This window comes from Ziziphus jujuba, chromosome 3, assembly GCF_031755915.1.
Source record: "Ziziphus jujuba cultivar Dongzao chromosome 3, ASM3175591v1".
In the NCBI taxonomy this organism is placed as follows: Eukaryota; Viridiplantae; Streptophyta; class Magnoliopsida; order Rosales; family Rhamnaceae; genus Ziziphus; species Ziziphus jujuba.
This window is the reverse complement of record NC_083381.1, coordinates 18383891-18528069: the sequence shown is the minus strand read 5'-3', so window position 1 is coordinate 18528069 and position 144179 is coordinate 18383891. Positions and strand designations below refer to the sequence as shown.

At 35.1% G+C, this 144179-nt stretch overlaps 4 protein-coding genes and 1 pseudogene across 6 annotated transcripts; 2 read left to right on the top strand and 3 right to left on the bottom strand.

Moving 5' to 3' along the window:
* Nucleotides 1-47087: 47087 nt before the first annotated feature.
* LOC107422754 (beta-amyrin synthase 1-like) lies at nt 47088-50166 on the bottom strand. Its single transcript, XM_048467162.2, has 12 exons — nt 50155-50166; nt 49802-49867; nt 49583-49702; nt 49293-49415; nt 49048-49146; nt 48909-48965; nt 48721-48767; nt 48465-48608; nt 48023-48200; nt 47799-47879; nt 47596-47679; nt 47088-47376 (listed from the first exon to the last, which is right to left on the bottom strand). Exons 1-12 carry the CDS (start codon nt 50164-50166, stop codon nt 47260-47262), a joined length of 1128 nt encoding a protein of 375 aa, XP_048323119.2. The 3' UTR covers nt 47088-47259.
* Nucleotides 50167-71190: 21024 nt separating this feature from the next.
* Nucleotides 71191-72146, top strand: LOC107422753 (glutathione S-transferase U8-like). The gene is made up of 2 exons (XM_060815735.1): nt 71191-71528; nt 71693-72146. Exons 1-2 carry the CDS (start codon nt 71220-71222, stop codon nt 72044-72046), a joined length of 663 nt encoding a protein of 220 aa, XP_060671718.1. The 5' UTR covers nt 71191-71219; the 3' UTR covers nt 72047-72146.
* A 2091-nt stretch (nt 72147-74237) lies between these two features.
* On the top strand, nt 74238-102242 carry LOC132799343 (glutathione S-transferase U7-like; annotated as a pseudogene).
* A 21411-nt stretch (nt 102243-123653) lies between these two features.
* LOC107422767 (beta-amyrin synthase 1) lies at nt 123654-128021 on the bottom strand. Its single transcript, XM_060815733.1, is given in 17 exon segments — nt 123654-124003; nt 124218-124301; nt 124406-124486; nt 124652-124829; nt 125092-125203; nt 125206-125234; nt 125347-125393; nt 125526-125582; nt 125665-125763; nt 125922-126044; nt 126133-126252; nt 126356-126469; nt 126558-126746; nt 126858-127024; nt 127410-127494; nt 127587-127784; nt 127888-128021. Coding segments are annotated over 17 exon segments (1881 nt in total). The 5' UTR covers nt 127969-128021; the 3' UTR covers nt 123654-123886.
* Nucleotides 128022-128191: 170 nt separating this feature from the next.
* LOC132803243 (beta-amyrin synthase-like) lies at nt 128192-129431 on the bottom strand. Of its 3 annotated transcripts, none has more exons than XM_060815737.1 (3): nt 129279-129431; nt 128785-129024; nt 128192-128459 (listed from the first exon to the last, which is right to left on the bottom strand). In XM_060815737.1, the coding sequence occupies exons 2-3, from the start codon at nt 128983-128985 to the stop codon at nt 128208-128210; spliced, it is 453 nt and encodes a 150-aa protein (XP_060671720.1). In that variant the 5' UTR covers nt 128986-129024; nt 129279-129431; the 3' UTR covers nt 128192-128207. The 3 variants fall into 3 exon arrangements, with proteins under 3 accessions (XP_060671720.1, XP_060671719.1, XP_060671721.1); XM_060815736.1 differs by having other exon boundaries at nt 128785-129071; nt 129279-129426; XM_060815738.1 differs by having other exon boundaries at nt 128785-129021; nt 129279-129418.
* Between the last annotated feature and the right edge of the window lie 14748 nt (nt 129432-144179).

The window sequence follows — 144179 nt, the reverse complement described above, 5'->3', positions numbered from 1 at the left end:
GGAATCAAAGCAAAAGCATTGAAAACTCCTAAAGAATCAATTCCTCTTCATGGTACCCACACAGAATATAAGTTCAAAGAGCAAATTGTAGAAATTTTTGCTGGAATCTAACACAAAATGAAGTAGCATAGGTAATTAAAGAAGACTTGATATCCAAACTTTCAAGCATATTAAAGATGTTCATTCATAATAAGCTTCGGAAAATTTAAAACTTGTTTCTCTAGATCAGTGACCTGAACAACCAATTAATCAAAAACGCCAAGCTCACGATTAAGTAGAATGAATCATCTCTCACAAGAACAAACTAATTTTATAACATGAGTCATAATATAAGGCTTAATGTAAATCATTCAGTCTTTATATGATATCTAACCAACCTAAACATAAACACTAACAAATTAAGATTTTCAGCAGAACTTCATTGAAGGAATAATCCAAGGCACTTCATTAGATACAACAACACTTTGATCTTCAGTCCATATTTCAACACTTTAAACCTGCCTTAACCATTCATTCTCCACCAAGTCGAATTCATCAAATCCAATTACATTTCGCCAAAAACCTTTAACCTTTGTGGACTGATGATTTTCGTTAACCTTGTGCGCAACAAATATATTTGTTCAATAAATTGACTATCTGTTTGCTATAATCTTTTGCTTCTTGTAGACTATTTTCCTAAGTTTGATTGATGTTTGGAATTCACTAAAGATGTGTATTGCATGCATACATCATTCTTACAAAAGTATACAATCTTTAATCAAATTTACATGATATCCATTCTAAACTTATGAACAAAAAAGTAATGGGGGAAAAAAAAAAAGAATGAAGATAGAAGATTTTATGTTCTCTGTCTTATTGCATATACCAATCACAATATGGACTAAGATGCAATTTTGGGTATAATGATCAATGGTCTGCCATTAGAATAAATTTCTATGGTAAAAAAAAAAAAAAAAAATTGCTTATAGTTAGTTAATGAGTTTAGAGACCTTGAAGCTGGAAAATTTCATAGTGACCAGTTTCTGAAATTAGTTTCTGAAAAATGAAATAAATGGGTTGACAATAAAATATAATGGTTCTATCTGCAGAGAAGTTTAATATAGCATTTGCATTCACTTGTTCTTTGAAATCATCCAAATATCATAGGTGTGAAGTTCTTTCTTTAATTGGGAATGGAGGAAAGAAAGATATTGGGGGGGGGGGGGGGGGGGGGGGGGGGGGGGGGTGGGGAAGGGGGAAGAATAAAAAAATGTTTGCAATGGAAACTGCATTAACGTTTATATTTACCGATTTGGCTTTTTTTCTTCTTCTTTTATTTATTTATTTTTTATCTAACATGGAGTTAATGGTACACATATCTTCATTTGATGAGCTATGTGTACCAAATCAGATCCCAGCATGTATACATAATGTGTAGGAAAATTTTCTGTTGGTACAAACCTAAATTGCTAACTAATTATTCGCATTAGCTTCAGAAGTTCATACTCGGTTTCATTTTTAACCATTCACCAATTGACATATTATTTTATAGTTATAAGCTATAACTAGTGGTAGATATTATTTTTCTATAGAAGAAGATATAATTACTCACAGTAAGAAAAGTGAAATGTTTTTGTGCTTCAACTCAGTTTATAAGAAAATCGAAGTTCTTTTTCATCATGGCAAACCACTTTCTCAGTCCCTGACTATCCTCCAATACATTGAGAGACATGGCGACAAAATTTTCTGCTCCAAATGATCCCTATTGAAAGGCCTTGGCTATGTTTTGGATTCAGTTTCTTGTAGACAAACTAATTTAACTCTCTACCTTTGACTTTTTCCCTTTGTTTTTTTTTTAATATTTACTTGCATATATATATATATATATATGGAAATTCTATGGTGAGGATGGTCCGCATGAGGACCGCAGTATTAGTGACGGTTTTTCATAATATTAATTACGGTTTCTTAGAAAATCGTCACCAATATTATGAAAAACCGTCACCAATACTGTAGTCCGCATGAGAACCGTCCGCACCATAGACGGACTATATATATATATACATATGTAAACAGATAAACTTTTAATCTTTTGGCAGTAAAAAACATATTAACCTTATAAGCCTTTAAAATTGTCCCTTTCATATACAACAACACTATATCTCATTGTCGTTGGAAGCTGCCTCTGAACAGTATTTCTCTGTGCTGCAGCAAGAACTACTAAGTTTTGAAAATCCTTGAAGAACAAGCACTTGGAGAAAAGAATTTTTTGGTGGTGAAACTATAAATAAGGTAGACATAGTATATGGAATAGAAGAGAAATTGTAGATGTCAAGATGATGGAACCTACCACTTTGCCTGGTTTGCAAGTTTAGATTCAAAATTTTAAGCAGGTTTCTGTGATCAGAGACGACCTTCATGCTAAAAATTTTAAGACAGAAATTTACTTCCATTTGATATTAGATAACTTATCTTTTTTATTGGTTCTGATCATTAACCGCGTCCTTGTGCGCATCGAATATATTTATTCAGTAGGTTGACTGTTCAGGTTTGCTATAATCTCTTACTTCTTATATATAACTTTCCCTATGTTTGATGGATACGTGGATTACATTAACGATGAGTAAAATCTTGCATACATACTTCATTCTTACAAAAGTGTACTAACTTCAGGACAAATTTACATGATATTCCTTCTTCAAGAAAAAAAAAAAAAAAAAGAAAAACGAAAAAGAAAAGATGAAAATAGAAGATTTTATATTCTCTCTTTTATTGCATACCAATCACAGTATGGACAAAGACGCAATTTTGTGTGTAGTGGTCGATGGTCTGCCATTAGAATAAGTTTCCATAGTAAAAAAAATGGCATGCTTAAATAGTTAATGAGTTTTAGAGACCTCGTAGATAGAAAGTTTTTATGACACCATTAGACCTTGAGCCTTTTTCCACAGATTCACAGATTCATAGGATAAGACTAAGACACATATTTATACTTCTCTGTTTTGTCTTGGCTATGGCACTGGCATTTCAAAAGAACACATATGGGGAATGACATGAAGAAAAATTGCGGATATGCAAGAAAAATTGAGGTCAAAACAGAGCAAGTGAATGACGATAGCGTCGAAAAGATCAGATAAGCAAAAGACTGAGTATTTAGAACAAATCCCAATCACAAAACCATAATATAAATATTGTGAATCATAACTCAAGAGAAAAAACACCTAATTTTATAACATAAGCCACAATGCAGATTAATGGAAATCATTCTGCCTTTATAATACCTACACTCTTAAACTCCCAAAGTTTTAGTAAGTACTAAACTAATATCCATCATACTTTCTAAAAACAAAATAATAATAACAATAAGAATAGTAATAATAGTAATACACAACTATCTTGTACATAATGAGTTCACTAATATCCCCTAACCTTAATTTAGTATCTAGCAAAACAAAGAGACCCCAGAACTTCATTGAAGGCACAATCCAAGGCACTCCATTAAACAAATTAAATATTTGATCTTCACTCCATATTTCAACACTTTCAACCACCCTTGGATATTTATCCATCTCCAAGCCAAATTCCTCAACTTCAAATACCCATCGGTGTAAACCTTCAACATTTGTCCCATCGTATTTGTTGCTTAGACGCATACGCTTCTGTTTGTTAGCCAGAGCTATTGATTTCCATGGTTTGCATAGAACACTGAATCTTATATAATCTGAGAGTGCAAACAATCTCTATAATATTTCATCTAAAAAATCTCCTCGTAGATTTGCCCAACCTGATGAATAAGAAGAAGAAGGCTTGCCCTTTTCTCCATTTTCTTAACCATTTTCGCAATTTAAGATAAAAATTGTGAAAATCAAAAAAAAAAAAAAAAATTGACGAGGTGAAGAAGAAGAACACCTATTTACTCTGTGTTTTGATCGTCAAAAAAAAAAAAATAAAATAAAATAAAATAAGATAAAATAAAAAATAGAAAAACGTAATATTTATTTCTTTGAGTGCTGTGATTGGGCTGGATCACTTCATTCTTGGGTTTAAGCCCATCGACAAAATCCTCTTCCTTATATGGGAAGCCCTGCCTGGTTTTATTTTAATTGCAGTATATTGTGCAATGTATTAGGATTAATTTAAAACTGGACAGAATAACATAACAATTTTATATTAAAATATATATATAAATACATGGTTAAGTCAAGTGAACTCAATGACTAATATAATTTTTTTTTTAAAAAAATCATTGAAATAATATTACCTCGATTATAATGTTATTTGGAACCCAAAAAAAGGAAAAAAAAAAAGAAAAAGAAATGATCATGTTATTTAATAAATTTTTTGTTAACTGTTTGACCTTTTTTTCTCTTTTTTTCTCTTTTTTTTAAGGATTATTTAACATCTTAAGTAATGACTTTATTTGGCAACCTACTTAAATGATATATTAAATGATAAAACCAATATTTATTAAAAGAAGAAAATGAGTGTTCCATTTTTTTTTTTTTCAAAGAAAAAAATGAGTGTTATTACACATTTAAAAGTAATAAACATTGTCAACTAAATGTTTTCATTAGCTTCGTATTCGGTTTCATTAAACGGGGGATCATGTACCAAGATGCTATAATTAATGGATATGATCATGTTAGGATTGCACGAGTTGCATGGGCCATGCAGGTCCTTTGTGGCAACTGGTGTGGCTACTGGTGCAAAACGTGGGGAACGAGGGGTTGGTCTTTTGTTAGGACGAGTCAGTTTTGATGCAATTAGTTAGTTACTCTATTATTTCTTAGCTTTAGTTGTTAGTTTGTTATTTCGGTTGTTGGCCATTACTCTTACTGCTGGTAGTGGTGCCTATTTTTATGGTAGTCATTATTTGATTCTTGTTATGTTGTGGGTATAAATTATACCACAGGGAGGAAATAAAGCATCCAACCTAGTTTCTTTAATCTTTTCCTTTCCAAACGTTTCTCTACTACACAACCAAAACTCTAAACCCATCAATTGGTACCAGAGCCAGGTTCCCACATTTTCTCTCCTCACTCTATTTGACTCTGTTTCTTACTCCCAAAATAGGGGCTTAATTCACATACCAACAAAGTTCCAATGGACATTTGGGGCAAGACCAATGCCGAGTTTCAAAATGAAGTAAACGAGGCCCTAGCTCAACATGAAACTAGTATTCATGAGGTGAAACACAATTCGATCAAGTCACGACAACCTTGCAGACTGTTTTGTCGGAACTCCAATCTCTTCAGGTGTCTTCAAAATCACTTCTTTAGTCTCGGAAAATCAACCCATTTTCTCTTGGAAAGTCCTCAAAAACAGCTAGCGAATCCAACAACCATCCACCGAAGCTTCTCTTCCCAAAATTTGATGGAGAAGACCCACGGGTTGGGTATACAAGGCAAAATAGTTTTTTGACTTCAAAGGAGTTCCCTCAGACCAACAAGTTCCGTTGGCATCCTTTCATTTGGAAGGATTAGCCCTCTAATGGCATAGGTGGTTCATGAAATTTTGAGGTCTAGTGTGTTAGGACCTCAACTTGTTTTGCTCATATCTTTCAAACTGTAACTCTGTTTTTGACATGCTACTAGTCTATGGACTCATGTCGATGCATACTTTCCAAAGGTACCCCAGTCAAAGAGAAATTCCATCTAGATCAAAAAGTCAAGTTTTGACCCTTCTCGATCAACAACAATCAAACCCGATCAACCTCGGTCAACGTGAAAGAAATTTCCTACGTACTTTGGGACAAGGTGTTACAATCTTCCCTCCTTATAAAAATTTCGTCCTTGAAATTTTGTACATCACCGAAATGCATAAGAATAGAAGTTGCAGATTCGTGTCTTGGTTCCCACTTTGCTTTCTCGGCTAGGTGATTTCGTCACAAGAGTACAACTTGGGAATTAGTCTTATTGACCAATACACGTTCCTTGGGACCTAATATCTGTGCCAATTGCTCCACGCATAATAGGTCTTCCTTCATTTTGATGTTAGGAATCTCAAACATGTGCGATAGATCTCCAATGTTCTTTTGTAACAACGATATGTGAAATATGTTGCGTACCCATGTTACCTCTTTCAAAATTGCTAACTTGTAGGCCACAACCAATTCCTTCGATAACCTCGTAGTGACCAAGATGTCGGGACCTTAGCTTCCTTCATTGACCAAAGTGTACGACTCCTTTCCACGGAGGTAAATTCAAGAAAATCTAACCTCCAACTTCGAATTCAAGATCCTCTATGCACATCGACGTAGCTCATTTGATGACATTGGGTAGCTCACAACTTTCCTTGGACAACTCTTATCTTGTCCATGATAATTCCTAAGTTTTTGGAGTCAACCATCATGTTGTTGTATGGTGCTTTTCCTTACCCACTTCACTCCAACACTATGGGGTTTGGCACTGCCCTACCTATAAAGCTTCGTATAGATACGTTCCAATGCTTGCTTGATGGTTGTTATTATGAGCAATTTCTATCAATGGAAATTGTTCATTCCGGCTTCCTCCGAATTGCACGATGCCCTCTTAGCATATCTTCCAAATATGAGTTTTCTATGCTCCACTTGTCCATCGACACGCAGGTGAGTGATGACGATCATCCAAACACCATCATATCTTCTCGCCATAAGTGGTGTTTTAAACACGAAATTCCTTTTTGAATTCTTCCCACCCCTACATGAAGAAAAGGTAAGGGTTGCGGTTGCGCAGAAAGTTGCTGTCCTTCCGCCTCAACTTGTTGGCAATTTAAGCACCTTAATTCGAATTCTCTACTTTCCTCTTTCATAAAAATCCATCATTAATGCTTAATAAGTGTGAGATACATCTTCATACCTCCAAAGTATATCACATATCTCAAATTTTGTGCTTCCCTTAGGGTTTCCTTTACTACGGTTATACCCAAGGTTTCTTGTCGGGAAACACCTTTGAAAATTAGAGTTAGTTATACTCGGGTAACAAATTTGCTTCGAGACAAGGAAACAATCCTTCGAGACTGATAAAACGAGAGATTAGACTTGGATGGGACATATAACAATGCACAATCCCTTAGGAATATTAGAACCTAGAGCTCTGATACCAACTATCAGGACCTCAACTTGTTTTGATCATATCTTTCAAATTGTAGCTTCGTTTTCGACGTGTTACTAGTCTATGGACTTGAGTCGATGCATACTTTCCAATGGTACCCTAGTTAAAGAGAAATTCCATAAGGATCAAAAAGTCAAATTTTTACCCGTCTCGATCAATGACAGTCAAACCCGATCAACCTTAGTCAACGTGAAAGAAATTTTCTATGTACTTCGGGATAGGGTGTTACACGGTGTCTTGGAATGAATTTACGAAAGCCTTTCTCCTTCGCTTTGGTCCAACCGAATTAAAAGATCCCTCAGAAGCCTCAGCCCGTCTGCGTTAGGCCTCCATAGTGGCAGCTTATCAGGAGAACTTTGAGAAGTTATCCCATCGTATTGATGGATTATCGGAGTCATTTTTAATTGGGTGCTTTATTCTTGGCTTAAGAGATGATATTCGCTTGGATGTTAAAATCAAACATCCACCAACTTTGAGTGAAGCCATAGAAGTGGCCTGTTCAATTGAAGAACATAATCTCTTGCAACGGAAACTTCCACAATGTCCTCGTTCACCTATGCCTACAGCTCACAACTAGGGCAATCCCATGCAAGGATTACTGGGACCCCCACCTTCACCAAAAACCACATCCAGTACGCTTCCCACGACCTTCCACCGCATATCCCATCAAGAAGCTCATGAACGATGTGAAAAAGGGTTATGCTATTACTGTGTCGAAAAATTTATTCCTGGCCATTGATGTGCTCGTCCATAGCTCTTCATGATAGCAGATGAAGCTGAAATTACTGATAGTGACTTGGAGGTAATGCCAGAGGAGCCTGAAGGAATTACATCGAAATTTCATTCCATGCGATCGCGGGAACGGACCATCCACAAACATTTTGAGTTCTGGGACGGCTATAGAACGAGGATCTGATAGTTCTCATCGATGGGGGCAGTACCCATAATTTCATCGACTAGGTAATGGTTACAAAATATGGTTTACCGGTAGAAAGAAGCAAGAAGTTTCAGGTTATAATCGCTAACAAGGAAACGAATGGAATGTGCTGGTCTCCACCATGCACTCACCCTGCAAATTCAAGGGTGTCCTATAACAGCTGATTATTATGTGCTTCCGATAGCAACATATCCAATCGTTCTAGGTGTCCAATGGCTCACCACACTCAGACCGATCAAAATTGATTATGCACGCCTCACCATGACATTTAAATAAAATGGGATCATCCATAGGTTTCAAAGAGTCCAACAGGGACTAGGAGTACTCTCAGAGAAAGAATGTCAAAACGCTCACCAATCAGTAGGATTTGGTACGGGATTTTTTATTCGATTAATTACCACACGCCCATCAACAAAATTTCCAACCACCCACTAGATTTAGATATGCTTTTATCTAAATTTTTATTAGTCTTTCAACCTCCTACAACTCTTCCTCTTCAAAGACCTCATGAACACCGAATTCACTCTTACCTAATAACCCTCCTATGAATGTCTGTCCATATCATTATCCACACTATTAGAAATCTGAAATAGAGAAAACAGTCTGTGAACTCCTCTAAACCAAACTTATACGGCCTAGCAATAGTCTATTCTCTTTACCGGTGTTATTGGTTAAGAAAACCAGCAGGGAGTGGCGATTTTGCGTGGACTACCAAGCACTCAACATGGTCACCATTAAGGATAAATATCCCATTCCTGTGATTGACGAAATGCTAGATGAGCTCCACAAGGCCCGATACTTCTCAAAGTTAGATTTACGATCCGGATACCACCAGATTCGAGTGCATGAGGCCGACATTCCCAAGACAGCATTTCGTACTCGTGAAGGCCATTACGAGTTTGTCGTAATGCAGTTTGGCCTCACCAATGCACCGGCTACATTCCAAAGTTTGATGAATGACATATTCCATCCTTACCTCCAGCAATTCATTTTGGTGTTCTTTGATGACATTCTGGTATTTTCTAAAAACTGGGAAGATCACTTGAGCCATCTCCACATGGTTCTATCCATCCTTGCTGCTAATAATTTGTTTGTCAAGGAATCTAAATGCATTTTTGGAGTGTCTTCTATAGAATATTTGGGGCACATAATCTCCACAGCAGGAGTAAGTGCCGATCCTGTTAAGGTGCAAGCTGTTCAGGACTGGCCAACACCGTCAACATTCGTGAAGTACATGGATTTCTTTTCTGGGTAGGATATTATCGAAAGTTCATCAAACATTTTGGTGGCATCATAGCACCCCTCACCAAATTGCTTAGTAAGGAAGGATTCAAATGGACTCAAGAATGTGATGAAGCTTTTCAACAGCTAAAGATGGCTCTAACCACCGCTCCTATTCTTGCACTTCCAGATTTCTCACAACCCTTTGTTATTGAGTGTAATCCTAGTGGAAATGGGATTGGTGCAGTATTGTCTCAAAATGACAAGCCCTTTGCTTATTTCAGTCAGGCATTGCAAGGTTCGACACTTTCACTCTCGGCATATGAGAAGGAGATGCTAGCAGTGGTTAAATCAGTACATAAGTGGAGGCCATATCTGCTTGGTAATTCTTTTGTGGTACACACAGACCAGTAAAGTCTTAAATATTTATTGGAGCTGCGTATAACCACTCCTGCTCAAGCACATTGGCTACTGAAGCTTCTTGAGTATGATTACCAAGTAGAATATAAGTGTGGAAGTGAAAACCATGTAGCCCATGCCCTTTTTCAAGTTAAATGCAATTTCACTTTAGTCTGTACACCACAAGCCGAGTGGTGGAGCCAACTGTAATATAAATGTGCCCAAAACCCATACTATGGGAGCCTCCATTTGGCGCCGCACCACATACAACGAGATGAAATTTGGTTTGAACATGGCAAGGTCTTAGTTAGTCCCTCCTCTACCTTATTACCAACCATCATGGCCGAGTGTCACTTGTCCCCGACAGAAGGACACTTTGGGTTCCATAAGACTCTATCCTGTGTGCTTCATGACTTCCGGTGGCCTGGTATGAGGCAAACAGTTATGGAGTTTATTCGCGGCTGTGAGGTTTGTCAGAGGTGTAAGGCAGATCATCAGACCCCATCTAGGTTGTTACAACCTCTACGTGTGTTGGAACTCATGTGGTCTGACATCTCGATGGATTTTATAGAGGGGTTGCCTTCTTCAAATAGGCATTCAGTTATTATGGTGTTGGTTGATTGGTGATCTAAATATGCTCACTTTATTCCTCTGACTCATCCATTCACAGCCGCAACTGTGGCTAAGGCTTTCATTAACAATGTGGTCCGACTCTATGGCATGCCCCCATCCATTGTTAGTGACCACGATAAAATTTTTATCAGCTCTTTTTGGCAGGCACTCTGTCAGATGAATGGCACCAAGCTGTGTGTGAGTTCCAGCTACCACCCACAGATGGATGGCCAAACCGAGGTCGTTGATTGCACATTGGAACAGTACCTCCATTTTTTCATTGGTGATTAGCCTCGGCAATATGAAAAAATGGCTTCCATGAGCTGAATACATGACCAACACATCTCAACATTCTAAAACTCGAATGACACACTTTGAGGTTGTGTATGGCCAGTCTCCATCCTCCCTACTGTCTTATGTTCCTAAATCATCACGTGTTGAGGCAATTGATCCCTATCTTCAGGACCATGATGCGTATTACGTCTTCTATGCACTAATCTACTACAAGCTCAATCTCGAATAAAGACCCTTGCTGATTGGCACCATCATGAGGTAGTTTTTATAGTAGGAGATTTTGTTTATTTAAAGCATCAGCCGTATAAATAGACTTCAGTTGCTTTCTGAGCATCTCTCAAGCTTGCTCCCCATTATTATGGACCATATGAGGTGTTGGAGCAATTAGCTACTATCGTTTACAAACTTGCATTGCCACCTGGTTCTAAAATTCACCATGTGTTTCATGTAAGTCTTTTATGCAAGCATATGGGGCTTTGCCAGTGGATTCACAGCAACTGCCACTGATTTCTGATGAAGCTACCATGTTGCCTTGGCCAGAGGCCATCCTTGATCGTCAGATGACACAAAAAGGTTGTTACCGACCAAAAACAGAGGTATTAGTTAAGTGGTAAGGACTGCCCAAGGAAGATTGTGAGATCCCATATCAATTGGAAAGGAGAACGAATCATGGCTTATAAGCATGTGGATACTTTTTCCTTGTGGACACATTTTGACAAAACTGTGAGGGCTGGGCCCAAAGCAGACAATATTCAGATGCGGGTGGTTTGGGCTGTTACAGTTGGTATTAGAGCCAGACCCGGATCGGTGTGCCAGCAACGACGCTGGGCCCCAAGGGGGGTGGATTGTGAGATCTCACATCGGTTAGAAAGGAAAACGAAGCATGGCTTATAAGTGTGTGGATACCTTTCCATTGTGGACGCGTTTTGACAAAACCGTTCGGGTTGGGCCTAAAACGGACAATATCCATATGTGGGTGGTCTGGGCTATTACAAAGATGCAATGTGGGAGAATGTGTGGTGGCTTGCTCGGACCTACCCTAATTTCTTCCTTGAAGACAAGGACTCTTAAAAGGGGGGGGGGGGGGGGGGGAATGTTAGGATCACAAAGTGTTGCATGGGCCATGCAAAGTCCTTTGTGGCAACTGGTGTGGCTACTGTGCAAAACGTGGGGAACATGGGGTTAGTCTTTTCTTAGGATGAGTCAGTTCTGGTGCAATTAATTAGTTGCTCTGTTATTTCTTAGCTTTAGTTTTTATTTTGTTATTTTGGTTATTGGCCATTACTCTTAGTACTGGTAGTGGCGTCTATTTTTATGCTAGTTATTATTTGATTCTTGTTATGTAGTGGGTATAAATTATACCACAGGGAGGAAAAAAAGCATCAGACCAAGTTTCTTTAATCTTTTCCTTTCCAAACGTTTCTGTACTACCTAACCAAAATTCCCATTAGATCACTAATTGTAAAAGGCAACTATTAAACTTTCTTGACCTTTCTCTATTTATATGTGGAACTTAAATTATTCAACCAAAAATCAAATTAGCATATCAAACATTCTGTTTATGAATTTTGATAGCCATGCTTCACCATATGTGATAAAGGGTGAATATGTGAATTTCAAAAAATAGTTATTTTCCAAAAATAAATAATTTTTAAGATCTACTGTAACAGTCCAGCCTAGACCATCCGCATGCAGATATTGTCCTCTTTGAGCTAGGGGAATCCTCTTACAACCCAGCCTTCAAGGGTTTAAAACGCGTCTTAGTGGTTAGGGAGAATCCTCTTCCAACCCCTACCTGCCAGTCCCTCTAGTTTGGGCCTCCCAGGCCCAACCGAGATATTGTCCGCTTTGGAAGCTAGGTGATGAGCCCAATCCTACCCCTCATGATTTTACTTTCCCTCATGGGAACGCGTCTTCAAGGGAGAGGTATCCACATGCTTATAAGCCATGCTTCGTTCCCATTTCCAACCGATGTGGGATCTCACAATTCTTTCCCCTTGGGGCCCAGCGTCCTCGCTGGCACACCGATCCCGGTACTAGCTCTGATACCATCTATAACAGCCCAGCCCAGACCACCCACATGCAGATATTGTCCTCTTTGGGCCTGGGAAATCCTCTTACAACCTAGCCCTCAAGGATTTAAAATGCGTCTCAGTGGTTAGGGGGAATCCTCTTCCAACCCCTACCTGCTAGTCCCACTGGTCCTGGCCTCCCAGGCCCAACCGAGATATTGTCCGCTTTGGAAGCTAGGTGGTGAGCCCAATCCTACCCCTCATGGTTTTACTTTCCCTCATGGGAATGTGTCTTCAAGGGAGAAGTATCCACACGCTTATAAGCCATATTTCGTTCCCTTTTCCAACCGATGTGGGATCTCACATCTATGGACTAAGATGATTTGGTCAATGAATATGATCATAATTGATTAGATTTGCTTAGGACCTATGAGGAACATTCTTGATTAAGGGGAAAAAAAAGAGAGGAAGCAATCTGAATGTCAAATTGATGGTTTGGATGGCTTTTTTGGCATCATTCTTTCACCTTCACTCTTCATAACTCCAGTAACTTGGATGAAAACTATTTTACCCTCATTTGATGATGTTGAAGATCAAAATGAAGCATAGTTCCTAACAAAAGCATCGACATCATCACTCTTAAATAGAATAAACAGCTAATTTAAGAGCATGAATCATTCAGTATTTACTTGATAATATTTCCTCTCTTTCTTATAATACCTAATTTACCGTATTAATAACAACCACAAACTTGTAGTTGATTAGTTTCCTAGATGTTAAATCCCCATATCTCCTAATTTGATATGCAAGCCAACTAATCCCAAACACTAGCAAATTGAAGCATTTTCAATCAATATCAATTCATTCACACACCATTAGAAGATCAGTTTTAATGTTTTCCATGAATCATGAATATAAAATGCATATTTCCTTCAACTCCATTCCATTTTGATCCCAAATCTTGACACGCGAAGAAGACACATGCCTATCACCATCAACATATACTTAGCTTTTGTTATCCTTGAATACATTGAAGAAACATGGTCACTGTAACACCCCGTCCCAAATCACATCGGAATTCGTGTACGTTGACCGAGGTTGACCGTTAACCGAGTGGGTCAAAAGTTGACGTTTTGTTCCAGTTGAAATTTTTAGTTGACCATGGTACCGTGGCGAAGTGCATGATGGCCAGAGTTCGTAGACTAGTAGCATGTCGAAAACGGAGCTACGGTTTGAAAGTTATGGGCAGAACAAGTCGAGGTGCAAACTGTCCAAAAGGTGCCGAGAGTTGACTTTTTATTGTTGTGTAATTTTGTTTTGACTTTTGTATGGTTGTAAAGTACTCGTCGATACGAGTTCATAGACTAGCGGCACGCTTAAATTGGACATCTGGTTAAAACGTTATGGACGTGTGAAGTTCGCCGGATACTGTAATTTTTTATTATATCTGACTTAAGTGCATAGTAATGCCATGTGTCATCACCTGATTGGTCCATGTGGGTGAACAGTGTCACCCACGGTGGCTTTTATTTGGCAAAAACGCCGAGGAGGAGAGAGAAAGAGAGAGGAGAGAGAGAGGGAGAGAGAGAAACAACCGGCCGTCGGAAATCGTCCAATTTTTCGGCCGATTCTTGCTACATGCGTCGGCTAGATGGGAGCGTCTTCCCATTTCCGGCCGAACCCCGAAATTTCACGACCGTCGGTCGCCGGATGCGCCCAGACCGAGCCGGCGAAGCTCAGCGGCGATTTTTCCACTCCACCGCCGTTGACTCGTCTCCAGCCACTTTTAAGCCACACGTGCTTGACCAGTCTCTCACCCGTGGCAATTCCGGCCTACCCACCAAATTTCACGGCCACCGGACCTCCGACGCGCCGGGATTGGAGCATTTTCCGGCGAGGCGCTGAAAATCTTCAAACCCCGATTTCTTCGTCGTGCGGCCTCCGTTTGCCTCACCGCTGGTCCTGTTGGAATCCTCTCCCCTCGATCTACAAAACCCCCAAAAATCTCAGCCAATGGCCACCGTACTCCCCGCCGCCGGCAACGGTTGCCGGTGGCCACGGTGGCTCGCTGGAAGTCACTGTTCCGGTGAGTACCCAGTTGCACTGCCAGTTCCTGTCCACTAATTCCGACCTCCTGAATCCAAATCCGACGTCCTTTTCCTCCAATTCACGGTGGTTTGGAAGAATTGAGGAGTCGAATCCCGAAAGCTTTCCGGCGCAATTCCGGCCACCTCGGGTCCGATCTCCGGGAAGTAAGACCGAATCCGTGATCCTCATCACTCAAGCTTCGATTCAGTATATTATTCATAATTTTTAGTTGTCGTTTGTGTTCGCTCCCCGGGTACCCATTTGGGAGTTACCCGATTAAATATTAATATATTTGGTTGGTGTACTGTGGATGTTTTAAGTGCGCGTGCGAGTAGTGGAGTTGATCCTGCAGAGGATCTTAGCTGATATACGCGCTTAAGGTGAGTGACCCACCTTTAAAAAATATTTTGCAGCAATTAATTATATTTAATTGATGTTTAATTGATATTTGAATTATGCTCATATGGTGCAATTTAATTATGATTTTATTGTGATTTAATTTTATTTATTATGCATGAGCAAAGTATTTTCAGTAATAAATTGTATGTGGTTTTAATATTATTTTTGGGCATAATTGGTTTAAATATTTTATGAAAATATTTGTTTAAACTGGTGGTTTAATTTTTATAATTATGCCCTTGGTATATTATTTGTTGAATCTCGTGTTACGAGAAAAATTATTGTTTTATTGTTATCGAGGTTTTCGTATCGGGTTGTTAAAAGAAAATATGTGGGATGGTAAATGTGAAAATTGATATATTTTCCACGGTAATTTTGGAAAATGGTACGGTTATAATTAATTTAGTAATTATTTTAGACGCACTCATACAGTATTGGTGTTCTGGTGTATATGTGATTTAGCGCGCAAGTTATTATGTCTCCTGTGAGTTGCCATTGGACCATGGGCAGGCAAGTTTGATATTGGCCACAGCCGCCTCCTTCCTTGGCCGGAATGACGGTTTCAGCAGCGGTACTGTCGGGACACCGAAAGGCAGTTTGCAAGTTTCTGTCTTTAATCTCCCCGCCAGTCGGTGCTCGGGACGCTGGGTATCGGAGGGCATCACTGGTATATGGTGTGGTGCGTCAAGTGTAAATTTTCAAATAAAATTTCAAACCCCAAAAGTGTTCAAAAATTATTTATTATAATTTATTACATTTTATTTATATTTGGGGTATTTATTTATTTATTATTTATTAAGTTGTTTGATCCCTTGGTTTTCGGGAATACGAATATCGGGTTTTGTGAAAATGTTTTAAAAAGGTAACATTTCCAACGGAGTGATTTTCAACTGTTATTATTTATTTACCATTTAATTGCCTGTATTAATTAAATTCCCTTATTTGTTATATTATTATTATTAAAAGTGTTCAATAGCTAGGGTCGCTCACTGAGATGATTAGCATCTCACGTTTTTAAGTTCCATTCCCTTAGGTGCAAGGGGTGGTAGGCGTTCTTCCGGAGCGAACCAAATCTCCGCCGCTATCGTGTTTCGAGAAGTACTTTTGTACTCGTTCAGTTCAGCTGTATTATTTCTTTCATCTTCGTTGTATTTTTCTATTAAATAGCACTTCATGAAGCTCTGTATACTATTCTGGACACTTAAGCTTTATTTATGCACTGGATTGCTGTTATTCCTGTGAAGTGCTGTAAAATTGTGGAATCAACTTGTAGTTTGTGGGAGGAATAAGGGGATGATTATAGAAGTGTGTTTTCAGTGCAGGAAGTTTTTGGTAAGTCCTACCCTTAGGGGAGGTGCTGCCGAATTTTCCGTTGGAAGGTTCGGTGGTATTTCCCTGGGATCAAGGCTTGTCTAGGGTTCCGGGGAGGAATTCTGGACGAGTCCTGACAGTCACAATATTCTCTGCTCCCAAAAGATCCCTATGAAAAAGCCTTGGCTAGATTTTGAATTTAGTTTCTTGTAGACAAAGTAATTGAACTTTACCTCTAACCATTTTTTTTTTTGGGCATATGTATGGGATTTATATATTAAACAGATTAACCTCTCCAGCCATTCAACCTGTCCCTTTAACTTGTAACAAAACTTTGTATTATTGTAGTGTAGAGCATGTCTCTGTGTTGCAGCTGAACAGGAAAAAGAAATGGCAGCAAAAGAAATATAGAAGTTTTGAAAATCCTGGAAGAACAAGCAGTTGGAGAAAAGGAAATTTTTTGGTGGTGATACTATAAATATGGTAGACATAGTATATAAAAGGAAGAAATTGTAGGCGTCAAGGTGATAGAACCTACTAACACTTTGCCTGGTTTGCATGCTTGGATTCAGAATTTTAAGCAAGCTCCTGTAAGAAATCAAACACAACCTTACTAATAATGAGAAATTGTTTACATCTCAGAATTAGGAGAGAAATTTACTACCATTTGATATTAGATAGCTCATCTTTTATATAGATTCTGATCATTTTTCCCTATCCTTGTGCTCATAAAAATATATTTGTTCACTAAATTTACTGTTTGTTTGGTATAATCTTTTACTTCTTAATGTATCTCTTTCCCCATGTTTGATTGATATTCGAATTAAAGGAAAAAGGATGAAATATAAGATTTTATATTCTGGCTTATTGCATATGTCTATTAGAGTATGAAACTAAGATGTAATTTTATGTATAATGGTCAATGGACTGCCATTAAAATAAGCTTCCATAGTCAAAAAAGCATGCGAAAATTAAATAGTTCATGGGTTTACGGACCTTGAAGCTTGAGAATTTCAAAGAGACCAGTAAAGTTAATGCATCAGCCTTTTTCCAAAGATTCATAGCATAAGTCAGGAATATATAAATTTCTTCTCTGTTTTGTCTTGAACAGAACAAATCCCAAACACAAAACCAATTTAAAGATTGTGAATCATTGCTTAAAAGAACAAACACCTAATTTTATACCATGAATCACAATGGAGGTTAGTGTTAATCATTTAGTTTTTACATCTCTCTTAAATAACCATAGTTTTAGTAAGTACTAAGTTAAGAGACACTTCATACCAAAAAAAAAAAAAAAAAGTAAAAGTACAGCAATACCATGACCACCTATTATACCCAATGAGTTCGCTAATATACCCTATCCCTTAATTTAATATCTAGAAAACTAATCACACACACTAACAAATTAAGAGTTTTCAGAACTTCGTTGAAGGCACAATCCAAGACGCTTCATCATCATATAAAATAAAATCACCTGGATTTTCGGTCCATATTTCAGCAACACATGGAAAAAGGCTTAGATTTTCATCTTTGGATCATCAAATTTATATACATGGTTTCCAAAACCTTCACCCCCTGTCCCGTTGTTATATATAAAAGATCATTAATATATATATATTTTTTTTCTCTCTTAAAACCAATGTAGAATCGTTTTTGCCCATGAATGGGGTATGACCATCCAAGTTTGTACCACGAATGAGTTCAAATCGGCCATTTAAGTCCACGATTTTGAATAACTAATAATGTGGAATGTACAGTGGGTGAAAAGGTCTGCAAACCAATAGAAGATCACCATTAGTGCTTTCCACGAGACTGAAAATTAATCCGGACCTATGCAATTCCTTTAACTCTGGCAATAAAATTTCCCCTGAAATTTAGACACGCAAAGAAAACCCTTCCTCAAGTTTATCATCATCACCATTACTGATTAGCTCTAAAGACACAATTCCATCGTGGTATGCAGCAAGTAAGTGTTCTTCGTAGAAAGCAACACACCTAAAATGGTGAACATATGTCCTTTCAGAGTAGGACCAAAATACATAATCACCAAATTTCAAATGGGCTACTACATCTTGACTCCAGTTAATGGTTAGGATCTTAAAAGATACCTAACAAGGGTCTTTTGACAATACAATATTATGTACACCGCTACCAAATCTAGTACTACATAGACTTGGAATCGGTAAGGTGGTACCAGAAAATGGGTTCAAAAGTATTAATGAAAATCCATTTTCTAAATAAAACAACCAACCGTGAGATGAACCACAGTAGCTCATGACATTGTATTTGTTAGGGATTCACAACTTGAAGTTGGAAGATTCGAGCAGTTGAAACATCGTATAAACCCAGTCTCTCTTCGCCAATTTTGTCTAAACAGCCTACCAGTTGCCATGGAAGTTGGTGGTTGCCTAGACGCATCCGTTTCTCTTTGTGACACAGCTACAAGACTACATGATTTGCATACGATGTTGTATTTGATGTAATCTGGGAGAGCAAACAGTTTCTCTAATATTGCATCTAAAACATCTTCAGGCAAATTTGACCAATTTGGTGAAGAAGAAGAGCTTGCCCTTTTCTCCATTTTTATTTTTATTTTTCCAGTTTTGCAGAGGAAGAGAATTGAAGTAGAAAAAGAGGAGAAGAAATATGACAACTAAAATCTAAAAGAACAGAGTACGCAAAACAAATGCCAATCACAAAAATATTGTGAATCAAAATGGAGGTTAAGCAAAATATTATCAGTCTTTACATGCTAATATCTACTTCCTTGGTGGTTAAGCAATCTAATAAATAATTATTCATGAAGCTTTTAATCAATGAAACATTGACACATGGACAGGAGAAGAAAAAGCTAAGAATTTATCAACCAAAAAAAAAAAAAAAAAAGAGGCTAACTAAAGTGCTTTGCAGCTGTAAAACCAAAGTAAATACATCTTTTGATTCAAAAAAAAAATGTAGTGAGTGTTGATGATGTATATAAGCCAAACTCTTTCATTCAATACTCACACGTTGTTAAATATTTTGATGTTTTCCTATAATTGGGATCGTGGAGTAAGATGCAAAATCAAGTGGTTAAAATTCAACCATATCAAATCTGAAGGTCAAAACATTATGTTTATAAATTTTGATATCATGATGCTTCAATATTCACCCCAAAATCCCCTCTGTGTATGAAAGACAGTGGGAATTGCATATGTTATCATTAAACCACACCGATCACAATGCTATACGTGTGTATGTTCTAGGAAATTTCAATAAATAGAATGGGTATAACTTTGGAATTTTTTTTTTTTTGGTTGAGAGACTTTGTTAACTAGATGATTCTAATTCTGCATAACAATAGGATATTTGGCTATTTGGAATGCAAAGTAATTCGCTGGTGAGAGAAAGCAAAATATGTTTTAGATATGGCACTCTTTATTGGGTTTATTTATTAGCATTACCAAAGAGCAAATGAGCATGAGTCCAATAAAATGATAAGCAAAACCCAAAAAATTTTCTCAACCTTCACCTCATTTTTAGATATTAATGGTGGAGAATTTGAACTCAAAATCAACATCATTAGAAAACAATTATTTTGCCATTGAACTGTGCCCATAGGGACGACACAACCTTCTCCTCTAAATGTCTTTACTTTCATGCACAACACATGTAGACGATGTTTACAAACTGATAGAAATATCAATTATTTAATTTCCTACAATTGGTTTACACTTAGTTATTATAAAATGATGGAAAACTTCTGCATTTTCTCAATTAATGAAACATTGTGATAACGAGGTTTCTTGTTGGGGGCAATTGAAGTTTTCGAAAAATACCAAGACAACCTTCTTTTTTTTTCTTTTTTCTTTTTTAATTATTATTACTTTGGGGAAAGAAAAAGAAAATATATTATAAAAAAAAATATTAAATTCTTCTCTTCTATTTATAATCATGTAATGGCTATGCCAACCACTAAACCAAAATTTGAAACATTAGGAAGATGATCTGTCAACAATGCAAGTGATTTCCAAACAGAGGAAGAAATTGGTGAAGACGATAAAATAAACTGATTATGTATCCATCAATAGCTACTGTATCTGATGAACCAGGAATAATCCCCAAAAAAGGAAAAAAATTAAAAAAAAAAAGCCAAACGTATCGATATGGAAAATACATGATTTTCAATCCTAGCAGGAAAATGAGGGAGATGGCCTGACTAGAACGCTGTAAACCAAACTCTAAAGATTTCCAAAGCCTTCCTTGATGCTACATTGTTGAAAGAGACAGAACTTGGTGGTTAGCTAAGAAGGCGTTTTTATTTTTTTATTTTTTCTTTTTCTTTTTTTTTCAATAATAAGTGGCCAAAATGCAACCAAATTTGATGGATGTGATTGAATGATTTTCGGAAGATTTAAATCTTCACAAAGGCAATAGAGAACAAAAAAGAGAGTTAAGCTGAGTTAGAGAGAAAGAAGAAAATGACAGACCTCTTCTATTGAGGTTGTTGAATATTTGATTTTTTTTCTTTTTTCGTCATAATTGGGATCATAAACTAAGATGCTATGGTCGATGGTTATGTGGATAGTACAATGAAAATCAACCCCTTAAGAGAACAAACAACTATTGTGTACATTTGTAAGTGGTAAATATTGTTCTTCTATAGAAGAAGATACTCCCAACAAGAAAAGCGAAATGCTTTTGCAATACAACCCAGTTTATAAGAAAATGACAGTTGTTCATGGTGGCATACCAGTTTCTTTTTCCTTTATCCTTGAATGCATTGAAGAAACTTAGCCACAAAATTCTCTGCTCCCAAAAAATCCCCATGAAACCATCATCCCGGCCAAGGAGGGGGGTGGCTGTGTGCACTATATAAGACTTGCCTGCCCACGGTCCAATGGCAACTCATAGGAGAAATAATAATACTTGCGCACTGAACCACATATACATATACCAGAACACCAATACTGTGTGAATGCGTCTAAAATAATTATTAAACCAACCGTACCGTTTTCCAAAATTATCGTGGGAAATATATCAAAATTTCACACTTACCATCCCACATATTTTTATTTAACAAACCGGTACGAAAACATCGATAACAAATAAATCATAATTTTCTCGTAATACGAGGTTCAACAGATAAAATACCGTGGGCATAATTATAAAATTAAACCATCAGTTTAACAAATATTTTCATAAAATATTTAAACCAATTCTGCCCAAAATAATACTTAAAACCATGTACGACTATTACCGAAATATACTTTGCTCATGCATAATAAATAAATTAAATCACAATAAAACCATAACTAAATTGTACCACATGAGCATAATTTAAATACCAATTAAACATAATTAATTGTCCAAAATATTTTTGAAGGTGGGTCACTCACTTTAAGCGCATAAATCAGCTAAGATCCTCCGCAGGATCAACTCCACTACTCGTATGCGCACCTAAAACATCCACAGTATACCAACCAAATATATTAATATTTTAATCGGGAAATTCCCAAATGGGTACCCGAGGAGCGAACACAACGACAACTAAAAGTTACGAGTTATATACCGAATCGAAGCTTGAGTGATGAGGATCACGGATTCGGTCTTACTTTCTGGTGATCGAACCCGAGGTCGCCGGAATCTCGCCGGAAAGCTTTTGGGTTTCGACTCCTCAATTCTCCCAAACCGTCACGAATTGGCGGAAAAGGATGCCGGATTCGGATTCAGAAGGTCGAACACAGTGGACAAGGACCGGCGGTGCGACTAGGTACTCGCCGGAACAGTAACTATTATCATAGAATGGTCCACTTGGATTAATATTTTTTTAAAAAAGAAGAAGGTGTCATATTATGTTTATATGTTTGCATTACTTTGTTTTTTTACTTAAATATTGCAAGAGTTTTACTGGGAAAAAAAATAAAAAATAAATAAAGAAAGAAAGAATTATTTTTCACTTAAATATTGCTAGAGTTTTTTTTAAATAATTACTTCTTGGTGACTAATAGGCATTTTAATTTTAATAATATTGTTTTTAAGAAAAAGAAACAGTTTAGAATATTGAAAGACAGCACATGCATTGGCAAACTTGCATTGTTCATGAGCACAAACCCCTCAGTTAAAAATAATGAAAAACATATATTGAAAGACAAAGAGAGACGATAAGATAAAACTAATTATAGTTTACAATAGAATATGGCCTCTGCTTTTTGAGCCTGTTTATTCTTACTCTCTTACTTATATGTAATACTACATTAATAACTTCTATATATTGTTTCCAGTTATAAATCATCAAAAATAAACAAGAACCATCTAAATTCAGAACTTGAATGGAATCAGATTTCCCTTTTCAGTGCATAATTTTGAATATCTTATAATATCTCTGACCAAGATTCTCCTCATATCTGTGCACCAAGAAGATTACCTATGGTGGTTTCCACGAAAGTTGAAAGTATCGGTGAATAATCCAAGTTCTTATAGTGAAAATTTGGGTTATTTCATCAGTCTTAATGCTATGAGAAATCTCATTAGAAGGATAAAATTCCATGCAATTGAGAGACACCAAGTATGCGATTTTTAAAGAATGTAAATCTATACAGATATGATATCTCTTCCTCATTTCTGAATAGGTCCAAAATTCATCACCATATTTCAAATAGGCTACCTGATTTGAAATAGAATTATTGTCAAAGATCTCAAAAGATCCCAGAGAAGGGCCCTTAACATTATTTCATTTTTCTATAATATCCTTTGTTTTCAATTGGAGGAAGACTAATGGTTGCACCCGAAAATGGGTTTAAAACTTCTATCTATCAATACCTGACGAGAAGAGCATCCAACCATGAGAAGATCCAAAATGAATCATATGGAGATATATGGAAGGGATACATAACCGGAAGTTGCAGATTTCAATTGTAACCAAATTTTGTAAACTCATGAGCCTTTCTTCTATCTTCATCATAGGAACTTGTAAGTAACCAAGGAAGTTGGTGGTTGGTTGTCATACGCCTTTATGATTCAAAGCAATGCAATTCCACCATCTGCATACGCACTGAACTGAAAATAATTAGAATGAAGGACTCACTTTTCTAAGATCCTTTTATTTATTTATTTATTTATTTTCAGGTTTCTCTGTTTCGTCTGTATTTATCCATATTATTAGAATTTCGAACTTTCAGATTTTCATAATCTTCTTCAAACAATATGAGATAAAAACTATTTTTATCCGAACTTTCCAAAATTCACAACTCTTACCTCTCTAGATCGTTAATGGTTATGTGCATTTTCTGCAATATAATTGAAACCAGATTCAATATATAAATGGAAGTTTCATTTGCATTTAAGAATAAAGTGAAAGTCAGAAATAAATTGTGGGAAAACAGAGTCTTAAACATTTTGATAAAATCGGTGTCCTCCATGAAATCAATGAATTTGTAAGATAATGTTGTGGTTGGGGGGGGGGGGGGGGGAAGGAATCTGTGAGATAAACAAGCTAATTCTCCATTATATATATATATATATATAAGGTTACAAACTACAAGTGCATCAACTAGAAGCAGAGTAACCATGAAATTTCATTGCATGTGATGCACAGCCAGATATTCTATATGCTTCCAAAAAATCAGTTAATCATATATAAATATAAAAAAAAAGTACTAAATTAAGCTATTCACAACTTTTTTGGGAGCACAGTTCAAAACACATCATCAATATTCATAGACTTAGTATGAGTTAAGGGAAACCATTGTTCTTTCGACCGCATGCTTTCATCCTCCAAGTTGAATTCTTCAATTCTAAAATTAAAAAAGAAAAAAAAAATGTCCTGTTCCTTCTTTTATCTTGCTTAAATAGTATATTGAATTTTCCCTATACATTCCAGCTAGCATAGTTCGATGCTAAAACCAAAATACATGACTTGTTTTTCTTCAAAAATAAACAATGACTATCTAAATTCACAGTTGGAATGCATTTGAATTGCCCATTTGAGTATGTGATTTCGAATAACTTATAATTCTGAGGACCCTTGTGCACCAATATAAGATCACCATTAGTGGTTTCCATAAAAGCTGAAAGTATTTGTAAACAATCATCACTAACCTCCTTGAAGTCTTGTGAAATTTCTTTAAATTTAATGCTCTGAGAATATTCATATACATTCAAAGAACCCTTTTATAAGATGAGGAACCGTGTTATAGTACTTTTAGACCCATTTTCTGGCATCGTTATTCATCTTCCCCCGATATTGATCCCCGACAACATTATGGCAACATTTTACCATGAAGGATCTTACTTGTGCAATAAGTTACGCATGGTTAACCCTGTTAATACTCAAAAAAAAAAAAATTCTTTTAATTATCTTTCTAATTTTGATAAAGAAACTGAATCGACATTCTTTAAAGGAAATTCATATGCCAAAGAATACCTACCTACTCAAATTTCAAAACTATAACTGCAAGCTTATCAGTTTCAGTTTCAAGCTTGTATATGTCTTATAATTAGTTGTCCCTTAGCGTTATTACTATTATTATTATTATGATATTTTCACTAAACCAGATAAGCATGAGATTAATTTTTATATATGTCTTTTTAATATAGAGCTAGTGGGACTTAGTGTAACATATAAGCATATAATTTAAACGTACAATTTTCTTAATAATAATGCTATAATATATAAGCATACAACTTAAACGTACTATTTTCTTAATAATAATGCCCATCAACAATTGCAAACAGCAATATGATCACATTAATCTATATCAAGCTTACTGAAGTATTTTAAGTTACTAACACTAATCCTTATTGGTTCATTTGTACAAATAATTAAATATGATCATTTAAAGATTCAAATTTTTTGTTTATTAAACTATCGCACAATTTCTACTAAATACCAAATTTAAAACCATTTTTTAAAAAATATTATGCTTTGGTTTTGCTCGTTTATTTTATTATTTTTTTTAATACCAACATTAGTTGTCAATTACTGCCAATCTACACTACAACGCTGTTTTGTCACTTAAAGGCCACTTTTTGTCACCTTATTGAGTTTAGGTGACAAAATCAATTTGTCTTGTGTTTGCCATGATAGATCCGTCACAAAGCTTATTCGTGACGAACATTTTAGTTGGTCACAAAAGAACATCTAATTGCAATGAAAAAAATTTTCGTCATAGATTGGAATCTTACTGTGACATCAATTTTTATCATGTAAAGCATGTTATTTTGTCATTGTTCACATAAATTTTGTCACCAATACATATGGATGAGCTGGTCAAACTTATCCATTAGTGACAATGCATACAGTTAGATGACAAAATATTATTTGTCACTTAAATCATCAATGGCACATCTAATTTCACTTAAAACATCAGTGACACATCTAATTTGTCACCGAACCCTTCCCATGACAAATAAACAACTTTTTATTAGATATTGCTAATTGATTACAATATCAGTAATTATCATTTACAAATATAATATGACACTTTTAAAATGCAATTAACAAAAAATAATAATACTTTATTAAACAATTATCTTGTACTACAAAATTCACTAGACAGCAACTAATACCATATAATGTGTATCAAATACAATAAGATTACATTAAAAATATATATATAAACAAAAAGCAGTTTGTAATTCTAGGTAAAAATAAATATATATACAAGATGGCTGCCTATACCCACTAAATCTTTACAATCTCCATCTTCCAATGCAGTTTATTAATATATTTTCCAAAGATCCTATGTAAAAAAAAAAAAAAACATGAATCATTTAGTAAAAAACCAATGTAATTAGCAAAAGAGTAAAGAACAAGCTCAAGACTTCTTAAGTTCCTATAAGTTGCCAATCCTTTACCTGCCAAGCATTCCAACCTCTTCTTCAATTCCCCCAGCTTCCCAACCACTAATTCCAAATCTACCAATCATTAGTTACATGAGAATCAGTAATAATCACACTATCAGAGTATAAAATGCCATCAATTTTGAGAACAATTTTTCAAAAGGAATAATAAGAACAATTCTTAGATGAAAAATCTCCAATTAAAAACTAGGACAGGAAAAGAAAATTTTTAGCTTCTTTTCTGCAACTACTGGCATAACAGAGGAGGACAAATATTTCATTGAACTTACTCTTTTCAAGGCATGTGGAAAAAAAAAAAAAAAACTGAAGTATAAGGTAAGCTTAGGCATTTATCTTGTCTTTGATTAGGAATTCTTTTCTCTTTTTCCAACCACGATACTTTTTCTGAATGTGTACAGCTGCAGCATGAGCTTGTCTATAACTTGGTCTAGCTTGCTCGTCTTGGTAGCCCAAAGAGATAGAGCATGCTCATATGACAATCCAAACCTGTCATTATCCAAATCAATGACTACATCCTGAACATTAGATGTATGCAATCAGCAGCTCGTGTAGCATCAATGGTAGTATAAACATGTGTTGCATCATTTATGCTTCTTAAAAAAAATAAGGCCATCGAGTGTTGCATCAATTGTAAAAAAAAAAATAATAATAATAATAATAACAAACAGAGTACTTATGTGAGTGTGCAGACACTGCCTATATATATATATGAACAATTGTAATGAACAAAGCAAATGAGCTAATCAACTAGCAAGTCATTTCACTAGTTCCACCTATTCCACTACTACTAGCCCATTATATTAACATTCTCTCTTTGCATATATGTTCGCCTGGGAAAGTGCCTACAAGTATAACAGATATCAAATCAAAACTCTCCTAAACAAATAACTCTATACCCATTACTAAATCTCTTTCCACCTTACACACAATAATAATTAAAATAATAAAAACCAAAAGTATTTAATTAGAAAGCCACAACAGATCTCAATTTTCACCTTCTGAAGAAGACTTCTAAGACGACAACAGCATCCACTTAAGCTCTTTCCGTGGGGACGAGGCTTCAATTGCTACAAGCAAGTTTGATTTCACAAACACATTACCACTTTAAACAAATTCACAAAACCAAACGTGAGATTAAATACCTCTTTTACACTTCTTCCACTCATCACAGAGGATTGTTATAAGTAGGTCAGGCCAGATTCCTTTAATCTCCTTCTTAAGAGTACCGGCACAGTTATTGTATGAATCCTGCATAAAAGAGAAAAATAGCATCAATTGATGTTACAGCTACAATATGGTAAAAATAAAAAATAAAAAAAAGAAAAAAAAAAGTAACATTTATACTAAAATATCAGAAGAGAGAAGTAGAAGTATCACATTTAGTTTTTAGCAAATACATGAGCCACCACGTAATAAAATTAGAGGAGACTCAAGAGAGTATATAACTACTCGTAAGAAATACAACTCACATTGAGCAACCTCAGATGATGGCTCTTAAATTATGCCTCACTATAAGGGAGTAAATGGCGCGCGCAAAAGCCAACCCCCATCCCACAATGTTTCTGCAGATATATTTGAACGGCAAAATAGACTAACCAAAGCATCAAGCACCTACAATTTCAAAACAAGAAAAATTTGGACTACTTCACTTTACCGTTCAAGATTCAAAAACGTTTTAAAATTTAACAAAAAACTGAATTCCTATGCAGACCTCATTGATTCAATTCAATTTAAATCCCGTACAATACACATCTCTTTCTACTTCTACACTAACATAATTTACAAATTTTCTAACCAAAAAAAAAAAAAAAAAAACATAATTTACAAATTAATATTTATACCCACCATCTTTATTTATTTACACACACCCACACACACACACACACCCACCCACCCACCCACCCGCTTCACTTTGTATACCAACCAAAAGAAGCTAGCAAGCTCCTTTCTATCTCTCAGTTCACCATGGTCAATCACAACTGAAACTAACAACATATATATATATATATATACAGAAACTAACAACATATATATATATACACGCATATATAGTAATGATAAAGAAACGAATTGAGCTGGGAGAAAATCAGTAACAAAAGTGTACAATATACTACATTGAATACTATCATATATAATTGGTAGTATCCTTGAATAAAACTTCCATTCTAATTGCAAGAAAAATCACAGCTCAAAAATGGCAAAATCTTAAATAACCAACAATAATGGACAAATTATATACCAAAATGAATCTTATGAAGAGAGTAACAGGTTTGTGAGCTTACTTTGCTCAACAGTGGCCGTCGGTGACGGTAAACTTCGCCTGAAAGTTGCTGTCAAAGTGGGTTCCTTTGTACTTTGCAAACGAACAAATTTCAAGCCAATCCAAGCTTTGATTCGAGCTCAAGAAGTCCACTAATGGTGGAAAAGGTCAGCCCTAAGATCTGAGAACCACTGGTTTCCAGTGATCGGACTGAAATATTGATCGCCCAAGGCCAGCTCTTCCCCAGCGCGTCGGGTAGTCATTTGGAGTATTCTCACAGTGGTTCAGTCACTGGTAGACTGGGTTTGGTGGTTGAGGCGGCGGTGTGGTAGATCGGTGTCGAGATTAGAGCGGTTTTCCAGTGGAAGTCCGGCCTGCGTGGGTTTTGAAGGGCTCTAACGGACTAAGCTTGGGTGGCTAAGAACTGGTTCAGTGGAAGCAAATAGTCCCCATGCTTTGAGAAGTTGGAATTTATTGGAGAAATAGTTTGGATAGTGTTGCAGGATTGGTGGTGGTTCAAGGACTGGAACTTGTGGAAGGTCGGCATTGCTGGCTGGAGAAGAAGAAAGCTTCATCGAGGGGGGAGCCTCTTTACCTTTTATTTATTTTTATTTTTTTGGTGATTGCCTCTTTTTTTTTTTGTTTTTTTTTTATATTTAAAATAGTTACAAAACATGTTGGTCACCATTATCATCAAATAAATTCAAAAAAAATTTCCCTCCAAATTTTAAAAGGCAATTGGTAGGTGACAAGGTAAGAATTTATCACCAATGAAATGATTTAATCACTAAATGTGATAAAGAAAATTTTTGTCACTAATTGCCTATATAAAGTGATAAATTTTCAATTTCCATTAGCATTTTTGTAGCAATTACCACATTTGTGGTAAAATCTTATGATGAAAAAGAATTTGTCACGTATTTGAACTTGAAAATGAAATAGATGACAATTTTTATTTTTGTCACGTAATGTGTATGTTAAGTGACAAATTTATATTTGTCAGTGAGAATTTTGTAACGGTTGCCCAAATTTTTTGTAGTGCCAATAAATAGTATCAACAAATTACACTTTTAGTAGGATAATAAAATCTAAGATAAATATGTATTTGACATATATTTCAACTGTAAAAACCAAACCATAAACAAATACATAACAAAAACAAAGTGAGAATCCCGATTCCAAAATAATGTATATCTAATTCATTAAATCCATATCTAAACAAAAACTAAAGTACTAAATTAAAGTTTTCATATCATTATTGAAGGCACCATCCAAACACCTTGATCCTTAAACATACACTCAGTTTGAGATATGGGAAACCATTGTTCTTTCATCTTCACACTTCCATCCCCCAAGTTGAATTCTTCAATTCTACAATTTAATAAAATCTTCTCTTTCTCCTATCATATAACAGCCCAGACCACCCGCATAAGATATTATTCACTTTGGGCCCAGGCCGCACGGTTTTGTCAAAACGCATCTCAAAGGAAAGGTATCCACATCCTCTTATAAGGCATGCTTCGTTCTCCTTTCCAATCGATGTGGGATTTCACATATCACATATGAATAATATATTGAATTTGCCTTGCATATCCCATCATAATTCGATGCTAAAACTGAAATACATGGATGTGGATGATATTGGTTGAAATTTGATGCAAAAACTGAAATACATGGATTTGGATGATATTGATTGTTTTTCAAAAATAAGGAATGACCATCCAAGTTCACGACCTAAATGATATCAAAGTTTCCATTCGAGTATATGATTTTGAATACCTTATAATACTTCTGAGGATCACCACACTTTCCATAGCTATGCACCGATAGAAGATCATCGTTGGTGGTTCTCACAAAAGTACTTGAAAATATAGGTGAAGAATTTCGAACCTCATTTAAGTTTTGTGGAATTTCTTTAAACATAATGCTCCAAGAAAACTTATCAAAAGAATGGATTATATCCAAAGTCAAAATTTTACCCGATTCAGAGACACCAAGTATAGAATTTTTATAAAATGCAAAGATGTACAAATGATCCAGAGTAGTCTTTCTTTGTGAATATGTCAAAAATTTGTCACGAAATTTTAGATGAGCTACTATGTCGTAATCATCACTACAACCAGCCGCAAGGAACTCAAAATCAGATCTCAAACAAGGGTTTAAAATCTCCAAATGATGCCCTAATTTGCCCGGGATAAATATCTGGGGAAGAAATAGCATTGCTAGAATTTGGGTTTAAAACTACAATCATACTGTTCCTAATCTCCTTATAAAACAACCAACCATATGAAGAACCAAAACATTCTCTACTTTTGTATTTGTATGGGATGTGTAACTTGAAGTTAAGGATTTTATAGGCATTGATAAAATTGTATAAAGTTTGCTTTGTTTTGTGGGGTTCAGCCAAAACATAGAGTTTACTACTAGGCAAGGAGGTTGGTGTATGAATTTTTCTTTGGCCTTGGAATTCCATGGTTTGGAAACGTAACTAAATCTGACTATATCAGAAAGAGAAATAAAACTTTCCAAGATTGAATCTAAAAGATCATCAGGAAGACCTGCCCAATTTGATGAGGAATTTGAGGAGCATACCTGTTTCTTTACTACTCGTTTTCCCATTGCTAAAACTTCTAAAACAATATATTAAGAGGAAATATAAAAGCTGAACTAATTGTTTACCATGTAAGACAAAAGATTCCTATTTGGATTAGAAGAGGAAACCTGTAACACCCCGTCCCAAAGTACAACGGAAATTTTCCAACTTTGACCGTTGACCGTTGACCAAGGGGTCAAAAGTTGACTTTTTGATTCGGATGGAATTCTAGGTTGACTGAGGCACCGTTACGAAGTACACGTTGGCACGAGTTCATAGACTAGTAGCACATTGAAAACGGAGCTACGGTTTGAAAGTTATGAGCAAAACAAGTTGAGGTCCAAACTGTCCAAGGGATGCCGGAGTTGACTTTTTATTCATGCAAAGTTGAGCTTTGACTCATACATGGTTATGAAGTACTAGTCGATACGAGTTCGTAGACTAGCAGCACGTCCGATTTGGACATGTGGTTTGAAAGTTATGGACCTGTAGAGTTTTTCAAATACTGTATTATTTTAATATTATTTTTAAAACGTGTAACGATGTGCGACATGTGACTTAATAAATGTGACCATGTGTCACCATGTTGAGATGTCACATGTCAACCATGTTTAATATCATATTATTTATTATTATTTTAAATAATAATATTATTTTTAATATTATTTAATTAATTTTAATTTATTTCTGTTTCTTTCTTTTTCTTTTCTTTTTTCTTTTTTTCTTTTCCCCCACGTGGGAAAACACCTGAGCCTCTTCTTCTTCTTTCTTTCCTTCTTTCTTCCTTCCCACCGGCCGTCCCTCTCTCTCTCCCGTGTTCATCTTTCTCCGGCCACCACAAGCCACACGCGCCGACCACCGTCCAAGACCACACGCCGGCGAGCTCACCAGCCAAATTTGGCGGCCAGCCGGCTGGCGACGAGCCCAGATCGGGCCGGTGAAGTCGACGGCGGTGAGTTTAAATTTTCTGGCGATTCTGCCGTTTCCGGCCAGCCCAGTCCAAATTGCCACCCCTTTCCCCCTATTTTGGGTCCTCTGAGTTCAATTATGACCTCCAATTTCCAAAATTCGAAGCGGTTTGCAAGATACGAAGGGATCAAGACCGGCCAAGCTTTCTGGCCAAATTTCAGCCACCGCCGGTTGAATTGAGCCCAATGGAGGTCGGTAATGTGATCCTCATCTCACAAGCTTTCCATAGACATATAATTTGTCAATTTTGGTTAACGTTTGTGTTAGACCCCCCAGGTACCGGATATTATTTATCCGAATAAAATATTAATTTATTTGACTATGTGTGAATCGTTGTTCTAGGAGCACGTGTGCGTTGTGGAATCGATCCTATGGTGGATCGTGGTTTAATTGCGTGCTCGAGGTGAGTGACCCACCTTTAAAAATATTTTGGGCCAATTAATTATATTTAATTGGTGTTTAATTGATATCTGCAATTATGCTCATATGGTGAAATTTAATTATAATTATGGAAAAATATTATTTTATAAGTACGTGTATGTTTATTGGTGCTAAACGGAATTTTGGATTACTAAAAATTTTTTGATTATTATTTTATTGTGATTTAATTTTATTTATTACGCATGAGCAAGGTATTTTCAGTAATAAATCGTATATGGTTTTAATATTATTTTGGGCATAATTGGTTTAAATATTTTAAGGAAATTATTCGTTTAATTGGTGGTTTAAATTTTATAATTATGCCTGTGGAATATTATTTGTTGGACTTCGTGTTACGAGAAAAATTATTTTTATATTGTTATCGATGGTTTCGTACCGGGTATGTTAAAGGAAAATATGTGGGATGGTAAATTTGAAAACTGGTATATTTCCCATGGTGATTTTGGAAAATCGGTACGGCTATAATTAATTTAGTAATTATTTTAGACGCACTCATACAGTATTGGTGTTCCGGTGTATATGTGGTTAACGCACAAGTATTATGGCGCCTGTCGGTTGGCCGTGAAATTTTGAAGGTTGGCCGAGAATGGAGAGGCGCTCCCATCTGGCTGGCGCATGTAGCAAGAATCGGCTAGAAAATTTGACAACTCCGGCGGCTGGTCGTTTCTCTCTCTCTCTCTCTCTTTCCTCTCTCTCCTCTCCAGTGTTTTTGCCAAATAAAAGCCACCGTGGGTGACACTGTTCACCCACATGGACCAATCAGGTGTCGACACATGGCGTTACTATGCATTTAAGCCAGATATAATAAAATATTACGGTATCCGACGAACTTCACACGTCCATAACCTTTTAACCAGATGTCCAATTTAAGCGTGCCACTAGTCTATGAACTCGTATCGACGAGTATTTTACAACCATACAAAAGTAAAAACAAAATTATACAACGATAAAAAGTCAACTCCCAGCACCTTTTGGACAGTTTGCACCTCGACTTGTTTTTCCCATAACTTTCAAACCGTAACTCCGTTTTCGACGTGCTACTAGTCTACGAACTCGGGGCATCATGCACTTTGCCACGGTACCATGGTCAACTAGAAATTTCAATTGGAATAAAAAGTCAACTTTTGACCCACTCGGTCAACGGTCAACCTCGATCAACGTGCACAAATTCCGATGTGGTTTGGGTCGGGGTGTTACGTTAGTTGGATGATAAATATCCCATAGTTTTGTATGCACAATATGAGGCTTTTGTTAATTTATTGTGGTGGTCATATATCCATGTCCTATCCTATGTATCCTTGTCTATACATATCTATAAGCGATTGGATGATTGGACATAATTGAAAAAAAAATATTAAGTTTGCGTATTTATGTTTTTGCATTAATTTATTGTTTCATTAAATGGAAGAATTGATAATTTCTTTAAATAAAGTCCCTACTAATATTAAATAAGGTTTATACGCATTTTGATAACAAAATGGACTCTTGGAAATAAATTGAATTAGAAAAACAGAGTATCCAAAGGTACGCAATGAGCTTCTTATGTATATGGGCCATGAGTGATAAGTACTTTCACTAAATGGGCAGTGAAGAATATAGGATGAATTTTTAAAAAAAAAAAAAAAACCAAAAAATCCATAGCTCTTATATGAAGTCCCATATTAGTTAGAAAGAGGAACGTAGCACATCTTATAAGGTGGTGTGGATACCTTTCCCGTACGACGCGTTTTGACAAAACCTTAAGAACTAGGTTGTAAGAAGATTCCCCAGTTCCAAAGAAGACAATATCGGACGCGGGTGGTCTGGGCTGTTACAGATGGTATCAGAGCCAGTACCCGGATCGGTGTGCCAGCGAGGACGCTGAGCCTCAAGGGGGGAGGATTGTGAAGTCCCACATCGGTTGGAAAGGAGAATGAAACACGCCTTATAAGGTGGTGTGGATACCCATTCCCGTACGATGCGTTTTGATAAAACCTTGAGAGTTAGGTTGTAAGAGGATTCCCCAGGCCCAAAGAGGATAATATCGGACACAGGTGGTCTGGGCTGTTACGCTTATCTTTTAGATGATTATACGAATTCATAACTCTTACTTGCCAACTGATGTTACATCATTTTAGCTGTTAAAAAAATTAATATAAATTAAAACAAGTAAACCTTTAAAAGGGATAAGACCAACAAGATGTTGTGATCTTTTGATCACCAAAAACACACAAAACTAATACAGAAAAATAAAAAAAGATAAAAGCACGAAAATTGAAAAAAAAAAAGATGTATTATAACTATAAAATTTATACAACAAAAAACTTCTCTCAGCCTCTCTTAAAAAACCTATATTTTTTATATTGTGTGTTATGTGTTATAAGACTGACAATGAGCATCTATTTATAATGCTTTCTTTAGGGTTTCAACCCTAGGCTTGGGCTTTAGGAGATAATAGGCTGGACCCTACAATTCTCCCCCTCTAGCCACATTTCAAAAACTTGATGGTCACCCACCATCTAAACCAGCTATGTCTCTACACAGCTTCAACCTCTCTGGTGTGACAATCTTTGTAAACATATCTGCTGGATTCTTCTTTGTGTGAATCTTCACCAATCTGAACAATTTATGCTCAGTCACATCACATATCCAATGATAGCGGATATCAATATGCTTTGTTCCGGAATGATACATTGAATTCTTGCTTAAATCCAGAGCACTCTGGCTATCACAATGTATCTTATAGTCATTTTGCTTGAAGCCCAATTCATGGAGTAAACGCTTTAACCAAACAACATCTCCTTACCGGCTTCTGCTGTAGCAATGTACTTTGCTTTTGCCATGGATAAAGCTACACACTTTTGTAATCTTGACTGCCATGACACAGCTCCTCCAGCTAAAGTGTAAATATAACCTAAAGTCGATTTCCTACTATCAAGATCTCTGGCCATATCTGCATCTATATAGCCATATAGAACTGGATCACCTTCCCCGTAACACAAGCATACTTTTGATGTACCCTTAAGATACCTGAGAATCCACTTGATTGCTTCCTAGTGTTACTTTCCAGGATTTGAAAAAATATCTGCTTATGATACCAACTGCATGAGCAATGTCTGGTCCAGTACACACCAGTGCATACATCAGACTTCCCACCACTGAAAAATAAGGCTCTGAAGCCATCTCCTCTATCTTTACTTTGGATAAAGAGCATGATCTCTTGCTCAACTTGAAATGGTTGGCCAATGGAATGCTGATTGGTTTGGCTTTCTCCATTCCAAATCTCTTTATCACTCTTTTGACATACTTCTCTTGAGATAGCCACAACTTGTGATTCTTCCTATCTCAGGCTATTTGCATTCCAAAAATCTGTTGAGCTGGTCCCAAGTCCTTCATATCAAATGACTTGGAAAGTTCCTTCTTCAACTGACTAATTTTCATTGCATCTTGTCCGACAATCAACATGTCATCAACATACAGCAAAAGTGCAATGCAGTTTGCATATTGAAATCTCTGAATATAAACACACTAGTCTGCATCAGTCTTCTTGTATCCTTGACTCACTATAAAAGAGTCAAAGTTCTTGTACCATTGTTTAGGTGCTTGCTTGACGCCATACAAGCTCTTTGTTAGCTTGCAAACGAGGTTCTCTTCCCCTGAAACCTCAAAACCTTCTAGCTGCTCCATATAAATCTCCTCATATAGATTACCATGAAGAAATGTTATTTTCACATCCATCTGCTCAAGCACTAGGTCTAAACAGGCTACTTAACCGAGAATAATTCATATCAAAGTCATCTTCACCATTGGCGAGAAAATCTCACCAAAATCAATTCTTTTCTTCTGAAGAAAATCTTCGACAACCAAATGGGCTTTGTGCTTCACCACATGTCCGCTGCTATGTTTCTTGAGCTTGAACACCCATTTGTTTTTCAGTGCCTTCTTTCCCTTTGGAAGCTCAACCAACTCATAGGTATGGTTCTTCTGCAAAGATTCCATCTCATCTTGTATTGCATGCAGTCATTTTCCTTTGTCTTGATGAGAATTAGCTTCCTGAAAATTCTCTGGCTCCCCATTTTCAGTAAGCAGAATATATTGAGATTCTGTATATCTCTTTGACAAAATACGGCCTCGTTCAGATCTTTGGAGAAGTGTACCATCATTTAACTGTTGTGATGGTCCTGCAGCTTTTGGTGTTTGAGCATCTCCTTGCTCAATATCCTTTTCTCTCTCCTATTCTGCTTCTATTAATTCTCTATGCACCTTGTTGTCATCTGTGGTGAGTTGTGTTGGTGTTGGATCAGGAACAAAATCATGGGTACTGGTACTAGAAGACTTCATTGGCTTCCCAATGTCTTCTATAGTCTGGTTTTCATGGAATACTACATCCCTACTTCTAATAACCTTCTTTGCTTTTGGATCCCATAATCTGTATCCGAGTTCTTCATCTCCATATCCAATAAAGATGCATTGAGCAGTCCTTGCGTCGAACTTCTGTCTGAACTCCTTGGATACATGTGCAAAGGCTAAACATCTAAATACTCTTAAATGAGAGTATGAAGGATTCTTACCAAACCACACTTTTTCTGGAATTTCAAAATTTAGTGGTGCTGATGGCGATCTGTTAATCAAATAGAAGGTGGCAGGAACAGCTTCTCCCTAGAATGACTTTGTCAGCTTAGCCATACTGATCATACTTCTGACCTTCTCCATAATCGTCCGATTCATTCTCTCGACTACACCATTTTGTAACACCTCGTACCGAAGTACACCGGAAATTTTCCAACTTTGATCGAGGGTGACCATTGACTGTTGACTTTGACCATTGACTGTTGACCAAAGGGGTCAAAAGTTGACTTTTTGACTCGGATGGAATTCTAGGATGACTGAGGTACCGTTACGAAGTACACGTTGGCACGAGTTCGTAGACTAGTAGCACGTCAAAAACGGAGCTACGGTTTGAAAGTTATGGGCAAAACAAGTTGAGATTCAAATACTGTCAGGACCCGTCCAAATTTCCTCACCGGAACCCTAGACAAGCCCTGATCCCAAGAAAATCCTACCGGACCCTCTAATGGAAAATCCGGCAGAACCTCCCCTAAGGGTTGGACTTACCACAAATTTCGTGCACTAAAAACACACTTCTATATACATCCCCTTATTCCTCCCACATTACTATAAGTTGATTCCACAAATTTGCAGCACTCCAAATGAATAACAGTAAATCAGTGCATAATTAATAACTAAATGTCCAATACAGTATACAGAGCATTATACAATTAATACAATGACAGATAAGGAAGCAATACAAGATGAAGAGGAAAAAGGGAAGAAATGCTCCTTGGACTTTCAGCAATGAACTGAGACGTCGGACTCGCCCCGAACGATCAACATCTCCCAACCTGGACCTAGGGGAATGGAATTTAAAGACGTGAGATGCTAATCATCTAAGTGAGTGACCCTAACTACTGTACACTTTTAATATTAATAATATAACAAATAAAGGAATTTAATTACTCAATACCAAACAATTTAAATAAATAAATAATAATAACATTTGAAAGTAATACTTTCTCTCAAAACCCTCACTATTCACTCCGTTGGAAATGTTCCCCTTTTAAAACATTTTCACCAAAACCCGTTATTCGTATGCCCCAAAACCAAGGAATCGTTAATTTAATAAATAATAATTAAATAACCCAATTATAAATAAAATGTAATAAAACACAATAAATAATTTTTGAACACTTTAGGGTTTGAAATTTCTATCTGAAAATTTATACTTGACGCACCACACCATATACCAGTGATGCCCTCCGATACTCAGCGTCCCGAGCACCGACTGGCGGGGAGGTTAAAAAGAGAAACTTGCATACGACGCTTCGGCGTCTCGACAGCGCCGCTGCTGAAACCGTCATCCTGGCCATGGAAGGGGGTGGTTATGGCCAATATCAAACTTGCCTGCCCTCGGTCCAATGGCAACTCACAGGAGACATAATAACTTGCGCGTTAATCCACATATACAGCCAGAACACCAATACTGTATGAGTGCATCTAAAACCAATTATTAAATTTTTTATTACCGTACCGATTTTCCAAAAATCACCGTAGGAATTATACCAGTTTTCAAATTCACCATCCCACATTTTCCTTTAACATTTCCAGTACAAAACCATTGATAACAATATACCAATAATTTTTCTCGTAGCACAAAGTCCATCAAATAATACTCCACGGGCATAATTATCAAATTTGAAACCACCAACTTAAACAAATATTTTTCTTAAAATATTTAAACCAATTATGCCCAAAAAATAATATTAAAATCTAGATACAATTAACTAATGAAAATACCTTGCTTATGCGTAATAAATACAATTAAATCACAATAATGATAAAAAATCCATTAATAAACCAAATTTTCATTTAGCATCAATAGCATATACGTACTTATAAAATAATATTTTTCCACAATTATAATTAAATTTCTACCACATGAGCATAATTCCAGATATCAATTTAACACCAAATAAACATAATTAATCACCCCAAAATAGTTTTAAAGGTGGGTCACTCACCTGGAGCACACAATTAAACCATGATCCACCATAGGATCGATTCGTCAATCCACACATGCTCCGAAATGAAGCTTGAGTGACGAGGATTACGAATCCGGTCTTACTTCCCGGAGATCGGACCCGAGGTGGTCGGAATCTTGCCAGAATGCTCTTGGCCTTTAGAGCTTCGATTCTCCCAAATCATCACGAATTGGAGGAAAAGGACCCTGGATTTGGATTCAGGGGGTCAGAATTAGTGGGGAGGGACCGGTGGTGCAACTAGGTACTCACCGGAACTGGATTTTCCGGTGAGCCGCCTCGGTCGCAGGCAACCGTCGTCGCCGGCGGTGCGTCCGGTGGCTGATGGCTGAGATTTTTGGGGGTTTTGTAGATCAAGGGGAGAGGGTTCCAACGGGACTGGTGGTGAGGCAAATGGAGGCTGGACAGCGAAGAGATCTAGGTTTGAATGTTTTCGGCCCCTCGCCAGAAAATACTCCGATCCCTGCATGTCGGAGGTCCGGTAGCCGTGAAATTTGGTGGGTAGGCCGGAATTCCCACGGGTGAGAGAGTTGACAGGCGCGTGTAGCTTGGGGTGGCCGGAAATTGGGCAAATCGGCGGTGGCCAATGGTGGAGGGGAAAAATGGCCGTCGTTGGAAAACGCTCTGATCCGGACCCGTCGCCAGTCGGTTGGCCGTGAAATTTTGGGGGATGGCTGGGAATGGAGAGGCGCTCCTGCCTGGCCAGTTCGTGTGACAAGATTCGGCCGGTGGTCTTTCTTTGTCTCTCTCTCTCTCCTCTCTCTCTTTCTCTCTCCTCCCCCGCCATTTTGCCAAAATAAAAGCCACCGTGGGTGACATTGTTCCTAAAACTTACAAATCTTCACATGAGTGTTGTAAAGTGTTCCTAAAATATGTCATCGAGCAACAACCATAGCATCTTTTGCCAAAGCCTTCCTTGCCAAAGGCTATTCCTGATAGCAAATTAAGCCAAAAGTCTAAAACATGTTGGACATCCTTCAATTCCTAATTATATGTCCAACGTTGGTCTTTATCTGAATATTACCAGTTCCTACGATCTTAGTGAAGCTGTTATTTTCCATCTTCACTGTGCCAAAGTCTCCAGCTTTATATGTTTTGAAAAATTCTATATACGAAGTAACATGGTAGGATGCTGTAGTATTCACTAGCCATTCGACTTTTTGGCTTGAAGTGTGAAGGCATGATTCTTCATGTGTGGAACAATATGCCACTTCTCCTTTGACAGTGACTAAAGTTTCACCATCCTTCTTCGGCTGATTGCTTTTCTACCTTTACTCTCGTAACATCTTCCTGCAATACCTCTTCAAGTGTCCTTCTCGGCCGCAATAATGGCACTTGTATGTTGGCCTCTTTCCATCTATGGATCTGCCTCTGCTTTAGCTCCTACCTTTCCCCCTGTCATGAGTACCTTCTTACTGTCTCCCCCATTTCTCTGTGACAAGAGCATGTGTTTGATCATTGCTAATGTCCTTCCTCTTGGCCTCCTCATTAAATAGGGCATCAGTCACCATAGCCATGATAAGTTTTCCGTTAGGGCTGAATTACTAAGAGAGACTATTAGTGTCTCTCAGCTGTCTGGAAGAGAGCTAAGAAGTAAAAGTGCCTGTTCTTCATCCCCTAGTTGTAACTCCACTGCAGACAATTGGTTGACCAAGTTTGGAAATATACTAATGTGCTCAGCTACAGAAGTTCCATTCTTCAACTTCAAATTCACCAAACGCCTCATCAACAAGGCTTTATTCCTAGCAGTCTTGGCTTGGTACATGTCCTCCAACTTCTTCCAAAGGGTGTATGCATCTCTTTTATGCAACATGATGGAAGACACTATGGTCGATCCATTCGCAGATTTGACCAATTGTCTTCCTATTCATCTTCTTCCATTCTACTTCTTTAATGGGATTGGGATTTTTTCCTTTGGCATCTAAGGGGTCAAACAAGTCCTTGCAATTTAGAAGATCTTCCATCCGAGGTCTCCAAATTGCATAGTTGGTGGCAGTAAGCTTAATCATCGCTCCCGAATATGACTCATCCATTGACATCTTATCTTGCAAAAAATTGGAGCTGAATTTGAAAAAATAGAGTCCACCAATATGTCCGGAATGGTAAAAAACATTGGGTTTGACTCTTCTCAGGTCAAAATCTGAATCTTCAAAATTTAGGGCCAAAGTGCAATTTTCAAAAGTTCTAGGTCCAACTAAAAATACCAAAACTTCTGGGAAAACCTGCAAATACCAACAATATAGGGGTATTTTTTTCAATTTCAGAAAATTCTTGGACCGGTGTTGACGTGGCAGACTGGATGATGTGGCAAAGAGCTGAATGATGACATGGCAGGGTGAGGACGGTCCGCATAAGAACCGCAGTATTAGTGACGATTTTTTATAGTATTAACGACGGTTTCTTAGAAAATCGTCATTAATACTATGAAAGACCATCACCAATACTGTGGTCCGCATAAGGACCGTCCGCACCGTAGATGGACTGTATATATATATATATATGTATGTATATGTATAAATAAGTATGATCTCACTTTATATTTAAAATTCAAATACCAAGCATAAACAAATACATAACAAAAACAAACACAGAATTTAGGTCCAAAAATAATAATAGTGATAATAATTTAATTAATGCATATTCTCGATTCTCTTGGTGCTTAATAGCACCAACCCCTAATTTAAAATCCATCTAAAAAAAACCGAAGTACTAAAATAAATTTTTGACAACTTTATTGAAGGCACGTAATCCAAAACACTTAATCAATGATAGAGTTAATATTAGATATTCGAAACCTTCGGTTTTTCTTCTGCTCCCATTGATTCACAGAGTTGAACTCTTCAATTACACATTCAAAAAAATGGCAGTATTGTTTTTGTCGAAACCCATGTAGAAGGTATATTGGATTTACCCTACATCCAACATATTTCAATGCTAAAACCAAAATACAATGAACTGAATGGGAAGACAAGTTTTGCATCAAAAATAAGCAATGACCATCTAAATTTCAACTGGAATGCAACCAAATTGCAACATTCGAGTATATGATTTTGTATATGCTATAATATCTCCAATGCCAACAATCCCTATACCTTTATCTTTGCACCATTAGAAGATCACCCTTTACGGTTTCCACAAAAGTTAAAAGTATAGATGAATAATTCATGTTCTCGTCCTTAAAATCTGGTACAATATCTTTAATCTTAATTCTTCGAGAAGACTTATTAGAAGAATGAATTACATCCATAGACAAAATTCCTCTTGATAGAGAGACACCAAGTATACAATCTTTTTAGAATGCAAGGCTATAAGTATCAATTTTATATCCTTTTATTGCCAAATAGGTTCAATGAGACAATCAGTATGGGTGGGTACAGGAGTCATTGGGGGTTATCTATTATTTAATCCCACATTATGTAGTTGTGGTATGAGGCAGTTCAAATAAAATGATAGCCACTAACATAATGCCCAAGTCTTATCAGAGTGGTTGGCTTCAGGGTTTGAAAGAACATGAAGTTAAGCATGCTCAGGGGTTGCCTAAACAAAAAATCCCTTAAACTGAGGACAATATCAATAGAGAGTAACAGATCCACTGGTGGAGATATGGTGTTACAAATAGTATCAAAGCCTATACCAACCAAAAATGGTATGTACCGAGCCGAAAATGTGCCAATGAGGATGTTGAGCTCCAAGGAGGATGGATTATGATGATCAATGTGGGCAAATGTAGGGCATTGGTAGAGTACGTGGTGTTCAATCCCACAGCTCCTGTGTGTGATTTATGAAATGATTTAAATATAATGATAATCACTTTCATAATACTAAGGTCTTTTCAAAGTAGTTAGCTTCAAAGTTTGAAAGAATTGAGAAGTTAAGCAACCTTAGACGGGAGTAGTGCAAAGATGGATAATCTTCTAGAAAGCTTTGAAGAAGATACCCCAGACCAAGTCCAGTGGAGGCAAGGCGTTACTAATGGTATCAAAGTCTATACCTTGCCAGAAATATGCCAGCGGTGATGTTGGACCCCAAGAGGGGTGGATTGTGATGACCAGTGTGGGAAAATGTAAGAGGCACTAGTAAGTTACCTCGTATCCAATCCTACATCGATTGTAACAGCCCAGCCCAGACCACCCGCATGCAGATATTTTCCTCTTTGGGCTTGCAGAATCCTCTTACAATCCAGCCCTCAAAGGTTTAAAACGCGTCTCAGTGGTTAGAGGGAATCCTTTTCCAATCCCTACCTGCCAATCCCACTGGCCTCCTAGGCCCAACCGAGATATTGTCTGCTTTGGAAGCTAGGTGGTGAGCCCTATCCTATCCCTCACGGTTTTACTTTCCCTCATGGGAACGCGTCTTCAAGGGAAAGGTATCCACACGCTTATAAACCATGCTTCGTTCCCCTTTCCAACCGATGTGGAACTTCACATCGATCATGTATGGTATGGGGATGGTTCAAATGTAAGATAGTCATTATCATAATGTTGTGGCCTGTTCAAAGCAATTGGCATCAGGTTTGGAAAAGCACAGATGTTAAGCATGCTCAAGCAAAAGTAATCTAAGGATGAGTAACTTCTTAGTTAGCTCTAAACAAAAAATCCTATACCGAGTGCAGTCATTAAATTTGAGACAATATAGGCAAAAAACTATGAATCTGCCAATGGAGACGCGGTATTACAAATCATATAAGCTACTTGTTTTGTAAAAGAATCAATGCAAGGATCTCAAAAAACCCTAATGAAGGGTTCCTTGACAATATATCATTTCTAAATCTATAAAATTGGTTGCCTTTGATTGGGGGAAGACTAATGGTGGTATGGGAAATTAGGTTTAAAACTACTAATTTGTTAAAACCTAACAATGAAAACATCCAACAATGAGAAGATCCTAAATAAATCATACAGAAATAATTGGAAGGTATATGTAATCGGAAGTTGCATTTTTCACCCGTGATGAAATTGTATAAGGTCATCGACTTTTTGTTGCCTTTGTCCCGAGAATTTATCATCAATAACCCAAAAAGTTGGTGATTGGTTAGCCACATGCTCTTTTCTTTGTGCTGAACCAGATATAATCAGAATGAAGGACTAACTTTCCTAAGATTAACTCTAACGTATCAGCAAGAAGACATGCCTAGTTTGGTGAAAGAGCTAATAAGGTTAAAGAACATAACATTTTCACCATTGTAGACTAGAAACTATGTAACAGAATATGAAAAATGGTATATAAATGGTTGCTTACTATGGTATAGCAAGTAGTCCATCTATCTCAACGTCTTAAACAAATTGGTCAAAGTAATATAAGAAAATTTTAAACCATGATTTGAGTATATGAAATTGGATACAAGATAAACATAAAAATAAAATAAAATCTTTGAATTTGGTTACAAATATTATTGCTTTCTTTTGGGTAAAAATGATGCCCAAGTATCGATATAACAATTGTAACCAAATTCTTATTTATTTATTTAGCTAAAAATCTTTGTAACCAAATTCGATACACTCGCAAATGTTAAAAAGAATGGACATTTGGCCTTGTCCATATCACATGTGCGAATATTGATCCTTTTTTTTTTCTTTCTTTTCTTTTTTTTTTCGATCCTCTATTTCATTAGTTGTTGTCCACATTATTAGAATTTAAGGGTTGTTCTTTTTTTCTTTTCTCGATCCTCCATTTCATGAGTCATTGTCCATATTATTAGAATTCATATAGGCTTTCAAGTCCGTCCTAATCTTATTCAAATAATTAGGTTAAACTGTAATTTTATTTTAATATTCAAAATTTGATAACTCTGATCACTCTATGATTAAATGAGAGCATTATTTTGATGAAAATATGTTGTTATTAAGATATTTGACAAAGGTTTTATAACTAATTTTCTTATCACCATTATGAAGTCCCACATCGATTGGAAAGGGGAACAAAGCATGGCTTATAAGGTGTGGATACCTTTCCCTTGTCGACGCATTTTAAACCCTTGAGGGCTAGGTTGTACGAAGATTTACCACGCCCAAAGCGAACAATATCTACATACGGATGATCTGGGCTATCACAGATGGTATCAAAGCCGGACCCGGATCGGTGAGCCAGTGAGAACGCTGGGCCCCAAGGGGGGTGGATTGTGAAATTCCACATCGGTTGGAAATGAAAACGAAGCATGACTTATAAGCATGTGGATACCTTTCCCTTGTAGATGTATTTTAAACCCATGAGGACTGGATTGTAAGAGAATTCTCCAAGCCCAAAGCAGACAATATCTATATGTGGGTGGTCTGGGCTATCACAACCATCTTCAACCTTCTACTTTGTCTGAATTCTTTCTCTTGTAGAAGTTGACTATTAAATATTAATTATACCATAAATTAACAATTTCTTTGTTTTGTTTGCCCAAAAGAGCTTTAAAATTCATTAATCTTAATTTCGTAATTATTTTCATACCTTAGTAAAAAAAATAAAAATAAAAGAGGAATTTCTTATTTTTTGATTTTTAATTTTTGCTGAAAAATATTACACAAGAAGAGAAACAACAAAACCATAAATAACCATCATATCACATTTTAGATTGTTTTCAGGACCTGCCAAGCACCTCTTTGTCTTCTCATTATTATCGTGGGCATATTGTTCACCATTTCTCTGCTAGAAATACCAAATTGACTTATACGGCTACAAAGTTCAAAGTAAGCCAAAGTACAAATTTAGTTGACTATTTAGTTAACTTATTTATTTATTTGTTCCTTTTGAAAAAGAAATGAGCTAAAACATTTATTAATCTTTTTTTGGTAAAGTCCTTTTTTAGGGACTCTCTGTTTAACACGTTAATGTTTCTGGTTAATTTCTTTTTATTTGTTTTAGAGATTATATATATATATATATATATATGATTACTATCATTGTCATTTATAATGGAAAAAGATAAACTCATCAAAATAAGCTTCACTTTCTAAACATTTTGAAATTTTTTCAATTTAATTTTTTTTTAAGCCTATATAGAAATGAAAAGTCTAACTATCATGTAAAACGTTTTATCAATATATATATATATATATCATATAAAACATAAGTCAATTATACAACTTAGTAAAACTTAAAAAATAAAAAATATAAAACCAAAAATAAACATAAACGTTGCAGGAAAGTGAAAGGAATAATTGTATTAAAAATATCTACATATGAGTTGGTTCGCAACAACATAAATTAAGTGTTAACACTTACGTCCTTCTGACCGATCTAGTTATATATATATATATGTATCTGGCATTTATGAGGATCTAGTTCATCCATATGCATAAATAAAATGTTCATGATTCAGCCAAAAAAAGAAAAAAAGGTTTATGAGAATTTGGATGTACAAGTAAAATTTCTTTATAATTATAATGTTGAGACTGAATTAATTTAATTATTATAAGTATGTTATAACTTAATAGAGGTGCAGTTACAAAAATTGTTGTTTTGATTTCATTATCTTTAATGCAAGTGGTATAGAGATAAAATATACAATATTATTAATTAATTAATGGAGCAAGTCAAATCCAAAGTATAAACACTCATAAAGTTTCAAAAAACTATTACATGTATATCAATATGGTGCTGCAGATGTGCCAAGACATCTTGAAAGTTAAAATTTTGCATTCTTTTTTATGTCTTTTTGCTCTCAATGTGAAATCTATAAAATACTTTGTATCAAATAACTTTAGATAAATATTTATTTGATCTTAAATCTTTAATGTGGTATATATTTTTTGCAATATACATATAATTTTTATTATATAGAGGCAAATTTGTTAAAACATGATCTAGAAAAATCAAAATTAATTACAATGGGGAGCTTATTGTTATCTACAACTGGCCCAAGTTGGTATCAGAAATTTTTACCACTCCAAGGAGGTCTTTTTTATATAAAGTATTACTATAGAGAATTTATTCTTGTTGGTTTTTTTGGGCGACGTTGAGCTTCTTATGCTGTTCGACTAAAATCAAATTACATGAAATTCACATGATAGTTTATTCCAAATTATATGTAATCAAACGACAATCGAGTATATAAATTGTGTAACATTGCCTAGTAAAACATTCTCCTATGTATTTATCATATTTGATTAGCCAATGGCTAAACTTAATTTAACTATAATAATTCATCAACGTTTGTGTAGATTTAGTAAGTATAAAATTTTTCAAGCTTTTGGGTAAGACTGCCTTCGCACTTTTTGCAAACTTGCTCCACGATTTGCTGTTTGTTTAATTAGAAGGAAATGGTACTAAATTCCGGTATTCAGCGAGAGCCCACAATGGAAAAATGTTCCTGTAAGCTGCATAGTGCAGCATGCAGTTCTTCATGTAAACTCCCATCATTTCCTGCCATTACGATGTCACAAATCTATTACTCAAATTAATATAATTTAATTTATGCCAAATTAATTTGGTTCAGTTTGTATATGCCTCTCACATCCATACTCATAAAGCCGTGTGTTCCAAACACGCTTCTCTCCCCTTTAGATTTAGAAATTGTTGTAATAATAACAAAACAAATTAATATACTTTATAAGTTTATAATTCAACTTATTCGCTACAAACCTGTTGTGGGAAATCTCCATTTTCCAATTGGGAATTTATCAAAAGCTTTGCAGCTCGATGTATAGGAGTTGGGTCTCCATCAGCCTTATCACATTACAAATTAAAATTGATCACAATGTTTGTAGATATATGTATATATATATATATATATATAAAATAAATTAATTTGATTGTAAAATAAAATAAAATAAATTAATTAATACCCGTAGACCATGGATTAAACCCATCAATCCTAATGCAGTTTGCACCAGATTGGAGTGGTCTCCTTCAGATGGTGTATATACCTGCAAATCAGTATTCAAACACACCAACATGTTTTAGTTAAGCTGATAAACACAAGCTTTGAATAATGAAGTTATGTAAAAATATATAATCCAAGATTGACTATCAAATAATATTTCATTGGGTAACAGAAAAAAGGAAAAACCTTGTTAGTGCATGATTTGTAGCTCTCAGCCCAACCACCATCCTCTCTCTGTGTATTAAGTAAAAACTCAACACCTCTGCGCACAGCCTCACAGTTATAATAGTTCTTCCCAGCGGCCTCCAGCCCTTTGATTGCGAACCATGTCCCATACACAAAGCATATTCCCCAACTCCCATACCTGCAAATCAAAATTAAATACCCAATTTCTTGGATGTTTTCTTTCTAACCACTTTAACAATTTTGATAAGCACTATCCTTAATATCATCAATATATATATATATATATACAGATTTACTACGGTGCACTGTCCCCCACCACAATGTGCCCACCTCACATCAACATGTTACAAGATGAAAAAGTCAAGCAACATATTGCCCGATGTGAGGCGTGTTTTTTTTGGTAGGGTTCTGGTGTGTATTTTAACAAAATTTTATAAAATACCATGAGCCATCTGGCATTTGAATTTGTTCGAGGTATGTCACAGCCTTGGTGATAAACTCATCAATCTCTTTCTTCCTATGCACGGGGAATAACATCCTAAATAAAACCAAGGCCTGAATTGAAGAGGAAGTGCATTCTGCATACCTGATTTATATTACATCATAACTCTCAAAATCAGTTTACAAAAAGAATTAACAGTTCAAAACTGATTATTATATATTAAACCACAAGTTAATAGTAAGAATTAATTAATTACTCGTATTCAATCACAAGGTCCTCAAGGAATTCCACAGGATTCAGCCACTGGTAGAGAGGAAAATAATTTGTGGTTAATAAGTATATATATATATATATATATATGGTTTATTTAAGTAGCCAATTGTGAAGGTGGACTAAATTTAAGATTCTCTTATTATGTTTATATAATAGTGACATTTACTTTACCTCCAACCATCTTGGAGCTCCTGTTGGCTCCCAAGCTGATACACCACCATTTTTACTCTGATTTCAATCCATAAAACATCTTTTTAATCATTGACACGAAATATGTAATTGCAGACTTTATTATTTCTTCCTAAATTACCTGTAGCGTAAGTATGACATTAACTGCATCGTATAAACACTCCGGTTCCATTGGCTCCCCCACAAGTTCCGATGGCATGGTTTTGAGCATCAAGCAACACTGAAATATATGACGACCAATAATATTTCATATTTATGTTTTGTGGTAGCAATTTAGGCAACATATATACATATGTAGTTTTGATATGGTGAGGGACCCATAGAAATGTGAATATGCATGCCAAAAAAAAAAGAAAGAAAGTATACCTTGAGAGCTTCTGCAGTACAATCAGAAACTTGCCAATCATGATCTCTATCAGAGAAAGTCCATGCTCCTTTAGAAATGTGGCGAAAATGGGCTAAGTAGTCACCAGAAGGATTTACCCTCACCTTATCAAATATTGATATTGTACAATTAATTACAACTGTAGGTCAATAATGAACCATAAAAAAATAATAATAGATAAAAATAAAAAAATAAAATGAAAAAAAGAACAAGGAGAAAGATTCCATCAATTTATTACTGAAGAAAAATGTGTCATGGATTTAATAGAAACCTGTGATATCTTCAAAAATTCATGTGCTCTCTTCAGTACAGGTCCAATTTCGTTACTGATATTGGCAGCAAGCAGAGCTTGAACTGAAAAACTAGCATCCCATGTCTGACTCCCAAAGCTCTGCAAAATATCCGAAATTCCCAATCAATATATATATATATAGCTTTCGAGTGCATGTATTTCTAGCAAATTGATAATAAATAAAAATAATATACTAACTTGCGTGGTCAATCCATCTTCAGAAATCCACAAGTAATCAGCAACCCTTGGAATAAGTATATATCCCTAGTGAAAGTTATATATATGCCTACCTGTAAAAGATAATTAATTCGATTTGAGGTGTAGTAGTAGCTAGCGAGTTAAATATTAGTTGAGAGAGGATCTCATTCTGATCAGCTGGACCAACTAGTGAATGAAAAATGTGAAATGAATCGGAATTTTGATGTTTTTGAGATCCTATACCTCTTTAACCATCTCCTAGTACTTAGAAATGGTTATCATAGGTTATATATATATATACTCCGATCACTTCATGTTGGAACCTCCACTATATAGGAGCTAGCTTAGAGTACCATGTTCACCATGTTTCGCTTTCATAATTTATTGTTAATATTATCATAAGAACATGTTTCTGGGACTCGCAGCAAATAACGCAGATTTTTCCCAATAGCTCCAAGGGTAAAATAGTCAATACAAATGTCCAGATCAAAAGTCTTCTTTATATATTGCAGATAATGGTAGTAAACATTTGACCAGTAACTGTAAACATATAACAGCTGAGTCAGTCAAATCTTTTATCAAAAAAAAAAGGCTGAGTCAATCAAATCAAATGGGCCTCCAACCACTAGGTGGTGAGTTGTATTTTCTTTCTTCTTTTCGGACTTAAAAGTCTATCTCTGGTGCATTTAAAATTTAAACCTACTCAAATACCCTTTGCTTAACCTACTAATTTTATTTTTTTAATTTTTTGTTTCAGCTTTCGTCGATGTCATCGTTTTCATAACCATATATGCTGTACAAGTGTGAATCATTCATGAATATACAAGCATTGTCCAAGGAAAAAATTGGGTGAATTTTGAAAAGAGTAATAATTTAATCGGGTGAATTTTGAAAATTTTGTTTGTAGTTCTTACCAGTCGAAAAAAAAGGAGTATATATTTTTTTTCTTCTGAATTTTTTGGTTTTCTGTTTTCTCTTTCTTTGAAGTTGTTTCATAACTACATTTGTTGTACAAGTGTGAATAATTCATAAAAATACAAGCATTGTCCAAAGGAAAATTTGTGATACGTTAAAAGAGTAACAATTTCAATGGGTGAATTTTGAAAATTTTGATTGTAATTCTTACCGGTCGAAAAAAGGGAGGGTTGCCAATTATATATATATATATATATGTATGGAAAATGTTGTTTGTCATTATTGGTAAATGATGATGTAATATATGTTCTAAATGACAATTTAAATGATTATTAAAAAATTTATTTTTAAAATTTTAAAATAAATAATAATAAAATTAAATATTCTATTTAAAATTTATCACATAAAATAATAATTGTTAGCAAAATTATATATATTTATATATTTAATTGTCATAAATAGTAAAGGTTGGGAACATGTTTCCCCCACGTTTTTTTAAATAGAATATTATGGCCCACGCCTAAAGAGAGTCTATTGATATATATAGCAATAAGCAAATAAGCATAGTAATTGGGTGGTTTTAATATTTTTCATGTTAAAAATGAGATATTTATATAAATAACTATATATATATAATTTTATATATATTTTTTTTTATAGATTATCTTGAAAAATTGGACAAAGAATTCAGTATGAAAAAAAGTATAACAAAGATAAAAGGGGCTTTTAATAATTTTAAATAAAATGGAAAGTCGAATTTTAGGTCCTATGAAAACGACCTCACGGTGGAAAAACACTTAAAATCGCTGAACATGCACTCGGGTCCAGTTTCAATGCGGGCCTTATCTTAGGAATGGCGTTTGTATGGGACCACTTATTATTTAAAAAAAAAGCAGAAGCCTAATTGTTCTACACATTGTAATCAATATCAAAACATGTTTTTATTTTTTTATTTTTTGGTCAATAGAGAAGAAAAAACAAAGTGTTGGGAGAGATGAGACAATACTAGAGAGATAAGGAAGACTAGAGAAATGAACGGTGGAGTTTACTTTTTGGTCCAAACAAGGAGAATAATTTATTAAGAGAAAATTGACTGCAATAATTTATTAAGAGAATTCATAATTTACTAAGAGAAAATTGACTAAAATGAAGTGGTATTTGTAGATTTGGTTCAGCGGTCAAACAGCTGAAAATATACAATCCCAATTTCATTTAGCTCTGGATAAAATTCTTGCTTCTATGAGGTCATATACTACAGAAAATTCTTTACATGAAAGGGAAGGAAGTAGGTAAATGTCTAATCACAAAAGTTTACTTCTTTGTGTACTAATTACCAACTTTTGGAAAATAAAATAAAAAAACAAAACTAAAACACCAAAAAATAAAAAAACAACAACAATTATTCTTTATCTATTTATTTATTTTTTGTTTTTTCTTTATTATTTTTTTCTTGTAGATGAAATGATGTTGTATTATTAGTAGAACAAGAATATAGACAAAATAAAGGGAATAAAAAATCTACATCCTATTATAGCATATCTTGATATATATTTTTAAAAAAATAATACATTTTTTATTCAAAATGTATTATTAAATATCTTATTACTTATCATCAAGGACAATCCAACCGTAAAAGCTAACGTTTCATCCCTGAGCAATGACTATAAAATAGACAAGAGGATATGAGATAAGTTTCTATATATATTCACTAGCTAGTTTTACCTAAAAAAAATTGCAGATGATAAGGAAAATTTATAATTTGGACGTTTATCAGTTTTGATCGATATACAGCTATATAAGGCTACTTAGGTCCCTACGCATGGATTGATAAATTACTTAACAGGACTTTTAATTGGGGAAAAAGAAAAAAAAAAAAAAAAGGTAGAGATTTAAGTATCACCATCATCTAAATCCAAAATTAAATCATATTTGTCGAACTATAAAGATAAACGCATATAGATTGCCCATTTGGAATTTAGGAATAAAAATAAAATAAAATTGTTTGTGGAGACAACTTTATTACAAAAATAAATGAAATAACATAAAATAATTTACGAATATAGCTGAGGCAAAGTTGTCATTGTCCGTCTAGATATGAGATTGATCAAATGAAGTCCGGTACGAGAAATTGGCAAGAGTAACGCACTACCATACCAAATGGGTTTACAAAATTTTAGAAATCTAATTTAACTGTAAATTTATGGTTTTTTAGTATGGTAAATTAATGTCTAACAAAATTGATGATTTTAATACTTTCAATCTTATCCTATTAAAAGCAAAATGGGATAGTTTTAATAGTTAAACATCTATATTTATTCCCTTTATGTATAAGATCTGAATCATATGTTAAGTAGGATTTAAAGATTATTTGTCTGAGGTGATTCAATGTTATTCTAATGAAAAATAGATTCTTGGCATTAATACCTTCTAAATTTTTCATAGATTTGCGTCCTATATATTTCATGTTTAAACTTTAACAACTTTTGGCAGCACCAATCCAAAGCTTTAACAATGTTAGTTTTTGCTGTCAAATAGCATGTGAATTGCACATGACCCGTCTTCTTTTATAATTTCAAGGGTACAATAGGTATTTCCTCTATCTTCTTGCTTTATCGTCTTGATTCTCAAATCCGGGTTACAATTTTTACAGAAAATACCCAGTGGATTGATTTTCATTAGCATTGCAAGAGGCTGGCTAATGCCTCCGCCAGCACCCCAAATAGCTCCAGGTGGCCCATCTTAAGCTCTACAAATTTCGCTTCTTAGACTAGAAATGTCTTTCACCTTTTTGAACCACAAAAATGAAAACAATACCATTACCAGCATCAAAGTTACATGATTGAAAAGTTCAAGGCAAATCTTCAATTTTGCAAATTAAATTCCTGCTCCAACTCCTAACATACATGAGCCAAAATCATATTTTCATATTGAAGTAAGTGTTTTTATCTAAAGAGCATATTTGAAACGAAAAACACAAACAAATCCTACACTGACATTATGAGAAATTCACACAAATCAATTCCAAAAACATAAAATTTTACCACCACCCAGAACACAAGAAAAAAGGGTTTACATTCAAAATTCTGACGGCCCAAAAAAAAAAAAAAAAAAAAACAAACCATAAATCTTAATCCCAAGCCTTCAATCTTTCACAGACCCAAATCTATCAATTTTTTTTTTTTTAAAAAAAAAAAGGCCACAAAAAATTAATATAAAAATGGGAAAATCTGTCCATCTTTGGTCTCAATCATCTTCAAAAGCTCTTTAATCACAGCCTCTGACTCCTAATTCCCAAACAATACCGAATTTCTCTTCTTCATCCTCGGAGGGGGTGTGAAGATTTAGGATGAGACTTGATACATGCTTGGACGCAGAACCCAGAAGAGGAGGCAGCGACACCGCCACATGAAGATGCGTGGTTTGGCCGTGATTTCGTCGGTGATCCTCGCCGATTGAATGAATGGTACACTGCCGCCATCAAGGTTTCCTGGATCATACTCAATTTCGATCTCATTCATGGATAGAAAGCTTTTCTCTTTTCTTTTTCCTTTTTCTCTGTGTGTGTATTTGTGGTTTTAGTTTCCAGTTGTTTTATAAAGAGGAGCTGGAAAAGATAATCTGGAAATTCAGATTTAGGAATTGAGAGAGAGAGAGAGAGAGAGAGAGAGAGAGAGAGAGAGAGTGCTATTTTCTAAGGTTTTTTTTTTTTTTTTTTTTTTTTTTTTTGATAATTAGGAATACGAGTATGTTGAAATACCCATTCTACCCCTAAAAAAAAAACACATGTACGCGCTGACATTTAAAACAGGCAAATATTAGGAGTTAACGTCTTGGGCTGATGCAACCAGTAATTTTTAAATTTAAGAGCATAGATGCTAAACATGAATATAAATGCAATTTATAAATTCATCAAAAGTTCAAGGACTTTAGTGTCAAAAGTCCTTAAATAATAAAGGATTAACTATAATTTTGATGCCTTCGATTTGCTTCTAGCTAGCTTCAAAATCAGTGCCTATACTTTTTATTTATTTATTTTTTTCAGTTAAGTGTCTATTTTGGTTTTGGTTTCTGTAGTTTTAACTTCTTCTTTTTTAAAATTAAAACCCTTAATTTTAATTTTGATTTCATTATAAATTACCTTTCATTATAGAATGTGTTTGTTTCACCTCACTCACTGGCCAGGTGAGGATTGGCTACAGTCCAAATGCGGTGTTTGGAAAGCAAAAATATGAAATGGGACAACTTATCCCACATGTGCAACTATCCCATTAGAAGGGGACTCAATTGACCCGCATCATGCTGGGACAGCTCTTTCTCTTTCTCTTCGAAGTAGCTCCTTCTCACTGGAACGTGGTCTTTTGCTGGTTCGTCCACCGGCCATGAGGATGTCAAGGCCACAAAGGGTCATTCAGGATGGTTCGCCGGCCACTCGGGCTGACTTATGCAATGAACTCAATCAGAGCTGTTAGGCCAACATGCCTTAGGAGCTTCTCAAGGAAGTACTGCTCTAAATCGTGTCTTCTGAGTCAACCTAGTCGGCGAGGAAGAGCGTCATGACTTGTGTCGGTGTTTGCCAGAGTTGGAAAGTGATAACCAAGGGAGATCATCAGATCCCTGAACTCTCTGCAAAGTTGACCTTTCCTATCTCCGTCAAGTAGTTTTGTTTTTCTTTTTTCTTTTTTCTTTTTCGTTTTCTTTTCCCACAATACACTCTTTTTGTCAGGACCCGTCCAAAGTTCCCCACCGGAACCCTAGACAAGCCCTGATCCCAGGGAAACCCTACCGGACCCTTCTGTGGAAGATCCGGCAGAACCTCCCCTAAGGGATGAACTTACCACAAAATTTCCTGCACTGAAAACACACTTCTATAATTGTTCCCTTATTCCTCCCACAGTACGACGAACTGGTTCCACAAATTTCAGCACTCCAAAATAAAAATACAGTAATCCAGTGCAATACAAATACATAAGTGTCCCATACAGTATACAGAGCTTTATGAAGTACTACAAAATACAGAATACAGTAAAAGTGAAAGAAATAGTACAACTGCAGTAAAAGAAAAACAAGGTACAGCACGAACAAATACAGCGAGGAAGATCGAGTCCGCTCCGAGTGAACACCGACTACCTGGTACCTAGAGGAACGAAATTTAAGAGTGTGAGATGCTAATCATCTCAGTGAGCGACCCTACTACTCTACACTATCATACCACGGTAATAGGTATATAAATAATAATTATTTGGAAATAATAATGTCTCTCAAAACCCTTACAATTCTCTCAGTTGGAAAGGTTCCCCTTTTAAAACATTTTCACAAAACCCTTTATTCATATTTCCCGAAAACCAAGACATCAATTAAATACCAGAAGCGGTAACAATTATATTTTTAATTCTAATTCAGTTTCCAAACATTTTATTTTTAAAACACAGTTCTGAAAATCATTTGATGCACCCACTATATACCAGTGGCGCCAACAGTACCCAGCGTCCCAAGGTACCGCCAGACAGGAGGTTATAGAGAGAAACCGGCATACGGTCGCGTGGCGTCCCACAGCGCCGCTGCTAACCTGGTGTCCCGGCCAAAGGGGGGTGGCCGCCCTCTCCGATGGCATCCACAGGACACCCTCATAATATCAACCGCGCGCTACTCACACCCACCTGCGCGCTAATCACATCACCTGCGCGCTAATCACACCCACCTGCGCGCTAATCACAACCGTGTGCACACTAACCATATCACATATACCATATCACATAATCAGAACACCAGTACGTGCACGGTGCATCTAAAAATTATAAAATCCATAAATTTAAATCATAAAACAAATTTCACATTTTTCATAAGCATAGCGGGCATAATCCATCCGCTTGAACCGGGAAATTCTCCACAATTTCCTTATAATCCATACCATAAATTCCATGATTTTCAAATCCACCAACTTCCAAATCCATCAATTCAAATATCCACATTTTCCCAATAGCATAAATAATTTCTCGAAATATCATAATCAAATCTCATAATATTCTATGGGCATATTTTATAAAAATTGAAATCACCAATATAACCAAATATTTTCTTTGAAATATTTGAAAATCAAATCATGCCCAATTTACCATTAAAACCACACCAATTTCAAAATCCTCAAAACCATAAAATAATTCCACACGGCATAAATTTGTAGAATTCGCATTTTCTTAAATCCAATAAATTCATAAATAATTCTACAATAAATCCAATAGATATTTGGCACATAGAAATTAAATTTCAAATATTTAATTCACACAATATATTCATCAATTAAATTCCCCAAAATTAATTTGAAGGTGGGTCACTCACCTTGTGCACGTATCTCAATCAAGATCCTCCGCAGGATCGACTCCGCTACTTGCACGTGCACCTAAAACACCCACAGTACCAAAACCACAAATATTAATATTTTATTCGGGTAATCCCCAAATGGGTACCCGAGGAGCGAACACCAAACGATAACTAAAATTTACGAATTATATACCGAATCGAAGCTCGAGTGATGCTAATCACAGATCCGGTCTTAATTTCCGATGATCGTACCCGACGGGGTCGGAATTTTATCGGGAAGCTTTTCGGGTTTCGGCTTTGCAATTCTCCCAAACCATCGCGAATTGGTGGAAACGGAAGTCGGATTTGGGTTCAGGAGGTCGAACACTGCGGATTGGAGCTGGCCGGAATTTTCGGGGTACTCGCCGGAACAGTACTTTCCGGCGGGCCGCCACGTCACCGGCAACCGTCGCCGGAACAGTAATTTCCGACGGTGGCCGTTTGCTGTGAAATTTTGCAGATTTGTAGATCGTGAGGAGAGCAATCCAACGGGACCGACGGTGAGCAAAACGGAGGTCGGACGGCGGAGAAATCACCGTTTGAAGATTTTCGACCCCTCGCCGGAAAACGCTCCGATCCCGGCGCGTCGGTGGTCCGATGGTCGTGATTTTTGGTGGGTAGGCCGGACTTGAGGAGAGGATCAAGGCTGTCAGGCGTGTGTGGCCGGAAAATGGCCGGAACAGTGCCGATTCGCGGTGGCCGGCGGTGGAGGGGAAAAATCGCCGCCAAACTTCGGACGTCCGATCCGGGCGCGTCCGGCGGCCGTTCGCCGTGAAATTTGGAGGTTTTGCCGGAAATGAGGTGGGCAATCTGGCTGGCCGGCGCGTGTACAGTAACTAGGCCGGAAAAACGTGAAAATGACCGGCGGCCGGCGGGTCCTCTTTCTCTCTTTCTCTCTCCTCTCTCTCTTTCTCTCTCTTCTCTCTCTTTCTCTCTCTTCCCCGAGAGTTTTTCAAAATTAAAACCCTGCGTGACACTGTTCATGCCACGTGGACCACTCAGAAGCTGACACGTGGCATTTCACTGTTCACGACCCAAAAACATTAAAATAATACGATATCCGGTAAACTTCAAACGTCCATAACTTTTTAACCGGATGTCCGTTTTGAGCGTGCCACTAGTCTATGAACTCGTATCGACGAGTACTTTACAACCATACAAGAGTCAACTCACAATTACATCACAAGAAAAAGTCAACTCCCGGCACCTTTTAGACAGTTTACACTTCAACTTGTTTTGCCCATAACTTTCAAACCGTAGCTCCGTTTTCGACGTGCTACTAGTCTACGAACTCAGGGCGTCATGCACTTCGCCACGGTACCCTGGTCAACTCGAAATTCCCACCGAGTCAAAAAGTCAACTTTTGACCCCTTCGGTCAACGGTCAACGGTCAACCTCGGTCAACGTGCACGGATTCCGGTGCGATTCGGGACGGGGTGTTACACTTTTTCAATGTTTTTTCATTGTGTTTTTGGTCGATTTTTATACCCTTTCAATGTTTGTTGTTTTTGTTGATTTTCATGTGCATTTGTGGATTCTGTTCGGAGTGGTGTCCTTGGGAAACTCTAAAAAAATCTTGTTTAACGTGGGTTTTTTGGGAGAAAATTTTTGACACCCATATGATAAAAGTTTTCATTTTTAAGATTTGTGGATATGTTCTTATGTGTTTTCTTACGAACATTAATGGTAAGTGACAGGACCCACTCCGAAAACCCTCTTAGGACCTCCTGGATGGTCTTGCCTAGTAAAGTCCCACTGGACAATCCTTAGAGGATATTCAATGGAATCTCACTTAAAACATGAACAAATGAACACAAGCATTATCAATAATACCTCAATATATAAATATAAAACCACAATAGCATAAAAAGTCCACATCAGGCCTATTATACTACAGGTTATAACTACACACATATGTAATATGCTCTCTACTGTGTCCAATATTTAGATCAAAGCATTCTAAGAGTATTTTACAAAGTTTAGAAGTACAAATAAATAATAAACAAGTCCGAAAAGATAATGATAAAAATAAAGAAAGGATAAATACTATTGCTGTCGTGGAAGGAAACTAGTGACATGCGGTGTACGAGGTAGACTGCTATTAGCTACCTGAGCCGAGGAGAATGAATTTAAAACAAACAAAAAGTGAGATAAAGAAATCTCAGTGAGTGGCATAGTGTAACAGCCCAGACCACCGGCATGTGAATATTGTCCACTTTGGCATTGAGAAATCCTCTTACAACCCAGTCCTTACGGGTTTAAAATGCATCCACAAGGGAAAAGTATCCACAGCCTTATAAAGCATGCTTCATTCCCCTTTCCAACCTATGTGGGACTTCACACATAGTATAATAGAAAAATAATAATTTATTTTTGTAAAATCTTTCCCTCAAGACCTCTCGTTCCACTCGGTTGAAAAGCTCCCCGTTTAAAAATTATTTCGTAAAACCCAAATTTGTATCTCAATTCAATATCATGAAATGGATGCTTAAAAGATATAAAGTGAACAATCAATATAATATTATAAAATGCCTTGACCAAGATGTAAAAATTGAGCATAAAAAATTATAAACACAGTTTCGCAAAATAATTATGATAGTACAATAATAATCACATTATTTAAAAACCAATAATGTACTCAAAACATATACAATATACTATTCGATGTACCAAACTGTAAACCGTGGGATATACCCACCTTACAATCCTTAATATACGATAGGCATCGTGGAAAATAATAAACCATCAGGACGTACCCAACCTCGCAGTCCCTGGCAATAAATAACTTGTGGGATTGACCCAACCTCACGATACCGTGACAATAATAAACCTGTGAGATAAACCCAATCTTACAGTCTATGGTAATAAATCATCTGTAGGATAAACCTAACCTCATGGCACCGTGGCAAATCCATGCATTATAATACTGATCCAAGATATTAGTACTATATGGTACATCAATTTAAAATAATAAACAATGCAGTATCCATAACACAATCTTATAAGATTATATATATACTTTTCCAAACAATACTGTATTATAAATCATAATTTAATATTCAATTTAAACCGCTGATTTAAATATTTTAAAATTTTTAATTTGTCATTTCATACTAAAACCAGAGACACCACAATGAAATATATTTATCATAAATCAATTTTAAGCACGTAAAATTTAAAATACTTGAACATGCTTAAAATCATAAAATTTTCAAATCTGCTTTCTCAAATAAATTATTATCCAAAATGATTTGAAACCTCAATTTAAATACCAAGATTTTAAGTACCATAACTTCATTTATGAACTCATTAAAATCGGAAATCACTTGAAATATCGTTAAAAGTTACATAAAATGATAACACATATACATGAAAGCAAATATTTATATATGCGTAAAATAAATATCTCAATCAAATGGTATATACGTAAAATATTTAAACCATATATATATTATACTATATACCTAAAACATTTTAAAATGATATAACTACTCATAGAACTGCAGATGCTTACTCCTGCTCCTCTACATGATCACCTCCAAGCTCAACTCAAATGTCTGTAATATTATAAAATATTTTTGAGGCTCCAATAACTAAACCAAAGACATTTGTATGATCAAAATGTCTTAAAATGATTTATACCACTATAAAATTCCATAAATTGAACTCTGAATAGTTCAATTACAGCGTACCCTTTGGACTCGGTACTTAAAATTGGGGCTTTTCACTCGAAAGCTAATATTTTGAAATTGAACATTCTAATGCATCCTAATAATATCTGATTTCACTAATTCAACTCCAATTTTGATCAATTTGATGAATTTTGTCCAAACACGGTTCCAATTTATCTGGTATTTAACTAATTAACTCAAAAATGAAAAAATTATTAAACGACGTCCAAAATTCACAAAATTTATATCTATGGAAAGCCTAAGAGATAAGAAACACAGTGGTGTGCTCACCTCAATCAAAAAGTTCCTTCGATGATCAGAAAACTTGGTTGAAGACTTGATCGAACTTCCCATTGTCGTATCTCTCAAATGATGAAGAAGCTGGACAAAAGAAGTATGGAAATTAGTTCAGAGGGTCCAAAAATGGTAGGATAGGTGTATGGGTTAGCCTAGAATGGTTGGAAAACATGAAAAGCTGGTGACCAACCTCGTCGATCGCTGTGAACTTCGCCGGCAAGATTTGAGCACGTCCGGCTACCATTCACTGTGAAATTTTACAGTCGAGCTCACCGCTGTGTGGGCTTCCTCATAGGCTGGTGTGTGTGTAGATAGTGGATGGCCAAAATAGGAAAAAATGATGGTGACCCTATTAAACAATAAACGGGTTCAAAACGATCTGGTTCGGACACATGGGTCCAGGAAAGAATTTCTTAGGGTTTGGAGGATAAAACAGATATTTTGGAATTTATCTCCTATTTGACATTCTTATCAAGACTTATATAGAGCCTTGGGCCACTAACAAACAAAAAATTGGAATTGGTTTGGACACTGATATAAAACTAATACTTAAAACTTCTTAGAACCATAATTTTTTATCCGCAACTTAGAATTTGGCATGCCATTAGTTTATGAACTCGTATCATTAAGCTTTACACCATGATACTTCAATCAAATCAAAAACATTGACCATTGAAAAAGTCAATCTACGACCCACATATAGTTCATTTGGTTAAACATGGTCAAACCTATACAATAGGGTATTTTGGTATGGGTTGTTATAACCTATCCCCCTTAAAGAAATTTTGTCCATGAAATTTGTACCTCAGTTTTGGAAGAGGTGAGGAAACTGACTCCACATTTGATCCTCTCGCTCCAACTCACCTTCTCGACTAGATGATATCTCCAAAGAACCTTCACTAAGGGTATGATCTTGTTGCGAAGCTTTTTCTCTTTTCTACTTAGAATTTATACTGGTTGCTTTTCATAAGACAAGTCATCCCTAAACTCAATCTCTGGTGTCTCCAACACATGTGATGGATTTGAAATATATTTGCAGAGCATGTAGATGTGAAAAACATCATGGACTCGAGAAAGCTCCTCCGACAAGTCAATCTTATAAGCCACTGGACCTATCCTCTTTACTATCTCATATGGTCCAATGTAGCGAGGACTTAGCTTCCCTCATTTTCCAAAGCATACTATGCCTTTCCAAGGAGAGAGTTTCAAAAATACCCGATCACCAACCTCGAACTTGAGATCCTTCCTATGCATGTCCGCATAGCTCTTTTGTGTGTCCTGTGCTGCTTTCAACCTAGCCCGTATAATATTGACTTTATCCACTGTCACTTGAACAATCTTAAGGCCTAGAAGTTTTCTTTCATTTGTCTCATTCCAACATAAAGGAGTACGACATTGTTTCCCATACAATGCCTCATAAGGTGACATCTCAATGCTCGAGCGATAACTATTGTTGTAGGTGAACTTCACCAAAGGTAGATACTCATTCCAATTTCCTTTAAACTATAGTACACATAACCTCAATATGTCCTCCAAGGTCTGAATAGTCCTCTCAGATTGTCCATTGGTCTGAGGGTGGAAAGCGGTACTCAAATTCAGCTTGACACCTAGTTCATTCATTCATTAATCTTCGCCAAAATATTGAAGTAAACCATGGATCTCTATTAGATACAATCGATACTGGCACCTCATGCAAACTCACTATATGATTCATAAAGAGTTTCACTAACTTCTGAGGAGAAAACCTCTCATGAATGGGTAGGATGTAACAGCCTAGTCCACCTATATCTGGATATTGTCCGTTTTGGGCCCAACCTGCACGATTTTGTCAAAATGCTTCCCAATGGTTAGGGGTCCCACCCCTCACCTGCCAGTCCCACTGGCTCGGGCCTCAGGCCCAATCAACATATTGTCCGCTTTGGGCTCGGCCCGCACGGTTTTACTTTCTCTCAGGGAACGCGTCTCTCTGGGCTCCTTTGGGTAAGGCTTCTCAGTGGTTAGGGGTCCCACCCCTCACTTGCCAATCCCACTGGTCCGGGCCTCCCAGGCCCAACCGAGATATTGTTCACTTTGGAAGTTAGGTGGTGAGCCCAATCCTACCCCTCACGGTTTTACGTTCACTGACAGGAAAGCCTCTCAAGGGAAAGCTATCCACACCCTCTTATAAGGCATGCTTCATTCCCCTTTCCAATCGATGTGGGATCTCACAATCCATCCCCCTTGGGGTCTAGCGTCCTTGATGGCACATCGATCTGGGTACCGATTCTGATACCAACTGTAACAGCCCAGACCACTCGTATGCGATATTGTCCTCTTTGGGCATAGAGAATCCTCTTACAACCCCTTTCTTGCCAGTCCCACTTGCCCAGGCCTCAAGCCTAATCGAGATATTATCCACTTTGGATCCGGCCCGCACGGTTTTACTTTCCCTTAGGGAACACATCTTAATGGTTAGGGGTCCCACCCTTCACCTGCTAGTCCCACTGGCCCGGGCCTCCCAGGCCCAACCGAGGTATTGTCTGCTTTGGAAGCTAGGTGGTGAGCTCAATCCTACCCCTCATGGTTTTACGTTCTCTGACAGGAAAATCTCCCAAGGGAAAGGTATCCACACCCTCTTATAAGGCATGCTTTGTTCCCCTTTCCGATCAATGTGGGATCTCACATAGGAAATGTATAGACTTGGTGAGTCGATCCACTATCACCCAAATACCATCATGTCTCTAAAATGTGGTGGGGAAGCTTGAGTATAAAATCCATTGCGATGTGCTCCCATTTCCATTCTAGGATGGGTAAGGGCTATAGGAGTCCACAAGGCTTTTGTTTTTTTGCCTTCACTTGCTGGAAAATGAAATACTTTGATACATACTCAGCAACTTCTCTTTTCATCCATGCCCACCAATAATACTCTTTTAGGGTACAGTATATCTTGGTGCTACCGGGGTGCGTAGCATAGGCAAAACTATGGGCTTCTTCTAGTAGCTCTTTATTTGCGGGAACATAGAGCCTAGAACCAATCACCAAGGCTCCATCATTTCTAATAGCGAAGTCTGATTGTCCCCCTTCTTCAACTTTCCTTTTCATGCTCATCAGGTAAGGGTCTTTGAGTTGGGCCTCAAGAACACGATCCACAAGTATCTGTCTTAGATGGAAGCTAGCAAAAGTGCTTCAGAATTACACATCCGCAAATCAACACCTGACTCTCTCAACTCAACCATAAAAGGAAGTTGTATTGTCTGCATATAAGCTAATGACTCTATAGACTTCTAACTTAATGCATCGACTACTACATTTGCTTTTCCTGGGTGGTAATCAATAGTACAATCATAATCCTTGAGCAACTCCATCCATCTCCTTTGCTCTAAGTTCAACTCCTTTTAAGTGAACAAATACTTAAGGCTTTTATGGTCAGTAAAGATCTGACAAGTAGCTCCATACAAGTAGTGTCTCCAAGTCTTCAATGCAAAGATCACCACAGCAAGCTCTAAGTCATGAGTAGGATAATTTAGCTCACGCTTCCTTAATTGCCTAGAAGCATAAGCACCAACTCTCTTATGCTGCATCAAAACACAACCCAAACCTCAATGTGAAGCATCATTGTAAAGCTCAAAACCTTCATTGCCCTCGGGCAATGTCAGAACAGGAGCTAAAGTCAACTTTTCTTTTAATTTTTGGAAGCTCTCCTCGCATTTGTCAATCCACTCGAACTTAACTCATTTCTTGGTCAACTAATGAAGTGGTCCCGCTTTCTTGGTCAACTTATGGGTTGCTTGCCAACACAAAAATATCTTAGAAGCTAAAAAGAGATGCTTTCTAAGTTCCTCAATAATGAAAGAGCAAGGACTACATGGATGATATCTTACTAATAGATGCACAATGACAAAAGTCTAGGGAAAGACTACTTAATTATTAAGTAGTGGCATATGAGGTTTATCAAAGTTGACATGCATGCCTTTGGAGAAAGAAATTAAGAGCTCGTAAAATTAAGATTAGATGAAGAACTTTGTAACATAGCCAACCATAATGTTTCTTGTGATGTTTATTTTGCTTTTTTCCATGTAAAGGGTAACAATATTTTCCAAAAATTTGGCTTACCCTGTAATTCTATGTTGGCTCATCATATTTAATAATGTTAATGTTCTGCTTTATTTTATTTTATTTTATATCACTGAACGGCATTGTTGATTTTTCAAAGCTTATCATCATCAGGGTATATCCTTTCAAAATGGCCTAATATAGAAAAATATAACATTTAATGTACGTATCAAATAAAGCTACTATCATATATAATGTTTAGTTATTTTTATTTTTAGTTAATTGTTATTTATGAAATACTATGTTATGATTTAATTTTAATTTATTTCTAAAATTATATATTAATATAATCTGTGGATGTAAAAAGATATTAAAATTTTGTATGTAATTATATGTATATAAATTTACAGCTTTAATTAGATATAATATTTTTTTTTTGTAAATATAAATATATTATTTAGATTTTTCACTTTTAAAAATGATTATTTTCAATAATTATAAAATAATTCAGTCCAGTTCGATCATGCACCAAATATAGGATAACTAATTCACCATTCAGTGCGAAGCTATGCCAAACACAGGACTGTACTATTTGATCTTGTCCGATCCAGATTTGTCCTGTCCAATCCAATCCGATCTGAATCTGTTCTGCATAGTAAGTCTCATTTCTTATCTTATTTTCTAAATTCTTAAGTAGATTATATTTATTTAGATTTCAATATTGGTATTCCATAATTAACCCTTATATTATAATCCCTTATATTATAATTTACCTCATTTCTTTTCTTTTCCTTCCATTGGTTTAATTGTATTTTTTGGAACTTTATTTGCCTAAGTTTAAGATTTTGATGATTTTATTTTGTTATAGCCAAGGTTTTAAATATCTGAAATTTTCATCAAAAGTTTTTTAAAGAGTCGAAAAGAAATTTATGTTTCAAATGAAAACAGATAAAATTTTTATAATATCTATCAAAATTTTAGTGAAAATTTCTATCAAAATATTCACACCAAATCTTTAATAATTTGGTTAAAAAATTCATAATATCCATCAAAGTTTCAAAAATTTCCATGTAAATTTCCACAATTTCCATGAAAATTTGACAAATATCTATGAAATGTTTTTAAATTTTTTTTTACCAAAAAAAAAATCATATATATTATTGATATTTATTAAATTATTTTATCAAATTAACTTTAGTGATATATATATATTTTTTTACCTTTTAATTATCTTTCAAATATTTAATGATATAAATAAAATGGAGTGAATTAAATTGAATAATAGATTCTATTTATTGATAAAATATATATACTCTTGCTCTATATTTTGTATAAGATGAATTCATTATAATCCCTTAATTATAAATTAATAGTTGATTATATAAAAATGGAAAAAATTAACTACGTAGAAATACAATATTATCTAAAATTGATATTGATAGTATTACAAAATCCTTATGGTTGACATACTAATAATTCCATGAAAAATTATCAAGGTGATATATCGTTTAATAATTAATTTTTACATTTTATAGCTCAAAATGAGAGCTAAGAAGAGATCAACAATTTTCAACCACCTGAGAATTCTATAAGTATTGATATGATATGTATGAAATATAATGTAATCGTAATAATTATTTTATCTTAATTAATAAACAATTTTTATCAAATATATATATATATATATATATTTGCATATGTTTATTAATAATAATTTATTTATAATTATTACCGTTTACTATAAATAAGTGATTAAAAGAAATATAATATCTATTCAATATTTTTGTAATTTTTATAATCAATTTAATAATTGATTGATTAAATAAGTTAATTCTGAAATTTCAAGAAAAAATTTCATTTTTTAAATTAAATTACCATAATTTTTTGTGAATTTTATCAATATTCGATACTTTTCGATATTTGCATGGAAATTTCTATATTTTGAATCTTCAATATTTTTATTAAGAGCATGTCTACTTTAATTTGAACTATCACTATTGCATACCTAAACAATATGAGATTGAACATCATGTAACATTTTTTAGTAAAATAGCTTGCTAATGCATCTGCACCCGCTCACACTAAGTAGCCTTTGCAAATAAGGTAGCTCACTAGTTCCCCATACCTTTCCACACTTACCTTGCCAATATCACACTGGTTTACCTCTAGTCATTACAATATCGGTATGATGATTTTACCTTCATAATTTTCTTTGTCAATCTTTAAATTATTTTAAATCCTAAAATTTAAAAAAAAAACATTAATAGTTTCATAGATCTTATAGGTTCATTTTTTCCAAATAAAATTTTATTATTTCATTAAATTCATTTTAACTATTAATTGATTTTTCAAATCTTAACCTTTCAAATTATTAAATGGTTAATAAATGAGAATATGATGCTAAAACCTTCAAGTTAACTTGATGTGATCATAAATTATATATATATATATATATATATAAAGAGTAATATTCTATTGGAAACATATTCCCAATGTAAGGTGTCAACATTCTGACATGTCAAATATCGAGGGAGCCAACTCAATTAATGATTTAATATTAAAACTCTTGTTAGGTACGTGATGATCCTTAGCACTTGTCACGTTGCTAGGTGCCCAACATAGTAATATATAAATAAATAATATGTATAAGTATATATGTACAGACATATTCAAATCAGATCTTTAATATCAACACTAATATCAAAACTTTATTTTTTAATTTTTAAATTATATCAATGTTTAATATTTAAAATTATATTTATTAATCACTCGAACCAAACGAGATTTATTTTTTTAAATACGGTTTTAGTGTATTATTAAAATCTTATTTGACCACTTTTAAATTTTAAATTCTAAACATTAATATAATTCAAGAGTCAATAATGAAAATTTTGACATTAAAATTATTAAATCATCCTATAATTTGACTATATATATATATAGCTTAATTAGTTTTTTATTATTATTTTTTTTTACTGAATCAAATTGAGAGGAAAAAATCCTATGGATCAAGAATTTGATGGTCTCTAGACACAAAATTGAATAAGATCTGTATGTAAAATCCATGTGATGTATTTTATTTATTTATTTTTATTTATGTTTAGGGACCATTTAATCCCGGGAACATGCAATTTTTGCTTCAAATTTAGTTGGCTGAAAGGATTATATTTAGCGCAATTTTTGCTTCAAATTAAGTAGGCTGAAAGGATTATATTAAGTTTGGGCACATGATAATGGATTGAGATGAACGGATGGGCAGATTTTGAATATATCAGACGGTTGGAAGATGAGCAAATTTATGTATTATGTTCGATAGTCCATTGGGTTACATACTGTGGACCACGAAATCCCACATAATTAAAGTCGGGTACATGGCTGGTATATATATATCCACTAAAAATCGGATGATCCGGAATTTTGTGGTCTCCAGACATAAAAAAAATAAAATAAATAAAAAATTCATATTATATACATCCCACATATAAACCCCATACATTTTTATATCTAGAGATCACAAAATTCCAAGTCCAATGCAATCCTTTGCTTATACATATCATCAATCCTGATAACTAGCTAGAGCTAGCTAGAAATAGATCATTTGGGGAGTTTGTGGTGACCTACATATCCACATATTGAGCAGTGATATAAATTAGTTTTATTTATTTTTTTAGACATAATTTTATTTTTTAATTTTTATTCATAAATTTATTTAATTATTTGTAAATTCTATATTTATAAAATCCAAAATATAATTTTTTAAAAAAATATACTACGGTAAGATCATTTTAATATTAACTATTGTACAACTTTTAATTCTCTTATACTAGCATTAATAGATAAATAAATAAAATAAAAATATTTCTCATAAAGTATTTGCCATCAAAATTTATGCACCAGAATATAAATCATTATTTGAAATAAATGTATAGAATTAGCTGAAATGAAATACAACATTTTAAATATCTTGGCATAATTTAATAATATAGATGTAGCCAACATGTTAAGTATAAATTCAACAAATAATCACAATTAGGTATAACAAATATACCCATAAAATCCATAAGAAAATATTTACACATTCGGTTATAAATATATGCATATATGTGCGCATACATACCTTTATATTTACATATATATCTATATATAGATATATATATATATATATATATACATAATCCCAAAAACAATATATAACTCATAAAGTTCCGAGTGGATAATGAATATTTAAACACACACATGCTAAGTGATGTGCCCAAATTTAGACAAATATAATTAAATAATTAAATAAAAAAATTTATAAACCAATAAGTAGATAAATGAATAAACGAATAAATAAATAAATTAACTGCATAGTTAAGTAAGCGAATAGATAGATAAAATAATGCTATTCTTAATTCAAGCATCTAAACCCTTTTTGAAATTTTATGAAATACTCAATTAACAATGATTGATTAACCGACTCCTTTAAATTCAGTTTATTATTATTATTATTTATTATCATTACTATTATTATTGTGAGTGTCATTATTATTGTTGTTAATATTATTATTATTGTCAGCTGCACTATTACCATCTTCGTCCAAATAGGTGAGTTAATGGGTTTGAAAAGTATTGTAGTCTTCGGATAAGTATGATAATTTTTGGAATATGGTAGCTTTTGGACAAGCATTGTAACATTCTTACAAGTATGGCAGCATTCGGGCAATGAGCTTGGCATTTCGAAAAGAAGAAAATTTTGGCAGAGAAAATGAAAGCTGACTTCTTCTATTACATAACAGAGAACAAGAATCCTGATTGTTCATATTGAATGCCAAAAAAACATTATTGGTCCACATACATTAACTCCATTAAATAAACCATAACTAGCACCTAATTTTTTTAAAAGAAATGGTCAAACAAATATTAATATGAAGGGAAAATTTCACAAACATAACCTAAAGTTTCAAGTTTTTTCACATAGACCCCTCTTTGGGATATTTTCGAGGTCCCTTGCAAAACACAAAGTTGACCTAAAAAACATGACAACAATGCAAGCAATGTTGAAACAAAGAAAAAAAGTTGATGAAGGCAGGGAGACCAGAAAACAAAGTACTAGTTACCAGTCATTCGTAGTGGAAATGGTGAGGTTTTCTAAAAAAGTGGCTAAAATGCAACAAAATTTTCTTGGTAGAATAATCTTGAAAAAAATCTAGATCATCACAAAGGCAGTCTAGAACAATAAATAGGGTTAAGCTGAAACAGAGAGAGACAGAGAAAAGTAACAGATCTCTGCTCTTGATGTTGTTGAAAATTGATGTTCTGTCATAATTGGGATCAAGGACTAAGGTGTGCATGCGATGGTCAACGGGTATGAAGAAGCCTTGTTCATTCCGGTTCTTGCTTGACCATACCAAGATGAGCAAGTTAAAATTTAACCAAATCAATGATTACTATCTTATTCCCAGCATGCTAATAGCGTTTAAGCTCAGAGTCTTTCTGCAAGTAATTTACCAAATAACGTGCTAATTATATATTAGTTAAACAATATTGACAAACAAGTTTTACGTCCATTAGTTAAACAATAATCAACACATAATTCATTTTTTAGGTACAAAGTATTATACTTAGTTGAAATAATAATAAACTTGGTCCAAAAAAATTTTTTGAAACAATAAATATTGTTTCTCTACATATATTTTATGTAATGTACGTACGACTGTATGTATTTTTTATTTTAGAAACATTAAAAACTTGAATAAGGCAGAGAGGAGACCTAGCTAGCACCGGAACACTACTTTAATTGTTTGACTTGGTGGGTAGGTGGAAAAAAATGGAAACTTTTAATTAAAATAAAAATAAATAATAAATAAGTGGAATTAATTGCTAATGTCCTGCCCATATGCGAATAGTTTAATACTTAATACCAAAGTATAAATATATAAAAAAGGATAAGATTTGGTCTTCATCCCTTATCAAAACTTAAAAATGAATAAAATACTTGTTACCCATAGCTTAATAGCGAAAGATGAATAAAATAGTTTAAAAATTTTGTCTCTGTCCATTATTTCAAACTTCGAACTTATTGCCCAAGTAACAAATTTAGAGTACCAAAGTAGCTATAAAATGACTAAGCTGCCCCGAACTTTGCACTGAAAGTTTGATCAACAATGGAGGAAGTAAAGCTACTAGGATTCTGGCCAAGCCCATTTAGTTACAGAGTCATTTGGGCTCTGAAACTGAAGGGTGTAAGCTTTGAGTACATAGAAGAAGACATTAACAACAAAAGTGAAATGCTCTTGCACTACAACCCAGTTTACAAGAAAATCCCAGTTCTTGTTCATAATGGCAAACCAATTTCTGAGTCCCTTGTTATCCTCGAATACATTGAAGAAGCATGGCCACAAAATCCTCTGCTCCCACAAGATCCATATGAAAAAGCCTTGGCTAGGTTTTGGATTCAGTTTCTTGTAGACAAAGTAATTTAAATTTACCTTTGACTTCTTCTTTTTTTTTTTTTTTTTTTCACCTTTTCTCTATTTACTTGCATATATTTGGGTTTATATATAAAACGGATTAACCTTATTAGCCATTTAAATTGTCCCTTTAATATGTAACGAAACTTTGTATCATTGTCATGTAGAGTCGCCTCTGGACAGCGTTTATCTGTGCTGAAGCTGAAGAGGAAAAAGAAAAAGCAGCAAAAGAAATACTGGAAGCTTTAAAAATCCTGGAAGAACAAGCACTTGGCGAAAAGAAATTTTTTGGTGGTGACACTATAAATATGGTAGACATAGCATGTGGAACCCTAGCTCATTGGTTTGAAGGCATGGAAGAAGTTGTAGGAGTCAAGGTGATAGAAACTTCCACTTTGCCAAATTTGCACGCTTGGATTCAGAATTTTAAGCAGGTTCCAGTGATCAAAGACAACCTTCCCGATCGTGAGAAATTGTTAGCATATCAGAAAATCTTAAGACAGAAATTTTCAACCACTTAATATTACAAAGCTGATAGCTCATCTTTTTGATAGGTTGTGATAGCCTTCCTTACCCTGTGTGCATCAAATATATTTGCCAATAAATTGACTTTTTGTTTGTTATAATCTCTTGCTTCTTTTATACATATATATATTTTCCGCGCCACCCCCCCCCCCCCCCCCCACTATGATTGGTATTTGGTTTCCACTAAATAAAGAAAAAATCAGTTTCCTTTGCACACATACAGAAGTGTACAACAATTGAAGATTTTATATTCTGTCTTGCTGCATATACAATTCACAAATTACAATATGGACCAAGATGCAATTTTGTGTATTATAGGTCAATTATCTGCTACTAGAATCAGTTTCCATAGTCAAACAAGGCATGCTTAAAGTTAAATAGTTAATAGTTAAAATAATAGATACCTTGAAGCTGGAATTTTCAAAGAAACTAGTAGAGTTAATGCATCAGCCTTTTTCCACTCATAGGATAAGACAGGAAGAATACATTTTTCTCCTACTCTGTTTTGTTTTATTTTCTTGCCGTATAATTTTCTGGCAAGCCAATTCCATAAAAGGAAATTGGAATCTTGCACATTTATAATGGGATTTACTTGCTACATTTATCAAGCTGAAACTTATAAGGCCGTCATTACACAATAAAAGTGAAGTTGAAACAGAGAAAGAGAAAATGATAACAATGCAAATAATGTTGAAACAGAGGAAGAAGATGATGAAGGCAAGGGGACTAGAAAATAAAGGACTACGCATCAATCATTGGTAGTGGATACAGTGGGTTTTTTTCTTTCTATAAGAATGGCCAAAATGCAACTAAGTTTGTGGTCTTGGAAGATTTATATCTTCAAATGCCCCTGCTATTGAATAATTGTTGTTTTCTCATAACTGGAATCAAAGCAAAAGCATTGAAAACTCCTAAAGAATCAATTCCTCTTCATGGTACCCACACAGAATATAAGTTCAAAGAGCAAATTGTAGAAATTTTTGCTGGAATTTAACACAAAATGAAGTAGCATAGGTAATTAAAGAAGACTTGATATCCAAACTTTCAAGCATATTAAAGATGTTCATTCATAATAAGCTTTGGAAAATTTAAAACTTGTTTCTCTAGATCAGTGACCTGAACAACCAATTAATCAAAAACGCCAAGCTCACGATTAAGTAGAATGAATCATTTCTCACAAGAACAAACTTATTTTATAACATGAGTCATAATATAAGGCTTAATGTAAATCATTCAGTCTTTATATGATATCTAACCAACCTAAACATAAACACTAACAAATTAAGATTTTCACCAGAACTTCATTGAAGGAATAATCCAAGGCACTTCATTAGATACAACAACACTTTGATCTTCAGTCCATATTTCAAGACTTTGAACCTGCCTTAACCATTCATTCTCCACCAAGTCGAATTCATCAAATCCAATTACATTTCGCCAAAAACCTTTAACCTTTGTGGACTGATGATTTTCGTTAACCTTGTGCGCAACAAATATATTTGTTCAATAAATTGACTATCTGTTTGCTATAATCTTTTGCTTCTTGTAGACTATTTTCCTAAGTTTGATTGATGTTTGGAATTCACTAAAGATGTCATTGCATGCATACATCATTCTTACAAAAGTATACAATCTTTAATCAAATTTACATGATATCCATTCTAAACTTATAAACAAAAAAGTAATGGGGAAGAAAAAAGAATGAAGATAGAAGATTTTATGTTCTCTGTCTTATTGCATATACCAATCACAATATGGACTAAGATGCAATTTTGGGTATAATGGTCAATGGTCTGCCATTAGAATAAATTTCTATGGTCAAAAAAAAAAAAAAAAAAAAGTTGCTATAGTTAGTTAATGAGTTTAGAGACCTTGAAGCTGGAAAATTTCATAGTGACCAGTTTCTGAAATTAGTTTCTGAAAAATGAAATAAATGGGTTGACAATAAAATATAATGGTTCTATCTGCAGAGAAGTTTAATATAGCATTTGCATTCACTTGTTCTATGAAATCATCCAAATATCATAGGTGTGAAGTTCTTTCTTTAATTGGGAATGGAGGAAAGAAAGATATTGGGGGGGGAGGGGGAAGAATAAAAAAATGTTTGCAATGGAAACTGCATTAACGTTTATATTTACCGATTTGGCTTTTTTTCTTCTTCTTTTATTTATTTATTTTTTATCTAACATGGAGTTAATGGTACACATATCTTCATTTGATGAGCTATGTCTACCAAATCAGATCCCAGCATGTATACATAATGTGTAGGAAAATTTTCTGTTGGTACAAACCTAAATTGCTAACTAATTATTCGCATTAGCTTCAGAAATTCATACTCGATTTCATTTTTAACCATTCACCAATTGACATCTTATTTCTATAGTTATAAGCTATAACTAGTAGTAGATATTATTCTTCGTATAGAAGAAGATATAATTACTCACAGTAAGAAAAGTGAAATCCTTTTGTGCTTCAACTCAGTTTATAAGAAAATCCAAGTTCTTCTTCATCATGGCAAACCACTTTCTCAGTCCCTGACTATCCTCCAATATATTGAGAGACATGGCGACAAAATTCTCTGCTCCAAATGATCCCCATTGAAAGGCCTTGGCTATGTTTTGGATTCAGTTTCTTGTAGACAAACTAATTTAACTCTCTACCTTTTACTTTTTCCCTTTTTTTTTCTTTTTTTTTTTTTAAATATTTACTTGCATATATATATAGATATATATACATATGTAAACAGATAAACTTTTAATCTTTTGGCAATAAAAAACTTAATCTTTTGGCAATAAAAAACAGATTAACCTTATAAGCCTTTAAAATTGTCCCTTTCATATACAACAACACTATATTTCATTGTCGTTGGAAGCTGCCTCTGAACAGCATTTCTCTGCGCTGCGGCAAGAACTACTAAGTTTTGAAAATCCTTGAAGAACAAGCACTTGGAGAAAAGAATTTTTTGGTGGTGAAACTATAAATAAGGTAGACATAGTATATGGAATAGAAGAGAAATTGTAGATGTCAAGATGATGGAACCTACCACTTTGCCTGGTTTGCAAGCTTAGAATCAAAATTTTAAGCAGGTTTCTGTGATCAGAGACAACCTTCATGCTAAAAAATTTAAGACAGAAATTTACTTCCATTTGATATTAGATAACTTATCTTTTTTATTGGTTCTGATCATTTACCGCATCCTTGTGCGCATCAAATATATTTATTCAGTAGGTTGACTGTTCAGGTTTGCTATAATCTCTTACTTCTTATATATAACTTTCCCTATGTTTGATGGATACTTGGATTACATTAACGATGAGTACAATCTTGCATACATACTTCATTCTTACAAAAGTGTACTAACTTCAGGACAAATTTACATGATATTCCTTCTTCAAGAAAAAAAAAAAAAAAAAGAAAAACGAAAAAGAAAAGATGAAAATAGAAGATTTTATATTCTCTCTTTTATTGCATATACCAATCACAGTATGGACAAAGACGCAATTTTGTGTGTAGTGGTCGATGGTCTGCCATTAGAATAAGTTTCCATAGTACAAAAAATGGCATGCTTAAATAGTTAATGAGTTTTAGAGACCTCGTTGATGGAAAGTTTTTATGACACCGTTAGACCTTGAGCCTTTTTCCACAGATTCACAGATTCATAGGATAAGACTAAGACACAGATTTATACTTCTCTGTTTTGTCTTGGCTATGGCACTGGCATTTCAAAAGAACACATATGGGGAATGACATGAAGAAAAATTGCGGATATGCAAGAAAAATTGAGGTCAAAACAGAGCAAGTGAATGACGATAGCGTCGAAAAGATCAGATAAGCAAAAGACTGAGTATTTAGAACAAATCCCAATCACAAAACCATAATATAAATATTGTGAATCATAACTCAAGTGAACAAACACCTAATTTTATAACATGAGCCACAATGCAGATTAATGGAAATCATTCTGCCTTTATAATACCTACACTCTTAAACTCCCAAAGTTTTAGTAAGTACTAAACTAATATCCATCATACTTTCTAAAAACAAAATAATAATAACAATAAGAATAAGAATAGTAATAATAGTAATACACAACTATCTTGTACATAATGAGTTCACTAATATCCCCTAACCTTAATTTAGTATCTAGCAAAACAAAGAGACCCCAGAACTTCATTGAAGGCACAATCCAAGGCACTCCATTAAACAAATTAAATATTTGATCTTCACTCCATATTTCAACACTTTCAACCACCCTTGGATATTTATCCATCTCCAAGCCAAATTCCTCAACTTCAAATACCCATCGTTGTAAACCTTCAACATTTGTCCCATCGTATTTGTTGCTTAGACGCATACGCTTCTGTTTGTTAGCCAGAGCTATTGATTTCCATGGTTTGCATAGAACACTGAATCTTATATAATCTGAGAGTGCAAACAATCTCTATAATATTTCATCTAAAAAATCTCCTCGTAGATTTGCCCAACCTGATGAATAAGAAGAAGAAGGCTTGCCCTTTTCTGCATTTTCTTAACCATTTTCGCAATTTAAGATAAAAACTGTGAAAATCGATAAAAAAAAAAAAATTTTTTTGACGAGGTGAAGAAGAACACCTATTTACTCTGTTTTGATCGTCCAAAAAAATAAAATAAAATAAAATAAAATAAAATAAGATAAAATAAAAAATAGAAAAACGTAATATTTATTTTTTTGATTACTGTGATTGGGCTGGATCACTTCATTCTTGGGTATAAGCCCATCGACAAAATCCTCTTCCTTATATGGGAAGCCCTGCCTGGTTTTATTTTGATTGCAGTATATTGTGCAATGTATTAGGATTAATTTAAAACTGGACAGAATAACATAACAATTTTATATTAAAAAATATATATAAATACATGGTTAAGTCAAGTGAACTCAATGACTAATATAATTTTTTTTTTTAAAAAAAAAAAATCATTGAAATAATATTACCTCGATTATAATGTTATTTGGAACCCAAAAAAAAAAAAAAAAACGAAAAAAAAAGGAAAAAGAAATGATCATGTTATTTAATAAATTTTTTGTTAACTGTTTGACCTTTTTTCTCTTTTTTTTAAGGATTATTTAACATGTTAAGTAATGACTTTATTTGGCAAACTACTTAAATGATATATTAAATGATAAAACCAATATTTATTAAAAGAAGAAAATGAGTGTTCTTTTTTTCTTTTCTTTTTTCAAAGAAAAAAATGAGTGTTATTACACATTTAAAAGTAATAAACATAGTCAACTAAACGTTTCCATTAGCTTCATATTCGGTTTCATTAAATGGGGGATCATGTACCAAGATGCTATAATTAATGGATATGATCATGTTAGGATTGCACGAGTTGCATGGGCCATGCAGGTCCTTTGTGGCAACTGGTGTGGCTACTGGTGCAAAACGTGGGGAACGAGGGGTTGGTCTTTTGTTAGGATGAGTCAGTTCTGGTGCAATTAGTTAGTTACTCTATTATTTCTTAGCTTTAGTTGTTAGTTTGTTATTTCGGTTGTTGGCCATTACTCTTACTGCTAGTAGTGGTGCCTATTTTTATGCTAGTCATTATTTGATTCTTGTTATGTAGTGGGTACAAATTATACCACAGGGAGGAAATAAAGCATCAAACCTAGTTTCTTTAATCTTTTCCTTTCCAAACGTTTCTCTACTACACAACCAAAACTCTAAACCCATCAATTGGTATCAGAGCCAGGTTCCCACCTTTTCTCTCCTCACTCTGTTTGACTCTGTTTCTTACTCCCAAAATAGGGGCTTAATTCACATACCAACAAAGTTCTAATGGACACTTGGGGCAAGACCAATGCCAAGTTTCGAAATGAAGTAAACGAGGCCCTAGCTCAGCATGAAACTAGTATTCACGAGGTGAATACACAATTCGATCAAGTCACGACAACCTTGCAGACTGTTTTGTCGGAACTCCAATCTCTTCGGGTGTCTTCAAAATCATTTCTTCAGTCTCGCCAAATCAACCCATTTTCTGTTGGAAAGTCCTCAAAAACAGCCAGTGAATCCAACAACCATCCACCAAAGCTTCTCTTCCCAAAATTTGATGGAGAAGACCCACAGGGTTGGGTATACAAGGCAGAACAGTTTTTTGACTTCCAAGGAGTTCCCTCAGACCAACAAGTTCCATTGGCATCCTTTCATTTGGAAGGATTAGCCCTCCAATGGTATAGGCGGTTCATGAAATTTTGAGGTCCGGTGTGTTAGGGCCTCAACTTGTTTTGCTCATATCTTTCAAACTATAACTCCGTTTTTGACGTGCTACTAGTCTATGGACTCATGTCGATGCATACTTTCCAAAGGTACCCCAGTCAAAGAGAAATTCCATCTAAATCAAAAAGTCAAATTTTGACCCTTCTCAATCAACAACAGTCAAACCCGATCAACCTCGGTCAACGTGAAAGAAATTTCCTACGTACTTCGGGACAAGATATTACAATCTTCCCTCCTAATAAAAATTTCATCCTTGAAATTTTGTACATCACCAAAATGCATAAGAATAGAAGTTGCGGATTTGTGCCTCGGCTCCCACTTTGCTTTCTCGGCTAGGTGATTTCATCACAAGACTGCAACTTGGGAATTAGTCTTATTGACCAATAAACGTTCCTTGGGACCTAAGATCTGTGCCAATTGCTCCACGCATAATAGGTCTTCCTTCATTTTGATGTCAGGAATCTCAAACACGTGCGAGAGATCTCCAATGTTCTTTTGTAACAACAATACGTGAAATATGTTGTGTACCCATGTTACCTCTTTCAAAATTGCTAACTTGTAGGCCACAACCAATTCCTTCGATAACCTCGTAGTGACCAAGATGTCGGGACCTTAGCTTCCTTCATTGACCAAAGTGTACGACTCCCTTCCACGGAGGTAAATTCAAGAAAATCTAACCTCCAACTTCGAATTCAAGATCCTCTATGCACATCGATGTAGCTCATTTGATGATATTGGGTATCTCACAACCTTCCTTGGACGACTCTTATCTTGTCCATGATAACTCGTAAGTTTTTGGAGTCAACCATCGTGTTGTTGTATGGTGCTTTTCCTTACCCGCTTCACTCCAACACTGTGGGGTTCGGCATTGCCCTACCTATAAAGCTTCGTATAGAGACATTCCAATGCTTGCTTGATGGCTGTTATTATGAGCAATTTCTATCAACAGAAATTGTTTATTCCAGCTTCCTACAAATTGCACGATGCGCTCTTAGCATATCTTCCAAATATGAGTTTTTTATGCTCCACTTGTCCATCGACACGCAGGTGAGTGACGACGATCATCCAAACACCATCATATCTTCTCGCTATGAGTGGTGTTTTAAACACGAAATTCCTTTTTGAATTCTTCCCACCCCTACATGAAGGAAAGGTAAGGGTTGCGGTTGCGCAGAAAGTTGCTGTCTTTCTGCCTTCACTTGTTGGCAATTTAAGCACCTTAATTCAAATTCTCTACTTTCCTCCTTCATAAAAATCCATCATTAATGCTTAATAAGTGTGAGATACATCTTCATACCTCCAAAGTATATCACATACCTCGAATTTTGTGCTTCCCTTAGGATTTCCTTTATTATGATTATACCCAAGGTATCTTGTCGGGAAACACCTTTGAAAATTAGAGTTATTTATACTTGGGTAACAAATTTGATTTCAGACAAGGAAACAATCCTTCGAGACTGATAAAACGAGAGATTAGACTTGGATGGGACATACAACAATGCACAATCCCTTAGGAATATTAGAACCTAGAGCTTTGATACAAACTATCAGGACCTCAACTTGTTTTGATCATATCTTTCAAACTGTAGCTTTGTTTTCGACATGTTACTAGTCTATGGACTCAAGTCGATGCATACTTTCCAACGGTACCCTAGTTAAAGAGAAATTCCATCCGGATCAAAAAGTCAAATTTTGACCCGTCTCGATCAACGATAGTCAAACCCGATCAACCTCGGTCAACGTGAAAGAAATTTTCTATGTACTTCGGGACAGGGTGTTACATGGTGTCTTGGAAGGAATTTATGAAAGCCTTTCTCCTTCGCTTTGGTCCAACCGAATTCGAAGATCCCTCAGAAGCCTTGGCCCGTCTGCGTTAGACCTCCACAGTGGCAGCTTATCAGGAGAACTTTGAGAAGTTATCCCATCGTATTGATGGATTATCGGAGTCATTTTTAATTGGGTGCTTTATTGTTGGCTTAAGAGATGATATTTGCTTGGATGTTAAAATCAAACATCCACCAACTTTGAGCGAAGTCATAGGAGTGGCCTGTTCAATTGAAGAACATAATCTCTTGCAATGGAAACTTCCACAATGTCCTCGTTCACCTGTGCCTACGGCTCACAACTAGAGAATCCCATGCAAGGATTACTGAGACCCCCACCTTCACCAAAAACCACATCCAGTATGCTTCCCACGACCTTCCACCGTATATCCCGTCAAGAAGCTCATGAACGATGTGAAAAAGGGTTATGCTATTACTGTGATGAAAAATTTATTCCTGGCCATTGATGTGCTCGTCCATAGCTCTTCATGATAGCAGATGAAGCTGAAATCACTGATAGTGACTTGGAGGTAACACCAACAGAGGAGCCTGAAGGAATTACACTCAAAATTTCATTCCATGCGATCACGGGAGTGGACCATCCACAAACATTTCGAGTTCTGGGACGGCTATAGAACGAGGATTTGATAGTTCTCATCGACGGGGGCAGTACCCATAATTTCATCAACTAGGTAATGGTTACAAAATATGGTTTACCCATAGAAAGAAGCAAGAAGTTTCAAGTTATGATCGCCAACAAGGAAACGAGTGGAATGTGCTGGTCTCCACCATGCACTCACCCTGCATATTCAAGGGTGTCCTATAACAGCTGATTATTATGTGCTTCTGATAGCAGCATATCCAATCGTTCTAGGTGTTCAATGGCTCGCCACACTCAGACCGATCGAAATCGATTATGCATGCCTCACCATGATATTTAAATAAAATGGGATCATCCATAGGTTTCAAAGAGTCCAACAGGGACTAGGAGTACTCTCACAGAAGGAATGTCAAAACACTCACCAGTCAGTAGGATTTGGTACGGGATTTTTCATTTGATTAATTACCATGCACCCATCAACAAAATTTCCAACCACCCATCAGATTTAGATATGCTTTTATCTAAATTTTCATTCTTTCAACCTCCTACAACTCTTCCTCCTGAAAGACCTCATGATCATCGAATTCACTCTTACCTAATAACCCTCCTGTGAATGTCCGTCCATATCATTATCCACACTATTAGAAATCTGAAATAGAGAAAATAGTCTGAGAACTCCTCCAAACAGGACTTATACGGCCTAGCAATAGTCTATTCTCTTTACCGGTGTTATTAGTTAAGAAAACCAGCGGGGAATGGCGATTTTGCGTGGACTACCGGGCACTCAACATGGTCACCATTAAGGATAAATATCCCATTCCTATGATTGACTAACTGCTAGATGAGCTCCACAAGGCCCGCTACTTCTCAAAGTTGGATTTACAATCCGGATACCACCAGATTCGAGTGCATGAGGCCGACATTCCCAAGACAGCATTTCGTACTCGTGAAGGCCATTACGAGTTTGTCGTAATGCAGTTTGGCCTCACCAATGCACCGGTTACATTCCAAAGTTTGATGAATGACATATTCCATCCTTACCTTCAGCAATTCATTTTGGTGTTCTTTGATGACATTTTGGTATTTTCTAAAACCTTGGAAGATCATTTGAGCCATCTCCACACGGTTCTATCCATTCCTGCTGCTAATAATTTGTTTGTCAAGGATTCCAAATGCATTTTTGGAGTGTCTTCTATAGAATATCTGGGGCACATAATCTCCACAGCAGGAGTAAGTGCCGATCCTGTTAAGGTGCAAGCTATTCAAGACTGGCCAACACCGTCAACATCCGTGAAGTACATGGATTTCTTGTCTGGGCAGGATATTATCAAAAGTTCATCAAACATTTTGGTGGCATCGTAGCACCCCTCACCAAATTGCTCAGCAAGGAAGGATTCAAATGGACTCAAGAATGCGATGAAGCTTTTCAACAGCTGAAGATGGCTCTAACCACCGCCCCTATTCTTGCACTTCCAGATTTCTCACAACCCTTTGTTATTGAGTGTAATGCTAGTGGAAATGGGATTGGTGCAGTATTGTCTCAAAATGACCAGCCCCTTGCTTATTTTAGTCAGGCATTGCAAGGTTCGACACTTTCACTCTCGGCATATGAAAAGGAGATGCTAGCAGTGGTTAAATCGGTACATAAGTGGAGGCCATATCTGCTTGGTAATTCTTTTGTGGTACACACAGACCAGCAAAGTCTCAAATATTTATTGGAGCAGTGTATAACCACTCCTGCTCAAGCACATTGGCTACTAAAGCTTATTGAGTATGATTACCAAGTGGAATACAAGCGTGGAAGTGAAAACCATGCAGTCCATGCCCTTTCTCAAGTTAAACACAATTTCGCTTTAGTCTGTACACCACAAGCCGAGTGGTGGAGCCAACTGCAATATGAATGTGCCCAAAACCCATACTATGGGAGCCTCCATTTGGTGCCACACCACATACAACGAGATGAAATTTGGTTTGAACATGGCAAGGTCTTACTTAGTCCCTCCTCTACCTTATTACCAACCATCATGGCCGAGTGTCACTTGTCCCGACAAAAGGACACTTTGGGTTCCATAAAACTTTATCCTGTGTGCTTCATGACTTCCGGTGGCCTGGTATGAGGCAAATGGTTATGGAGTTTATTCGTGGCTGTGAGGTTTTTTAGAGGTGCAAGGCGGATCATCAGACCCCAGCTAGGTTGTTACAACCTCTACCTGTGTTGGAACTCATTTGGTCTGACATCTCGATGGATTTTATAGAGGGGTTGCCTTCTTCAAATGGGTATTCAGTTATTATGGTGGTGGTTGACTGGTGATCTAAATATGCTCACTTTATTCCTCTGACTCATCCATTCACAGCCGCAACTGTGGTTAAGGCTTACGTTAACAATGTGGTCCGACTCCATAGCATGCCCCCATCCATTGTTAGTGACCACGATAAAATTTTTATCAGCTCTTTTTGGCGGGCACTCTGTAAGATGAATGGCACCAAGCTGTGTGTGAGTTCCAGCTACCACCCACAGATGGATGGCCAAACCGAGGTGGTTGATTGCACATTGGAATAGTACCTCCATTGCTTCATTGGTGATTAGCCTCGGCGATGGAAAAAATGGCTTCCATGAGCTGAATACAGGTACAACACATCTCAACATTCTACAACTCAAATGACACCCTTTGAGGTTGTGTATGGCCGGTCTTCATCCTCCCTACTGTCTTATGCTCCTAAATCATCACGTGTTGAGGCAATTGATCCCTATCTTCATGACCATGATTCGTATTACGTCTTCTACGAACTAATCTACTACAAGCTCAATCTCGAATGAAGACCCATACTGATCGGCACCATCGTGAGGTAGTTTTTATAGTAGGAGATTTTGTTTATTTAAAGCTTCAGCAGTATAAATAGACTTCAGTTGCTTTCCAAGCATCTCTCAAGCTTGCTCCCCATTATTATGGACCATATGAGGTGTTGGAGCAATTGGCTACTATCGTTTACAAACTTGCATTGCCACTTGGTTCTAAAATTCACCATGTGTTTCATGTAAGTCTTTTATGCAAGCATATGGGGCTTTGCCAGTGGATTCACAGCAACTGCTACTGATTTCTTATGAAGCTACCATGTTGCTTTGGCCAGAGGCCATCCTTGATCATTGGATGATGCAAAAAGGTTGTTACCGACCAAAAACAGAGGTACTAGTTAAGTGGTAAGGACTGCCCAAGGAAGATTGTGAGATCCCATATCAATTGGAAAGGAGAATGAATCATGGCTTATAAGCATGTGGATACCTTTCCCTTGTGGACACATTTTGGCAAAACTGTGAGGGCTGGGCCTAAAGCGGACAATATCCACATGCGGGTGGTCTGGGCTGTTACAGTTGGTATTAGAGCTAGACCCGGATCGGTGTGCCAGCGAGGATGCTGGGCCCCAAGGGGGGTGGATTGTGAGATCCTGCATCGGTTGGAAAGGGAAATGAAGCATGGCTTATAAGTGTGTGGATACCTTTCCTTTGTGGACACGTTTTGAAAAAATCGTACGGGTTGGGTCTAAAGCGGACAATATCTATATGCGGGTGGTCTGGGCTATTAAAAAGATGCAATGTGGGAGAATGCATGGTGGCTTGCTCGGACCTACCCTAATTTCCTCCTTGAGGACAATGTTAGGATCACAAAGGGTTGCATGGGCCATGCAAAGTCCTTTGTGGCAACTGGTGTGGCTACTGTGCAAAACGTGGGGAACGTGGGATTGGTCTTTTCTTAGGATGAGCCAGTTCTGGTGCAATTAGTTAGTTGCTCTGTTATTTCTTAGCTTTAGTTTTTATTTTGTTATTTTGGTTGTTGGCCATTACTCTTACTATTGGTAGTGGCGACTATTTTTATGCTAGTTATTATTTGATTCTTATTATGTAGTGGGTATAAATTATACCATAGGGAGGAAATAAAGCATCAGGCCAAGTTTCTTTAATCTTTTCCTTTCCAAACGTTTCTCTACTACCCAACCAAAATTCCCATTAGATCACTAATTGTGAAAGGCAACTATTGAACTTTCTTGACCTTTCTCTGTTTATATGTGGAACTTAAATTATTCAACCAAAAATCAAATTAGAATATCAAACATTCTGTTTATGAATTTTGACAGCCATGCTTCACCATATGTGATAAAGAGTGAATATGTGAATTTCGAAAAATAGTTATTTTTCAAAAATAAATAATTTTTAGGATCTACTGTAACAGCCCAGCCCAGACCACCCGCATGCAGATATTGTCCTCTTTGGGCCTGGGGAATCCTCTTACAACCCAGCCCTCAAGGGTTTAAAACGCATCTCAGTGGTTAGGGGGAATCCTCTTCCAACCCCTACCTGGCAGTCCCACTGGCCCCGGCCTCCCAGGCTCAATCGAGATATTGTCCACTTTGGAAGCTAGGTGGTGAGCCCAATCCTACCCCTCATGGTTTTACTTTCCCTCATGGGAACGCATCTTCAAGGGAGAGGTATCCACACGCTTATAAGCCATGCTTCGTTCCCCTTTCCAACCGATGTGGGATCTCACATCTACGGACTAAGATGATTTGGTCAATGAATATGATCATAATTGATTTGATTTGCTCAGGACCTATGAGGAACATTCTTGATTAAGCGGGGGGAAAAAAAAAAAGAGGAAGCAATTTGAATGTCAAATTGATGGTTTGGATGGCTTTTTTGGCATCATGCTTTCACCTTCATTCTTCATAACTCCAGTAACTTGGATGAAAACTATTTTAGCCTCATTCGATGATGTTGAAGATCAAAATGAACCATAGTTCCTAACAAAAGCACCGACATCGTCACTCTTAAATAAAATATACAGCTAATTTAAGAGCATGAATCATTCAGTATTTACTTGATAATATTTCCTCTTTTTCTTATAATACCTAATTTACCGTATTAATAACAACCACGACCTTGTAGTTGATTAGTTTCCTAGATGTTAAATCCCCATATCTCCTAATTTGATATGCAAGCCATTAATCCCAAACACTAGCAAATTGAAGCATTTTCAATCAATATCAATTCATTCACACACCATTAAAGGATCAGTTTTAGTGTTTTCCACGAATCATGAATATGAAATGCATACTTACTTCAATTCCATTCCATTTTGATCCCAAATCTTGACACGCTGAGAAGACACATGCCTATCACCATCAACATATACTTAGTTTTTGTTATCCTTGAATACATTGAAGAAACATGGTCACAATATTCTCTGCTCCCAAAAGATCCCCATGAAAAAGCCTTGGCTAGGTTTTGAATTTAGTTTCTTGTAGACAAAGTAATTGAACTTTACCTCTAACCTTTTTTTTTTTTTGGCATATGTATGGATTTATATATTAAACAAATTAACCTCTCCAGCCATTCAACCGGTCCCTTTAACTTGTAACAAAACTTTGTATTATTGTAGTGTAGAGCGTGTCTCTGTGCTGCAGCTGAAGAGGAAAAAGAAATGGCAGCAAAAGAAATATAGAAGTTTTGAAAATCCTGGAAGAACAAGCAGTTGGAGAAAAGGAAATTTTTTGGTGGTGATACTATAAATATGGTGGACATAGTATATAAAAGGAAGAAATTGTAGGCGTCAAGGTGATAGAACCTACTAACACTTTGCCTAGTTTGCATGCTTGGATTCAGAATTTTAAGCAAGCTCCTGTAAGAAATCAAACACAAACTTACTAATAATGAGAAATTGCTTACATCTTAGAATTAGGAGAGAAATTTACTACCATTTGATATTAGATAGCTCATCTTTTATATAGATTCTGATCATTTTTTCCTATCCTTGTGCTCATAAAAATATATTTGTTCACTAAATTTACTGTTTGTTTGGTATAATCTTTTACTTCTTAATGTATCTCTTTCCCCATCTTTGATTGATATTCGAATTAAAGGAAAAAGGATGAAATATAAGATTTTATATTCTGGCTTATTGCATATGTCTATTAGAGTATGAAACTAAGATGTAATTTTGTGTATAATGGTCAATGGTCTGCCATTAGGATAGGCTTCCATAGTCAAAAAAGAATGCGAAAATTAAATAGTTCATGGGTTTACGGACCTTGAAGCTGGAGAATTTCAAAGAGACCAGTAAAGTTAATGCATCAGCCTTTTTCCAAAGATTCATAGCATAAGTCAAGAATATATAAATTTCTTCTCTGTTTTGTCTTGAACAGAACAAATCCCAAACACAAAACCAATTTAAAGATTGTGAATCATTGCTCAAAAGAACAAACACCTAATTTTATACCATGAATCACAATGGAGGTTAGTGTTAATCATTCAGTTTTTACATTTCTCTTAAATAACCATAGTTTGTACCGCAAATGTGTTCAAATCGGCCATTTAAGTCCACGATTTTGAATAATTAATAATGTGGAACGTACAGTGGATGAAAAGGTCTGCAAACAAATAGAAGATCACCATTAGTGCTTTCCACGAGACTAAAAATTAATCCTGACCTATGCAATTCCTTTAACTCTGGCAATAAAATTTCCCCTGAAATTTAGACACGCAAAGAAGACCCTTCCTTAAGTTTATCATCATCACCATTACTGATTAGCTCTAAAGACACAATTCCATCGTGGCATGCAGCAAGTAAGTGTTCTTCGTAGAAAGCAACACACCTAAAATGGTGAACATATGTCCTTTCAAAGTAGGACCAAAATACATAATTACCAAATTTCAAATGGGCTACTACATTTTGACTCCAGTTAATGGTTAGGATCTCGAAAGATACCTAACAAGGGTCTTTTGACAATACAATATTATGTGCACCGCTACCAAATCTAGTACTACATAGACTTGGAATCGGTAAGGTGGTACCAGAAAATGGGTTCAAAAGTATTAATGAAAATCCATTTTCTAAATAAAACAACCAACCGTGAGATGAACCACAATAGCTCATGAGGTTTTATTTGTTAGGGATTCACAACTTGAAGTTGGAAGATTCGAGCAGTTGAAACATCGTATAAACCCAGTCTCTCTTCACCAATTTCGTCCAAACAGCCTACCAGTTGCCATGGAAGTTGGTGGTTGCTTAGACGCATCCGTTTCTCTTTGTGACACAGCTACAAGACTACATGATTTGCATACGATGCTGTACTTGATGTAATCTAGGAGAGCAAACAGTTTCTCTAATATTGCATCTAAAACATCTTTTGGCAGATTTGACCAATCTGGTGAAGAAAAAGGGCTTGCCCTTTCCTCCAATTTTTTTTTCCAGTTTTGCAGAGGAAGAGAATTGAAGTAGAAACAGAGGAGAAGAAATATGACAACTAAAATCTAAAAGACCAGAGTACTGTCAGGACCCGTCCAAAATTCCTCACGGGAACCCTAGATAAGCCCTGATCACAGGGAAACCCTACCGGACCTTCCAATGAAAAATCCGGCAGAACCTCCCCTAAGGGTTGGACTTACCACAAATTTTCTGCACTGAAAACACACTTCTATATACATCCCCTTATTCCTCCCACGTTACTACAATAAAATTCCACAATTTGCAGCACTTCAAAATAAATAACAGTAAATTAGTGCATAATTAATAACTAAATGTCCAATACAGTATACAGAGCATTTACAAATAAATATGAAATTGATTCAATGTCAGATGAGGAAGCAATACAAGATGAAGAGGAAAAAGGGAAGAAATGTTTCTTGGGATTTTGGCAAAGAACTGAGACTTCGTGCTCGCCCCGGACGATCAACGTTTCCCAAACCTGGTACCTAGGGGAATGGAATTCAGAAATATGAGATGCTAATCATCTCAGTAAGTGACCCTATCTACTGTACAATTATAACCGTAATAATAATTATAGTACACTTGATTAATTAAAAATAAATAAATAAATAATAATTAATTGAAATTAATAATTTCTCTCAAAACCCTCACCATTCACTCCGTTAGAAAAGTTTCCCTTTTTAAAATCATTTCACCAAAACCCAAACTTGTACCCCAATTAATATCATAAAAACTGGTGCTCAAAAATATGAATGAATGATCATTGTAATATTATGAAACATCTCAAATCAAGATGTAAACATTTGAGCATACACTATAATAAATACAGTTCCACCAAACAAATATGAAAATGCAAGAATCACCCAAATATTTGTAACTCAACAATATATATACAAACATATACAATGTACCATACGATATACCAATCTGTAAACCATGGAATACACCCACTCACGACCCTCAATATATGAATGGTGTCATGGAAATAATAAATAACCGTCGGGATGTACCTAACCTCGCAGTCCGTGGCAATAATACCAACCTCACGGCACCGTGGTAATAATAATAAAACCGTCGAATGAACCCGACCTCATAGTTCGTGGTAAAAATAGATAACCATTGGATGAAACCAACCTCACGGCACCGTGGTAATAATAATAAAACCGTCGTATGAACCCGACCTCACAGTCCATGATAAAAATAGATAATCGTTGGATGAAACCAACCTCACGGCACCGTGGTAATAATAATAAAACCGTTGGATGAACTCGACCTCACAGTCCGTGGTAAAAATAGATAACTGTTGGATGAAACCAACCTCACGGCACTGTGGTAATAATAATAAAACCGTCGGATGAACCCGACCTCACAGTCCGTGGTAATAATAGATAACCATTGGATGAAACCAACCTCACGGCACCGTGGTAAACCCAGCACGCTGTAATATAATACTGCACCAAACTCTGGTACTATATGGTACATCAATTAAAAATAACCGATACGGTATCCTACTGTATCATAATCATAATTTAATTATCAAGTTCAACCGCTTGTTTAAATATTACAAAATTTTCAAATCGTCATTTCATACAAAAATCAGAAATAGCACAGTAAAATATATTCACCATAAATCAATTTTTTAAACCCATAAAATTCTTAAAATATTTGAACGTGCTTAAAATCAAAATTTTCCATCTGCTTCCCAAATAAATCATTTTCGAACCGATTCAAAACCCCAAATTAAATACCAAAATATTTAACTACTCCAAGTTCACTTATGAACCCATTAGAATTTACAACCATTTAATATATTGTCAAACCTTACGTAAAATGACAACTCATATTTAATAAGGCAAATATTTTTATATGCATAATCCAAACATTCAATCCAATGGTATATAAGCCAAATTATTCGAGCACATATATATTATATTATACCCCAAAACAATTTTTTAAACTAATAACCATAGCAATAATTAAAATAAATCAAACCACAATTTCTTTAAATTTCCAAATACATTCCTTTGGCACCAAAACATATATTAAAAACATTATAAGTTAGCAATACAATTTATATGGGAATTCTCTTAATATCAGATGCATAAAGCATATTTATCAAATATTTAATTATGAAATATTTCAACAATAAAATTTGATAAAATTTACCAAAATCTCAAATTTCTTAGAACCAAAATATTTTATAATGCCCAAGTATTTAATCCCATTGAATTTTGGCATCAAAAATTCCAAATATAAATTTACTAAATATTCAACACATCAAACATATTTTCAAATAACCAATTAATTCAAAATATATAATTAATTACCCAAAATAATTTTGAAGGTGGATCACTCACCTCGAGCATGCAATTAAACCACGATCCACCATAGGATCGATTCGTCAATCCACACGTGCTCCTAAAATAACAATTTACACACAGTCAAATAAATTAATATTTTATTTGGGTAAATAATACCCGGTACCCAGGGGGTTAAACACAAACGTTAACCAAAATTGACGAGTAATATACCGAATCAAAGCTTGAGTGACGAGGATTACGAATCCGGTCTTACTTCCCGGAGACCGAACTCGAGGTGGCCGGAATCTCGCCGGAAAGCTTTCGGGATTCAACTCTTTGATTCTCTCAAACCATCGTGAATTGGAGGAAAAGGACACCGGATTTGGATTCAGGGGGTCGGAATTAGTAGGGAGTGACCGGCGGTGCAACTGGGTATTCGTCGGAATAATAATTTCTTCGGCGAGCCGTCACGGTCATGGGCAACCGTTGCCGCCGGCGGCGCGTGAGGTGGTTGGTGGCCAAGATTTTTGGGGGTTTTGTAGATTGAAGGGAGAGGGTCTCAACAGGACTGGCGGTGACAAGAATGGTGGCCAGAATGTGGAGATCTCGGCGGTTGAAGAAATCGGCGCCGCTGCCGAAAAAAGCCCCGATCGGGGCACGTCGCCGGTCGGTTGGCGGTGAAATTTTGGGAGTTGGCTGGGAATGGAGAGGCACTCCTGCCTGGCCGGCGGGTGTGGCAAGATTCTGCCGGAAAAGTTTGAAACTTCGGCAGCCGATGGTTTTCTTTCTCTTTCTCTCTCCTCCCTCCTCGTTTTGCAAAAATAAAAGCCACCGTGGGTGACACTGTTCACCCACTGTGGACTTCTCAGATGTCGACATGTGGCATCACTATTCACTTAAGTCAAAGATATTAAAATATTACGGCATTCGGAAAAACTTCACATGTCCATAACTTCTTAACCAGATGTCCAATTTAAGCGTGCCGCTAGTCTATGAACTCGTATCGACGAGCACTTTACAACCATGCAAAAGTCAAAGCAAAATTTTACAACAATAAAAAGTCAACTTCGGCACCTTTTGGACAGTTTGAATCTCGACTTGTTTTGCCCATAACTTTCAAACCGTAGCTCCATTTTCAACGTGCTACTAGTCTACGAACGCGTGCCAACGTGTAATTCGTAACGGTACCTCAGTCAACCTAGAATTCCATCCAAGTCAAAAAGTCAACTTTTGACCCTTTCGGTCAATGGTCAACGGACAACATCGGTCAAAGTTGGAAAATTTCCGTTGTACTTTGGGATGGGGTGTTACAGTATGCAAAACAAATGCCAATCACAAAAATATTGTGAATCGAAATGGAGGTTAAGCAAAATATTATCAATCTTTACATGATAATATCTACTTCCTCGGTGGTTAAGCAATCTAATAAACAATTATTCATGAAGCTTTTAATCAATGAAACATTGACACATGGACATGAGAAGAAAAAGCTAAGAATTAATGGTGGAGAATTTGAACTCAAAATCAATATCATTAGAAAACAATTATTTTGCCATTGAACTGTGCCCATAGGGACGATACAACCTTCTCCTCTAAAGGTCTTTACTTTCATGCACAACACATGTAGGCGATGTTTACAAACTGATAGAAATATCAATTATTTGGTTTCCTACAATTGGTTTACACTTAGTTATTAAAAAACGATGTAAAACTTCTGCATTTTCTCAATTAATGAAACATTGTGATAACGAGGTTTCTTGTTGGGGGCAATTGAAGTTTTCGAAAAATACCAAGACGGCCTTCTTTTTTTTTTCTTTTTTCTTTTTTAATTATTATTACTTTGAGAAAAAGAAAAAATATTATAAAAAAAATATTAAATTCTTCTCTTCTATTTATAATCATGTATTGGCTATGCCAACCACTAAACCAAAATTTGAAACATTAGGAAGATGATTTGTCAACAATGCAAGTGATTTCCAAACAGAGGAAGAAATTGGTGAAGACCATAAAATAAACTATGTATCCATCAATAGCTGCTGTATCTGATGAACCAGGAATAATCCCCAAAAAAAAAAAAAAAAAAAAAAGCCAATCGTATTGATATGGAAAATACATGATTTTCAATCCTAGCAGGAAAATGAGGGAGATGGCCTGACTAGAACGCTGTAAACCAAACTCTGAAGATTTCCAAAGCCTTCCTTGATGCTACATTGTTGAAAGAGACAGAACTTGGTGGTTAACTAAGAAGGCGTTTTTATTTTTTTCTTTTTTCTTTTTCTTTTTTTTTTCAATAATAAGTGGCCAAAATGCAACCAAATTTGATGGATGCGATTGAATGATTTTCGGAAGATTTAAATCTTCACAAAGGCAATAGAGAACAAAAAAGAGAGTTAAGCTGAGTCAGAGAGAAAGAAGAAAATGACAGACCTCTTCTATTGAGGTTGTTGAATATTTGATTTTTTTTCTTTTTTCGTCATAATTGGGATCATAAACTGAGATGCTATGGTCGATGGTTACGTGGATAGTACAACGAAAATCAACCCCTTAAGAGAACAAACAACTATTGTGTACATCTGTAAGTGGTAAATATTGTTATTCTATAGAAGAAGATACTCCCAACAAGAAAAGTGAAATGCTTTTGCAATACAACCCAGTTTATAAGAAAATGACAGTTGTTCATGGTGGCATACCAGTTTCTTTTTCCTTTATCCTTGAATGCATTGAAGAAACTTGGCCACAAAATTCTCTGCTCCCAAAAAATCCCCATGAAAAAAAGCCTTGGCTAGGTTTTGGAATTAGTTTCCTGGAGACAAAGTATTTAACTTTACCTTTGACTTCATTTAATTTTCTTTTTTTTTTTTCTTTTTTTTTTTTTACCTGCATATATATATATATATATATATATATATGCATGGGATTTATAAATATATAAGCTGATTATTATTACTCCGGTTGAAAGACTAGTTAAACTGAATGGTCCACTTAACATTTCAACTCACCTATTAAGTAATGTCAAAGGTAAATTATTAATTATCATGCAAAATTAAAAAGGTTCAGCGAAGTCCATAATTATCATGTAAACCTGCTAGTGAATCATCAAATTATATAAATTCTGTCCAAGAAAATTTATAGAGAGTTGTTCTTCTATCTTCTTGACCATCCCCTAACGTAGATCTTCAAGTCTCAGTCTTTATTTAATAAACTATCCTATTAAATGAACTACATAAATTTTCAAATTCCACATAATCAAATAAATATTCATAAAAACAAAATCTATTTGATAAACTAGATAAAACAAAAATAAAATAAATAAAATAAACTTTTTTTATCATATAAATGAATAAAACTAACTTATAGATAAAACTAAAAGATATCTAAAATTTAGATTGAATCAATCTTCGTTCAAATCCTTTGAGCTACCGAAAATAGTGATCTAAACATAAATTATGTTAAATTAGGAAAACTAGAGGAAAAAACGTCAAATGGCCGCTACACATAGAAAATGCTGTTTATACGTATAAACAGTATTAATATTCCAGTGTTCCAATAAGGAATGTGAGAAACGCCATATCCAATTTTCCTTACCATTAGACTTTTTGGGAAATAATAATTTCATTTTTCTTAATGCGTCTACAATGATAAATGTATATTGTTGTGTATGTGAAATAGAAATCTATAATGTTGATATCTAGTTGATTGGCATAAATGTACAGTTGAATAAAAATATTATTCTTTAATAATATTTTACGAAAAGACTATTGATGGTTATTAATGGTTGTTAATTAATTATATATTTTAATATTTTTTTCTTTTTTAGAAAACAAAAAAAAAAATTTGATTGTTTAAGAGAAATTTGTTTTTCTATGAAACTATCAGGACCCGTCCAAAATTCCTCACCGGATCCTCAAATGCAAAATCCGACAGAACCTCCTCTAAAGATTAGACTTACCACAAAATTTTCCTGCACGAAAAATACTTCTAGAAACATCCCCTTATTCTTCCCACCTTACTACAATTTGTTTCCACAAATTTACAGCACTCCAAAATAATAACAAGGAATCAGTAAGTAATTAAACAAATACATGTTCAATCTGTATATAGAGCATTATACAAATAAATATGAAATTAATACAATGTCAAATAAAGAAGCAATACAAGATGGAGAGGAAAAAGGGAGGGAATGCTTCTTGGACTTTCGGCAATGAACTGAGAAGTTGGGCTCGCTCCGGACGATCAACGTCTCCCAACCTGGACCTAGGGGAATGAAATTTAAAAACATGAGATGCTAATCATCTCAGTGAGTAACACAATCTATTACACAATTATAATATTAATAATATAACAATAAAAGAAACTTAATTAATCAATACCAAACAATTAAATAAATAATTATAATAAATATTTGAAATAATATTTTCTCTCAAAAATCCTTACAGTTCACTCAGTTGGAAAAGTTTCCATTTTTAAAACATTTTCACAAAATTCAATAATTGTACCCCAAAAATCAAGGAATAATTAATTAAATAAATTATAAATAAAATACATTAAATTAAAGATCTAGAATGTATAATAAGAAACAAGAATAATTTTAATAACAATTATTAAAATGTACACAAAATGTCATAAATAAAATAAGCAAAATCACAATAAAATTTACAATAAAAAAATAATCAAGAAAATATCAAATTAAATGGAATGCAATAATTTAAAATAAATATTCCTTCAATTCTTCAAACTTCAAAATATAATTAAATCACATGATAAACATAACAAATATAAAAAAAAATTGAAATCACAATTTCTTTTAATTCCCAAATATATTTTTGGCACCCAAACATCTATTAAAACAACATACATTGGCAATATAATTTAGATGGAAATTCTCTTAATATCAAATACATAAAACATATTTTTCAAATATCTAATTATAAAATATTCCAACAACAAAATTCAATAATTATTAAATTAAACCTCAAATTCAAGAAAATTCTTAAAACCCAAAATATATATAATACACAAATAATTTAATTCCAGTCAATTTTGGCATCAAAATTCCAAATATAAATTTACAAAATATTTAACATATGAAATATAATTTCTGAATATATAATCAACACAAAATATATACAATTTACCAACCCAAAATAATTTTGAAGGTGGATCATTTACCTCGAGCACGCAATCCAACCAAGATCCTCCATAGGATCAATTATACGGCTCACACGTGCTCCTAAAACAACAATATTACACAGGATCAAATAACTTAATATTTTATTCGGATAAATAATACCCAGTACCCGGGGGTTTAACACAAACGGTGTCCAAAATTCATAAATAATATATCAACGGAAAGCTAAGGGGACGAGGAATACGTTACCGATCTCCGTTGGACTCAATTTGATCAGCAGGGACTGACAGAATGGATGAGAAGTTTTGACCAAACTTCAACTTGTTGTATCTCCCAAACGACAAGGAATTGAGCTGAATGGACCTCAAAATCGAGCTCTGGAGGTCCAAAATAAGTGGAAAGAGTATCAATTTGGCCGGGTGGTGGCCGGATCACCGACGAAGCCAATCTTGCCGTTGTCGGTATCAAAGCCCAATCCGGCCGTATCCGGCGATAGTTGGCTGCCATTTTCCGGCTACTGGCCGGAATCTTCCCCCTCTTCCTCCCCATCAGGCGCGTGTGGCTTCATATGATCGAAAAAAAAAAAAGAAACAGGGTGAAGCCGAGAGGGAGACGGAAGGAAGAAGGAAGAAGGAAGAAGGAAGAAGAAGAAGAAGAAGAAGAAGAAGAAGAAAAGAAAAAGAAAAAGAAAAAGAAAGAAATTTTCGTAGGTGTTTCCCCACGTGATAAAAAAATTTTTTTTTAAAAAAAAAATAATAATAATAAAATAATAAAATAAATAAATAATATTAAGATAATATAGTATTTAATATGTTTGACATGTGGCATGTCCTCATTGTGACACATGGCATCCTTTATTAAGTCACACATGGTATACTGTTCACATATTTAAAAATAATATTAAAATAATACTGTATTTGAAAAACTTTACAGGTTCATAACTTTTCAACAAAATATCCAAATCAGGTGTACCACTAGTCTACGGACTCGTATCGATGAGTAATTCACATTCGTACATGAGTCAAAGCTCATATCCCCAAAAATAAAAAGTGAACGGGGCATCCTTGGACAATTTGGACCTCAACTTTTTTTGTTCATAACTTTCAAACCGTAGCTTCGTTTTTGACGTGCTACTAGTCTATGAACTCGTGCCAACATGTATTTCGTAATGGGACCTCGGTCAATGTGAAATTCCACTGGAAGCAAAAAGTCAACATTTGATCCCTTCTCGGTCAACAACGGTCAAACCCCGGTCAACCTCAATCAAATTTGAGAAATTTCCGATATACTTCGAGACGGAGTGTTACAAAATGTAGAAAATGTCTAAAAGTATCTTCAATGGAGACATGGATAGTAAAAATAGGCATGCCATATAAGCAATTTGGACAGTGATTAAAGAAAATTACTTTCCAAATGGCAATGTCTAAATGCATGTTAAACTGATATAGCGTAGATATTACCCAGTTGAATGTATATTTTTGAAGGTTTTGCCAAACATTTTGAAGTTTTTTTAAAAGCATAATTTCCTTAAAAGGTCAATTTTTTCAATAAAAAAATTTATAAAATATATTTAACTAATTAATAGGCATAAATAGTTTTCCGCACATTATCATTAAAGAACAATTTTAAAATTGACTATAATTTATACCATCTAAATTTAGACAATGTTAATTTTTATGTTACATAAGCAGCAATTCACATTCTAGGAAAGCCTCTAGAAATAGACATTTACCATTGAAGAGTGTTTCTTTAAAATATTGTCTACATTACTTATTTGTCATGTCTATTTTTACAATCCACATCTCCAATCTCTTACAATTAGTCGTTTTTATAGCAAAATAGTATGCTTAGAAGGAATATTGAAATATTTGCATCTGTGTTAGTTATATTCTTTACTTGCATATCGATAATGCTACTTGTAATAAAGTATTCACAAAAAATATTTACCAAATGACATTTATTAATATATTATCGGTTGATATTTATATATAAGTGAATAAAAAACTAAATCACTTAAATATTATCATATTATTTATCACATCATTTGTTAAATAAACTAAATATTTATGTACTCTAACATTATTGCTTGCAAATATAGTAAAACTTAGTGACTACATAGTAACTCTAAAAGTTAATCTTACCATTGAATCTTGTTAATGTGATCATTATTAATTAGCAATATTTACTTTTTTATCTTTAATTTCACACATTTATTTTTATTTTTTTAATTTCAAACATTTAATATGTGAAAAAGTGATCATATATTTGATGATATTTCATTAGATTGTCATATAGTATATAGGTTCCATTTGTGCTCTATCACCAATAGTATGTAAATTGGTATATGGTGTATAGATTTCAATCATATGCTCAATTACCAATGGGGTAATATAGCATTTTCTTAAAGGAAAAAATAAATTAATTGAAATTCTGAGTTAAGACTTGTTTAGGAAAACTAAGGAAGAAAAACTTCAAAGCACGACCAGTATTTATAGAAAATGTTATTTATATGTATAGCTAGTATTCTCCTTATTGGTATTCTCCTTTCCAATAAGGAATGGGAGAAACGTCATATCCAATTCTCCTTACCATACATGAATTACTACCAAAAAAAAAAAAAAAATTCTCATTACCATACCTTCATTACTTTTTGGGAAACAATGATGTCATTATTTTTCTTATCATATTTTATTCTTTGAATTCATTACTCAATTTTATCGCAAATATGGTAAGCATAGAGGAAATTTGTATAATATATAAAAGTAAGATAGCGAGCAAAAATTTTTGCCACATGTTATCTTTACTATCAAATATTTTTTCCACATGTTATCTTTACATTTATTCTGTTTTTCTAAAAAAAAATTTAAAAAGAAACCTAAAATTCAAAAATAAAATTGTTTTAAAAATTCCACAATCTTAAAATCATTACAATATATCATATTTATACTCATTTTATTTTCTTCCAAAGATATTACAAAAAAATTAAAGTCTAGAAATAAAATTGTTGGAAAATTTTCACAATCTTAATAAAATTTGAAAGAAATAATTTGGTCTAGATTTTTGGAAATTTCCATAGCGTATGGGTTTATCAAGATTTGGCTATAAATGTTTACAATAACATATACACTGGTTTTAGTATAATTTATATAAATATGGGTACCAAGATTTTACTTTTGGTCATAAAACAATACTTGGCAAGAGAAGATCTTTTTCTCCTTATTCACTTTTGTTTTTTTGAATTTTTTAAAGATAAGATAAAAAAAAAACATGTACATAATAAAATATATTTTTACTATTAAACATATTTTATATAAAAACTCCATATACTAATACATATTTATATATGGATATGCAATAAACATAATTTCATTGTAAAATAATAAGATTGATATCTGGTAATTAATAATGAGATTGATTTTTTAATTAGAAATTTAAAGTGGATAATGCATTTTTTTAAAATTTTCCAAAAAGTACTCAAAATGTACTTATATATATGTATGTATATATGACAACATTTCAATAATGTGGTGCAATATAAAATTGATTTATATATAAAATATGGATTTCCTATTTAAAAGTATAATTGAATATTTTTGGGTTTTGAATTTAGAATTTAGGATTTAAGGTAATGTATAAACTTTTTTTTGATAACTATGCAGTGTAATGAAAATTGTATAAGACTAATGACCATTAATTTGATTAATTATGACTGAGTTGATTTTTTATGATCTTATTCAAACTCAAATCTTAATTGTTATCCCGTGCTAATTTTATTTTATTAACAAGAATGATAATATTATTGAATAATTATTCTACTATTTTTATTATTTTTATAATTATATTATTATACTCTTGGATATAAAAAAATAGATAAATTTGAACTATAATGATATTTATTAAATTATAAAACATAATTGAAGATTTTTCAGAAAAATGTGTCAAAGCATAGTTTTTATTAATCATAAATATACATATTTATATAGGATTTGACTAATATTTATAAGGTAAGATATTCTATATATAGTATAAATAAATAGAAATAGAAATAATGAGCTATAAAATTTAATGAAAATAATTGCTTTATTAAGAATATTTTAAAATATATTTAAAAGGAAAGATCATAAAATTAAAAGAAAAAAATGTAGTAGATAACAGAAGAGATTTATGGAAATATAATTATTGAATTTAAATCGAATTCTTTTTCTAATCCAATTAAATCTTTTATATGGAAAAATTAGGTATATTTGAAATTTATATTTTATGGATGGATAAAGATATATTTTAAATTTATATTTCAAAATATAAGTTTCAAAAATCAAAATTTAAAAGTCAAAAATTGAATTAAAAAAACAAATTAAAATTCACAAATCATGTTTTATTAAAAATCTCACAACTTTATAAAGAGAGGGAGAAACCAAATAAGAAAAAGATTTTGGAAAAATAGTAGAAAAAGGTTAAAAAAAATACAAAGTAGAGAAAAGGTGAAAAAAGAAAAAAAAGAAAAAGAAAGGAAGGAAAAGTATAGGAAAAAAAAATTAACATAAGTATAGGTGTTATACAAAAGTCTACATTGTAGATGCTACAGAAGAAGATTTTCTAATATAAAATTTTATTTTCAAATTGTTTGTCGATATTTTAAATGTAATTGAATATGGTGAATATGAATTGTTTAGTAAGTATAAAATTCATTATGCAATGATTTATGTTTCTATAATTGATTTTTTTTTTGGTCAATTTTGTTGAAAATATAATTGAAAAGGTTATTGTTAAAGACAATGTTAAGCACTAAAAATCTTGTGAAAAAGCGAGTAAGTTCATTGATATTATATTTTAGAACTAGGAGTTATCTCATCCATAATTATTTTAAATGTTAAATGATAATTTTATTTGCATATATGATTGGATGAGTTTTGATATATTTCTTTTTCATTTTTTCATATAAATAAACCTTCAGTATATTTTGTCGGTGAATTTGTACCGGTTATCTTTAAGTAATTATCACATTTGTCATACCCAAAAATTTAAAAGTTATATTAATTTATAATCTTTAAAATTTACATATATTCCAATTAAAAATTTTATTTATGGAATACTATTTATATAATATTTAATATTTGATTTGATTATAATTAATTATCTTTTATTGATAATTATCAAAATCATTTTAACACTAGTTACTAAAATATTTGCATCTATGTCAATTTTAATCCTTATTTGCAAATATAGTAAGCTAAAGGAATTTTCCCTTTTTGTTTTTCCTTTGGACTCGTACTATAAATACATCAAATCCCCATATAACTTCATTCATAAAATATTTCAAAAAATTAAAAAGCTTCATTGTATCAAATATATATATATATATCTTACATTTGCATTTGAGAGAAGATGCCCAAATCTATTGTACTCATTGTTTTCTTTATTATATTGTGCATAGGTTTGTGCATACATATCTTCTTTTCGGTGAATTTCTTCATACATATCTTGATGTATTATTCATTGCATTTTTATTTTTTTTATTTTTCCCTTTCTTCTTCTTATAATATACGGTTTGAAATACTTGTGAAACCACCGATGACCTACTGGTCTATTGATAATTGATCATATATATATATATATATATATATATATCACTCAACTCATATTTTATATAACATTTCAAAAAAAAAATATATATCTCATGATATTGTTTTTATATATATACACGGTATTATCAGTTTTTTTTTTAAAGAAAATTTAAAATCATGTTAATAATTTAGTTTTCTTCTTATATTCGTCTTTTCTAATGTATCTACATATTTCATATCTTCTGTCGTTTTATAATATAAATAGTATAGTAGACAATGTTATTTACCATCCTTATCGTCTTTGCCTCATCTGTGATTCATGAAAACTAATTAAACAATACATATATATAAAACAATATATATATATATATATCACTCAACTCATATTTTATATAACATTTCACCCAAAAAAAAAAAAAAAAAAGAAAATCTCATGACATTGTTTATATATATATACACGGTATTATCAGTTCTTTTTAAAGAAAACTTAAAATCATGTTAATAATTTACTTTTCTTCTTATATCCGTCTTTTCTAATGTATCTACATATTTCATATCTTCTGTCGTTTTATAATATAAATACTATAGTAGACAATGTTATTTACCATCCTTATCATTTTCACCTCATCAGTAATTCATGGAAACTAATTAAACAATATCTATATATATATATATATATATATCAGTTTAATTTTGTTTCTGTCATTCAGAATGCGAGAAGACCAACGCTGCAGATGCAACATGTTGCCAGGATCATCCTGGTAAAATTCCAAAATGTCAGCCAGGAAAGAATGATGTGAAAAACGGGAACTGCTACAATCTTTGCAAATCATGTCATAATATTAATGGCAGGGGAGGTTTTTGTAAATTATTGGGAAATGGTCATCACGTTTGTCATTGCTATTGTTAAAATGAAACCGGTGGTTTATCATAACATCTGTAATCTTCACCACCTACAATCACAATAAAGTGATTAAAAATAAAAATATATAGTCGGAGGGTCCAGCTATCGCTAATTGGAGTTGGTTTCTAATAAAATAATACAATTCCCATGCTGATCAGACTCATATTTATCCAGTTTTGACATGGTAATATGCGTATGAAAGATCCTCATGGAAAATCCTTGGCTAGGTTTAGGATTCGGTTTTTTGTAGACAAAGTAATTTAACTTTACCTAGATTGAATGCTTGGATTCAGAATTTTAAGCAGGTTCCTGTGATCAAAGACAACCTTCTTGATTATGAGAAATTGCAAGCATCTTAGAAATTTTAGGAGAGAAATTTACTAATATTAGATAGCCTTACACTTATGTGCATCAATTACATTTGCCAATAAATTGACTGTTTGTTTGCTATAATCGTTCACTTCTTTTATATCTTTTTGCCCATGTTCTATTGGTATTTCGATTCCACTAATTAAAGAAAAGATGTTTTTATTTTATTTTTTTTCCCCCTTTGCACACATACAAAAGTGTACAACGATTGAAGATTTTCTGGATTAAGCTGTAATTTTGAGAGTAATAGGTTAATTATCTGCCATTAGAATTAGTTTCCATAGTCAAAGCAAGCAAGCTTAAAGTTAAATAGTTAATAAGTTAAAATAATAGAGACACTGAAAATGGCAAATATCAAAGAAACCAGCTAAGAGTTCAATGCATCAGCATCTTTCCTCAGATTATCATTCACTGTTTTGTTTTATTTTTTTGTTTGTATAGTGTTCTAGCGTGCCAACTGTATGTCATTAGAAACATTTTCCATTAAAAAAAAAAAAAAAGGGGCCAAGCTTAAAGTTAAACAGTTAGTGAGGAGACCGTGAAGCAGTGAAGTTCCAACGAAACCAGTTAAGTTGATGCATCAACCTTTTTTCACAGATACGCAGGAAAAGGCAGGAAGACAGATATTTCTCCGTCTCTGTTCTTGCTTGCAAATTGCCAAACAAGAAAATCGGGTTCTTGAACATGATTCACTTGCATTTCAAAACATATTAGGGGAATTATACAAAGACAAGCTGCGGATATGCAAGAAAAACCATAGTTAAAACATAGGAAAAAAAGAGAAGAAAGGCCGGAGAACACAAAAACAAAAGATTTGAGTATGATCCTCATGCTTAAAACCTTACATAAATAGTGCAAATCATTACTCAAAGAGAATAAACACCTAACTTGATACCGTTAGTGTAAATCATGTAAAGTCCTTGCATGATATCTAGCCAGCTAAACACGATGCAAACAAATTTAGATTTTTAGCAGAACTTCATTGAAGGAACTCACCTAATCGAACAACACTTCGATCTTCAGTACATATTTCAAAACTTTGAACCTGCCTTAACTTTTTATCCTCCAAGTCGAATTTGTAAAATCGAATTACATTTCAGAAAAAAAAAAAACTTTGTACTTTATCGGATATGCTAACAAATAGTAGAGTAAATCTGCTCTACATCCTGGATAATTCGATGACAAAACCAATATAGAATTCTTATTGCCCATGAATAAGGAATGACCATCCAAGTGTCTAACCTGAATGTGTTCAAGTCGGCCATTCGAGTCTACAATTTTGTATATCTTAAAATCATTAGGTGCAAGGCAGAAAGTTAAGTTTGAACGTCACAATTTCATTAAGTGTGGCAAGGATGAAATTTCCCCCGAAATTTTGACAATTCCATCACAACCACGATCATCGATCACCTCTAGAGACACAATTCCATATTCACAGACAGCAAGTTTATAATATTTATAAAACACAACACACTTGAAGCATTGACCAATATTTGTTCTTTCAGAGTAGGACCAAAATTCATCACCAAATTTCAGATGGGCAATAACATTTTGATCATAGTTAGTGGCAAGGATCTCAAAAGATCCCAAACAAGGGTCTTTGGACAATACAAGACCACCAAGTGAATAATTCTCCCATAGACTCCTAGGAAATCTGTGGCTAGTCAAATGTGGAATATTAAAGACCGCACCAGATAATGGGTTTATATGTAATAATGAACAACTTTTTCCTGAGAAAAAAAAAATACAAAAGTGAGAAGAACCACAGCTGATCATGCTCATATGGTTTTATTCATTATTATTATTATTATATATGGTCAATTTTCTATCAGGACATCGTGATAGAAAACTATGAGAACCTTTATCTTTGGCTTTTGAATTGCTTCTATGACTGAGTTTTAAAAATGCTTTGGTGGTATAAGTAAGTTGTCATTTAATATTAAAACTTTTAAAGAGAAAAATAAACCCTCTCAACAATCCAAAGGCTGTAACTAAAATCCCGATGAGAAAACCATCATAATGTCCTAATAAGATAATTCTCCAAAATATATATCCAATTAGTCTTCTATAAGGATATATGAATGGTTTTCTCATCCGGAACCTTGTCATTAGCCTTTGGATTGTTTCAAGGGTTATGAATTAAAGATGTCTTGATAGGCTATATTAATTTGATGAAATACTCAATGTAACACCCCGTTAGTAAATACATTAGAAATGTTCTCGTGTTGATCAAGTTTGACCATCTTTTTGACTTTTTGCTCTGGATAGAATGCCATATTAACCGAGGCACCATTGCAGAGTACACATCGAACCAAATTCATAGACTAGTAGCATGTTGAAGACAGAGCTACGGTTTAAAAGTTATGAGCAAAACAAGTTGCGATCCAAATTGTTCTACGGTATCATGTTTGACTTTTTAGCATTATCAAATGTTGCTTTGACTCATTTATGGTTGTAAACTACTCATCAAGATGAGTCCTAGACTGACGGCATGTTTAATTTGGAACTGCGATAAAAAAATTATGGATATGTAAAAGTTATATCTATTTTTCCGGGAATTGATTTTATCGAGCATTGGAATATTCAAAAGAGATTTTTATTTATAATGTGCTACCAATTGGAATCCACCACGTGTCACATTCACAAAGAGCCATATATTATATCAATAAAATATCATATTATTTTATTATTATTTTATCATTATTATATCATTATATTATTATTTTACATTATATATATTATATTATATTATTTTTATTTTCTTTTTCTTTTTCTTTTTCTTTTTCTTTTTTCTTTTCTTTTTTCTTTTTCTTTCTTTCCTTTTTCCCCACATGGGAAAATAGGGGAGGAATCCTCCCCACCTGTAACACCCCGTCCCGAAGTAAGCCAGAATTTTCTCATGTTGACCAAAGTTGGTCGGGTTTGATTGTCGTTGACCGAGAAGGGTCAAATTTTGACCTTTTGACTTGGTAAGAATTCTAGGTTAACTGAGGCACCATTGCAAAGTACGCATTAACTCGAGTCTATAGACTAGTAGCAGGTCAAGAACGGAGCTTCAGTTTGAAAGTTATGAGTAAAACAAGTTGAGGTCCGAACTGTCCGAGGGTGCCAGAGTTGACTTTTTATTCTTGTAAAATTAAGATTTGACTTATGTATGGTTGTGAAGTACTCTTCGATACGAGCTCGTAGACTAGTGGCACATCCAATTTGGACATGTGGTTGGAATGTTATGGACCTGTGAAATTTTTCTGAGACAGCTATTACCATTCATCAATCGTGAGTGTGCGTGAACAGCAACGCCACGTGTAGCACCCCATCCCAAACCACATCGAAATTCTAGCACGTTGACCGAGGTTGACCGTAAACCGAGTGGGTCAAAAGTTGACTTTTTGTTCCAGTTGAAATTTCTAGTTGACCATGGTACCGTGGCGAAGTACATGATGCCTCGAGTTCGTAGACTAGTAGCACATCGAAAACGGAGCTACAGTTTGAAAGTTATGGACAAAACAAGTCGAGATTCAAACTGTCCAAAAGGTGTCGGGAAATTACTTTTTATAGTTGTAGAATTTTGTTTTGACTTTCATATAGTTGTAAAGTACTTGTCGATACGAGTTCATAGACTAGCGGCACGCTTAAATTGGACATCTGGTTAAAAAGTTATGGACATATGAAGTTTTTCGAATACCGTAATATTTTATTATATCTGGCTTAAGTGCACAGTGATGCCATGTGTCGACATCTGAGAGGTCCACGTGGGTGAACAGTGTAACCACGGTGGCTTTTATTTGGCAAAACGACAGGGGAGGAGAGAGAAAGAGAGAGAGAGAGGGAGAGAGAAAATCACTGGCCACCGGAGTTGCAAAATTTTCCGGCCGATTCTTGCCACACGCGCCGGCCAGACAGGAGCGTCTCTCCATTCTCGGCCAAACCCCAAAATTTCACGGCCAACCGACCGGCGATGCGCCCGGATCTGGGCTTTTTCAGACGGCGGCGCCGATTCCTTCAACCGAAGAGATCTCCACATTCCGGCCTCCATTCTTGTCGCCGCGGGTACCGTTGAGACCCTCTCCCTTCGATCTACAAAACCCCCAAAAATCTCAGCCACCAGCCACCATACGCACCGCCGGCGGCGACGGTTGCCGGTGACCACGACGGCTAGACGAAGAAATCCCTATTCCGGTGAGTACCTAGTCCTGTCTCCGGTCCCTCTCCACTAATTTAGACCCCCTGAATCCAAATCCGGTGTCCTTTTCCTCCAACTCGTGACGGTTTGAGAGAATCGAAGAGTTGAATCCTGAAAGCTTTCCTACAAGATTCCGGCCACCTCAGGTCCGATCTCCGGGAAGTAAGACCGGATTCGTAATCCTCGTTACTCAAGCTTCGATTCGGTATATTACTCGTCAATTTTGGTTATCGTTTGTGTTCGCTCCTCGGGTACCCATTTGGGTGTTACCCGATTAAAATATTAATATATTTGGTTTGGTGTATTGTGGATATTTTAGGTGCATGTGTGGGTAGTGGAGTTGATCTTGCAAAGGATCTTGATTGATATACGTGCTTAAGGTGAGCGACCCACCTTGAAAACTATTTTGGGGTAATTAATTATATTTATGTTGTGTTTGATATCTGGAATTATGCTCATGTGGTGGAATTTAATTATAATTGTGGAAAAATATTATTTTATATATATATATATATATACCCATCGGTGCTAAACGGAAATTTTGGGTTATTAAGAAATTTTTGATTTTATTATTGTGATTTAATTGTATTTATTACGCATGAGCAAGGTATTTTCATTAATTAATTGTATCTGGATTTTTTATATTATTTTTAAGGCATGATTGGTTTAAATATTTTAAGGAAAATATTTGTTTAAATTGGTTGTTTTAAATTTGATAATTATGCCTGTGGAATATTATTTGATGGATTTTGTGATACGAGAAAAATTATTCGTATATTGTTATCGATGGTTTTATACCGGAAATGCTAAAGGAAAATGTGGGATGGTGAATTTGAAAAATGGTATAATTCCCATGGTGATTTTTGAAAAATCGGTACGGTAATAAAAAAATTAATAATTGGTTTTACACGCACTCATACAGTATTGGTGTTCTGGCTATATATGTGGATTAGCGCGCAAGTTATTATGTCTCCGGTGAGTTGCCATTGGACCGAGGGCAGGCAAGTCTTATATATTGCGCATCAGTCGCCCCCCTTCGTGGTCGGGATGACGGTTTCAGTAGCGGCGCTGTCGGGACGCCGAAGCGCGGTATGCAAGTTTCTCTCTTAAACCTCCCCGCCAGTTGGTGCTCGGGACGCTGGGTATCGAAAGGCATCACTGGTATATGGTGTGCTGCGTCAAGTATAAATTTTCAGATAGAAATTTCAAACCCCAAAGTGTTCAAAAATTATTTATTATATTTTATTACATTTGGGTTATTTAATTATTATTTATTAAATTAATTGATCACTTGGTTTTCAGGAAATACGAATAACGAGTTTTGTGAAAATGTTTTAAAAAGGGAACATTTCCAACGGAGTGAATAGTGAGGGTCTTGAGAGAAATTATTACTTTCAATTGTTTATTATTATTTATTTATTTAATTGTTGGTATTAATTAAGTTCCTTTATTGGTTATATTATTAATATTAAAAGTGTTCAGTAGATAGGGTCACTCACTGAGATGATTAGCATCTCATATTTTTAAATTCCGTACCCTTAGGTGCAAGGGGTGGTAGACGTTCTTCCGGAGCGAACCTAATCTCCGTCGCTGTCTCAGTTCGAGAAGTTACCTTTGTCTTTATTTATTTCAATTGTAATATTTCTTTCATCATTGTTGTATTCTATGCTTAATAGTACTTCATGAAGCTCTGTATACTGTCTCGGACATTTATGTAATAATTATGCACTGGATTACTGTTATTCATTTGGAGTGCTGTAAATTTGTGGAATCAACTTGTAGTAATGTGGGAGGAATAAGGGGATGAATATAGAAGTGTGTTTTCAGTGCAGGAAATTTATGGTAAGTCCAACCTTTAGGGGAGGTTCTGCCGGATTTTCCATTGGAGGGTCCGGTAGGGTTTTCCTGGGATCAGGGCTTGTCTAGGGTTCCGGTGAGGAATTTTGGACGGGTCCTGACAGTTGGTGTCAAAGCATAGGTTCTTATAATCCTAAGGGACTGTGCATTGCTATACAGCCCATCCGTAAATTTCTCCCTTTTGTAATCGTGCTTAAGTGTCTTTATTTCTAAACTCTTGTTTGTTTCTTCAGAATTTGCTACGATGCGTAGGCGGGATGCACGTAGTACTCGGGAACGCTCGACTGAGAGTTCTAGGAGTCGATCGAGCATTAGACATCTTGTCTCTCAACTAACTCGAGCCTTAGGGAGTTCAAGCTCTAGTAATCATTCCGTGGACCAGGCTTGACGATTGGGAGCCATGAATTTCGATGGAAGCCAAGGCCCAGCTGCAGCCATGAATTGGCTATCCAACATGGAGAAAATCCTAGAAGAGGGGATGCAGTGTCCCGATGAAGATATGGTTAGGATCTCCAGTTTTATGTTAGAAGGAGACGCTTAGAAGTGGTGGAAAGTAGAAAAGACTCGTAGAAGGCATACACGGGATCAGTTTAAGGTTGCCTTCACCACCGAATATTGCCTTCCTACCTACCGTGAGGCCAGAAGGAGAGAGATCGAGGAGCTGCGACAGGGGAACATGACTGTTTCCGAGTACGAGAGAAAGTTTTGGGAACTATCCGAATTTTGTATGCACATGATTGCCGATGACCATACGAAGAAGGTGAGGTTCATAGATGGCTTGAACGAAAACATAGCCCTTACCCTTGCTGGATCAGTGCATCCTACCTATCAGTCCGCTAGGGATGCAGCGCTAGAGCTAGAGAGGCAGGTGGAGATGCACAAACCCTCGAGGCATAGATCATTTGAAGGTTCATATAGTGGGGCACCTAGTCAGGGAGCATCAAAGAAGAGCCATAGTTCAGGCTCATCTGGTAGTGGTGGACCAAGTCCACGAGGCAGATTTCAGCGGAGAGGCAGTTATCGTATACCTCAGACAGCTCGCCATTCAATCAGTGGGGATACAAGCTCGTACCAGCAGTCACACTTTGGTCCTACGCGGACTTGTCCAATTTGTAAGAGGAAGCATTCCGGACAGTGCCAGATGGATGGTATATGTTTTTAGTGTGGGCAGCCAGGCCACATAAGGAGGAAGTGCCCTTATGGTAGTGGCAGTATGTTAGGGGCAGGTCGGCGAGCACAGCATACTAGTGTATTTCAAGGTCAGAGTTCCCAGGAGAGTCAAGCAGCAGGAGGTTCTTCGGGATCGACCCAACCGTCTGCAGGATTGAGTCGAGATAGAGGAAGGAAGCCCTAGCAGATGGATCAAGGTCAAGTGTTTGCTATGACGCAACAGGAAGCCCGGGCCACACCTGACGTTGTTACAGGTACTTTGAATATTTTTGGTAATGATGCACTTATGCTTATAGACCTGGGAGCAACACATTCATTCATCTCAAAGGAATTTGTCACTCGGGTCGGTATGACCCCTACTCCTTTAGGATGTCTATTAGAAATAGTCACTCCTGCAGGAGAATCCTTGTGGCCTAGCCAGTTGATCGAGGAGTGTTTCTTCTGCATCGAAGATCAAGGGATGGAAGCGGACTTGATCCTGTTGGATCTATCCGGACTTGACGTAATCTTGGGCATGGATTGGTTAGCAAGGAACCATGCTTCCGTAGATTGTTATAGCAAAGAAGTTACATTTAGGAGGCCAGGTTTGCCTGAAGTGGTATTCCGTGGGGAAGTTGGGAGGCATTTGCCGAGATTAATATCTACCCTCACCACCAAGAAGCTACTGAATAAGGGTTGCCAAAGGTATTTAGCTCATGTGATAGATACCCGAGTAAGTGGGGTCAGATTGGAAGACATGCCCGTTGTGAGGGATTTTCCGAATGTGTTTCCTGAGGAGTTACCGGATTGCCTCCAGAGAGGGAAGTTGACTTTTCCATTGAATTTATTCCGGGTGCCGTGCCTATTCCTCTACCACCGTATCGAATGGCTCCAGCTGAGTTAAGGGAGCTAAAGGTCCAGTTGCAAGATTTAGTAGATAAGGGGTTTATTAGACCAAGCATATCGCCATGGGGAGCTCCAGTATTGTTTGTGAAGAAGAAGGATGGTAGTCTAAGACTGTGCATCGACTACCGAGAACTTAACAAGGTGACCATCCCTAATCGTTACCCGTTGCCAAGGATAGATGATCTATTTGATCAACTCTAAGGTGCCAAAGTATTTTTCAAGATTGACTTGAGATCTGGATATCATCAGTTAAGGATCTGAGAGTCGGATATTCCTAAGACTGCCTTTAGGACGAGGTACGGACATTATGAGTTCCTAGTGATGTCATTCGGACTTACCAATGGCCCAGCAGCTTTTATGGATTTGATGAACCGGGTGTTTCATCCGTACTTGGATCGTTTCATGATTGTATTTATAGATGACATCCTGATCTATTCTAGGAGCCAAGAGGAGCACGTGAGGCATTTGAAGAGAGTGCTCCAAACTCTAAGACAGCATCAACTTTATGCTAAATTCGACAAGTGCGAGTTTTGTTTAAATCAAATGGGTTTTCTCGGACACATCGTGTCAGCCGAAGGTATCTATGTGGACCCTGATAAGGTGAAGGCAGTGTTGAATTGGGAGCGCCCTACCACTGTGAGGGAAGTACGAAGTTTTCTTGGATTAGCGGGATACTACCATCGTTTTATAGAAGGATTTTCGAGAATTGCTGGACCGCTTCATAACTTAACCGGAAAGAAGGTTGAATTTAGCTGGACGGATAGGTGTGAGCAGAGTTTTCAGGAGTTGAAGCAAAGGTTAACATCCGCACCTGTCTTAACTTTACCTAATGGGAATGAGGGTTTTGAAGTCTATTATTATGCATCCCATTAAGGGTTGGGTTGCGTGCTAATGCAGAATCAAAGGGTGGTAGCGTATGCATCACGACAATTGAAGCAGCACGAACAAAATTACCTTATGCATGACTTAGAATTGGCGGCGGTAGTCTTTGCTCTAAAGAAGTGGAGATGCTACTTGTATGGGGCCACATGCCAAATTTATACCGACCACAAAAGCCTCAAGTACATTTTCACTCAAAAGGAATTAAATATGAAGCAAAGGAGATGGATGGAGTTATTGAAGGATTATGACTGTGTGATTGATTATCATCCGGGCAAGGCGAATGTAGTGGCACATGCTTTGAGTAGGAAGGCTATCGGATCTCTTGCTCACATTCAAGCCATCCAACTACCTCTCATGGTGGAGTTGAAGAAAATGGGGATGTTAATGCATATGCACCCTTCGGGAGTCCTTATGGCTAGTTTTCAGGTGCGACCGGTATTAGTGGATCGTATATTGGAGACTCAAATGGAAGACCCTAAATTGAGAACAATTAAGAGAAAGGTACAAGAAGGTCTTGATCCGGAGTTTTCCATGAGGAGGGATGGGGCCCTTGTGTATAAAGGACGACTTTGCGCTCCTGATATTCCAGAACTCAAGAAGGAGATCTTAGAAGAGGCGCATAGCTCGATATATTCGATGCATCCTGGGAGTACCAAAATGTACCGAACGCTTGTTAAGTATTATTGGTGGATTGACATGAAGAGAGAAATGGTAGATTTTGTATCAAAATGCCTAATTTGTCAACAAGTAAAGGCAAAAAGACAGAAGCCTTCAGGACTACTCCAATCCTTACCTATTCCCGTATGGAAGTGGGAGGAACTCAATATGGATTTTGTGTTCAAGCTTCATTCTACACCCAGGAGATATGATGGTGTTTGGGTGATCATTGATCGTCTTACCAAGTCGGCACACTTCTTACCGATGCGGGAGCATTTTTCACCCGAGAAATTAGCCCAGTTGTTCGTGCAACGTATTGTGAGTCTTCATGGAGTACCGCTATCCATCGTGTCCGATCGAGATCCACATTTTACTTCACGACTATGGCGGAAGTTGGGTGATGCATTAGGAGCAAAACTTAACTACAGCACCGCCTTTCACCTGCAATTTGATGGACAAGCTGAGCGCACAATTTAGACATTAGAAGACATGCTAAGGTCTTATGTTATGCAATTTCGCGGTAGCTGGGATGAACAATTGCCATTGATAGAATTTGTCTATAACAACAGTTATCAAGCGAGTATTGGGATGTCCCTGTATGAGGCCTTATATGGGAGGTAATGTCGGACACCTTTGTGCTGAAGTGAAGTAGGAGAACAGAGACTCCTTGTAATAAATAATACGGTTGGATCTGAGTATTTACGGATGACCTTGGACAAGGTGAAGATCATTAGGGATCGGTTGAAGGTTGCCCAAGATCGATAGAAGAGTTACGCCGATGTGCGTAAGAAGGATTTGGAATTTGAAATAGGAGATTGGATATTCCTAAAGTTATCTCCATGGAAAGGAGTAGTACGCTTTGGTCGACGAGGTAAGTTGAGTCCTCGTTATATTGGGCCTTACGAGATTACGAAGAGGATTGGCATTACCTGTGGCTTATAGATTAGCATTACCGGAAAAGCTAGCCCAAGTGCTCAATGTGTTTCATGTTTCGATGCTACGGAAATATATTACAGACTCATCACACGTACTCGAGACTCCTGACATAGAATTGAGTGAAGACCTTTCGTATGTAGAGCAACCAGTGCAGATTGTGGATCACGAGGAGCGGGTGCTACGTAACAAGACTATTCCTTTAGTTAAAGTTTTATGGCGGAATCATTTAATCGAGGAAGCAACGTGGGAGCCCGAAGCGCAGATGCGTGATCAGTATCCCTACCTGTTCCAATGATGTACAAAATTTCGAGGACGAAATTCTTATAAAGGGGAAAGATTGTAACACCCCGTCCCAAACCACATCGGAATTCTCGCACGTTGAACGAGGTTGACCATCGACCGAGTGGGTCTAAAGTTGACTTTTTCTTCCAGTTGAAATTTCTAGTTGACCATGGTACCTTGGCGAAGTACATGATGCCCCGAGTTCGTAGACTAGTAGCACGTCAAAAATGAAGCTACGGTTTGAAAGTTATGGGCAAAACAAGTCGAGATTCAAACTGTCCAAAAGGTGCCAGGAGTTGACTTTTTATAGTTGTAGAATTTTGTTTTGACTTTTATATGGTTGTAAAGTACTCGTCGATACGAGTTCATAGACTAGCGGCACGCTTAAATTGGACATCTGGTTAAAAAGTTATGGACATGTGAAGTTTTTCGAATACCGTAATATTTTATTATATCTGGCTTAAGTGCACAGTGATGCCACATGTCGACATCTGATAGGTACACTGGCTGAACAGTGTCACCCACAGTGGCTTTTATTTGTCAAAACGATGAGGGAGGAGAGAGAAAAAGAGAGAGGAGAGAGAGAGGGAGAGAGAAAATCGCTGGCCACCGGAGTTGCGAAATTTTCCAGCCGATTCTTGCCACACGCGCCGGCCAGACAGGAGCGCCTCTCCATTCCCGGCCAAACTCCAAAATTTCACGGCCAACCGACCAGCGACGGGCCCGGATCGAGGCTTTTTTGGGCAGCGGCGCGATTCCTTCAACCGCCGAGATCTCCACATTCCGGCCTCCATTCTTGTCACTGCCGATAACGTTGAGACCCTCTCCCTTCGATCTACAAAATCCCCCAAAATCTCAGCCACTAGCCACTGTACGCGCCGCCAGCGGCGACGGTTGCCTGTGACCGCGACGGCTCGCCGGAGGAATCCCTATTCCAGCTAGTACCAAGTCCCGTCTCCGGTCCCTCTGCACTAATTCCGACCCCCTGAATCCAAATCTGGTGTCCTTTTCCTCCAACTTGCGATGGTTTGAGAGAATCGAAGAGTTGAATCCTGAAAGCTTTCCGGCGAGATTTCGGCCACCTCAGGTCCGATCTCCGGGAAGTAAGACCGGATTCGTAATCCTCGTCACTCAAGCTTCGATTCGGTATATTACTCGTCAATTTTGGTTGTTGTTTGTGTTTGCTCCCCGGGTACCCATTTGGGTGTTACCCGATTAAAATATTAATATATTTGGTTTGGTGTATTGTGGATGTTTTAGGTGCACGTGTGGGTAGTGGAGTTGATCCTGCGGAGGATCTTGATTGATATACGTGCTTAAGGTGAGTGACCCACCTTGAAAACTATTTTGGGGTAATTAATTATATTTATGTTGTGTTAATTTGATATCTGGAATTATGCTCATGTGGTGGAATTTAATTATAATTGTGGAAAAATATTATTTTATATATATATATACACCCATCGGTGCTAAACGGAAATTTTGGGTTATTAAGAAATTTTTGATTTTATTATTGTGATTTAATTGTATTTATTACGCATGAGCAAGGTATTTTCATTAATTAATTGTATCTGGATTTTTAATATTATTTTTTGGGCATGATTGGTTTAAATATTTTAAGGAAAATATTTGTTGAAATGGGTGGTTTCAAATTTGATAATTATGCCCGTGGAATATTATTCGATGGACTTTGTGATACGAGAAAAATTATTCGTATATTGTTATCGATGGTTTTGTACTGGAAATGTTAAAGGAAAATGTAGGATGGTGAATTTGAAAAATGGTATAATTCCCACGGTGATTTTTGGAAAATCGGTACGGTAATAAAAAATTTAATAATTGGTTTTAGATGCACTCATACAGTATTGGTATTCTGGCTGTATATGTGGATTAGCGTGCAAATTATTATGTCTCCCGTGAGTTGCCATTGGACCGAAGGCAGGCAAGTCTTATATATTGCTCATCAGCTGCCCCCTTCCGTGGCCGGGATGACGGTTTCAGCAGCGGTGCTGTTGGGACGCCGAAGCGCGGTATGCAAGTTTCTCTCTTTAACCTCCCCGCCAGTCGATGCTAGGGATGCTGGGTATCGGAAGGCATCACTGGTATATGGTGTAGTGCGTCAAGTATAAATTTTCAGATAGAAATTTCAAACTCCAAAGTGTTTAAAAATTATTTATTATATTTTATTACATTTTATTTATATTTGGGTTATTTAATTATTATTTATTAAATTAATTGATCCCTTGGTTTTCGGCAAATACGAATCATGGGTTTTTTGAAAATGTTTTAGAAAGGGAACATTTCCAACGGAGTGAATAGTGAGGGTTTTGAGAGAAATTATTACTTTCAATTGTTTATTATTATTTATTTATTTAATTGTTGGTATTAATTAAGTTCCTTTATTGGTTATATTATTAATATTAAAAGTGTTCAGTAGATAGGGTCACTCACTGAGATGATTAGCATCTCATATTTTTAAATTCCATTCCCTTAGGTGCAAGGGGTGGTAGACGTTCTTTCGGAGCGAACCTAATCTCCGTCACTATCTTAGTTCAAGAATTTACCTTTGTCTTTATTTATTTCAATTGTAATATTTCTTTCATCCTTGTTGTATTCTATTCTTAATAGTAGTTCATGAAGCTCTGCATACTGTCTCGGACATTTATGTAATAATTATGAACTGGATTACTGTTATTCATTTGGAGTGTTGTAAATTTGTGGAATCAACTTGTAGTAATGTGTGAGGAGTAAGGGGATGAATATAGAAGTGTGTTTTCAGTGCAGGAAATTTGTGGTAAGTCTAACCCTTAGGGGAGGTTCTGCTGGATTTTCCATTGGAGGGTCCGGTAGGGTTTCCCTGGGATCCAGGCTTGTCTAGGGTTTTGGTGAGGAATTTTGGACGGGTCGTGACACCTGACACCACCCCCCACCCCGGTTCTCTTCTTTCTTCTTCCTCTCTCTCCTTCCTTCTCTCTTCATTCCTCTTTGTCCCCCGCCGACTAAGATTTTATTGTCACCATTAAAAGGCATGCACCGGCCTCCAGTGAAGCCCTGTACCGGGGTGATGTGCCCAAATTGGGCTAGTGAAGCCGGCGGCTGCAATTCATGTTTTCTGACGATTTGGCCACTGTCCAGCCAAATTGATACTCCTTCCCACTATTTTTTGACTTCCTTAGCTCAATTTTGTGGTCCATCCAGCTCGATTCCCCGTTGTTTGAGAGATATGAGAGATTGAACTTTGGTCAAAACTTTCCATCTATTTTTCGACCACTGCCGATCGAATTGAGCTCAACGGAGGTTGGTATTGTATTCCTTGTCTCTTTAGCTTTCTATTGATACCTCATTTATGAATTATGATGGAGTATTTTGAAATATGTCATTTCTGAATAAATTAATATAATAAATGTGAAAAATTGGAAAATAAAGCTAGATTATGTACATATGTTTATCTAGACACATATATGTGTATGTTTGTGAATATGCATATATATTTGTTTATAAATATGTATATGTAAGTGTAGGTGTGTACCAATGATATGTGTTAGATTAATGTGTGTATATATATATATATATATAATATGGATATATGAGTATGCATATATATATATATATATATTTTGCTAAAAGAGTATGCATATATATTTTGTTTATAAATATGGCACTCTTTAACTTGCTTATGGATTAATATTACCAAAGAGAAAATGAGTATGAGTCCTTTATAATGAGAAACAGACCCGAGAAATTTGTCAACCTTCACTTCCTTAATTTTTAGACATTGAGGGGGGAGACTTCAAACTTGCACTGTCACTAGAAAACAATGACTTTGCCACTTAATTGATTGTTCCCACAGAGACATCTGAACGTTTTCCTCTAAATATCTTTAAGTTGGTTGATGATTTTACTTTACGCCAATGCATGTAGACGATGTTGGAAAACTAATAAAAACAAAACAAAACCAAAAAAAAATTCTATTATTTGGTTTCTCCCAAATGTTTTATGCTAATTTATTCGAAAATCATTAAAACTCCTAAATTTTTTTAATTAATGACTCATTCTGATTTGGAGGTTTCTTTCTGGGGGCAATCCAAGTTCTTACAATTAATAACATCAGGTCCTTTTTTCGTTTATAAGTTTTAGGGGGGAAAAATGTTCACCATGGGACATTGAATTCCATGTGAATATAATCTATTAAAAAAATAAATAAATTAGATTAAATTTATGTTCGTTAAGTTCTTCTCTTTGTCAAATAGCATGTAGGTAATCATATTCTATATAGTTGGACGCTTCTGTTTATAATCATGTGTTGGCTATGCTAATCACTAGACCAAAATTTGAAACAGAGGAAGATGATAAGAACAGGGGAAGATGATAAGAACATTATCCGTCAACAATGCAAAGTGTTGTCGAAACAGAGGAAGAAATATAGACCAGAGAATGAAGGACTATGCATCAATCAATGGCTACTCTATGGAATCGACCAGGAAAAATTGAAAAGGAAAAAGGCAATCGTATCGATATGGAAAATACAGGATTTCCAATTCTAGCACAAAAGAAATGAGATGGATCAGGAACAACCCAGTTTATAAAAAAAAAAAAAAATTGCAGTTCTTGTTCATGGTGGCAAATCGAGCTTCTTATATTGTTTTTAGAATATAAGATGGAAGTTTTTTTGGTTTAGTGGATGTTTTGGGTTTAATTGAAAAAAAAAAAAATAGGTGGGACAAATGATATTTGGTGGTGGACAGCATAGAATACGTGTGTTAGCAAGAGGAGATGAAGTAGAAAGGTTAGTACAAAATAATGAGCTAATAGTGGAATAGGCACGCTTAGTAGAATAGGTTGTTAGTTAATTGGCTTGCTTCATTTACACACCAAGGGTACATATTTATACATAGACTAAGTCGGTTTTGTATGGTAAAGAACTAGAACGCCGACTTAAACCTGTGGTGAATATTCCTTAGTCCAGAAATACAAACATCCTAATTTACACCCACACGTTTTCATACTTTGATCCCAAGTAAGACGAGACTATTCTAGTAACTTTAGCTTCCTTCAAGTATTCCGATAACTCTAGGACCTAGTATTATTATTATTTTTTTTAAATTAATTTCTTTTACCTTCTTTAATCCAGATATTTGTAGAGATGTGCTGCATTTTTTATCATTAACTATAATAATTCTTAACAATTATGTAGATTTCTTTTGGGCAAGACCTCCTCTGCATATGTTGCAAAGTTGCTCCACGATTTGCTGCTTTTTTAATTAGAAGAAAATGGAACCAAATTCCGGTATTCAGCGAGAGCCCACAATGGAAAAATGCTCCTGTAAGTTGCATTGTGCAGCATGCAGTTACACATGAAAACTCCCATAATTTCCTGTCATTACCAGATCAAAAATCTATTACTCAAATTAATATAATTTAATTTATGCTAAGTTAGGTTGGCTCAGTTCCTTTTAGATTTAGAAATTTTTGTAATGATAATGATAATAATAATATATTTTATAAATTATAATTTAATCGATTTGCTACAAACCTATTGTGGGAAATCCTCATTTTCCAATTGGGAATTAATCAAAAGCTTTGCAGCTTGATGTAGAGTTGGGTCTCTATCGGCCTTAACACATGGGTTCTATTGGTTTTTGAGAGAAGGGATAAATTCTTTCCAGAACACTGAAAAAATTTGTTCGAAAGAGGGAGAGAGTCAATAAGGTACTAATAAAGGGAGGGATGTAGAACATAACACCAGCATTGTGAGCAGGCCAATGGTTGATTGCCCTCCTCATTATCCAATCAGCAGTTTTATAACTAATTTTTTTTATCACCGTCTTCAATCTTCTACTTTGTTTGAATTCTTTCTCTCTTAGAAGCTGACAGTTAACTGTACCATATTTTTTTTTTTTCTTGCTTGCCCAAAAGAACTTTAAAATTCATTATTCTCGATTTCGTAATCAATTTCATGCCTCAGCCAAAAAAAAAAAAAAAAAAAAAGGAGGAATTTTTTTTTATTTTTTACTGAAAAAGATTACACAAGAAGACAAACAATAAAACCATATTTTAGGTTGTTTTCAGCACCAGCCAACAGCCTCTTTGTCTTCTCATTTTATTGACTTATACCACTACAAAGTTCAAATTAAGCCAAATTTAGTTGACTATTTAGTTGACTTATTTATTTATTTGTTCCTTTCATAAAAAGAAATGAGCTAAAACATATATATATATATATATATATATATATATATATATATATGTATGTATGTATGTATGCATTTATATGAGGGACAGAAAAAACGTGTTTTTCCCCCCCTTTTTTATGGGTAAAGCATAAAAAATAAAAAAAAATAAAAAAACACTTTTTTCTCTTTTTAAGGACTCTCTGTTAAACACGTTAATGTTTCTGGTTAATATCTTTTTTCTTTTTGTTTTTTCTTTTTTAGAGATTATATATATATGATTATTATGATTGTCATTTATAATGGAAAAAGGATAAACTCATAAAAATAAATATCATTTCTAAATATTTTGAAATGGCTTTTAATTTAACGTTTTTTAAGCCTATATAGAAATGAAAAGTCTAACTATCATGTAAAATGTTTTATCAATATATATATACATATATATATATATTTATATATAAATATATAAATATATATATATCATATAAAACATAAGTCAATTATAAAACTTAGTAAAACTTTAGGGAAAAAAATTAAAATAAAAAATAAACATAAACGTTAAGGAGCAACTGGAAAATGAAAAGAATATTTGTTTTAAATATAACTACTTATGAGTTATTTCGGAACAATAAATTAAGTGTATTGTTTTGGAGCAACATAAACTAAGTGTTAACACTTACATACTTCTGCCCGATCTAGTTGTATTGTATCTGGCATTTTTGAGGATCCAGTTCATCCATATACAGGAAGAAAATGTTTGTCATTCAAAAAAAATAATAAATGTTTATGAGAATCTGGATGTACAAGTAAAACTTCTTTATAGTCATAATGTTGGAACTGAATTAATTCAATTATTATGAGGATATTATAACTTAATAAAGGTGTAGTTACAAAAATTATTGTTTTGATTTCATTATCCTTAATACAGGTAGTATAGAGATAAAATATACAATATTAATAATTAATTAATGGAACATGTCAAATCCAAAATATAAACGCATATAAAGTTTCAAAAAACTTACATGTATATCAATATAGTGTTGCAAATGTGACAAGACGTTTTGAAAGTCTAAAATTTTGCATCTTGTTTAATGTTTTTCTCCCAATGTGAATTCTATAAAACACTATGTATCAAATAACTTTAGATAAATATTTTATTTGATCTTAAATCTTTAATGTCATGTAGTATATAGTTTTTGCAATGTACATATAATTTTTATTATGTAGAGGTAAATTTGTCAAAACATAATCTAGAAAAATAAAAATTTATTACAATGTGGAGTCTATTGTTATCTATATCTAGCCCAAGTTGGGATCTAAATTTTTACCATTCAATGGAGATCTGTTTTATATAATGTATTACTATAGAGAATTTATTCTTATTAGTGTTTCTTGGATGACATTGAACTTCTTATGTTGTTCGACTAAAATCAAATTACATGTAATTCATGTAATATTTCATCCCAACTTGTAACACCCCGTCCCAAAGTACAACGGAAATTTTCCAACTTTGATTAAGGTTGACCGTTGACTATTGATTTTTACCGTTGACCGTTGACCAAGGGATCAAAAGTTGACTTTTTGACTCGGATGGAATTCTAGGTTGACTGAGATATCATTACGAAGTACACGTTGGCACAATTTCGTAGACGAGTAGTATGTCGAAAACAGAGCTACGGTTTGAAAGTTATGGGCAAAATAAGTCAAGATTCAAACTGTCCAAAAGGTGCTGGGAGTTGAATTTTTATGGTTGTAGAATTTTTTTTTTACTTTTGTATGGTTATAAAGTACTCATCGATATGAGTTCATAGACTAGCGGCACGCTTAAATTGGACATCTGGTTAAAACGTTATGGACATGTGAAGTTTTCCGAATATCGTAATATTTTAATATATCTGGCTTGAGTGAACAGTGATGCCATGTGTCGACATCCGAGAGGTCCACGTGGGTGAACAGTGTCACCCACGGTGGCTTTTATTTTGGCAAAACAGCGGGGGAGGAGAGAGAAAGAGAGAGAGGAGAGAGAAAGGGAGAGAGAAAACCACCGACCGCCGGAGTTGCAAACTTTTCCGGCCAAATCTTGCCACACGCGCCGGCCAAGTAGGAGCGCCTCTCCATTCTTGGCCAACCCCCAAAATTTCACGGCCAACTGACCAGCGACGAACCCGGATCGGGGCTTTTTCCGGCGGTAGCATCGATTTCTTCAACTGCCGAGATCTCCACATTCCGGCCTCCATTCTTGTCACCGCAGGTCCCGTTGAGACCCTCTCCCTTCAATCTACAAAACCACCAAAAATCTTGGCCACCAGCTACCGCACGCGCCGCAGGCGGTGATGATTGCCGGTGACCACGACGGCTCACCAAAGAAATCACTATTCCGGTGAGTACCCAATTGCAGTGCCCGTCCCTCCCCACTAATTCCGACCCCCTGAATCCAAATCCGGTGTCCTTTTCCTCCAATTTGCAATGGTTTGAGAGAATCGAAGAGTTGAATCCCGAAAGCTTTCCGACGAGATTCCGGCCACCTCGGGTCCGATTTCTGGGAAGTAAGACCAGATTCGTGATCCTCGTCACTCAAGCTTCGATTCGGTATATTACTCGTCAATTTTGGTTAACATTTGTGTTTAACCCCCCGGGTACCGGGTATTATTTATCCGAATAAAATATTAATTTATTTGAGTTGTGTAATATTGTTGTTCTAGGAGCACGTGTACGTTGTGGAATTGATCCCATGGAGGATCTTGGATTAATTGCGTGCTCGAGATGAGTGACCCACCTTCAAATTTATTTTGGGATGTTAAGATATATAAATTTTGTGTAAATTGGTTGTTTGAAAAATACGTTTGATGTGTTGAATATTTAGTAAGTTTATATTTGAAATTTTGATGGCACAGGTTGAATAAATTGAAATGTATATGTGCATTAAATTATATTTTGATTTTTGACAAATTATGGAAATTTGGATTTTATGGAAATTTGATATTTAAAGGAATTGTGATTTTAATATTAATTGATTTATTATGGAATTTATTTGTGAGTTTATTTTGATTTATAAAAAATGCATTTATATAAATTATGCATTGTGGAAATTATTTTATGGTATTGAGGATTTGTGGGATTAAATTATATATGAAATTAATGTGGTTTTAATATTATTTTTGGGCATGATTGGTTTAAATATTTCAAGGAAAATATTGGTTTAAATCGGTGGTTTTGTACCAGAAATGTTAAAGAAAAATGTGGGAGGTTGAGTTCGAAAAATAGTATAATTCCCACGGTAAATTTTGAAAAATTTGGTTATTTATTTTAGACGCACTCATACAGTATTGGTGTTCTGGCTGTATATGTGGATTAGCGCGCAAGTTATTATGTCTCCCGTGAGTTGCCATTGGACCGAGGGCAGGCAAGTTTGATATTGGCCATAGCCGCCCCCCTCCGTGATCAGGATAACGATTTCAGCAGCGGCGCTGTCGGGACGCCGAAGCGACCGTATGCAAGTTTTTCTCTTTAACCTCCCCACCAGTCGGTGCTCGAGACGTTGGGTATCGGAAGGCATCACTGGTATATGGTGTGGTGCATCAAATATAAATGTTCAGATAGAAATTTCAAACCCTAGAGCGTTCTAAAATTATTTATTATATTTTATTACATTTTATTTATATTTGGATCATTTAATTATTATTTATTAAATTAACGATTCCTTAATTTTTAGGCATACGAACAATCGGGTTTTGCAAAATTGTTTTAAAAGGGGAACATTTCCAACGGAGTGAATAGTGAGGGTTTTGAGAGAAAATATTACTTTCAAATGATTATTATTTATTTATTTATTTAATTGTTTGGTATTGAGTAAGTAAATCCCTTTTATTGTTATATTATTAATATTAAAAGTGTACAGTAGATAGGGTCACTCACTGAGATGATTAGCATCTCATATTTTTAAATTCTGTTTCCCTAGGTGCAGGTTGGGAGACGTTGATCGTCCGGGGCGAGCCCAACGTCTCAGTTCATGGCCGAAAGTCCAAGAAGCATTTCTTCCCTTTTTCCTCTTCATCTTGTATTGCTTCCTTATCTATCATTGTATTAATTCCACATTTATTTGTATAATGCTCTGTATACTGTATTGGATGCATTTTACTAAATACTGCATTAATTCTCTGTTATTCTTTTGGAGTGCTGCAAATTGTGGAATTATATTGTAGTTGGGAGGAATAAAGGGATGTCTATAGAAGTATGTTTTCAGTGCGGGAAATTTGTGGTAAATCTAACGCTTAGGGGAGGTTCTGCCTGATTTTCCATTGGAGGGTCCGGTAGAGTTTCCCTGGGATCAGAGCTTGTCCAGGGTTCCGGTGAGGAATTTTGGACGGGTCCTGACACAACTTATATATAATTAGATGAAAACTAGGCAATAAAAATTTTCTGACACTGCCTAGTAAAAACATTCTTCTATGTATTTATCACATCTGACTAGCCCTGGCGAAACTTAATTTAACTATGATATTTCATAAACATTTTTGTAGATGTAGTAATTAAGTATAAAATTTTCCAAGCTTTTGGGCAAGACCACCTTTGCACGTTCTACAAACCTGCTTCACGATTTGCTGTTCGTTTAATTAGAAGGACATGGAACCAAATTCCGATATTCAGCGAGGGCCCACAATGGAAAAATGTTCCTGTAAGCTGTATAATGCAGCATGCAGTTCCTCATGAAAACTCCCATAATTTCCTGCCATTGCCAAATCACAAATCTATTACTCAAATTAATATCATATAATTTTTACAAAAAGTAAGGTTGACTCGATTGCTAATGTCCCTCGCATCCATATTTATGAGGTTGACGGTTCAAAATACACCTCTCCTTTGTGTTTAGAAATAGTTGTAATAATAATAATAACAATAATATATTTTATAAATTATAATTTAATCATTTTGCTACAAACCTGTTGTGGGAAATCCCCATTTTCCAATTGGGAATTTATCAAAAGCTTTGCAGCTCGACGTACAGGAGTTGGGTCTCTATCAGCCTTATCACATTGCAAATTAAAATCAATCACAATGTTTGTATATATATATATATATATAAAATAAATTAAAAGTAGAAATTAACAATTAGTCAATTAATTAATACCTGTAGACCATGGATTAAACCCATCAATCCTAATGCAGTTTGCACCAAATTCGAGTGGTTTCCTTCAGATGGTGTATATACCTGCAAACCAGTATATTCCAACACACCAACATGTTTTAGTTAAGTTGATAAACGCAAGCTTTGAATAATGAAGTTATGTAAAATTATAATATCCGAGATTGACAATCAAATAATATTTCATTGGATTTAAAATACAAAATAAAAAAAAAAAAAAAAAGGAAAGACCTTGTTGGTGCATGATTTGTAGCTCTCAGCCCAACCACCATCCTCTCTCTGTGTACTAAGTAAAAACTCAACACCTCTGCGCACAGCCTCACAATTATAATAGTTCCTTCCAGCTGCCTCCAGCCCTTTGATTGCGAACCATGTCCCATACACAAAGCATATTCCCCAATTCCCATACCTACAAATCAAAATTAAATACTTAATTTCTTGGATGTTTTCTTTCTAACCACTTTAACAATTTTTATAAGCACTACCCTTAATATCATTAATATATATATATACAGATTTGCTTCAGGTACACACCTGTCCCCCATCATAATGGGGCATACCTCACATCAACATGTCACAAGATGAAAAAGTCAAGCGACATATTGTCTGATGTGAGGCATGTTATTTATGGTAAGGTCTGGTGTGTATTTTAGCAAAATTTTATAAAATACCATGAACCATCTGGCATTTGAATTTGTTCGAGGTATGTCACAGCCTTGGTGATAAACTCATCAATCTCTTTCTTCCTATGCACGGGGAATAACATCCTAAATAAAAGCAAGGCTGAATTGAAGAGGAAGTGCATTCTGCATACCTGATTTATATTACATCATAACTCTCAAAATCAGTTTACAAAAAGAATTAACAGTTCAAAACTGATTAATATATATTAAACCACAAGTTAATAGTAAGAATTAATTAATTACTCGTATTCAATCACAAGGTCCTCAAGGAATTCCACAGGATTCAGCCACTGGTGGAGAGGAAAATAATTTGTGGTTAATAAGTATATATATATATATATGGTTTATTTAAGTCGCTTGTGAAGGTGGACATAATTTAAGATTCTCTTATTATGTTTATATAATAGTGACATTTACTTTACCTCCAACCATCTTGGAGCTCCTGTTGGCTCCCAAGCTGATACACCACCATTTTTACCCTGATTTCAATCCATAAAACATCTTTTTAATCATTTACACGAAATATGTAATTGCAGACTTTATTATTTCTTCGTAAATTACCTGTAGCGTAAGTAAGACATTAACTGCATCGTATAAACACTCCGGTTCCATTGGCTCCCCCACAAGTTCCGGTGGCATGGTTTTGAGAATCAAGCAACACTGAAATATATGATGATGAATAATATTTCACATTTATGCTTTGTGGTGGCAATTAAGGAAGCATATATACTTATGTAGTTTTGATATGATGAGAGACTATCTATGAGAGGCTTATGGAATTGTGAATATGCATGCAGAAAAAAAACAAATAAGTATACTTTGAGAGCTTCTGCAGTACAATCAGAAACTTGCCAACCATGATCTCTATCAGAAAAAGTCCATGCTCCTTTAGAAGTGTGGCGAAAATGGGCTAAGTAGTCACCAGAAGGATCCACCCTCACCTTATCAAATATTGATATATTGACAATTAAGGAGAAAAATTCCACATCAAGTTATTAATGAAGAAATGTGTTGGATTTAATGAAAAACCTGTGACATCTTCAAAAACTCATGTGCTTTCCTCAGTACGGGTCCAATTTCATTACTGACATTGGCAGCAAGCAGAGCTTGAATTGAAAGACTAACACCCCATGTGTGACTCCCAAAGCTCTAGAAAAAATATTCCAAATCCCAATGAGTATATATTTTGCTTTTGATTTGAATGCATATGTTTTTCTTACAAATTAGTAATAGTAATAATAAAAATACTAACTTGCATGGTCAATCCATCTTCTGCAATCCATAAGTAATCAGCAACTCTTGGAATGTGCTTCTTAAAATATTCACCATTGGGATCATCCACCCAGCAAGCAAGCATCGTCAATGGCTGTCATATGGAGTAATAGAGAGACTTACTGAATGCATTGTGTACTAGAATATTAATCTCTCTTATCGAGTTAATATTTATTTATTACCTTTTCTACGCATCCAATAGTAATATACCGACTGTTCTCATCTTCATAATGGATATAGTCGATTGCTTTTCGGACAGCAGTCTCTCTTATCCTTTTGAAGAACCTGCTATTCAGAAGAGACTCGGCCACGTAGTAAAAACCATCCCACATCAAGCGTTGTAATCGACCATGGGGGTAGTAATTATCCTCCTGTAACAATTAACAAATACATACATTAATCAACCAAGAAAAGTCATTTAAAATGTATGCATAAAACATTCAAATTTTCGTAAATTTGCAAAATAATTAATTGTGTTTCACCTTTGCACAAAAATGGCGGACTCTAGGCCATTTGATTTGATTGTATGGTTGGTTGTAGATTTCTTCTCTAAGCTGTTGAATGAGTGGTGTGATGGGCCCAACGAACCTCTTTCCATAAAAATATGACATGGGCATGAACATCAAACGACAATAGCAGAACATTTTGGCTGCATATTCATATAAGTTACAAATTAAGTTACGTATAAAGTTTGAGTTTCTTAGCTGCAACATAATCATATAAGTTACAAATTAAGTTATGTATAGAGTTTGAGTTTACTATATTTATATATAAAGAAAGAGTCAAGCTTACATCAGGCTCCATATTTAAAACGTTATTTAAGAAAAGTGAATTTAGAGATATCAAAAAACTATAAATAAAATTTTAATTTTAACTTTTGAAACAATCCAATAGCTGAAAATGAAATCTCAAATGGTTTTGACATAAGGTCCACCTGATAGAAGACATATTATATATACATACATACATATATATATATATAATTGGTGGATTAATTATGACTGAGTATAGTAAAAGTAAAAGTTGAAGCTTACATGGATGCAAAGGGACCAGAGTTTGACGGAACCAAAACTCTGGTGGCATTGGGTTGCTTCCTTCCCAATCATACACACCCAGAATCTGCAATTAATTATATGTGCAACAAGTTTTATGTAATTATTGTTCTGTAATTGAGATATTAATCATGAAATGAATATTCATATTATTCATACAGCCATCCAAGTCTTTCCCCAAGATCCAGAGTACATGGCGCCACCACGATCAAGAATCCACTTTCTGGCTCTGCTACACGCATTGTTCAGGCCGCCATCCGGACCTTCTCCGAGTATCCTCATGGCCAGATAGTTGAGAACCGTACACATCATCATACTTGGCCCTTCAATGTGCAATCCCCACCCACCATCTTCATTCTGCAATTTATAATTAATTGATACTTTTCCTCTTTTGGCAAAAGTAATTAATTTTCCGACCGATAATATTTAATTTTTTCCTAATATTAATTAATTAAATTACCTGATGGCAGTACATATACCACAGCATTTCCCTTCGATGATGTTCATTGAATACGGTATGAAGTGTCCCGGTAATATACATACAAAACACTTGAATTTTTCTTTTTTTTTTTTTTTTGGTTAGGAAATTAAAAAATATATATATATTTTACTTGATGAGACTTTGGAGTAATTTAAAATATCCAGCAAGAAACAATACGACGAAAATTTTTCAACTTGCTTTTTGAAACACTGTTTCCCTTCTTTCACAAACCAGTGGACCCTCTCAGACGTGTGGGTCCCATATGGGTCCTACTGGTTTATGAGACAATGGAGCAGTGCTTAGAAGAAAACTGAAAATTTGGTCGAAAGAGAGAGAGTGAGAGAGAGAGTTAGAAGTGTACTGACAAAGGGAGGGACGAAGAACATAACACCAGCATTCTGAGCAGGGCCGTGGGGACTTTGCAAGGCACACCAGAAGTTGATAGCCCTTCTCATTGTTGCATCAGCAGTTTTATAACTAATTTTCTTATCCCCATCATCTCCAACCTTCTCTTGAGGAATGCTTTGCTTGAATTTCTTCTCTCTCAGAAACTGACAATTATACATCATAATTAACAATTTTTTTTGCCCAAAAAGAAATTTTTAGAATTAATTAATCTTAATCTCCTAATTAATATCATTAACCTTATCAAACCTTTACGTTGAAATTAAGAGCAATTCCAAATAATATTTTTAAGAAGAGAGCTGGTAATCAACCCCACTACATATAGTTGGCGTGTGCATGCTCACCTTAAGGTAAGCTTTTTCTTCCTATTACTAGTAATACAATAATCTAGTACTAGAAATAAGAAGGAAAAAAGTAAAAGTACACTACCGCAAAATTATAACTTAATATATTATATATAATTATTTATACCTGAAAGCGCCAGAGAAGATCGCTACAGGGCTTGAGGTTGAATCGGTTTTGGTAGAAATGGTGGCGAGCCTTTTCAACCTCATCTCTCTCTTCTGGGCTTCCTGCATCTGGATCATACTCCCATATCTGCCTCCCCAGGAAATTGTTTGTGCTGAACAAGTATGGATCCTCTGCTCCCCCCCCAAACTTAATTTTCCACATTTTTTTTTTTATCTCTATATGATCAACAGCGGCTTTCTGCTGTTGGGTAATATGCAAAGGCAGTCTTTTAGTGAATCTACCTAGGCCTTCATGGTCCAAAATATATTTGTTAAGAAATATATATAAAAGTTTAATTATATGCTATTCTGCATATACCTTCCTTCAAATAAAAATGTACTAACATATATGTATATAAAATAAATGAAGGGTCATATATACAAATATATTATTTACACCGGTAATAAAAGATTAATTAGATCTGAGGAGTATTAGTACTTATAGTTAAATATTACCTCCAAATGTGATTGAGAAAGGATCTCATCATTCTCAGGTGCACAGACAGTGAATGAAAAAAGTGAAAATGAGTCTGAATTTTTATATATTTAAGACCGTACCCCTTCAACCATCCTCTATGCACGAAGAAATGGTTGTCATATTCGATTCACTTCCTGCGCTATATATAGACCCAGCTAGTGGACTCTATTCACTGCGTTTGATTTTTATTAATTATTTCATAATTTTGTCCTATTATAGATAGCCAAATCTCTATTATAAAGTTTGCTTTTTTGTGTAACAATTCTTTACTACTTTTGGCCCCCAAAAAAAAAAAAAAAATCCAACTGTTCACTTATAGCTAGAAACTATGTCCACCAAATTCTATCAATAGCTTATGACAAAAAAATGCATTTGGATCCCCCAATATTTGGCCTACAGACACTTTAACACCACGACTTTAGAAATTCATAACAAAGCTACCCCGGAGATAACTGTCATATGAATAAATAACACTGACTAATTTGACCAATGAAATACCATTTTTACCTTTATGCATTGATTTCAAAATGTAAATTTACTAATTTACCCTTTATGACCATGATGATTACTAATAAATAATTTCCTTTTGAGTCCATTAATTAAAAGATGGCCATAACTTTAATGCATTTGGTGTTTAGGTTTCAACCCAAGGTTTATTCCAGTTCTATCACCAAAAGCCAAAAACTCAGGTATATTAAATACGATATTATCAGTATTCACAGTTAAATACGTTGTTAGATGTAATGATAGTGATTGGGGTGGAGACATAGATAATCATAAAAGCACAAGTGGCTTTGTGTTTTATTTGGGAGATACGGCTTTTACATGGATGTCAAAGAAACAGCAAATTGTTACTCTTTCAACATGTGAAGCGGAGTATTTAGCTGCCACCTCATGTGTTTGTCATGCAATTTGGCTTTGAAACTTGTTAAGAAAGTTGGATTGTCCACAAGAAGAACCAACCAAGATATATGAGGATAATAAATCAACAATTGCCTTGTCCAAGAATCCTGTTTTTCATGATCGCAATAAACATATCGATACACGTTATCATTATATTAGAGAGTGCATTGTCAAAGAAGATGTACAGCTAGAGTATGTGAAGTCTCAAGATCAAGTAGCTGATATTTTTACTAAGCCTCTCAAGCATGAAGACTTTGTTAAATTAAGAAGTCTCATAGGAATAACTAATCAAGTTTAAGGGGGAGTGCTGAAATATAAACTTAATTTTTTATTTTTATTTTTTTTTTACTATTTTGTGGGCCTTGATTACTTAGGGTCTAAGTTTTTTTAGAATTCAAGTTTTAGAAACTCCTTTTATGGTAATTTTATGATGTTTTATGTAGGTAGGGTTAATTATTAGTATAAATATTGTTATATTTTTTTTTCTTGTGTGTGCTGAAAGCCAAAAACAGCTGAGAACCATTGAATAAACTAGTAGCAATTTTTTTTTCCTTTCTTCTGGTGTTTGTATTCTGTTTTGCTGCTCTGTTTTTATTTTTTGCTTCTGGTTTTTGTTTTTCATCCAGCAAAATACGGTACTTTCTAGCTTAATTTTGCAGAGAATATGGTTTTTGCTTCTCTTTATAAGAAAAAACTGAGTATTATAGCATATTACCAAAGAAACTGAGTATTCGAGCAGAGGAGAGGTATTGTTTTTCGAGGGAAGTAAAGTGAAGACTCGACAGTGCGTTTTGAGAGGAAGTTTCTATCAGAAAGAATTCACGTGAACCAAGGCAATATGATCTAAAAAACTAAAATTCAATTTCACCATTTTTGACCGTTTATTCTAACAGAAGAAGACTAACTGTCTGGGGGTAGATGATGATTTATGAACGTCGTGGTGTTGGTATGTATTTATGACAAATCTCAGTAGTAGTCAATGAAATTGGGCAGCATGGAAATTATATGGAAATCTATCCATAAAAACAACAAACAACGTACGAAATTAAATGAAATTATTAATGTTGATAAAGACCTCACGATCTGTCATACAATTATAGCGTACGAGATTAAAATGAAGTTATTAATGTTGATAAAGGCCTCGCAACTATATCATTAATAATAACAATTATTATTAATAATGGTCTCGCAACTATATCATGCAATTATTATTATTATGATAAAGAAAAATTTGAATTCAAATCATTACTAACTATATATATATATATACACATATAAAGCTTTTACCATTGGTTGTGCGCATAGGGACACTATATCCATATAGTTATAACTATATTGTGTTATTTTTCCTCATACGGGGATCTTTTACTAGAAAATTTCTGTAGTTATTTGGATCTGAGGTCTGGCATCATTCTATTTTTCCTATCTAATTCGATTTGGAGTGATAGAATAAAGCTCGTCATCGCCAATCACATACTTACGGACCAAATGTCTTCATATATATATCTTTCTTCAAATAATACCATTTTTCTTCAATTTTTATTTTTCATTACAAAAATTTATGGGTGTGGATATGGCTGTAAGGAACATAACAACTTAACCAATTTCATTTAGACAATTTTTGTTCAAAATTGTATGTTCTAATATTTTATTACTCCTATAGATATACTCACACACACACAATATTTTATAATTTTACAAATAATTTTAACAATTGTAACAAAATGTAAACGGAGTAACAGTGTCACCGGATCTATACAAAATGTGCTTTGAAATTGATGATTTTTTTTTTTAGTGAATATACTGAAGGAAGATAAGATATATTACCAAAATAATAATAATAATAATAATAATAATAATAATAATAATAACCACAAAATGGACAACAATTTAAATAGATTTCATAGCTAAAAAATAAAATTAAGAAAACTACAAATTAGATAAGAGAATAATAACTCTCTCTACATATTCACTAGCTAATTTTAACTCAAAAAGTAAAGATTATAATTTCATGTTTATGACTACGGCTATTCATACGCAAACAGATGGATTATGAGGTATTTGACAAGACTTTAATAGAAAAAGACCGATTTAATTACCAATGTACCATCATTATCTGGATTTGAAACATGGTCAGACCTGTGGAACCATAAAGATAAATGTGTACACACTGCCCCTTTGGAAATGCAAGGTTTGATAAAATATATATATAAATATATATACACACACAAATGTTTTTTTTTTTTTTGGGGCCAAATAAAAAAAATCAAGAATATTATTACAAAAAAAAAAAAGAAAAAAAAAAGGAATATAGCTTATGTGATGTTGTCATAGTCAGTGCATCTCCAATTGAATCCTGGACGGTAAAAATAAATAATATTAAGTAATAAAGATATTGTTTTTAAAGAATTATTTTTCAATGACAATGTTAAGAATGAATATCAAGGTTATGTGATTTATATATTTGCATGTCAATTCTTGATGGTCTATAAGACATTTTAAAATTTAAAAAAAAAAAATTTGCTTAAAAAGTTAATTTTTAAAAAAATAAAAAAAGTTAATAAAATATAAAATCAATCAATAGTTATAAATAGTTTTTGTGTACATTGTTAATGAAAAATAAATCTAAATTTAGCTATACATTTATGCCATATAGATTTAAACAATGTTATTTTTATATCATATAAAGATCAATCCATTTTAACTATTGGAAATTCTCCAGTTCAGATATGAGGTTGAAAAAATAAAGTCAACATGAAAAGCTCATAAGAGTAATGCTACCATACCAAATTTATTGACAAAATTTTGGAAAATCTAATTTGATTGTAAATTTATATTTTTTTAGTATCCTAAATTAGGTTAACAAATTTGGTAATTTTAATAATGTCTATTGTTGATGTAATCGATGGGCAAAATATTGTGCATTATCTTTCATATCAAATAACAATCTGGAGACGAGGTACATAAAAAATGCTTCGAGCTTTAACAATTGAAGCATTGTGCCCATAAGGCGCACACTTCAGGAGATGAAACATATGCACCAGAGTATAAAAATGCATTTTTTTGCACCTTGACTGTTGAGACGTATGCCTCATAGGTATTATTAAAATTAATCTTTTTAATTTTAGTTTCCAAACAAAATTCAATTACACCCTTTAATAGGACTTGCCCCGGGAACCCTTCCAGGATCCTCCGGGTGGCCTTGCCTAGTAAAGTTCCACTGGAAAATCCCTAGAGAATATCCAATGGAACCTCATCTTAAAACGTGGACAACAAACACAAGTGATAACAATAATACCTCAATATATATATAAAAATAAATAAATCTACAACAGCATAAAGTCCACAACCAGCCTACTAAACTACAGACCATAACTATACACATAAGTATCATGGTCTCTACTGGATCCCATATCTAAAATTAGAGCATTCTAAGAGTATTAACGAAGTCCAGGAGTACAAATAAGTAATAAATAAATCCAGAAAATAACGGTAGAAAAAGGAAAGATAAATACGGCTGTAGTCGTGGAAGGAACAAAACGATAAGCTGTGCGCGAGGTAGACTGCTACTAGCTGCCTGGGCCTAGGGGAACGAATTTAAAACAATAGAACATGAGATAAAGAAATCTCAATGAGTGGCATAGTATAATAGAAAGATAATAATTTATTTCTGAAAAACCTTTCTCTCAAAACCTCTCGTTCCACTCGTTTGAAAAGTTCTCCGTTTAAAAATCATTTCACAAAACCCAAACTTGTATCCCAATTTAATATATCATAAAATCGATACTCAAATATGAACGATCATTGTTATGTTATAAAATGTCTCAAATCAAGACATAAATATTTGAGTATAAAATATAATAAATACAGTTCCACCAAATAAATATGAAAATGCAGAAATAACCACAATATTTGTAAATCAATAATATGTTCAAACGTACACAATGTACCAAACGATGTACCAATCTGTAAACCGTGGGAGACACCCACCTCACGACCCTCAATATACGAAAGGTATCGTGGAAATATCAATTAACCGTCAGGACGTACCCAACCTCACGGTCCGTGGCAATAATAAACCTTTGGATGATACCAACCTTACGGCACCGTGGTAATAATAATAAACGGTCGGATAAACCCGATCTTACAGTTCATGGTAATAATAGATAACTGTGAGATCCCACATCGGTGGGAAAGGGGAATGAAACACTCCATATAAGTGGATGTGAATACCTTTCCCTTGCTATGCCTTTTAAAACCTTGAGGGCTGGGTTGTAAGAGGATTCCCCAGGCCCAAAGAGGACAATATCGCATGTGGGTGGTCTGGGCTGTCACAGATGGTATCAAAGCCGGACCCAGATCGGTGTGCCAGCGAGGACGCTAGGCCCCAAGGGAGGAGAATTGTGAGATCCCACATCGGTTGGAAAGGGGAACGAAACACTCCATATAAGTGGGTGTGGATACCTTTTCCTTACGAAGCCTTTTAAAACCTTAAGGGCTGGGTTGTAAGAGGATTCCCCGGGCCCAAAGAAGACAGTATCGCATGCAGGTGGTCTAGGCTGTCACAATAACCGTTGGATGAAACCAACCTCATGGCACCGTGGTAATAATAATAATAAACCGTTGGATAAAACCCGACCTGTAACACCCCGTCCCAAAGTACATCAGAAATTTCTCAAATTTGACCAAGGTTGACCGGGTTTGACCGTCGTTAATCGAGAAGGGGTCAAATGTTGACTTTTTGCTCCTGATGGAATCTCACATTGACCGAGGTACCGTTACAAAGTACACATTGTCTCGAGTCCATAGACTAGTAGCACGTCGAAAATGGAGCTACGGTTTAAAAGTTATGAGCAAAACAAGTTGAGGTCCAAACTGTCCACAGGGTGCCGGAGTTGACTTTTTATTCATGCAAAGTTGAGCTTTGACTCATGCATGGTTGTGAAGTACTCATTGATACGAGTCCATAGACTAGTGGCATGAACAGTGTGCCACGTGTGACTTAATAAAGGGTGCCATGTGTCACAACGGTGAGATGCCACATGTCAACTATGGTTAAATACCATATTATTTTATTATTATTCTATACAATAATATTATTTTAATATTATTTAATTATTTTATTTTAATTTTTTTTTATTTCTTTTTTCTTTTTTTTTTCTTCCCCCACATGGGAAAAACACCCAGCCACCCCGAGCCTTTCTTCTTCTTCTTCTTTCTTCTTCTTTCTTTTTCTTTCCTTTTTCTCCTCTCGGGCCCTTGCCGTTTCTCAGATTCCGGCCACCGGACGGCCACATGCACCGGCCAAGGAGGGAGCCCAGTCCCTGGCGATGTGACCCTCCAAATTTCCCGGCCAAATGCTGCCGGACGCGCCCAGATCGAGCAAGTGAAATCGGCAGCGGTGAGTTGAGTTTTCCGGCGATTCTCACCGTTTTCGGCCAACCTAGTCCGATTTTCCACCCCTTTCCCCCTATTTTGGGTCCTTTGAGTTCAAATATGGTCTCCAATTGTTTAAATTCGAAGTGGTTCGCGAGTTATGAGGAGGTGAAATTCGGCTGGTACTTCCCAGGCAATTTCCGACCACCACCGGCGGAATTGGGGTCAATAAAGGTCGGTAATACGATCCTCGTTCGACAAGCTTCAATTCGGTATATTACTCATCAATTTTGGTTAACGTTTGTGTTAGTCCCCCCGGGCACCGGGTATTATTTACCCGAATAAAATATTAATTTATTTGAGTTGTGCAAAATTGTTGTTCTAGGAGCACGTGTACGTCGTGGAATTGATCCCATGGAGGGTCTTGGATTAATTGTGTGCTCGAGGTGAGTGACCCACCTCCAAAATTATTTTCGGGTGTTAAATTATATTTATTGTGATATTTTAATATTTGAATGTTTTATTTTATGTTAATTGTTAGATACATTGTGAATTAAATTTTGATGCCCATTTTTGAATAAATGGAAGTGTATGATTTTTGATAAATTATGGAAATCTAGATTTTATGACAATTTGATATTTAATGGAATTGTAAAATTAATATTATTTGATTTATTACGGAATTTATTTGTGAATTTATTTTGATTAATGAAAAATGCATTTATATAAATCTATGCATTGTGGAAATTATTTTATGGTATTGAGGATTTGTGGAATTAAATTATTTATGCTGATTTAATGGATTTTGAGGATTGGAGAAAATATATTTGTTTTGAAGAACTATGTTTCAAAAATATTTATGCCATTGGAAAAATGTATATTTGAGTTGAAGGAAATGAAAGTTGATGGATTTGAAAATTTTATAATTGTATCGATGGATTTTGTGATATGAGAAAAATTATATATATTATCGAAGTATTCGTGCTGGTGTTATTAAAGAAAAATGTGGGATGGTGAATTTGAAAAATGATATAATTCCCACAGTGAATTTTGGAAAAAATTGTGTATTTTAATAATAAATTTGGTTATTTGTTTTAGACGCACTCATACAGTACTGGTGTTCTGTACTGTGTATGTGGATGAGCGCGCAAGTTATAATGTCTCCCGTGAGTTGCCATTGGACCGAGGGTAGGCAAGTTTGATATTGGCCATAAGCCGCCCCCTTCCATGGACGGGATGATGATTTAAGCAGCAGCGCTGTTGGGACGCCGAAGCAACCGTATGCAAGTTTCTCTCTTCAACCTCCCATTACACGGTGCTCGGGACGCTGGGTATCGTGGGACATCACTGGTATATAGTGTGGTGCGTCAAGTAGCTTTTGATATTATTTCCAAATAATAATGTTTTTAAAGAGTATTTAAAATAAAAATGTACCTAATGGAATTTTTGTAGTTTAGTTAATCAATGTTTCTAAAATGCATTTTACCTTGATTATTTTACTATTTAAATGGATTGGTGTTTTCAAATAAATTCTTTTATAATTTTATCATTTACTTCAAATAGATGATTAAATTGATTCAAGTATTTCTTTTATTAATTAAATGATTTATTTTACTATTTATATTGATTTGCTGATTTTATAGCAATTTTACTATGTTCTTACCGTTCATTTTAAATGGAGGTTTTAATTTGATTTAATTATTCGTTTATTTAATTGTTCAATTAATTGATTCATTCTAATTATTTTGTTATTTCCTGAATTGTCTTAATGTAAGTTTCATTAATATTTTTGTATTATTTGTTTATGACATTTATTAATCATTTAGTAATTGTTACGAAATTATTTTTATTTCTATTCCTATTTTACTTGCATTATAAATTTTGGATGCTTGATTTATTATATTTTATTTGATATTTAGTTGACTAATTGATTCCTTGCTTTTTGGGGAATACAAATAACGGGTTTTGTGAAAATGTTTTAAAAGGGAAACTTTTCCAACGGAGTGAATGGTGAGGGTTTTGAGAGAAAATATTATTTTCAATTAATTATTATTTATTTACTTATTTATTCTTAATTAATCAAATGTACTATAATTATTATTACTGTTATAATTGTACAGTAGATAGGGTCACTCACTGAGATAATTAGCATCTCATATTTCTAAATTCCGTTCCCCTAGGTCCAGGTTAGGAAATGTTGATCATCCGAGGCGAACTCGACGTCTCAGTTCATTGCCAAAAGTCCAAGAAGCATTTCCTCCCTTTTTCCTCTTCATCTTGTATTGCTTCCTTATCTGACATTGAATAAATTTTATGTTTATTTATATAATGCTCTGTATACTGTATTGGACACATTTTATTAAATACTGCATTAATTCCCTGTTATTATTTTGAAGCGCTGCAAATTTGTGGAATTAAATTGTAGTAATGTGGGAGGAATAAGGTGGTGTTTATAGAAGTGTATTTTCAGTGCAGGAAATTTGTGGTAAGTCCAACCCTTAGGAGAGGTTCTGCCAGATTTTCCATTGGAAGGTCCAGTAGGGTTTCCCTGGGATCAGAGCTTGTCTAGGGTTCCGGTGAGGAATTTTAGACGGGTCCTGACACGACCTCACAGTCCGTGGTAATAATAGATAACCGTTGGATGAAACCAACCTCACGGTACCGTGGTAAACCCAGCGCGCTATAATATTGTAACATCCCGTCCCAAAGTACAACGGGAATTTTCCAACTTTGACCGAGGTTGACGATTGATCATTGACTTTGACCATTGACTGTTGACCAAGGGGTCAAAAGTTGACTTTTTTACTCGGATGGAATTCTAGGTTGACTGAGGTACCGTTACGAAGTACACGTTGGCACGAGTTCGTAGACTAGTAGCATGTTAAAAACGGAGCTACGGTTTGAAAGATATGAGCAAAACAAGATTAGGATCCTAACTGTCCAAGGGTGCCGGAGTTGACTTTTTATTTATGGGGAAATGAGCTTTGACTCATACATGGTTGTGAAGTGCTCATCGATATGAGTTCACAGACTAGCGGCACGTCCGATTTAGACATGTGGTTTGAAAGTTATGGACCTGAAGAGTTTTTAAAATACAGTATTATTTTAATATTATTTTTAAACGTGTAACAATGTGCCACGTGTGACTTAATAAATATGACCATGTCTCACCATGATGAGATGTCACATGTCAACCATGCTTAATACCATATTATTTTATTATTGTTATTTTATATAATAATATTATTTTTAATATTATTTAATTATTTTATTTTATTTTATTTTTCTTTTCTTTTTTTCCTTTTTCTTTTCTTCTCCCCCACGTGGGGGGGGGGGGGGGGGGGGGGGGGGGGGCCATGGGGAATTTCTTTTCTTCTTCTTCTTCTTCTCCTTCTTCTTCCTTTCCCCCCCGACGGGTCCACATTCCTCCTCCCTCATCTCCGGTCGATTAACCACCGTGCGGATGGCAGCAGGCCACACGCGCTGGACAGACCGGCGACCCACAATGGCACGACCTGCACCACTCAATCTCCGGCCGGTGGAATGGCTAACTCGCCGGGATCGGCGCGTAACGCAGGCAGTCGGCTTCCTCCCCGTCGGCTGGTTTTCCAGCAACTAGCAACCGTGCAACCGGTCCATTCCCACCAATTTAAACCCCTTGACTCCATTTCCAAGCTCAAATTGGCTCAAACCTCGCTCATTTGTAGGATATTGTGGAATTCAAAACCGGCCATGACTCTCCGATGGGATTCCAGCCATCTCCGGCGGCGGTGGGGCAAATTGAAGGTATATTCGTGATGTCCTCGTTATAAGCTTCGATTTGGTATCTTATTTGTGAATTGTGATTGAGTATTTTGAAAAATACCATTTTTGGATAAAATAATATTATTTTAATGTGGTGATCTAGAAAATGTATGTGTGATGTTTAAATAATTGTTATTTATATTGATGATGTCCAATTGTGTTGAATTACATAAATATGGGTTGAATTAATGTTTTCTTAAGTTTGGAAAGCTGTAGATTTTAAACTGCTGTTAAATTATTGTTAACCTTACTGGGAGGTTACTGCGAAGTTATGACAGCTAATAAAATGTATCTTTATATGCTTAATTATTTGTGGAATTGTATGTGGTTCTACTGGCATTTTGTATGAATTAATTTGAAAGTTTGCGGAATCGATTATATTGAATTATTGTGGAAGAGACTAATTTTATAAAATTATGATTTAAATTTTATTATGTTTATTGATGCTAAATAGAAATTCGGTTTATTAAGGAATTCTTGATTTTTATTATTGTGATTTTAATATTAATTGATTTATTGTGGAATTTATTTGTGAGTTTATTTTGGTTAATAAAAAAATGCATTTATATAAATTTATGCATTATGGAAATCATTTTACGATATTGAGGATTTGTGGAATTCAATTATATATGAAATTCCTGTGGTTTTAATATTATTTTTAGGCATGATTTGATTTTAAATATTTTAAGGAAATATTGGTTTAAGTTTGGTGGTTTTAAATTGTATAATTATGCCTTGGAATATTATTTGATTGATTTTATGATTTGGGGAAAAATTATTGTACATTATTATCGGTGGATTTATGCTGGTGTTATTTAAGAAAAATATGGGATGGTGAAATTGAAAAATGGTATAATTCCCACGGTGAATTTTGGAAAAATTGCGTATTTTAATAATAAATATGATTATTTATTTTAGATGCACCCATACACGTACCGGTGTTCTTTAGTTGTGGATGTGATTAGCGCACAGGTGGATGTGGATGTGATTAGTGCGCAAGTTGTAATGTCTCCCGTGAGTTGCCATTGGACCGAGGGCAGGCAAGTTTTATGTAATGCACATCAGCCGCCCCCCTCCGTGGCCGGGATGACGGTTTTAGCAGCGGCGCTGTCGGGATGCCGAAGCGACCGTATGCGAGTTTCTCTCTTTAACCCCCCCGCCAATCGGTGCTCGAGACAATGGGTATCGGAGGGCATCACTGGTATATAGTATGGTACATCAAGTATATTTATATATATATATATATATGTGTGTGTGTGTGTGTTCGTACATATATTTGTATGTTATATTATTTGATATTATTCTGTATATACTGCACCATACGGAGGCGGCGAACAAATGTGGTCCATGTAGAGCTAGCCCCATAATCATGTTGCCTACGAGTTCAGGGGATCGGATGGCCAATATAGGCAACCATCCTGGTTTGTATTGGTAGTAAGGTGCGGCGACAGCTGGAATCATGGATCACGTAGTATGTCAGAAGGTATCGTACGTATCTTTATTACGAGCATGCATATTTAATTTTATGCTATGGATTTTAAGATATGATTTTTATGTATGTATGTTATGTTATCTAACTGTGATTTAATTTCTTACCAATATTCTTAATCGATGTTATTATACTATTATTACTACCATATGATACCTTCGGATAAGTATAACAGCCTATGGGTAAGAAAAATAGCCATCGGGCAAATATAATAGTTCTCGGACAAGAGGTAGCCTTTGGGTAGGTGAAATAGCCCTTGGGCAGGTGTGGTTATGTGGTAACCTTCGGGCAAGTTTTAATACCAGTATCATTAAAACGTTGTTATTGTTTTTATTTTTGTTGTTAATGCAACGTTGTTTTACCTTTCTTCTATGTTATGCATTGGCATATTTTTAACATGATATTGAAGTGTAATTGACATGTGCAGCACTAAGTGGGTGGTGTGGGCGGACGAGAATCTGTGATGGTATATTTTAATTGGTTATTTACTAAATTAATTCCATTATATGTTTTTTTTTTTTTTGTATAATTTGTTATTGAAGTGCTGCCAGTTGTGGAACTTAAATTGTAGTACTGCGGGAGGAATAAGGTGGTGTATATAGAAGTATATTTTCAGTGCAGAAAAAATTGTGGTAAGTTCAACCCTTAGGGGAGGTTCTGCCGGATTTTCCATTGGAGGATCCGGTAGAGTTTCTCTGGGATCAGGGCTTGTATAGGGTTCCGGTGAGGAATTTTGGACGGGTCCTGACAAATATAATATAGTATAATACTGATCCAAGATATTTTCATCAATTTAAAAATAATCAATACAGTATCCTTAAAACAATCTTGTAAGATCATATATACTTTTCCCAAACGATACTGTATCATAAATCATAAGTTCTTATTTAATATTCAAATTCAACTGCTTATTTAAATATTCCAAAAATTTCAAATCATCATTTCATACGAAAACCAGAATTACCAGAGTGAAATATATTCACCATAAACCAATTTTAAGCACATAAAATTATAAAATATTTGATCATGCTTAAAATCCTATGATTTTCAATCTGGTTTCTCAAACCAAATAGTTTCCAAAATGATTTAAAATCTCAATTTAATTACCAAGATATTTAAATACCACCAGTCCATTTATGGACCCATTAAAATTGAAAATCACTTAAAATATTATCAAAAGTCATATAAAATGATAACACATATATGTGACACCCCGTTCCGAAGTACATCGAAAATTTCTAAAATCTGACCAAGGTTGACCGGGTTTGATCGTTGTTGACCAAGAAAGGGTCAAATGTTGACTTTTTACTCCTGATGGAATTTCATATTGACCGAGGTACTGTTAAAAAGTACACATTATCATGAGTCGATAGACTAGCAGCACATTGAAAACGGAGCTACAGATTGAAAGTTATGAGCAAAACAAGTTGAGGTCCAAATTGTCCAAGAGGTTCTGAAGTTGATTTTTTGTTCATAAAAAGTTGAGCTTTGACTCATGCATGGTTGTGAAGTACTCGTCGATACGAGTTCATAGACTAGCGGTACGTCCGATTTGGACATGTGGTTTGAAAGTTATATATCTATAAAGTTTTTCAAATACAGTATTATTTTAATATTATTTTTAATATGTGAACCCACGTTTGACTTAATAAAGTGTGCCATGTGTCATAACGGTGAGATGCCACATGTCAACCATGATTAAATATCATATTCTTGTTTTATTATTCTATACAATAATATTATTTTAATATTATTTAACTATTTTCTTTTATTTTCTTTTTCTTTCTTTTTCTTTTCTTTTCTTTTCTTTTTTTCCTTCCTTTTCCCCATGTGGGAAAACACTTTTCTTTTCTTTTCTTTTCCTTTCTTTCCCTTCTCCTTCTTCCCCGAGCCCGTCAAGCACCAGCAAAACACACACAGGGATTTTTCTCTCTCTCTCTCTCTCCTTTGACTCTCTCCCCCTCTCTCTTTGACCGATCGTTTTGGCCGAATTTCAGTGGCTGGATGGCAACACACGCTAGCCAGGGAAGGACCCATTCCCCGGCGACGCCAACCTCCAATTTTTCCAACCAAACGCCACCGGACGTGCCCAGATCGAGTCGATGAAGTCGACGGCAGTGGGTTTGAGTTTTTCGGCAATTCTCGCCGTTTCCGACCAGCCCAGTCCGGTTTTCCATCCCTTTTTCCCTATTTTGGGTCTTCTAAGTTCAAATATGGTCTCCAATTGTTTAAATTCGAAGTGGTTTGCGAGTTATAAGGAGGTGAACTTCGGCCAGTACTTCCTAGGCAAATTCCGACCACCACCGGCGGAGTTGGGGTCAACGGAGGCCGATAATACGATCCTCGTTCCATAAGCTTCATTTCGGTATATTACTCACAAATTTTGGTTAATGTTTGTGTTAAATCCCCCGGGTACCGGGTATTATTTATCCGAATAAAATATTAATTTATTTGGGTTGTATAATATTGTTGTTCTAGGAGCACGTGTGCATCGTGGAATTGATCCCATAGAGGATCTTGGATTAATTGCGTGCTCGAGGTAAGTGACCCACCTTCAAAAATTAATTTCGGGTGTCAATTAATTATATTTCGTTATATTTTAATATTTGGATGTTTATATTATATTAATTATGTGATAAATTGCAAATTAAATTTTGATGCTAATATTTGGACAATTTGAAATGTGTATATGTGTTTGCACCGAAGCATATTTCGATTTTGATAAATTATGGAAATTCATTTTATGAAAATTTGATATTTAAAGAAATTATGATTTTAACATTATTGATTTATTGTTGAAATTATTATGAGTTTATTTCAAGCAACAAAAATGCATTTATATGGATTTATCAATTTTGGAAATTTTATGGGATTTTAATGAAATTATGCCTATCTTGAATTTTATGGATTTAAGGATATTATTTTGAAAAATTATGCTCACGCATTTGAATATTGTGGATTGGAAAAGTGATGCATTTGAAAGTTGATAGATTTGAAATTGATGGACATTGTGCGATGGATTTATAACGATGATTTATGAAGGAATTGTGGAAAATTTATGGGTTTAATTGGATGGAATAAACCCGGTGGTATTTATTAGATTTTGAGATTTGAAAATAAATATATCGATTTTATGATTTGTAGATGCACCATACACGTACTGGTGTTCTTTATACATGGATATGATTAGCGTGCAGGTGGATGTGATGAGTGCGCAGGTAGATGTGAGTAGCGCACAGGTGATTATGGGGATGTCCTATGGTTGCCATCGGATGAGGGTAGGCCGCCCCTCCATGGCCGGGACGCC

What these genes read in the sequence shown, in the direction of transcription:
- LOC107422754 (XM_048467162.2), bottom strand. An exon ending in AATTTTTGAAGATATCACAG is followed by an intron (nt 49,416 to 49,582) that starts GTTTCTATTAAA and finishes ATATTTGATAAG; the next exon opens with GTGAGGGTAAATCCTTCTGG. An exon ending in ATGTCATACTTACGCTACAG is followed by an intron (nt 48,966 to 49,047) that starts GTAATTTAGGAA and finishes GATTGAAATCAG; the next exon opens with AGTAAAAATGGTGGTGTATC.
- LOC107422753 (XM_060815735.1), top strand. Translation starts at nt 71,220, where the DNA reads ATGGAGGAAGTAAAGCTACTAGGATTCTGGCCAAGCCCATTTAGTTAC. An exon ending in TTCAGTTTCTTGTAGACAAA is followed by an intron (nt 71,529 to 71,692) that starts GTAATTTAAATT and finishes ATTGTCATGTAG; the next exon opens with AGTCGCCTCTGGACAGCGTT.
- LOC132803243 (XM_060815737.1), bottom strand. Translation starts at nt 128,985, where the DNA reads ATGTGGAAAATTAAGTTTGGGGGGGGAGCAGAGGATCCATACTTGTTC. An exon ending in ATCTTCTCTGGCGCTTTCAG is followed by an intron (nt 128,460 to 128,784) that starts GTATAAATAATT and finishes TATAATTGTCAG; the next exon opens with TTTCTGAGAGAGAAGAAATT.